This window comes from Panicum hallii, chromosome 2, assembly GCF_002211085.1.
Source record: "Panicum hallii strain FIL2 chromosome 2, PHallii_v3.1, whole genome shotgun sequence".
Lineage (NCBI taxonomy): Eukaryota > Viridiplantae > Streptophyta > Magnoliopsida > Poales > Poaceae > Panicum > Panicum hallii.
In genome coordinates, this window is record NC_038043.1 from 7211291 (window position 1) to 7353465 (window position 142175).

Genomic DNA, 142175 nt, shown 5'->3' on the forward strand with positions numbered 1-142175 from the left:
TCATGCGTGCTACTAGCGCGAGCTGTAAGTGCACGAAAATTCATTTCATTTAGACTTATCTCAAGTTATTAAATTACTAGATGAACTTTATACTTGTCCAGACTTAAATAGGGCTAGGAGCTCCATTTTCTGAAATTGCAGCACGGCAAATACTATAGACCGTAGAGTTTGAATTGTCAAATTCAGATGAGAGCTAAGCATTATTATGATTTTCTAAAAGCTACTATTTATATAGTAAGTGTTTTTGTAGCCTTAATAAAATAGTAAATCATCTCAATGTTTGCTCAACTTTGGCAGGCAGCCTAATCGACTTTTGTACTTCCTAACTCTCTAGCACCAAGTGTACCGCATTTTCTTTTTTGAAAAGAGAAGTGTACCGAATTAAATGGAGCTCTAAGTACCACTAAGCAAACAGGCTTGCTACTTTACTGCACAACTTGGGCACAACAATTAATTTTAAATTCAACAATTCAAAAAAAACTGCATTAGCATGATTATCTGATGCACATTTTAACTTTCTTAAGCATAGCGATTCTAAAACTAAAAGGCAATCAAACAAAAGAAATCAAATTTTAGAATTTTATTTTAAATAAAATAATCACACATGCAATTCTGCATGGATAGGAATTTTGCGGCGTGCCACTATCACGGTCGCACTGGTTTAAATTTCTTACCAACTTTTTCTTAAAAAGAAAAAATCTCAGCATGTTGTTAGGATCAACATCATATTTTTCCACAATCCGTAATACATTATGTTTAAAATTGTTTAGCTCCCCGTGGCAACGCATGGGCAAGAATCTAGTTAGGAGAAAAATTAGTTGCTTCAGATCTAAATCTAAGGAACATACTATCGGGGGTTGGATAGTGATGGAATAGAGTTTTGATAGAAACTCGTATCAAAATCATATAAAAAGAAAGAAGAGAAAATTGAACCTTGTTTCCCACCTCTGACCTTCCGCTAAAGGAAACGGCACTACTATCCATGCTTGCGATGGTTCGTGAGTCGTGAGATCTTCTGGGTTCTTCACTCAGACTGATCCCAGTCGTGTTGGAGAGTGCCCCATCTAGGCATCTACAACTTCTGTAAGCTCGGTGGCTTGGTGCCCGTACTCGCCTACACTCTGGGATCCACGAGAAGAACACAAGCGAACGGAACATGAATCCCCCAACCATCAGTGCTCCCTTCCTGCCTACACTGTCCCATCCTGCCTTTCTTGTGTTCCAAAACAAAAGAAGACGAAAACAAAAGGAGCTTTTTCATATGATGTTCTAAAAGGCAGATATCTTAATTCATATGCGTAGAGAAAGAGAGCTTCGTAATTCATAAACCAAGTGAGCGCCAGAACCTATGACGAGCCATACTAAACGTCATAGCGAAAACCACTAGTACAGTTTTTAAACATCTCAAGCACACAGTACCTTTGAGCTTTCCAATGGCCTCTGATCGCTTCTGCCTGCATTGCATTGGGCACAAAAAGAAGGGCACTGCATAGTTCCAACACCCAAGAACAAAACAGCTGCATAACCTCCAATGCTGGAGAACAAAACAAACTGAGCGCACATTCACGAAAGGTTTATTGAGTTGTTTCCTGTTGCCCACGAAAACTTTATGAGGAGAAAACGATGGCTGTTAATCCTCAGTAACTTGACAAGAGTCACGAGGCTCAACCCGATTGCTGTCACAAGTTGGCACATACTACAAAGGAGCCATACCATAGACATAGTTTGAAAATGACTAAGAAACGTAAAGTCCTAGCTTAGATCATACTGAGGTCTGTCACCACAACGAAGCCACTGTATCACCCTGCAGAGAAACAGTATCCGTTAAAGCATTGTTTTCATGATGTAATGTAAGGCATGATTCTAGAGGAAAATCTGCTTACATCAGATCATGTACCAGCTCGGACGGTCAGCATTGCAATATTTACATGGCGTCCAGTGGCCACAAAGCTTCTTACCTACCTACAAAGACGAATTCTGGATGAGACTACTAGCATGCAAAACAATATCAAACATTGAGAGGCAGGGGGTTCACCTTTTATACAGTGCCTTGACATCCTGACGCATTGCTTTAGTATCCAATAATTCATCCCCACAGTCATCAATATCAACTTGACCAAGTTTGAAGTCTTCTGTTGTGCAGTGCTCACTCCATTCGAACCATAGCTTCGATATAACTTCCTTCTTGAATGCGCTCTCATGGTGCTTCTCCTCGGCAGAATCAGCAGCTACAAGCCTGTATACAAACACTTTCTTCTGCTGTCCAGGCCTGAATGCACGCCCGATCGCTTGACGGGTGACAGATGGGTTCAGGTAAACATCTAAAATGACAACTCTTGACGCGCCAACAAGGGAGATACCCTCACCACATGCCCTGATAGCACCGAACAGTACTTTTGCATCAGCAGAGTTGTTAAATTGATTGACTAACAATTCTCTGTCTTCTTGAGTAGTATCACCAGAGATCATGAAAATCTCTTTCCCCACATGCCAGCCCTTCACCTTAACCAGAAGCCTTTCCAAAAATCTCATTGGAAGTCTATATTGGCTAAAAGCAAGTAATTTCTCTCCTGCAGAACTAGCAAGTGACAGGATATTCATGAAAAACCTGGCCTTCACCCCATCTCTCACATCGATGGAATCAATCATAATGTCAATTGACTTATCTGTCAAGTTGTTAGCCCTATCCTCAGCATTAACTTCTGAAATTTCTGAAAGACAAGGATGAACATACAATGAAGTATCTACCGCACTTCTTTTGAACTTGTCATATGCTCCCATCTTCTTTTGAATAATCTCTTTCTGAATGGAAGTGAGTTTCAAGAACACGCTGAAGTCGACTAAGCCAGGTAGTTCATCTAAGATATCACCCTTATAGTAGTGAAGAACATCCTTTGTAAGTTCTCTAAGACCTCTAATGACATGAGCTTTTCTCTTGAAGTTGTCATCATTCAACAATGTGTTTTCAACTGACTCAGTAAATGCACTGTAGGCAATCCCTTTCGAACTTCTACCTGACATTTCTACTTGACTCATTATCCGTCTAACAATAGGACGGGATGATTCCATTTTGAGAAACTTTGGGCGAACAAGATTCAAAATGTTAAACACTTCCTCAACATGATTCTGGAATAGTGTACCTGAAAGGACCACTTTGCGTGGTGTTTCCACTCTACTCAGAGATTCTAGTACATCAGTCTCCCTATTTCTTGGTGTATGACCCTCATCCATTATCAAAAGGTTGGGGACCTTTAGCAGCCTGTCCCTACATGCAGCTGCTGCTTTGCTGCCCCCATCATCGGAGATAATTGTGGAGAACTGCTTGTATCCAAGAAACAGTATACTCATCTTGTCTTCCCATGATTTAAGGACTTCCAGTTGGTCTACTCTTTTTTCAGCCTTAACAGAGTAGAAATCGTACAATGGTATATCCTGTACTTGCCACTGTTGAATTTCTTTCTTCCATGTACCTAAAATCCCTTTGGGTAGCACAACAAGGGGCCTTGCAGATGGATACCTTGCTAAGAAGCTCTGAATGAAGCTTATAAGCATAAATGTTTTCCCTGAACCTGGGGCATGAGCAAGAATGCAACCTCCAGGCTTGTCTCCGATCAAATTCTTAACCAAAAAGTTGAATCCTTCCAACTGATGTGGTCTCATTTGCTTAGCATGTCTAGGATGAATAGCAATATCTGCAACTATGAAATCTTCAGACAGTTTAACACTACCACAATCTATCTCATTAGCATCCTTTGAATGTCCTCCATAGCAACTTGTTCTTCTCCTTGAAGCCTGAAATAAAGAAAACGTTAAGGTCACTTGGTTTCTCCAATACTATTCTCTTCTGTGCAGATTTAGACATTTGAATCTCATGATTATAATATAAATTGATTTGAATTTCATTTGAATCTCATGATTACATATAAAATTGATATTAGTTTACTCTAGTTATTTAGGGGAGCAACCAAAAAATATCAGGCTTTCAGCAAAATGCCCTAAGTTCAAGGTTACTCTGCAAGCAAACATGTCTTTTGTAGAAATGAAAAAAGCAATTACTGATCTTCGAGTTATATTCCAATGATTTTCTATTGTTTCATACTAGCTGGAACTGATGTGAGAAAGACTAGACCAGGGGGAGACCCCCGGACCTCAAGGTCTAACCAGTGAAACTCCGGAGAAGTTGGCCTATTAGCAAGAAAAGGATTTGACATTCTCAAGGAAATGTCAATATGACATTTGTTTATACTCCCTCCATTCCAAATTGTAGGTCGTTTTAGCAAATCGGGATATATAGTTTTTGCTACGTATCTAGACATAGCGTATATCTAGATGCATAGCAAAAACTATATATCTAAATTTACCAAAACGACTTACAATTTGAAACGGAGGCAGTATTTCACAACTTGTTCCATGTGCATACAAGGTGAGGATAATGAAATTATCGAGGCAGAGTATAGAGCTAGTCATGTCAAGTGGAATAGGCTGGTAAGCAAACAGCACAAGTGCTCAAAAGTTAGAACTGTAAGGATCATGTAGCTGCACTGATGTCAACAAGTATGGAACTAGTGCATATGAACTGAAATGAGAAGATAAGCTAACATCACAGGTGTTCAAAACTTGAAACTGTAACGTAAGTGAAGCAGAACTAATGTAAGAATTAACTACCAGGCCATTTGCTAAACAAGAACACCCCAACATGGAGCCTGTTCTTAGGATTTTCCCAAAGTGAAAACTACATGCATGCATAAAAATAACTTTAGTGCTAAATGAACGAGAGCTACAAAGGCCTCATATATCTCAAACAAATTACAAACCTTTTTCCACTGATAATCAATTATTGATTCAGCTCTTCTCACAATCATTCCACAGACACGGCATACATGGCCCAAATCTTCATGAATCCGAATGTCATGATTGCAGTCGACATCCTCCACCTTTCCATGATCCTCTTCTTTCTCATTTGCCGCCTCATCAAATGAGTCAATCTGGACCAATAAAAGTAACTAAATCAAGAATCACAGATAATACAAACCAGTTACCAACAACTGAACTGAACAGCAAGAATGCAAACTTGTCATGATAGATAGGAAGCCTCAAAAAGGCAACGGAATGCATTTTTGAACACTTCAGCTGATGAACCCCTATTCATTATTTACCACTTAGCTCCCATATAATAAGATACTCCCTTTTGTTGGGAGTTATTATGTCACGATACAAGTCATCATTGTAATCTAGGTGTAGTTGTCATGGCTGTGCGTAAAAATTAATACAGTACACAATTTTAATAAAGTTATTGTGATCTTGACATGTCTATTGGAGCATTTCATCCCTTATAGGCACAGCTTTTCTCCATCTCTAACAAATTATGTTGGGATCTTTTGCTTTCTTGCAGTGTTCATATTGTTGGCTTAACCTTACATTATGAAATGGAGTATATTTCTTCCAATCAACCAGGCATAATATACTACCATGAAGATGCTTCGTAGAAAGCAGCGTTCAATATTCAAATAGATAATACAGCATGTATTCACAAGCAGAATTAGCAGTCATCTGGAAATTTTTTTAAAGAGTGCTGCACTATAAACCAAATTCTGTGGTTGACACGCATACCTTTGTACTTTCGATGGCCAACGCAAAATCTTTCCAATATTCCTCAAGACCGTCACTTTCATTTTTTGGTTTCTCCTCTTCCTTCATAGTCAGTTCAGGTTCTGATGAAATATCAGTTTTTCCTAAATCCAAGGACAAATCAGCAGCTACTGGATCTGTGCCAGATTTTCTTTTCCTTTGTCTAGGGGCGCAGGTAGCATCTTCGCTGACATGCAAGCTGGGGTCTGATCTCCTTCGCTTTTTCTCTGTAGGATGTGAAAGGAACACTTGTGTTTCTGCTCTCTTCTCCGCTATGTTAACAGCCTAGAATGAAAAACAAGAATTAAGCATTGGAATACAAAGTCGTTCATCTTGGCACACATAGTAGAATAAGCACAAAAATACAGATTTGTAGAATTGAACATTCACCAATTAACTGGAATTGAAAGGTAAATACCAAAAGATCTTGCACACGCTGCTCCTCAGGCCTTTTCTGCAATACAACTCTCTCAAAGTGAATAGATGGTTGCCAGCTGGTTTGCAAAGGAAATTGATTCACTAAAGCTGCATTTTGACCATATGGAACAATCTGCGTATTTTTGTCTCCTTCAATCTGCATGGTTTTAAATGCTTGGCTCATCCCATTGGATGCCACCCATTTTGTGATATTACTAGCCAAATCAGATGTTGTCAGTTCTTTGTATCCTGAATTGTTTCCATCCTCATCATCTGAAATTACTATTATTGGAGTATTTTCTTGTTGTTCTCTTGGCTCTGTAGAATAATTGTTCAATTTGCCACCTGCCATTCTGTTGGCTATCACAGAATTTTCAGAGGGACGTTCCAGACTAGAAAGGAAGTTGATCAATTGGACCTTGCGCTGACGAATGTTTTCCCATTCCTTGCTAGCACTGCCAAATTCCAAACTGGGGACCCTACTTGCAACAGGAAGTGCATGACCACTGGAATTGGTTGCAACTCCAGGTGTTAATACACTGGTATTACGCTCAGCAGATTTCTTGTGCCTTCTGTAAAATATGCCTACAAAAAACAAAAGGATTACTATCACGGGAGAGAAAAGCCAAGTAAATTTATTCATAATGCCAGATCATGTATATTTCTACGAAAAACATCAACAATACATTTCCCAAAGAGAAGCACATGCATTGTAATAAGTTGCAAAATACAACACAGATTTTGTTTGCAAAGTTCTAGCAGTATAAATGCATCTAACAGAACAAATATATAAGGAAAAACTTGGCTTTACTAGTTAACAAAATGTTAACCTCACAAAGATGTTAATCAGAAGAAAATAGCATGTGTAGGGAAAATAAGGAATTATAAAAGCAAAAAGGCTTCACTTAGAGAAGATGAGACATAACTTTATATGACAGTCTAGATACATTAGACAACATGAAATAAACCAAGTCAACCTGCTTATGTAGCAAGAAGAGTAATCATAACAAAAGAATGAACATTTCATGTATATGTTTATGTATTTTTACTTTGCCTGCATAATAACTTGGAAATGGTGAAGACAGAAGCTGAGTAATCATAACAAAAGAATGAGCATTTCATGTATATGTCATGTATTTTTACTTAGTCTGCATAATAACAAGGAAATGGTGAAAACAAAAGCTGACCAAGCAAGCAATATGTGAGCGATGAGCGCGGTCACGCTACTGCTTACACCGTTGCTACCTTCATTTCACTACCCCACATTAAGTACAAGGCAACCATTCATTCTCTACAGTTTGTGGGTAAAGATCAATGCCATCTATAGCTAACTAAATATTGAGCAGAGCACAACGGGAACATAAATCAAAACTGTTATCATCTCTGCTTCACCTGTTATCCGTCCTTAGACATTATAAACCACTGTTGCAGCAAACAAAACAGAGGCAGGTATCCTCAAAGCAGAACAGAAAAAACAGCAGCGCATAACTTGCTAAGCACAAAGAAAGATGACAGGACACGTAGTTCTCTCTTAAAGATGCCCTCAATCCAAAAGCCATTTTCCCACGGGAGCTTATGACTCTGAGTTTGAGCCTAAAAAAGGCAAGCCATGCCACGGTGATCCCAAAAAAAAATGTCCGCCACAACAGAAGCTTGAACCCCCTGCCCAGAAAATCACCCCGGCGATCACCGAGGCAAAGCATAAAGCCCCAACCCATACGGAGACCAATGGAAGACAGTAAACCGAAGCGTTTGCGAATGGCGGCCTCATCCGGGCGCAAACGTACACGATCCCCCCGAGCCCGAAGGAAATCAACCCCCCTCCCCCCCCCCCCCCGCCCCCAAGCGAACCCCCAACAAAACCCTAAATCCCCACCGAAGCTCTCGCCGAACAGCGAAAAATGCAGCACCAACATCCCCCAAGCCAACGGAGATCCCGCGTTCCCTGTTTCCCTCCCACGCACAAACGAAGAAATGAAGCGGAAAAGAAACAAGGAACATTTCCCCAACAAGTAGGAATGGTAGCCGCAGGGGAATCCGCATCCGCCACACGATCAGAAGTGAGACGCAGAGGGGGGGGGAGGCTCACCGGAGGACGGGGTCAGCGGGTCGCCGCCGGCGGCGGCCATGGCGGGCGAGGCCGCGCGCGCACCCGCCGCGAGTTGTGGGGTTTTCTGGGGGGCAGAGCGCGACACGGACACCGTACTGGTGCGCCCGGTGAAATGCGTCGTGGGTTGGAGGGGGGGGGGGGGGGGACTTTTGTGGGAATCTCCGCTCCGATCGGAGAGTCGGGGGCCGGTCACTTCGTCTGCACTCTGCCTCGGGCCCCGGGTCCGCACCGCTGACGTGGCGCGCTGTGGGGCCGGGTGGCAGCGACAGGCTCCTGGCCTCCTGCGGCCTGCCCTGCCCGGCGCGGCGGCGGCCGGCCCCGAGAAGGACGAGCGGAGGACCTAGGGGCGGAGGGGCCGACGGGGTTGCGGCCGGCGGCGGGCGATTGGGGGCGGCGGCCGGCTGGGGAGAGTGGACAGGAGGCGTGGGTGGTGCGGTGGGTGGTTCAGTGGATAAAGCAGCGGGCAGGTGTGGGATTGCTACGGTTTTTTGGTGGGCTGGGCCGAATCTGAGCAATCAATTCGGTCTCTTAGGTCTCAGGTAAAGATCTATACCGTATTGTACACGCGGGTACAAATTCAGGGATCACGTAGCATGTGACACAGTTGGTTGGTTAAATATTTGCTTTTAGAATTAAATACAAGTTTCAGTATTTGGATAGTTTGTTGCATTGCCGTGCTGATACTCCACACAACTAATTTGACAAGGACGCTCTCAACTAAGACTATTTTCTATGTAACTGGATTTTTTTGTGATCAACACCGTCAAGACATATTGACATACGTAGTAAGCTCGATACCTGAAAGCTTTTACTGGTACGTCATATGCCACCTTTAACTATGAGGGGCATTTTGGACCATTTGCTAATTAGATCGCCTGGTGGAATTCAAAACGTAGCTATATTACTAAGGGACAAACTTTGAAACCTCGACTTTGTTCTATCCTGAGGCGGACTTAAAAGTCGTGGCCATTACTGCTTTTGCCACGACCAACAAAACCCGACCACAGTTAGTGACCAGAAACCATCAACAACTACAGTCCCTGTGTGCAAATGAATGTGGCCAGTGGTTTCTCGTATAGTCGGCAATTAGTACATACTAGAGTGTGGGGCACGCCAATCTTCCGGCTTAATGTAGAAGATACTACAATGATTAAAAGGATTTTATGGGGTATCTTTCACAGCTTCCATATTGATTATGATTCTGAGCCCATACAGAGTGAAACCATATTCTACTTCTTGAGCTTGCTAGAAATGTTATATGCAAAACTTTTGAAACTACAACATAATGCGTTTATATAAGAGGCGCAATTCAGCTACGAAAATGACGACCTAGATAAGGAAGGGAATAGCTAACTGCATATCAGATTTTACAATTGTTTGGAAAGGAAGATGAACAAACAAGAAAATAGTACATAAAGTAAACATTCATTCATTTGAAAACAAATCATCTAAAACACTGATCCGCACCCCCATTGTTAAATCCGAAGAATATAACATCCAAACACACATCCAATATAATGTGCACAGCTACATGTTATGCAAATGACAGACAAACACATATCATAAAGAATTCTGATGAATAGAATAATATTTTCAAAATTTATATCAAGGTCAATTTTATATAAGAGAAACAAGATGAAGCAGAGTGATACAAATTAATACCTTAAATTGAATCCAAACATAACAAAAAAGGTCAGGAGCTTGGCATCAGATCCTGGATCAGAAAGTTGTGACCCCCCTTCATCGTGCAAGCATGTCGACCTAGTATATATAGTACCACTTGCCATAAACCAAGTTGCCAAGAAACTGCTAAGCAGCTAATGAGGAATTTTTATAGAAGTAAATACAGAAAAAAAAACATTAACTCACACAGAGCCAAGAGCAGCCTTCACATCAAGACTATGCAATCAAGTTTCCAAATCAATTAAAAATATTGATATACTGATATACTCATTCAGGGTAAAGAAATAACGAATCCCAGTCCTCACACGTATGCTTCCAGTTTTGGTCTTCTACATATCTGGCACATTCATCAACAAGGATTGGGAGAGGTAAGTTGGACTAATTTTTAACACAAAAGTGTTACATTGTTCAAAATTAACACTTATATTTGCGGTAAGCTGAACTTCAAATATCAATATTTTCAATCAGATCAAAGCCTCATTGAGTTATTGCCAAAATTTTAACAGATACAAGAACATTATCAGAATTAACATACATAGACCATACTGTATTTTAACGTTAGCAAATAGAGAACACAGTGGCATCATAAATATTTTTCACATCTATATACTGCATAAAACGGGACACCAGAACCAATCAATCTTCAATACTCAAAATGCTCTGGCTCCAGCAATTATTTATATCGATTCGAACATAAAATGCAACTACAGTGGGCAACTAATTCAGTACTAATGTTTGATTGTGACAAGTATCAAAAGTTGGCAAAGAACATATTGGTACCAACCTAGCATGTCAAATTGGCTTCAATTACGGACCTCAAACCTTCATTTGTCAATTTCTTCCTGAGCACCGAAATATATTAATAATATGTAGTTAAAAAACGGAAACAAGAGGTGAATCCTGCTGATCTCAATCTTTCAAATCCATGTCTCCGAACCAAAACCACTAAAATGAGAGCAAATGGTACTGTTTGTCTTGACGAAAGACAAAGTGGAAAGTGCAGGGAAGAAAGTAAATATACAGAACATTCTTCAGAAATGAACAGCATCAGAATCTGAGGCCATTGCTCATGACGCCGGAAAAAAAGTTGCAAGTGCAAGGGACGAAAAAATATACAGAACATTCTCTTTATGTTGCAAGGGAGCGGCTCAGGGACACCTCCGGCGTCATCTACAGGGCTAATGGGGCCCACGTAAAGGGAAGGAGAGCAGCGGGATCCTGACAACCCTCCTCTTTCTACTCCTCTCTCTCTCATGTATCCGACCCCTGCCCCTTAGCTTATAAAAGGGAAGGGGACCAAACTATAAGACACTCACGCACTCACATAGAACTCTGCCACCAAAAACTTAGGAGCCCGTTCCTTCTCTCGATCGTTTGTAACCCCTACTGCAAACCAGTGCAAGAACACGAGCAGCTCAAACTGGACGTAGGGACATTTTATCCGAACCAGTATAAACCCTTGTGTCTTCCTTGCACACCATCCGAGCCAGACGCGCAATCACAAATTTACTAGTCGGCGGTCGAAAACACCGACAATATGGCAGCAAATTAGTTCAGGAGGACACACCTTGTTGGTTCCGGAAATACCTGACAGCTAAACCTACTCGAAGTGTGTATCGCGCGTCGTGATCGGATGTGGCCTAACACACAATGACTCAAAATTTATACTGGTTCAGGCAGTCGCGTCAGTCGCGTCTTCTCATCCCGTCAGTCGGAGTCTTCTCGTGACCACCGTCCAAGTCCTGCATCGTGGGGCAAGCGTCTTGTCTTGTCCCTACACGTCATGCTCCATCGGTCGGTGGTCGTGGGGACATCGATAGGTACGGTACGACTATCACGCCCCATCCCTAGCGCCTCGCCCGGTCACTCCATCGTGACGGGGGCGTTCCGGCCGTATCATGATGACGTTACGCCTCATCCCTTCGCGAGGACAGGGTAGGTAGAATAGTGGTGGCCTGCTGCCACGGTAGAGGGGACTGTGACCCCGTAGAGGGAGTGGTTGGCTATGTACGACAAGTTGACCCCAAGGCTCATCCTTATCCTCCGCACCTACTCCTGGGGCCTGCTGGTACGCTGGGCCTGGCCTCCTGACCAGCCTGCCGGTCGCGGAGGTGGGCACGTGTAAGGCGGAGCCCAGTTGGAGTCTTCAGTTGGAGCCGTGGTACGGACCTGGTCTCCGATCGCCTCCCAGGTCAGGGACATAGACCCGGCTTGCCCCGACTGACTTGTCGGTCGGGATAATGGGCCTGGGCCGCTCAGATGGAGCTGCCACCTACGAGGAAGGGCGCTCATCCAGGCACGGCCTCGGGCTGGTCGGCGAGAAGTGGGCCTGCTGGGGACCCCGGGTCCCTGGACCCATCAGAGGCCCCCCGAGTGGCTTTGCGATTTGTTTAATCGTGAAGGCGCTATTCTCACCGCGTCGTGCTTTCGCTCAGAGTGAGAGGTCGCATCGACCTGCGGTATTCTCACTGCATCGTGCTTTTGCTAAGAGTGAGAGGTCATATCGACCTGCCTCAGCCGTAGAGAGATATAGCGTAAGAGAGGCTCCCCCTTGTGACCGCGAATCAATCGGGGTCGCCTGGGCTTTGCCGTGCAAAAAGTGCGCCGCAGCGGTGTTGGTTGCCTGCTCTTGGTGCAGAATCTTGAGGCCTGCCCAAGGCGAAGTGGGCGTTCAATCGGTGGTAGATGGACTGCTCACCGTTGCCCCCTGCTAAGGTGTCCTTGGGGAAGGGGATGCAAGAAGGAAACTTGCAAGGAAGTTGTTCCTCCTGGTCTTCCCGCGCTTGGGGCAGCCCTTCCCAAGGTTACCAGCGTTACCACCCTGGTGGTGGTAACAAGTTTTTCGTACTTTGTAACGGCCATGAGCTGATTGTACTTTGCAATATTTAGTCACCAGGAATAAAGCATGTTTATCCTAGGTTGTATTGCATTTGCCGCGCCTGACCGTGAGTCTGGCCGGCGGCTGGAATTTTGTCGTCCCTTCCGACTGAGAACGCAGTACCCCCAACTCGCCGCAGCTTTGCCATAAAGGAGGGCAGTCCGGTCGGCAGCATCTCTGCGACGGAGGGGTTGGGCTGGCGTCACTTGCCTCAATGGCTCGAGTGATGGACTCGGTGAGCTCCTAACAGGTGTGCCCGGGCAAAATTCTGGATATCCGAGTGAAATCCGGGTCCGTCATTCGTGATGGGGTCGGCATAGCCCATAGGTGGCATTCCACTGCTCCGTGACCCGCGTCCCGGTAGATGCCCGAGTCGTTCGACCAACTCAGGTGGCCTGTTGGCCCCTCCTCGATGGAGATTCTGTGAGCATGGCTCGAGGTCTGGATCGGACAAGAAGGTTGAGATGACTTGAATCGCTACCTGAGCAGGTCGGGCAAGGGCCGCTCATATGCATTTTCTCCCCTGGCTCTGTTTGACGCGAGGCGGCCTCAGTCCTTCGCAGACCGACCTTCGAACCTTGGTCGGTTGGGTTCCCGAGTTGGGATCTATTGGCATGCTTTTATCATCTGTACACTTTTATCGAGTAATTAAATATGATTATTGACTTGGGATGTGGCACGTTGAGGCTTACCCGGAAGTTGGAGCGCCGCCCCGACTACGCTAGCTCCTAGTCAGAGGATCTTCCGGTTGACCCTGCAGCACAGCCCCTCCCGTCCACGTCGTCGGCCAACACGGACGGAGTGCCGCAGTAAAAACATTTGTCATGCTGTTAGCTTTCGTTTCTAGAGCAGTTTGTGCGGGGGTCTTGAAGAGCCCCCGAGTGAACAATCTAAGTGCTTGTAATTGCTTTCATTTTATGATTTTTGGGGAAGCTGGTCTCGCCCATATCCCTTTATTTCCTGGAGTGATTTCTGCCTTTGAACCTTTCCTTTCGAAACTGCTCGTTAACCGAAGGTTGCAGTGTGTAGCCGGGGACCGGCCCAAGTGGCATCAGCTGCTTAGTTCACCATAGGTTGCAACGAGGGTTCGGTAGGTCAGGTGGCCCAACAAAAATCACTTAGGTTGCGATTGGAAAATGAGTCGCCCTTTCGTCTGGGCGAAAAATGTTGCCTTTTTGTGCACGATTTGCAAAAGGAAAGAGGGGGTAGCAGCACGCGTGGCGGTGTACCCCTGCGGGGCCCCCGAGTGACCCGGGCCGAAAGTGTTCAGGCTGGGGCGCCGTAGAAGTCGGCTCTTGGAATGAAAGCACATGAAGGGATTGAATTCAGGGGAAGAAAAGATGTAACCGTTCGATGTTCCCAAGTGTTGGAGAGGATGTTGCCGTTGCTGTCCTTCAGTTGGGCGACGCGACCGTCTTGGGGTTGGAGCGACATCGGTCCTTCTTCTTTCTCTTCTCCTGCCTTGAGGAAGGGCCCACATCCTGGTCCTCTTGCTTTTATAGTCCAAGGGGGCTCCTTTACAGGGGAGCTAAGGGTGCAACGATAGAAAGAGAGGACTCCCGACCCCGCCGCTCGGGGTTGTCAGCTTTGTCAGTCCGATCTTCCCCAGTCAGTCGGAGTCTTCTGGTGACCACCGTACAAGTCCTGCACCATTGGGCAAGCGTCTTGTCTTGTCCCTGCACGTCATGCTTCGTCGGTCGGTGGTTGTGGGGGCGTCGATAGGTACGGTACGGCTATCACGCCCCATCCCTGGTGCTTCGCCTGGTCACTCCGTCATGACGGGGGAGTTCCGGCCGTATCATGATGACGTTACGCCCCGTCCCTTCGCGAGGACGGGGCAGGTAGAATAGTGGCGGCCTGCTGCCACGGCAGAGGGGGCAGTGACCCCGTGGAGGGAGTGGTTGGCCGTGTACGACGAGTTGACCCCGAGGCTCATCCTTATCCTCGCACCAACTCCTGGGGCCTGCTGGTACGCCGGGTTTGGCCTCCCGACTAGCCTGCCGGTCTGGGAGGTGGGCATGTGCAAGGCGGAGCCCAGTCGGAGTCTTCAGTCGGAGCCATGGTACGGACCTGGTCTCAGATCACCTCCCAAGTCGGGGACATGGGCCCGGCTTGCCCCAACTGACTTGTCAGTCGGGATAATGGGCCTGGGCCGCTCGAACGGAGCTGCCGCCTACGAGGAAGGGCGCTCGTCCAGGCACGGCCTCAGGCTGGTCAGCGAGAAGTGGGCCCGCTGGGGACCCCGGATCCCTGGACCCATCACACCTTTTCTTAATTTGGAAGAGAGGAAGGCAGTTTCAGATTCTTCTGCAATAAACACAGCCTAAAGTACTGCACATTCTACCCTATAGCTTTATCCATTGAAATAGGTTATGCATTATTGTCTAGTGCATGATGAACTAGTTTATGTGTTACGATGATGTTGCTAAGTTTGATATTTTTCTGCAATTGCCGGGGATTAGAATGTTATATAACCATTTGCATAGAAGCTTTCTGATGTTCTTTATGTTTACATGCTTTGAGCTTATGACACCGATGCCAGTAATGAGTATGGAGTTGGTATACAAACGGTAACCATATGGCGTTCGAAATGGTCCATGTTGGGAGCTTATCTAAAAGTATCATTCAGTATATGTTCAAAATTTTGGACTTTTGATATGATATTTTAAGTAAGTTATCTTGATCTTGGCTCCTTTTTACAGCTGCATATTACCAAACATCTGCCAGAGGTGAAGTGCCGCTACTGACGGCCCTATCGTCACAACTTTGTTGGCAGTGCCGCTGGTGCGATTCAGACGATGCACAGATTGCGCCTTGACCCATTTACCTAGGCTGTTCATTTAGTTTGGCATTATGAATTTTTGTATTAGTAATACATTTATTCTGCGATGTTTGCTATGCTTAGGTCAGTCTCAGTAGGGAGTGTCATCGCACAGTTACCAAGACTGGAAATTTGGTAACTGTGCTGAAGGAGTCTCATGGTGATGACACTTCTCTCTCGTTCCATGAAACTCTTACTCCTCTCTCCTTATAAATAACTATGCAATGTCAGCAACAATTTGCTGATGTGGTATGATATTTATGCTCATGACACTTCTATGACACTCCCATGGAGATTAGCCTTGCACGTACTCTTAAGAAATTTACCCTTGTGGACATGTACATCATTGTCCATTATTGGCACTATTTGCACATCCTTACCAGTAAATTCCTTATGAATACACGCTTAATTTTATTAATTACCAATTTTTTGGATCTTGCTACAATATCCGGTCCATAAATAGAGCCAATAGTTATGTCAACAATCGTGCTGTAGTGTAGTTACCACTGGGTGGGATACACAAGAATCCTTGTTGCGTCTTGTTGTAGTCAACGAGTTCGGATGCAGTCCCATATTCATACTTGGGCAATAACAAGGTTCAGCAGGGATAGTTGCATATCTGTGTTGAGCTGAGGCTTATACCGGCAGTGATTCTTTTCCCTTACCCACGTCGGTTTTGTTGTGTTGGCTCAACAACGGGCACAGACGTGGTTTTTGAGACGTCACGGATGGATGCTCACCTATAGTTTTGACTGATTGCCCTGATCCGCCATCACATAGTTCCGCCAGGCGGGCCTGTCGTAATTGAATTCCAACTGAAGCACGCACGCTCTATTCCGTTGGAAGGAACGGCCGTGTCTGACCCATGTTGACTTCTCCTGATGTCTCCTAAGCCTGGCTACTAGCCTTGATCTATACATACATATATGTGCAGTGAGCGTACTGTTTGGAGAATGCCTACCCTTGCATGTCTCTCTAGTCACTACCACATATGTATGTACGCTACTATGCAGTGCACTGCTCTCATATGTATATATTCACACCTGCAAGTGGGCCGGGCTCTCTGTAATCAACAAGCACATGGAAATAATAAATGAGACGGAGCCTATGGCACTTTGGAAATTTTCAGTTCACACGTCCACTTTGATAAAGGCACTTTCAACTAAGACCCTGTCAAGGTTCATAATGTTGCGCATCAGGCATCTGACGTATCTTCACTGAGGCATAAATGGCCTTTACTGTGTCAATGTATCACTGCTGGTTCATACTTTATTGCTTGGTTTAAAAAATTCATAACCACCTTTTCATATGGATGTTGGAATAATGGGCTTGGCCCATTCATTCTATTGCAATTAAAAGAATTTAAAGCCTACTATTAATGCTAGGGAATCAATGCTTAATTCCGTACCGGGAATTGAGGAGGATCTCAACCGACTTAAAAGGTGGACTTCGTGTACACTGCTTGAGAAGCCGGTAAGAGGAGGACGGTGAACCACACGCGCGCGCGCTCGCTCGCCCCGGCCGGCCGGCCGGGCGGTGCGCGTGCGCGGCCGGACGTGACGTGACGTGCGGTGCGGTGCGGTGCGACGGGATGTGCTGAGATGAGAACGTTTTTGCAGTAAACTGTTAATGTCGATACTAATGACCAGACGTTGAACCTGAGGCACATTAACTGCCATTCGTGACGTCCAGGTTCGTTGAATCTGAGGCACATTAAGGCACATTAACTGCCGCTCATCAAAGCCATTCGTGACGTCCAGGTTCGTTGAATCTGAGGCATCTCGAGCCTATATAAGCCAGCACCCTCTCCTCCCATCCTCACTCATCTCAAGCTCTCATCCAGGTACTCCTCTCCAGGAGACCTCTCCCTTCTCCCTCAGCTGCTTTCTGCCTTCCCCATCGCTAGCACTGCGCGCACAGGTCTAGCGAGAGCAGGGCCTCCGGAACCTCTGCTCGCTCCCTGAACGACTCCTTCGTCTACGCTCGTGCGATCGACTACTTCGTCTACTTCCCGGCGTGACCGTTCGTGGGACTGCACTGCGAACATCTTCCTGCAACGACATAGTTCGGCTACTTCAAGCAAGGCCAGTCGAATAGCATGTCTATTCCAGCTGGTAACGGCGCAACCGGTGCCTCCGGCACTGGTCCCGCCTTGGGGTACTTACTAAATCTACTCTGGTTTAATTCTTTGTTCATGCTTATTAATGAGAATAACATGAACACGTGCACATATATTGTACACACCTTATCACTCATTTATATCATGAAATTGATATTAATATTTGGAATTAAAATATACCGAAAATTGCCTAGATTTCTAACAATGGAGTGAGGTGGAGACAAGTTATATTTTTGATGAGACCTACTACATCTTCTTAATTTCAAGTCATCTATATATTCAGATAAGCATTCGACCATCTGGCATTGGCAAGACAGCAACCAGCCAGTAGTAGAAGATGGCCATGGCCAGGCCTGTGCCGCGCGCGTAACTGCCCCCCTCACCCTCGAATCCTCTTGATCAATCCGACCCTTCGGTGTTGAAGGAATGGCACCTGTATAATCAACTGACCCCCAATGCAACTCCAACTGGTCGATTCATATGCCTGGCGGGTGATTGCACGCAGCACACCAGTTTTACCTTAGTAGTATGCAGATTATACAGTAAGGAGTTACAACGCAGTCCGGAGGATGGTGCGTGCATATATTTTTATACTTGTGTAAGGAGAGAATGGGGAAGCTACCTCGGAACAGTAGAAAAAGTATTTTTAGCATGCAGGTAAAGAAGCAACCATAGAATTCCTGATGCATGCTTCTCAAACGTCAAACCTATACGACGACTTTTGGGAGAGTCCGGGACACAGTGGAGCCTCGCGGTCGGGTTTGGAATTAGGGTTGCTAGGAAAGCCAGGATATCGCGATATGGAAGGAGATGCGATGATAACGAGGAGAACACAGATGCAACTAGTGCAATAATGCATATAAACAAGCCTACTATATCTCCACTTACACTGTCTTGTAGTTCTCACATTAACACGATGATGTACTGTAGTAGTAGGTCTGAATATCTCGTGGTGACCCCATATCATTTTCTCTGTTGCTCGTTTCACAATAAATAGGAAGCTACAACTGATACAACCCATTTTAGCATTAGGTATAAAATTGTACCTATTCCAAGCGACACTAGCAGAAAACGACCATCACCGCCGATTCAAAAACAGCTGTACGACTAGCCACTGCTGATCACTAGCGGCTTGTAAACCAGCAGTCCCAGACGACACAAGTCACATGACTTTCCACTCGAAATGCACGTGTGTGGTTTGTGGTATGAAACCAGCAACCTACTATGACATTAGCATCCCATTTATGCTGTACGAGATGTAGCAATCGGAGTTTTGTTCTTTTTTATCTTTGTTGGCCAGAACTAATTAGAAGATTGTTTGGACATTTAATATATTCGAATTAAAATTTTGTTAACAGCAATATTTTATATCTTATACATCAAGAAGCTGCAATTTTCAGATATGCTTTGTCTCTATCAGACTTCATATGGAAGAGTTATGACTTCCTGAAAACAAGCTGCAAAACAAGAAAGAGCAGTCACACTAGTATATAACTATAAGCTACGCTGCCAGTTCTTTATGGTGGACTACCACCGCCAGTATCCAATACAAGAACTGGCAGTAAAATGGGCAAGGATAGATGACACTTTCCACAGTGAACAACTTGTGTAGTCACTTAGGCCTGGTATAGAAGACAAATTAGAACGGTACGCCTGAACTGCTCTCTAAAGCAAACATTAAACCGCGTATAGGACATATATATAAATAGTTTGATTTCCTGCTTTTACACAAATGGAAGAGCCGTCAAATTCTCCTGGTGTTTCCCATGCCTCTTAGATGCTAAGATTAGTCTCCAGTTACGGCATCTCTCGTTGTGGCATTTTTAGTTTTGGCAACCTCGACGATCAGCTGGAGGCGTGGAGCTCACATGTACGTTTTGGCTCACTACCAGCCGTCAGGTAGTTCCAACATGAAAGGCATTTGTACTAGATCATCAACTCGGACTTGGACGGTCTGTTCCGGTAGGTGACTGAGCCCACGTTTACTCCAAGTGGATCCATGTTGACTGCTCCTGACGTCTCCTATGCCTAGCCGCCGGTCTAGGTGTATACGCACACACGTTCACTGAAGTGCCCTTTGGAGAACGCACGTGTAACCCTTGCATATGTATCCAAGTGCATGTGAAGAAACTAGGAAGTTATAAGATACGTTTTGACCCAATAGTTAATATATAGTACCCTCAAAATAAAAACAAATACAGTGGCATGGAGACATACTGCAGGCTGCTTGTTGGGGCTATCTCTGGAATCAACAAGCACACTAGGTTCAAAAGTCTCATCAGTCCACACGTCCATTTTGACAAGGACGTACACATTCAACTAAGACCTTCTCACGGTCCATTTTGACAGCGATGCAGACGACCTTCTTTTTGGACGGAACTGCTTTAACTTCGTGCAATTTGTCTAATGCAATCATAGTAGTAGTACCAATAGGCAAGCTTCCAATTCATATGGGGAGGGATTGAGGTAGAATAGTTCGTCTTCTCCTTTAGTTCATACGTATTGGAAGTAAAGATGGGCGTGGGTGCTCCATGGAGCGACCAATGAACTATCCATCGATCCATTTAAGGATGGAAAGAGCACCGCTCTAACCATTTCTTCCTAAACCACCTGCGTGGGTGCTCCAGTGGTTCTCGTGGATCGAACCATTTATTAATCATATTATGGCAGTTAACATGCGGATGGAACTTCACGATTTACTCATATTACGGCAGCAGGAAGATATTACATTAACAACGACTATTATGTAGTTTAGAAATTCTATATGCTACTGACTGCTGTTCCTGCACACATGTTTTAGCTAGCTAAACAATCTGAAGAGACTACCATGCATCAAAGTTAAAGTCCATTCCTAATTCTTGGAAAACCATCCGAATAACAATGCTACTGAAGTCAGCAAACTTCCCATTTGACCCTATTGTTGCTGGTTGATGATCTTCAAGGCTGCTAGCACCCTGCGCAACAACAATAATCAGCTTCAGCTTCACTTCATGCTCCTGAAAGATGTCGCTAGTGATGGCGGGAGAGGGAGCACAAGATACTGCATAAACAGATAGGACATCAGAAAAGCAATGTTTAAACATTAACAAGGATAATGGAAAGTAAATATCTTTGGCTATGCAGGCACACATTACCCTGTCAATTGGCCAGAGACAATGCTCTGATAAATTGACATTACCCTGTCAATTGACACACATTACACAACAGCCTTCATATGGATGTTTCCAATCTCAGCCCAAATGCTAAGACACCAACTAATGTCCCTTGTCTTTGAACTCACGCTCTCACAGAAACCAAAACATATTACTTTCATCACAGAAGTAAGTGACATAGCTTTGAGTAGAACACTGTAAATGTAGCATATTCAGACTCACCTTTTTAAGCAAAAGATGCACATGGAACAGAATCAAGGATGAAGCATCATGCCTTTGAGTTTATTTTAAATCTTTGAAAAAAATAGTTAAACAAAGAGCTTCTCCAATTTATTTGGAAGTCCACATGGACACCCTGAGGTATTTGACCAACAATCTCCTTCATTTTCAGAGATCCCACCCAAAAAAGAACCGATAAAACTTTGGCATTAGCTTATATTTAACAGTAACCATTCATTTTCAGGGAAGCATCAAAAGTAACTGAAGCATTGTGACATCCAAAATAGAACTATTGAAGACCGCTCTTTCAGTAGGATAGAGAAGTGATATCATTCCAAGTATAGTACTGGATATATGGTACTAGACACAACAAACAAGTGGCGATTTGAATGTTCAGAGATGCAGCATGTTCAGTTTCCTATAACCCCATAGATGATCTCAAAATATTTCACAAATTATTACCTTAAGCATGTCATTCTTTGTGAATCAGGTAGCTCGACGAAATTCTCAATCCCTTCCATGCAAAACTTTGATGAATCTATCAAAGTTGGATTGAAGTCGAATCCGAAAAATATTTTTCTATTCCAAATTATACAAAATTGAGAACTGGAAAGAGAGTGTACCAAGGCTGGCATCCAATCTTGCAAGCATATCAGTGCTTCCATAGTGGTAGCCCGTGAAGCGAGATCATCCGGGTTAACTCTTTCCTAGACACTTCTTGACTGATCGATCAGTTATCCAAAGAAACTCCTTCAGGAGACATGACAGTTGATCTAAGCTGACGGGCCATATTTATTATATTTTTCCTAACCTTGCATCTCTTCGAATGAGTGAACTTGTTCAACTTCCGGAGCCTTGGTATTGAGGTCTACCCCTTCAAGTACCGGTTGGCTGAGGAGTTCTCTTCCACTTTCTACCACTACTTGACTTTGCTTTTCCAACTCCATGTGGCACCTCCATTATCTGCACAAACATGAAACATTATCAAAAGAAATCAAGCATACTAACAGTTTGGCATGGATTAAGAGGTGTTATAAGGCAGCATGCTAAATAAAAAACTATTCAGTGATGCGCACCCATTGTTCTGTCTATCTACTTTCTACTTATGTCTAAATGTCCTATAGAAAATGAGCAATATAAAAAATACTACGAATACAAAGCAAAGAGCAGATTATGTCTAAACCCCAATTGCATCTTGTAACTAAAACAACCCCAATTACTCATGCAATTATTCCTCCTAGCATAAAGGCTCACACTTGCTCTGCATTCTGCAGTTCCCATCCATCGTCCTGGGCTCGTGAGACATGGACACCCCAGCCTCGCTATTAGCTCGACTGCTCATGCTGGAAAATTCATTAGGAAATTGACTATACGCTGCAGGCCGGAAATTAAATGGTTGTTGGTGAACTAACGAACCAGCACATGCTACAGTGGTCATGATCGATCAATTCAGCAATTACCGTTGGGGATGGGCGAGAAGGGGATGGCCTCCCAGGCCTGGGACCAGCCGGGGTCGAAGTGGCACTCGTAGTTGGGCACGTCGGGGATCAGCTTCGGCAGCTCGGTGCAGCTGCCCCTGCCGCAGTTGGCCGCGTCGCAGATCGAGACGGCGGCCGCGTCGCAGCTCCATTCCTTTTCCGTATGGAGCTGCTCCAGCTGTTGCTCGGCAGCGGCGGGCAACAGGTGCGGATGCGTCTGCAGGATCTGCGAGAGGAACTGCGGATGCGTGTGCACCGGAAGGGAGTCGCGAGCGGTGGGTCGACCCACTCGACCTTAAGGTTGCAGTGAATCCGATCCGATTATCCAGGCTGAGTTCATGGTTCCCAAAAGGAGCCCATTAGGGTCATTTTCGTGGGCCGGTTCGGCGAACCGACAGGCCGACACGCACCACCCCCATCAGGAATTGGAAGGCGATGATGAGTTTGTCTAAACAAAGCCTCAAGGGGTGGTGCTCCTATCGCCGGCGTATATCGGGCCCTCCCGGGCATAGCCTGGCCGCCGTGGGAACGGCACCCTAGCCTTCCGGGGGCTCAGCATCCGCGTGACCTCCAGCATCTCCGGCCGGCGCTCCGGCTTCTCCAGGATGCACAGCACTACAGCAGCGCCACCCGAACGCACCTCCTCATCTCCCTCTGCTGTGACAGCGTTCTCCTCCTCGCTGGGAATGAGAGGCACTTCGGCAGAGCCCTGCTGCAGAAAGAGATGCCGTGCAGCGATGGAGGCAAGAAACCCTTGAGCCTCTGCACCAGCTTGGCGCCGTACGGTGTCCTATTGAAGGCCTGGGGAACAAGATAACACACGTGCTGTGTTTAACTTCACAAAAATTTTCTTCATGTCAGCAATTCGGAAACTTGTTTCAAGAGTGATATGTAATAAAAAAAGTTTAATTACCCAGGTTAGTAGATCCCGGTAATTAGTTTCCTGAATCGACCGAGTCCATCTTTTCCCACTGATAATTTCAAGTACCATGACCCCGAAGCTATGCACGTCGGTGTCGGTCTTTACTCTTTACTGAGAATGTACCTTTTGTCATATACTCTGGGGCGATAAATCCACTGAAAGGTAACAAAGGTTATATCAATGTCTTGAAATTGTAAGATTCAGTTGAAAAAAGAAAATAATTTCTGTATTAATTGTTAGTTTGTTGCATCTAGAATGTAATCATTTTTTTTTTGCAATCCTGAATTGAGATATGTTCTTCAAGATGAAAATAAATAAAATTCATGATGTTATAATGGAGAAATGATGGGTCGTGCACTGAGCCCACAACACATGCCGCAGTATCCTGGATCATGCCTGGAGATAAAACTTTGGCCAAGTCAAAATTAGGTATTTTTGGATTCATATCAGAGTCCAAGAGAATGTTGCTTGGCTTCAAATCTCTATGGATAATGCGCAGCCTGGAGTGATGGTGCAGATAAACCGCACCCTGTGCCACCCCTTCGATTATGCGAAAGCGTGAAGGCCAGTCAACTATGAAGCCTCCTCTCATGCGTACTGTTCGCTAGAAAAGATGGCAACCGTCAGTTGAAGAAAGCAGCAAGCAAGTAGTTAGGTGATCAAAATCAAAGAAAAAGAAGAAGTTTATGAATATAAATAAAGAATGTATTAGTAGTCAGAATAACTTGCCAAAGATGACGTCCCCAAGGCTTCCATTTTGCATGTATTAATATACCGAAACCCTCTCGCTTCTTTCAGCGCAAAATCCCTTGAGTTTCACTATGTTATTGTGCTGAAGCTTGGGGAGAATTTTAACCTCGTTTTTAAATAGCTCATATGGACTCAATACTTGGTGGTACCTGTTTCCCCTCACTAGAAATAATTGAAAGCTTTTTTGTGGTGACATCATTGCCATGTAATTGACCCTAAAATGTAAAAACATGGACACACATGCTTCATTGCTTATATATATCTCGCTCGTGCTAACTCTACAAAAGCATAAACAATCACAAAACAAATTGGTACCTTGTATAAAGTAGCTAAGGGGCCTTGTTCAGTTTGGTTTTCAAATGAGAAGCTATTTGTGGCATTCATTAACTGAGAAAAACTGAAGTTCTGAACCCTGCAGCAAAAAGAGTTGAAACATCAAAATATTTGGGGGGGGGGGAGAGAGAGAGAGAGAGAGAGAGAGAGAGAGAGAGAGAGAGAGAGAGAGACCTATCATCGTCTTGAGGATCTGAGTGATTTGCAACAGACCTTTGAAGACCCTCTCCGGCCTCCTGAAAATTGCGAAACAACATAAAGCAAAATTATCTCCAGATTATATATAAATATAAATAAATATACATATCTAGTACTAGTTGCATACCCCGCCGGCGGTCGGGGCACGAGCGGCGGCGCTGTCGATAACTTGCACGAGCAGGCGCGTGCTGTCGAGGCGGCTGATGATGGGGAACAGCTGCAGGAAGAAGGCGATCCTGATCTGCAGGTCGCGCAGGCTGGTCGCCCGCGACCCGCCGGCGCAGAGCCCGCGCACGTAGCCGCCGCGCCGGCACGACTCGACGACCGCGCACGCCCGCCGGAGCGTCTCGTGCAGCTCCACGAGACCACGAGCGGCGCGCTCGTCTCCGACCGCCGCATGATGCCCATCACTGCAGGAAATGTGTGTCCTTCCGACGGCCCCAGTAACTTCCGACGGCTGCACTGCAGGCCGTAGGAGGTATATACCACTTCCGACGGCATTTGGTAGCCGTCGGAAGTTACAGTAGTTTCTGACGGCTCCTTCAGCGGCCATCGGAAATAACAGTAACTTCCGACGGCCAAGGCTGAGCCGTCGGAAGTTAGCCAATTCCGTGATAAGCGCCGTTACTCGTTCGGCCGAACCCTAACACGCGCCGCGCCTCGCCTCTCACGCGCCCCGCGCCCAGCCGCCGCACCCTGCCACCCGCCGCTCCTCCCCGCCGCCCGCCGCTCCTCCCCGCCGCCTGCCGCTGCGCTTCTCCCCGCCGCTGCGCTTCTCCCCGCCGCCCGCCGCCCTCCGCTCCTCCTCGCCGCCCCGCGCCTGGCTGTGCCGCTCGACCCCGCCGGCCCTGCCTCTCGACCCCGCCGGCCCTGCCGCTCAATCCCGCCGCGCGCCCCTGCCTCTCGATCCCACCGCGCGCCCCTGCCTCTCGACCCCGCCGCGCCCCTGCCGCTCGATCCCGCCGCGCGCCCCTGCCGCTCGACCCCGCCGGCCCTGCCTCTCGACCCCGCCGCCCCTGCCGCTCGATCCCGCCGCGTGCAGTGGCTGGCCACGCGCTGACGCTCCCAGTTCGCTCTACCATCCGAAGTGCACTGTCAGAAAGGAATTTTCTCCTCCTGCCGAGCCATTCATTTGCAGTGAGTACTACTTGCACGACATAAGGTACCAGAAAATTGTTTTGCTTCAATTTTGGGTTGCTAATCATTAAAATGAGTGTTACTTCAATTGTTTTTATGTAGTTTTAAAGTTTATGTTTCTATTAGGTGCTTAGATATATTATATATTAACTTCCGACGGCTATAAATGATTAGCGTATATAATTTATTAACTTCGGACGGCTTGAGATGATTAGTTTATATAATATGTTAACTTCCGACGACCTTACGTGTTTAGATATATTTTACGTTAATTTCCGACGGCCATAGGTGACTAGAAGTATTCTATGTTGACTTTCGGCGACTTTAAATGATTAGCGTGTATAATATATTAATTTTTGACGGCTTACGACAATTAGTGTATACAATATGTTTAATTTGGATGATGAACTAATTCGAAAATAGCATTTATATATTCAAACTATGGCCAATTCGGTTGGTTTAGGAGCTAACTCTTCTTAGAAACTAACATACTAACCATACAACTTGATGATTAATGTAGTCTATGGAGAATCGTCGGTGGATGTACGAAGGTTGGGCTCAAGATGGAAAGCACACTAGTGAGTGGGTTAAGAAAACTAATGAATTTGTAAAGCAAGCGTTCGCTTTATCAAGTACCGGTCGAGATGTCAGGTGTCCATGCAACAATTGCATCTGCCAAAGTGAGTTTGATTTGCAAATGCATATTTGTCGGCATGGATTTATGCCGAATTATGAGGTTTGGGTGCATCACGGCGAGGCAATTAGGAGAAATGCATCGGAAGTTCGACCTGATCATAGGGCGAATCATGATAGGATGCAGGAGATGCTTGACGATATACGACCGGATATATTTCACGAGGAACATGCGGAGATGGGTTCTGAATCTCAAGATCCACCTACTCCGGAGGTTGTAGAGTTTTTTAAGCTCCTCAAGGCTTCTGAAGAGCCATTGCATGAATACACAACAGTGACAGTTCTTGCTTTTGTGACTCGGCTTATGGCTATTAAGTCTAAATTTGCATTCTCAGTAAATTGCTACAAGGAGCTCTTGAAATTGATCAGTGATGTACTTCCAGCGAATCACAAGATGCCTAAGGATATGTACCAATCAAAGAAACTGCTCACTGGTCTCGGCATGGATTATCAAAAAATTGATGTTTGTGAAGATAATTGTATGTTGTTTTGGAGGGACACCGAAAAAGATAAAGTGTGCAAGTGCGGAAAATCGAGGTACATACAAGTAGTAAATGATGATGGTGATACAGTAACAACGGAGATAGCACGTAAGCAACTCCGTTATATGCCTCTCACACCACGTGTGAAACGGTTGTTCCTCTCAAGAAAGATAGCTCAACATATGAGATGGCACAAAGAAGGTCGTCGTGAGAACCCTAGAACGATGACCTACCCGGCCGATAGTGATGCATGGAAGGCGCTGGATGAATTTGACCCAACGTTTGCTAGTGACGATAGAAATGTCCGCATTGGGTTAGCAACAGATGGCTTCTCACCTTTTCATGTAAATGCATCAACTTATTCTTGTTGGCCCGTATTTGCTCTACCGTACAACCTTCCACCTGCTCTTTGCATGAAGTACGATTTTACTTTCCTATGCCTCATAATTCCAGGTCCTGATCATCCTGGAACAAAACTCAATGTTATGTTGAGGCCCTTAATTGAAGAGTTGAAAAAGTTATGGGATGGAGTTCCAGCATATGACTTTTACAAAGAGCAAAAATTCAATCTTCGAGTTGCATATTTGTGGTCGATCCATGATTTAATGGCTCGAAGTATCTTTGCTGGTTGGAGTTGTCATGGAATTTTGACATGTCCTATATGTGGTAAGGACACAGATTGTTTCCGTCTTAAATTTGGAGTAAAGATTTGTTACTTCGATTGTCATCGACGTTTCTTGCCAGCGAATCATCAGTTTAGGGTCCAGAAGAATGCTTTCAAGAAAGACACTATTGTCACAAAGGGGCCGCCGAAGCGTCTTAGCGGTACTGAAATTGCCGCTATGCTGAATGATTTGAAATTAAATAAAGATCGTGATGGTTATGAAGGTTTTGGAACTGAACATAATTGGACTCACATCTGTGGATTATGGGAGCTTTCTTATGTCAAGGCCTTGCTTTTGATGCACAACATTGATGTCATGCATCAAGAACGTAATGTTGGTGAAAGTATTATAAGCACATGTATGGATTTCGCTGACAAAACGAAAGATAATTTGAAGGCAAGAAAGGATTTAGCAGAAATATGTGACCGACCAAGTCTGCATCTGACAGAAAGTGGTGGTAAGCCACGTGCTTCTTTTTGTTTGAAGCCTAAACAGAAGAAAGACGTTATGAGGTGGTTGAAAAATTTAAAATTTCCCGATGGTTATGCTGCGGGATTCAGGAGAGCAGTGAATGTGAAGACAGGAAAATTAAATGGTTTAAAAAGTCATGATTATCATATAATCATGGAAAGACTTCTTCCTGTAATGTTCCGTGGGTATTTGAATGATGATGTGTGGAAAGCTTTAGCTGAACTAAGCTTTTTTTATAGACAACTTTGTGCTAAAGAAATTACAAAAGAGATGATGGAGAAGTTGGAGAAAGAGATCCCGATACTTCTATGTAAGTTGGAAAAAAATTTTCCTCCTGGTTTCTTCAATCCAATGCAACATTTACTTGTCCATCTTCCGTATGAAGCTAAGATTGGGGGCCCTGTGCAATATAGATGGATGTATCATATTGAAAGGACATTAAAAAGGCTTTGTGCAATGGTTGGAAATAAAGGGAGAGTTGAGGGGTGCATTGCCGAAGAATTTAAGTACAAGGAGATAGCATCGTTCACAAGTGTATATTTTGCCGAGGAACATAATGTTAATGCACCAACGATGCAGTACCATGTAAATGAAGATCCTCCCTGTTCAAATCTGGGAATTTTTCAAAATAAAGGCACGACAGTTGGTGCATCTACATCATATGATTTGTCTGAAACAAAGCGAAAGGCTGCTTTACACTACATGTATGCCAATATGCCGGAGATGCATCAATATTTCAAGTAAGAGTTAGTTGCCTATTTAGTTACTCATCTTATTTGTAGATTTTGCTTTACACTCACTATTTTGCTTTATCAGGATTTTTGATGATTTTATTTGGCCTTCCAAGCGTAAACGAACCACACAACAAATTGAAGCATCACGACGAAAGGGATTCAATGGAAAACCTAATTTCCTCACTTGGTTCCGTGAACATGTAAACACCGATAACACTTTGTATTAGTATGTCACATTTTGGTTATTTTATTAATATTTTTTTGGCAGTGCGAACAAAATAATGTACACGAGGATTTAAGACAACTATCTTACGGAATAGTGTCTGCCCGAAGCTATGGTGGATATGATGTCAATGGATTTCGTTTCCGTTCTATCAAATTTGAAGCTGATCATCCTCTAGCAGCCACATCAAATGTTGGGGTTCTCGCTAGAACTATGGACACAACTTATTATGGAATCATTAATGACATACTTGAGTTTGACTTTGCTGGTAACAAAAATCTCAAAGTAATATTTTTTTATTGTGATTGGTTTCATCCCAACACTGGTACAAGGGAGAACCGATTTGGTATGGTGGAAGTCAAGCATAGGGAACGATTACGTGGCTATGATACTTTTGTTCTTGCCCATCAAGTTGATCAAGTGTATTATGTGAAGTATCCATGTCCAATTTTTGAAGCTTGGTGGGTAGTATTCAGAGTGAAATCTCATCAACAACTACTTGTCCCTAGTGCTGCCGATTATCATGAAACTGAGTTAGGGGAGGGGGTTGATCAAATTTATCAAGATGATGAACTACCAAGCTTCTTTAATGTCGAGACAGAGATCTTGCAAGACTCTTTAGTTGCAGATCGTGATGATGTCGTAGTCATGACGAAAAGGAAACGAGTGTCAAGAAAGAAAAAAGTTGCATGGCGTCCTTTGAGACGAAGAAAGCCACATGATCCTGACTATGAATATGATTAATGTATTTATCTTGTACTTAATTTTATATTTTATATGTTTATTATCATGTATTAATATTAAGGTACTAACTTCTTTGTCTTGATTTTGTTGAACAGGATGTCATCAAGACAGATCAAGAATATTGCAAAAGCTTTTTTGAGAACTGCAAGTGGGTCAAAGAAGGCGACATATGAAGAAACCTTGTTTCAAGGTAGTACTTCAAGCTCAAGTCGGCGCAAACAGTTAATGCAACAATTAGCACAAGATCAGCCAGGTCGCATTGTTTGTTTCCAAAGAGCTGAGGTATAAATTCTAAATTACTGCAAACGTAGTTATATATAATAAATTAAATATTTCTTACTATTTTGCAGAATGAGGAGGAAGAGGGTGAGGAAGTGGAAATGGAAGAAGAACAGGGACAAGAAGAGGAAGGGGGACAAGAAGAGGAAAGGGGAGGGGGACAGGGACAAGGAGAGGGAGGGGGACAAGAAGAGGAAAGAGGAGGGGGACAAGGAGAGGAAAATAACCTTAATGAGCAGTTTGTTGAGGGAGCAGGAGATGGGGAGGAAGAAGTGGTTGGGGGAAGAGCACCTCGGAAGAGGCATTGGAACATTCCTCCAAAAGTACCAGCTCAAGCTAACGATAGAACTACAATCCAACCAATTGGTGATAAGTAAGTGTATTTTGTCTTGATTGAAACTTCTTATTTACTATAATTTCTAAATTATATTATTTTCTTGTAGGACTTGGCGTGATCTGGAATTTGATGGAACGGGTCACCGTACATAGGTCAACTCTATTATAGGTAGTCTACAACGACTGCATTGGCCTGGGATGGTGACTTTGCCTGATGGACGGCGTAGACCTGCTACAGCATGGGAACACTATCGTCTTCATCGAGTTGTTGTTGAACCCGATCCTGAAAGAATAGTGATGCCTATTACTCAGGACGCTCAAGGAGCAGTGATTGCAGACTTTTGGGTATTATTCTTCTCCACAATAGGATATGTCATCAAATAAGATATTTTGTATGCTTACCTGTTTTTTTTATTTCAGGCTCGTCTCAAGCTGGCAAACAATGCCAATGTCGAACACGCTAAGAGAGTCTTTCACAACTGTGCTGCGGATGTTATGAGCGATACAATGTCCTATCTAAGAATTCAGGCCAATAATGAATATCTTTGGAATTCTGAAAGAAAACGACCAGAATCAAAGCGAGCATCGGGTGAAATTTACCTGACTGAGGAACAATATTGTCAGGTACAATATTTTGTATGTTTTTATGATGTTATTATGTGATCACTTAATTGAAAAGTGAAATCTTTGTTGTAGACGACAATTCCATCGTGGATGCAAACTCGTGAAGAGGGTTGGTATGGTTTGTGCCATTGGTGGGCTTCAGAGGAGTTCAAGTCAATTTCCATTAGAAACAGGAGATGTCGTGGAAAAAAAGTGTTGCACACCTACGGCGGCGATGGGCATATCCGTTTGGCGAAACGTATTGTAAGATTTCTTAACTATATTTCTATGTAGAAAACTTGTTCAAACAAATAATTCTAACTTATAACTACAGGAACACAACACTGGTGTTGAGCCGAGTCCTGTCGAAGTTTTTGTTGCCGGTCACAAGGGCTCAAATCCGAGCAATCCTGATTTATTGTGTTCTCAGACAGCTTCAGATCGTCTGGTGAGATCTATATACTCTTCATTGAATTGCACTAGTTTTTTTCCTCTAATTCAATGATATATTTTGTGTGTAGATGGCTTATGGTCAGGAAATGGTCAATCGATATGGAGAGGATTGTAATTGGAAAGAACAACCAATTGATCAAGAGGTTGTTTATGCTATTGGAGGTGGAAAAGCTCATGGACGGTAAGACTTTAACATACCTACTAAAAAAAAGAAGATTATTGTAAACAACTTCACCCTCTTATTGTGTTGTAGGTACGGCATGTTAAATGGAGTCATTGACTCGAGCCAGGTCACAGGTGCACGATCATCGCGGACATCCAGTAGTACGTCTCGTCGGGCCTCCGAGCGAGACTTAGAGTTTGATCGGCTGCAGGAAGCACTAAGACAGCAACAACTTTATGCAGAGAGTCAGAGACAATATCAAGCAACTCAAAATGAGTATTATGCAACTATGCTGAAACAACAATAGGAGTTCCTTCAAGTAAGTGTCAAGTGTTATTTCTTTATATTTTCATGATATTTTTCTATAAGATATTAATTTTTGTGATATATTGATTTTTATTGGCAGCAAATAGCACAACAGCAAGGATTACCTGCACCTTCATTTGAAATGCCTCCGCTGCCACCTCCACCTCCACCACCACAGTTTGTTTGGCCTGCTTGGCCCCCTTCGGTATGAAATTTGACTTTAAGTACATACTTTTATTTGATTGATATATTTAACAATTTTATTTGTGGTTTATAGGCGGTGAACACTCCTCCGGCAAATATCCAAGCTCCTGGAGATGCAAATCAACTTGGAGAACAAATTGCAGCTCAACTTTTTGCAAGTCCAGGAACAGATGGTAGTTGCCACAACTCAAATCATCCAAGTGATCATATCCTGTAGTTTAGTTAAATTTTTATATCTTGTTGAACTTGAGATGGATGATGGATTGTGACTCTAAATTGTGGTTGGACTTTTTAACTTTGTTTGTGGAATGTGACTCTAATTCATTGTTGGAATATTGAACTTTATTCTGTAATGAAGTTGGTTGAAATGATACGAAATATTATTGGTTTATTTGGATTTGGACATGTGTATATAAATTTGTGGTCTATATGTCTCATTTGCGGTACAGCAGCCAGGGAGGGAGGCGGGTTACGGGTTACGTGAAGACAACTTCCGACGGCCAGCAGGGAGCTGTCGGAAGTAAAGGGTCCAACCGGTCCAGCAAGCGGAAATGACATGTGGGCCCACAGCAAGGAACTTCCGACGGCCACAAGGGAGCCGTCGGAAGTAAGGCGACTATTTCCGACGGCTAGAGCCGAGCCGTCGGAAATAAGCGAGACGCCGTCAAGGCAGCCGTCTGAAGGATTGTGGGTCCCACTTTCGATTACTTCCAACAGCTTACAGCGAGAGCCGTCGGAAGTTATTATTTCCGACGGCTGCCGTCGGAAGTAACCGTTAACTCCGACGCGTATTTTCCGTCGGCTTTCTTCCGACGGTTTCCGGTCTAAGCCGTCGGAATTAGTGTATTTCCGACGGCTTTGGCCCTATTTCCGACGGCTTTGGCCGTAGGAAGCTGGCCGTTTTCCTGTAGTGCATCCCGGGATGCTCCTCCAGGCTCCGAGCAGGCCGCCGATCCGCTCCACCTGCTCCGCCAGCTCCCGGCAGGTCTTCTTGTTCCGCCTGGCCGTCTGCGCCGCGCGCACGATCGCCGTGATCAGCACGAAGGCGTCCACGCCGGCGAGCTGCGCGATGGAGGAAGCGTTCTGCAGGCCGCTCCACATCGCCGGTGATCTGCGTTGGTGTTATGACCGATGTGTTAGTTGGTCTTGTGTCTCCGTGTTCACGCACAAGGATTGCTGTGACTTCAGCTAGCAAGGATCGAGAGTAGTAATTGGTGTATGTTCTCTTGACAATTCTTCAGTTGGTCTAGTAAACTTCTTGCATCATTCCACAAGCACATTGTGATGGTTGACAGGAATGAGTTCTTTAATTAAACGGTTGTTAATTCTAAGGGTGTCGCTGTCTGATCAAGTCCGCAGGTTTTCATTGAGCGCAGCGGCGACTGACCGAACTGTGGGAGCACACTCCAACTGGTTTTGACATGACATATAACTGAAGCCAGAGTCGAGGATGCGTCAACACGAGACAACGACAACCTTGAATGGTCAAACAAGGATACATGCATGGCCAACTAGGAGGAACGTTTAATCGATCATTACAAACAGATAAGAACATTGTAATGCCAAAGAATGCACAGCATGTCGATGGGGTTGGCCCCTGTGACACAAAGAATTTGCAAATCATCGGTTGGGTTAAGTTCAAAGTATAAATTGACAGAATGATTGAAAATTGCTTTTCTTACGAAGAACGAAGAACACTACATTTGTTAGTACATATATATGTCAGCGGTAAAAAGGAAATAGTAATATTGGTTGTCGATTAAATGGAAATGACTTCCATCACCCAAGAATGACAAAGAATTACATATCACAATGATAATGGTATCAAACCCACCAGTTTGGACCAAACAATGAAGAAAAGTGCGTGGTTCACGGTTGCATTTCCTCCTTAAGATAAGTAATACTACTTTTACACTACAAAGTAACTAACAGTAATGATAAACAATAGAGCTCTGGTGTACGCAATATGATCCGATTAGGGAGATAACATTGTTATCACTATTTTGCATGATGATTGTAGTTGGAGTTAACTGGGGAATGTTGAGTACTCTATCCTGCCTGTGATGAGTGAATTGTCAACCGTGCGGTGTGATCGTGCGCTTGGTCTTTGGATTGCAGGTACACACGCGTCGAGTGTCGACGGAGAGTTGCCGTGGAGGAGCTCGGGCCAGGCGGCAGCTGTGGCGTCCACTCCTGGATCGAGGACGCAAGCGGCGACGGAAGGCGGGTTTCTTGGTTTGCGCCACAAAACCAAGGAAGCTGACGGCGGTTGAAGACGCCAAGTCGTGGAGGCACGGGCGTCGGTCTCGGGACTGACGGAGGCGACGGGCGTCGATGGCGTCTAGGACCTCGCTGCGGGCGAGGAGGTGACGGGCGTCGGGCGGCGTCTAGGGTTGTCAGAAGGCCGAGGCGGGAACGGCGTCTAGGGCCACGGCGTCATCAGGCAAGTGCGGGGGGAATGTTGCTGTAACAATCCCCAGCTTGCAGCCTACCACATTCATGTGAAGAGGCTAGAGAAGGACTTCGATGTGCTGGAACTGCAACATGTTCCACGCGAAGGCAACTCAGTAGCTGATGCGCTCTCCGCGAGCGCATCAACTCAGGCACCCGTGCGCGAGGGCGTCTTCTAGAGACGTCTGCTGAGCCTTCCGCTCAGCCTGCCGACCTGGGAAAAGGGGGTCGGACTAGCACCTCGAAGCTAGCGGTCCCGGCGGCGCTCCATCCGTGGAGCCCGCCAAGGGTCGTGTGCTCCCTCGAGGGCCCCGAAGACCTCAGGGAGCCACGCCCAGTTTCTCAGGAAAGTCCCGATGCATGGATCTCTAAGGTCCGGGACTACCTGAAAGATAATTTCCTTCCTGAAGACCAAGCATCTGCTGAGCGTATAGTCCGGATGGCTAAGCGATACACAGTGGTAGAAGGGGATCTCTACCACCGTGGCGCCAACGGCATCCTCATGCGGTGCATCACCCAGGAAGAGGGCCGTGACTTGCTCGCGGAGATCCATGGAGGCGAGTGCGGAAGTCATTCCTCATCCCGCACGCTGGTCGGTAAAGCCTTCCGGCACGGCTTTTACTGGCCGACAGCGCTCCAGAATGCAGCTAAGTTGGTAAGGTCCTGCAAAGCGTACCAGTTCCATACAAAGTAGATACACACTCCAGCTCAGGCGCTGCAGATGATTCCTCCCTCTTGGCCTTTTGCTGTATGGGGGTTGGATATCTTGGGACCTTTCCCTAGGGCCGTCGGCGGGTACCGGTACCTCTATGTCACCATTGACAAATCACCAAGTGGCCGGAGGCAACCCCAATGGTCAACATCACCAAGGCGTCAGCAACCGCTTTCCTCAAGTCAATTGTGTGCCGGTTCGGGGTCCTGAACCGGGTCATCACCGACAATGGGACTCAGTTCACGAGCCAATACTTTCAGGAGTACTGCGAGGATATTGGCATCCAGCTCTGTTTCACCTCAGTGGCGCATCCCAGGAGCAATGGCCAAGTCGAGCGGGCCAACGCTGAGATCCTCAGAGGGCTCAAGATCCGGACCTACTGCGATCTTGAGAAACATGGCGCAAGATAGATTGATCAGCTTCCGTATCACCGTGTACTATGCGCAAGCGGCGTACAGTCCCGTCACGGCGCCGCGCTCGCGTGCGTGATGATGGCCTGCAACGGGTGAGCCGAGACGTGCGCTGCTACAGTGCGCGCGGAGGCAACGGCGCGAGGGGTCAGCGCTGCTTCACCGCCTGACGGAAGGTTCTGCCCCAACAATGACAGCACGGCTTCACCGTTGGGTAATGCTGACAGCAGCCACTGTACGGGGTGTGGCTGCACACGGCCATACCCTGGTTGTAGATACGCACATCAACTTTCCGATTGAGAGGACTACAGAGAGGAGCTCGAGATGATGATCTCCATATCTCTCGTAGAACAGGCTCTTGTTGGCGGGGCCCACCTGTCGGGGCCCCGCTCAGTGTAAGCACTCCCCTTGGACTATAAAAGGGAGAGTGCACTCGTTAGAAGGGACATCTGAACAAACACAAGCTGCATGCTAGGCTCCTTCCAGGCTTCTTCAAGCAATACAACACCAAAGTGGACGTAGGGTGTTACGCTCCGGTGGCCCGAACCACTCTAAACCCTTGTGTCTTTCCTGCGTTCATCCGCAACCGATCGAGCGCTGCTAAGTCTCCTCCAAACCCATCCTTAATTAGGATTAGGCGGGTGCTTTCCGCCACCCGGCTGGAGATTTTCCTCCGACAGACTGGCCAAACGCTCCGCTTCTTGGGCACTTCCCCACCAGCGCTTGCAGGCCTCCTTCAGGAAACGAGCGCTCCACCAGCACCGGGGGCGGACCAGTTTCTGCAGGTTATGCGGTCTAACTCCCCTCAAACTTCATCAAAACTACCCGCGTTTACCATCATACAAAATAGGGCTGCCTCCCTCTCCACCAGTCTCTCTTCTAAGATGGCAATGAGTACGAAATATCCGCGTACCCGCGGATACCAAACCCGGTGGACGCGAATACGGGTCTGAATCTGTGCCCGCGGGTACGAACGCGGATACAATATTTTCTAACGGGTTTGAAAAATTGATACCCAAATCCGCAAACCCGCCAGACCCGCTGACACGTGGATCCGAATAACCATTTTATATATATATGTATATATATATGTATATATATATATATATATATATATATATGATTTTTAGGGTTTTCCGGTTCCCCCGTTGCTCCCACTCCCGGACTCAGACGCAGCCGCCGCCCCCTCCCCCTCCGCGCGCGCCCCCCCCCCCCACCCCCGCGGGATCCGGCCCGAGCTCTCCGCCGGAGGCCCCCGCTCTGTCCCCCGCCGCCGGAGCCCCCTTCCCCTCCGCCCCGCGGGATCCGGCCCCGCGCTCCGCCCCCACCCCCGGCCCCCGGCTCCGTCCCCCGCCGACGGAGCCCGCCCCCCCCCCCCCCCCCCCCCCGGGCGCCGGAGCCCCCTTCCCCTCCGCCCCGCGGGATCCGGCCCCGCGCTCCGGCCCCCGGCTCCGTCCCCCGCCGCCGGAGCGCCCCCCCGCCGCGCCGGCCTCCAGCGGAGGCCCCCGCCGCCGCCGCCCGCGCAAGCTCCGCCGCGGGGGAGCGCCCCCTCCGGCGGCGGATCCGGCCCCTCCCCAGCTCCGCCACCCCCCCCAGCCGCGCCAGCCCCCAGCGGAGGCCCCCCCCGGCCGCCGCCCGCGCAAGCTCCGCCGCGGGGGAGCCCCCCTCCGGCGGCGGATCCGGCCCCGCCCCAGCTCCGCCCCCCGCGCGGGAAAACCCCCTGCCCCCCCCCCCCCCCCCCCCCCCCCCGCCGCCGCCCGCGCAAGCTCCTGTGCTCCTCCCTCAACCGATCTGTGCGAAGGTATCGGCCCTGTTGAATTCATACATGTCTATCTCCGATCTTTTTTTTGGAAATACCGAGTATTTTCTTCGAGGTGGAAAATTAGTAGAAGACAATCCGTGTCTCAAATAGCTAGGCCTACACCTTGCTCTGCCTGTTCTAACCAATAATCAATTCTCTTGCAACGTATTTGGTTGGAGGTACTAAAATATAGGAATAGGAGTTTAGATATGTGAACTTTAAACTGTGTTGTTTGGTTTATGAGTATGGGAATCTTTTAGAACATTCATGGAATTTGAGGGCTCAATTCCTGCCATTCTAACCTCAAAGAGCTGTATATAATTTGTATATAGTGAGCTTGAATGTTGGTAACTCCATATCTGGTTATCATGCAATGTGGAGTGACTGTTTGCATTTGTATTGTCGAGTAAATCTATTAAGTGGCAAGGTTTTCTTTGCATTTCTTTGTTTTGGACTTTTGGCTGGCTGTCATATTGTAGTTTATATGCTTCTAATTGGTTTCCTTTCCTAAACGTTGTAATATCACATGGGGCATTCAATTTGCTAGAATTCAAATTAATGGACTTGCCGACATATTGAGTGCACAATGACACAATCAATTCTTTGATATGATAGCGAGGTAGTCGTTCTATACTTATACAATCACAATTAATGTAATGATATGATATCTAACCTAAACTGGAGGCCATCAATAATAAGGAATCTTCAGTGAAGTCAAAAGCACAAGTAAAGGATGCAATTTACTGACAATAAAACACATCTGCAGTCAGGACAAAATTATAATGCTTTTACATGACTTAACTAACTACAAAATAATCTCTCCTTTTTTAGATGGAAAAAAGCTTCCATTAAACTCAGACTGACCTCATACCGGCGGCCATTAAAGTGTTTACATCAGCTGGCACCTCATCGGGCCAGATTACGACCGCTCCTAGTGCTAAACTAGCATGCATTCCAGCTAGATGGTGAGCTACAGAATTACAATTATGAGGGGTATACACAACCTGAACATGACTGAACTACGTGCAGTGATAAACACCATCCAATACAGAAACTGAGTTTTGACAATTTATTGTATTGATAGAAGGATGCAACTACATGAGTTAACACAGCAGGTGACAGGAAATAAGCAATTGAGTGTTTTCACTCCTACACCTACATTATGAATTGAGTTTGACAGTTTCAGGTGCCGAGAGTGACAAGAAATAAGTAGCCGAATATGTAGGATAAACATTGCAGAAGACATGTACCATTCCATAATTTGAAACTTAACTCTGAGGCCCCTGTGCTCCATAAGCTGTAAACTGCAAACTTGGGTTCCAGTATTTTCTGGTATGTAATCCACACAAGGCATGGGTGCTAGACTGCTAGTGAGAGGAAACCACCGTAGCTTATACTCACTAGCCATGGTTTTTCTATGCGAAACTACATTTCAACAACTCGTGAATAAGTAGTACTAGCATAAAAATGAAATCGACCGGGAATACATACAAACCTGTGAACATGACGGCGGTGGCTGGTCGGGGTCGCGATGCACCGATCCAAACCCGGTGTAACCAGCGGGCGTCTGTGCGGGACGCGGCGCACGCACCCCCAAAACAAGCCCTGCCCTTGGCATAGGGGGTGTCGCGGGGTTTGCTGTGGTACCTGGGCTCGGGGTAGGGGTAGGGGTGGTGATGGTGGAGTCGGAAGAGGGTGCTGCAGAAGCGGCGGATGACGATGGGTTAGATGGTGGCGCCGGAGAGGGAGCAGAAGCTGATATCGAGGAGGGCGGCGCTGCCGCGGCGGCGGCGGCGTCCGGCTGCGAGGGCGGAGGCGCGTCCATGCTGTTCGATGAATTGCCTGGCCGTTTGGCGGGGACAGAGCTTGTATACTGTCTCAAGAAGTACACAAAATTACGGGTAAGCGCAAGGATTTGTTTGCAAAATCTGGTTTCCACGTGAAGAACCGCGGCCGCTTGTCTCCAGACTCCGGAGACAAGCGGTTTGTGTCTGGACTCCGGAGACAAGCGGTTTGTGTCTAGACTTCGGAGACAAGCGGTCGCGGTTCTTCTCGTGGAAACTAGATTTTGCGAACAAGTCCTTGCGCTTACCCGTAATTTTGTGTACTTCTTGAGACAGTATACAAGCTTTGCCCCTGCCGAATGGCCAGGCAATTCATCGAACAGCATGGACGCGCCTCCACCCTCGCAGCCGGACGCCGCCGGCGGTGGCGCTGCCCTCCTCGACCTCTGCTTCTGCTCCCTCTCCGGCGCCACCATCTAACCCACCGTCATCCGCCGCTTTTGCAGCACCCTCTTTTGACTCCACCATCACCACCCCTACCCCTACCCTGAGCCCAGGTACCGTAGCAAACCCTAGAGGTACCGTAGCAAACCCCGCTCAAACCCTAGAGGCCCCAGCCGCGCGGCCTCCGCCGCCGCGAATGAGGCCGCCGTACGCCCATCTGGCCTCGCCCATCACGATGTCCTCGTCCTCCTCTGCTGCCACAGCTGCGACCTCCTCCTCCTTTTCCGTTCCGCCATCTTCCTCCACGGCACCCCTATGCCAAGGGCTTGTTTTGGGGGTGCCTGCGCCGCGTCCCGCACAGATGCCCGTTGGTTACACCGGGTTCGTGCCACCGCCTCCGTTTGGATCGATGCATCGCGACCCCGACCAGCCACCGCCGTCATCTTCACAGGTTTGTATGTATTCCTGGTTGATTTATTTTTATGCTAGTACTACTTATTCACGAGTTGTTGAAATGTAGTTTCGCTTAGAAAAACCATGGCTAGTGAGTATAAGCTACGGTGGTTTCCTCTCACTAGCAGTCTAGCACACATGCCTTGTGTGGATTACATACCAGAAAATACTGGAACCCAAGTTTGCAGTTTACAGCTTATCGAGCATAGGGGCCTCAGAGTTAAGCTTCAAATTATGGAATGGTACATGTCTTCTGCAATGTTTATCCTACATATTTGGCTGCTTATTTCTTGTCACTCCCGGCACTTGAAACTGTCAAACTCAGTTCATAATGTAGGTGTAGGAGTGAAAACACTCAATTGCTTATTTCCTGTCACCTGCTGTGTTAACTCATGTACCGGAGACAAGCGGCCGCGGTACTTCTCGTGGAAACTAGATTTTGCAAACAAGTCCTTGCGCTTACCTGTATTTTTGTGTACTTTTTAAGACAGTATACAAGCTCTGCCCCTGCCGAACGGCCAGGCAATTCATCGAACAACATGGACGCGCCTCCGCCCTCGCAGCCGGACGCCGCGGCGGCGGCGGCGGCGCCGCCCTCCTCGACCTCAGCTTCTGCTCCCTCTCCGGCGCCACCATCTAACCCACCGTCATCCGCCGCTTCTGCAGCACCCTCTTCTGACTCCACCATCACCTCCCCTACCCCTACCCCGAGCCCAGGTACCGCAGCAAACCCCGCTCAAACCATAGAGGCCCCAGCCCCCAGCCTCGCGGCCGCGCGGCCACCGCCGCCGCGAATGAGGCCGCCGTACACCCACCTGGCCTCGCCCATCACGATGTCCTCGTCCTCCTCTGCTGCCACAGCTGCGACCTCCTCCGCTTCTGTTCCGCCATCTTCCTCCGCGGCACCCCCTATGCCAAGGGCAGGGCTTGTTTTGGGGGTGCCTGCGCCGCGTCCCGCACAGACGCCTGCTGGTTACACCGGGTTCGTGCCACCGCCTCCGCTTGCTCACCAGTTTGGATCGATGCATCGCGACCCCGACCAACCACCGCCGTCATCTTCACAGGTTTGTATGTATTCCCGGTTGATTTCATTTTTATGCTAGTACTACTTATTCATGAGTTGTTGAAATGTAGTTTCTCTTAGAAAAACCATGGCTAGTGAGTATAAGCTACGGTGGTTTCCTCTCACTAGCAGTCTAGCACCCATGCCTTGTGTGGATTACATACCAGAAAATACTGGAACCCAAGTTTGCAGTTTACAGCTTATGGAGCACAGGGGCCTCAGAGTTAAGTTTCAAATTATGGAATGGTACATGTCTTCTGCAATGTTTATCCTACATATTCGGCTACTTATTTCTTGTCACTCCCGGCACCTGAAACTGTCAAACTCAATTCATAATGTAGGTGTAGGAGTGAAAACACTCAATTGCTTATTTCCTGTCACCTGCTGTGTTAACTCATGTAGTTGCATCCTTCTATCAATACGATGAATTGTCAAAACTCAGTTTCTGTATTGGATGGTGTTTATCACTGCACGTAGTTCAGTCATGTTCAGGTTGTGTATACCCCTCATAATTGTAATTCTGTAGCTCACCATCTAGCTGGAATGCATGCTAGTTTAGCACTAGGAGCGGTCGTAATCTGGCCCGATGAGGTGCCAGCTGATGTAAACACTTTAATGGCCGCCGATATGAGGTCAGTCTGAGTTTAATGGAAGTTTTTTTCCATCTAAAAAGAGAGAGATTATTTTGTAGTTAGTTAAGTCATGTAAAAGCATTATAATTTTGTCCTGCCTGCAGATGTGTTTTATTGTCAGTAAATTGCATCCTTTACTTGTGCTTTTGACTTCACTGAAGATTCCTTATTATTGATGGCCTCCAGTTTAGGCAGCCTTCCCCTGGGATTCAAAATATTGGGATGGTTGGATCCCTAAGCGCATCCCAGATGAGACCAGGAATACTAACCGGTTTGCAGCAGACAAGACCTGGCCTTGCATCATCAGCAACTCCGATTCCATCTGGTAGTCAAATGTCAGGTTCACAAGTAAGAAAACTTTCTAGTTTAAAGCAATGAATATTGTACTTCTAGGTAATTCATCATTCTGTTTAAGTTATATTGGGTACATCATCATGTATCTTAATTCTAGTGATACAAGTTACATTTTTCAGTATCCAAGTTAATATAGGCATAAATTGCATATTCAATTTATTTTTCATGGGATGCCATTATATTTCATTTCAAATGTGGATTTATCAGTTATCCATCTACAAATATGTCACCTGACTCTGGTTTGTTATAATTGTTTTTGTCTTATTGTATCACCTGAATGGTACTAGCACCTTAGTTGCTTTTGGTTAAGTTCTATTTTGCCGTCCAATGTACAATGGAATGCTCTCTTATTATTCATCCCAATTCATTTCATAATCTCTGCTTGATTTAACTATTTTCCTACAGAGAACCCCCTCCCATGCTTTAATGAGGCCGATGTCTGTGGGTTCTCCGTCTCCTTCCCCTGCGTCACAGCAAACTCCACAAAACTCATCTTCAGCATTTAGGCCGCAACAGAGGCCACAAGTTCCACAACCAAGACCACAACAATCTGCGCCTGTGACTCCGCATCAGCAGAATGTAATTTCAGCACAGCAGCAGCAGCAACAGAAGCAACAGCAACAAAGTTCCTCGCATCAAATTCAACAAAATCCAACACCCAAAAACCAGCCACAGCATTCGCAGCAGCAAGCTGCTCGTACCCCAGTGACAATGACACAGAAGCCTGATTTGCCTGCTATACAAAATGCTACTGTTTTGCAATCTGTCGATACAGCCGCAATCGATGCGGATGCTAGTGAAACTGGTACTCGACTACTCACCAAGAGAAGCATACATGAATTAGTTGCCCAGGTATGCTGCTATTTCTTCAATGTAGTTTGAAAGGTACATAGTCCTGCATTTTTCACCTTCTTTTTTCTTAGATCCTGGCCATATGATCAATTTGCACCTAGATTCTTGTAGTAAGGTCCAGTGGGTCTCTTTGGTTTCTCTCAATTCATTTTGCAAATTCATCTTTTGCTAGGTCTGTACAGTGGCCGTGGAAATCATGGCAAATATGTAACAAGGTCCAGTAGGTCTCTTTGGTTTCTCTCAATTTTCATCTTGCATGTCCATCTGTTGCTAGGTCTGTAGTGGCTGTGGAACTCATGGCGGCCAATACCTTGGTAGTTCAATTATCCTACAATAAAACTCGTAAGCAGAGCCACTAGGCACGTTTCGTTGGCAGTGGGGAAATGAGAATTCAAGTTTATATGGTCACAGGACCAAACTTAAAGGATACTTCATCACGGCATATGTATTTCAGCATCTTACAGGACAAAGGAGAATTCATTTTACCATAACTGGCTTTGATTTCATCTCCATAGTTCTCATTATATTTTTGTGCTTCTGATGATCTGCTCTAAACTTTACCTCAATGGTACTTGAACAGATGTTGAAGTAGGATGGTTAATAAATAGTGGTTAATGTTATGAATAGTGAACATTAGACATTTGTTGGGTTGATTTTACATCATTCGCCACTCAACAGATTGATCCTAACGAAAAGCTGGATCCTGAAGTTGAAGATGTTCTTATGGACATTGCCGAAGATTTTGTTGAGTCTGTAAGTTATTCCACCCTCAGCTTTAGGGACTTTTTTTCCTAAACAAAGCTTACTTTTGGAAATGTATTTTCTTTTCAACACGATTGGAAGTGTATTATATTTTCAACAAGATGAAGATAATAACAAAGCCTTTTAGTCTCAAGCAAGTTGGTGTAAATCTATTTTCGTTTGAAAATATAAGTGCTCACTCCCATTTTCTAAATTCTATTTTCTTATGCATCCTAATGTTGTATGCACTGATTTCCAGAGATTTTTCTTGTCCTATGTATTCATATTTATTTTGATGCCCAGCTTCCTTGGTATTATCAGTTCAGTTATGTTTTATCTTTTGAGTAAATATCTCTATGTAATTTTCCTTGAAATGCCAAAACTCTTGTTCATTTTGTTACAGCCTTACAGGGTTGAAGGCCCTAATGTTCATTTTGTTAGAGTTTACTTTCAAAGTTTTTTTCTCTTGTTTATTAGTATTGTTTATTGTAGATGGGAGATCATGCCATTATATAATTGGCAGATGAAAACTTCTGAAAGGTTTCGTTTGGTTGAAGTTATGTATCATTAGATCTGCATGTCATGATATCAATGAACTTTATGTCACGTCTCTTGGGTCTCTCTCCACTATCTAGTTTAAGTTTTGTTTGCTGATAACTGTTTTACTCAGGTCACTACATTTGCTTGTTCGTTAGCAAAGCATAGGAAGTCAAACACCCTAGAAGCCAAAGATGTACTCCTCCATGCAGGTGATCCCATTTCGTTTTATCTTCTAGAATCTAGACTATGTGATGTTACCCTTTCAGGTAACGTTTAAAATGTCATTCTGTTATAGCTTAGTGTTCTCCATTGCAGAAAGAAGTTGGAATATCACCTTGCCAGGCTTCAGTGGGGATGAAATCAAACTATACAAGAAACAGGTAGTTCATAATTGCACATACTATTTCTCCTTTTTTTTTCTTGCTTTCAAATTTCTTCCTGTAGTTATTTTCTTTTTTGTTCATCTTGCACTAACCTCCTTTATCTTGACGATTTGCAGCACATAAATGACATTCACAGGGAGAGGCTTGCTCTGGTACCCACTTTTTAAGTTCTCAGCAACCATCCATCTAATTTCATGCATGATTGGGCCCATGTAGCCATACATCTTCCATCTTATGTGTTGAAACTTAGGAGCAGATTCTAGAAAATGTTAATTGTGATTTGGGAACACTCAATTGTAACCATTGAATTGGCAAAATTCCAACCTGTTTTGATTATTGTTTAAAAAATAACCCTTCTGCCTGAACATTCATGTCTGTTGAATCTGCTATACTTGCATTGTTCGCTTTCTTTTCATGTTGTATTGATGTATTACTCTCTTTTTGTAATGATCATCAGATCAAGAAGTCAATGGCGACTGACACAAGAAACTCTGCTTCCCAAGCTGCAGCTAACCAGAAAAATCAGACTCCGAAACCACCTGCCCCAGTGTCCCCATGAAAGATGTCCACTAGCTTGCAAACCCAGTATCACGCATCGCCACCTTTGGTGTTGGACAGTGTGGGTCTGTTGTTTTGTTGAAGCGTTGTGGCAGTATTGCTACAGCAGTGGATGTGTTGCAATGATTACATGTACAGATGATTTTTCGCGGGTACCTCGTCATTCAATACAGTACCATTCGTGTTGAGAAATTCTGAATCCTTTATACCATCATCTGAGGGCATACTAATCGTCAATTATGCCACGCCAGTATCAGCAAGCATTTTATGTGTTTGTTTAGCAGAAATAGCTGAAGGAGCAGAGCGCAGGACTTGTCTGTCAATTCAACAGCCAATCTATCATCAATTTTACCCGAGACGGTTCCTCTTTTGCAGGATGAGCTGGTTACCATAAACTGGTGAAATCTCTCATTTTTGTGATCCTTACATTTCTGTGCTCTCAGAGTCACCGGTACCGACATACGCATACCCAGTAATAAATGGAACGGCTGTCTCACTAGCTAGTGACATTTCACTGATGCAGACAAGCAGTGGCAGATCATCTGCATCTTAATTAAGTTCGTGGCAGATCGCCAGTCATTTCGTTCTGAGAGTACGAGGCGCGGCCGCAGCAGCAGCAACCAACCATCGCGCGGTGCCGAACAATGGACGTCTCAGCGAAACCTCGTCGTCCCCGCCGGCCACGCTGATCCCAGGCCAGCTCCTGCGGCCCCGCGACGGTCGCAAGAATTTTGGACGGTCCCGCGGTGTCGGCACGCGCGCGAGCCTATCGCCGCCCAGGACCGGGTGGTTGGCGAACGATCGCAGCTCACGGTAGACACCGAGATCCATCACCCCTCCCTCACCCAACACGGGCCAGCCAGCCAGAACAAGGCCAGGCCGCCGCACCCGGCGTGCACACAGCGCGCGCAACGCAGGCCGCAGCTGAAGCCTGGAGCTGCCGCCGTGCAGGCTTCTCATTCCCCAGCGCCCACGCCTCCATGGTCCTGGGGAGCCTGGGAGAGGCCCCGTTCCGGTGCGGGGCGCCTCTCACGGGCTCGCGCCGTACGTGGGTGAGGTTACTGGTGCCCGTGTCCCGGTCCCGGCGCAACTGTTCGCGTCGTCCTCCTGCCCTGCGAGCCCGCTTGCCGTGTGCCGCGAGTCTGCCACCACCGCGCGCTCATCACGGGGCAGAGCTCGCGATCGGAACCATCCGGGCCGGCAGCCGGCTAGTGAGACACCGTGGTCAGGCAGCTGCAGCGCCGTCCTGCTAAAGCGCCGCTGCTTTTCACGTGTGGTGCGTGACGCCCCCGCGTTTCCCTTGCTCCCTGCCGTTTGCTGTCGATTGGGCGGTGGCCGGCAGACCCGGTGGTCCCTGGGCTAGCTTTAAACTTGATCCGCAGCTCGAAGCTATGCCATTTGACTGACGCGACCACTGCTGCATAGCATAGCTTCTCCTTTCGGCGGCCGAGAAAAGAAGAAACCAAAAGCGAGCCGGCTACTCGTAGCTCAGCGGTCGCTGTTCGTGAACTGTGGCCGGCTTCTGTCGGGGAGTACTCGGAGGTCGGCGTTGTTCGATCAGGAATCGATCACCCGCACGAGAACGGAGCCCGTGTCACGCACAACGCACAAAACTTGCTATTGCTGGGCTCCGCCATCGACCATGTGACTGCAGATGGAACTTCACGATGCATACTGCAGGCTTCCAATTCATATGGGGAGGGATTGAGGTAGAATAGTTCGTTTTCTCCTTTAGTCCATACGTATTGGAAGTAAAGATGGGCGTGGCTGCTCCATGGAGCGACCAATGAGCTATCCATCGATCCATTTAAGGATGGAAGGAGCACCGCTCTAACCATTTCTTCCTAAACCACCTGCGTGGGTGCTCCAATGGTTCTCGTGGATCGAACCATTTATTAATCATATTATGGCAGTTAACGTGCGGATGGAACTTCACGATTTACTCATATTACGGCAGCAGGAAGATATTACATTAACAACGACTATTATGTAGTTTAGAAATTCTATATGCTACTGACTGCTGTTCCTGCACACATGTTTTAGCTAGCTAAACAATCTGAAGAGACTACCATGCATCAAAGTTAAAGTCCATTCCTAATTCTTGGAAAACCATCCGAATAACAATGCTACTGAAGTCAGCAAACTTCCCATTTGACCCTATTGTTGCTGGTTGATGATCTTCAAGGCTGCTAGCACCCTGCGCAACAACAATAATCAGCTTCAGCTTCACTTCATGCTCCTGAAAGATGTCGCTAGTGATGGCGGGAGAGGGAGCACAAGATACTGCATAAACAGATAGGACATCAGAAAAGCAATGTTTAAACATTAACAAGGATAATGGAAAGTAAATATCTTTGGCTATGCAGGCACACATTACCCTGTCAATTGGCCAGAGACAATGCTCTGATAAATTGACATTACCCTGTCAATTGACACACATTACACAACAGCCTTCATATGGATGTTTCCAATCTCAGCCCAAATGCTAAGACACCAACTAATGTCCCTTGTCTTTGAACTCACGCTCTCACAGAAACCAAAACATATTACTTTCATCACAGAAGTAAGTGACATAGCTTTGAGTAGAACACTGTAAATGTAGCATATTCAGACTCACCTTTTTAAGCAAAAGATGCACATGGAACAGAATCAAGGATGAAGCATCATGCCTTTGAGTTTATTTTAAATCTTTGAAAAAAATAGTTAAACAAAGAGCTTCTCCAATTTATTTGGAAGTCCACATGGACACCCTGAGGTATTTGACCAACAATCTCCTTCATTTTCAGAGATCCCACCCAAAAAAGAACCGATAAAACTTTGGCATTAGCTTATATTTAACAGTAACCATTCATTTTCAGGGAAGCATCAAAAGTAACTGAAGCATTGTGACATCCAAAATAGAACTATTGAAGACCGCTCTTCAGTAGGATAGAGAAGTGATATCATTCCAAGTATAGTACTGGATATATGGTACTAGACACAACAAACAAGTGGCGATTTGAATGTTCAGAGATGCAGCATGTTCAGTTTCCTATAACCCCATAGATGATCTCAAAATATTTCACAAATTATTACCTTAAGCATGTCATTCTTTGTGAATCAGGTAGCTCGACGAAATTCTCAATCCCTTCCATGCAAAACTTTGATGAACCTATCAAAGTTGGATTGAAGTCGAATCCGAAAAATATTTTTCTATTCCAAATTATACAAAATTGAGAACTGGAAAGAGAGTGTACCAAGGCTGGCATCCAATCTTGCAAGCATATCAGTGCTTCCATAGTGGTAGCCCGTGAAGCGAGATCATCCGGGTTAACTCTTTCCTAGACACTTCTTGACTGATCGATCAGTTATCCAAAGAAACTCCTTCAGGAGACATGACAGTTGATCTAAGCTGACGGGCCATATTTATTATATTTTTCCTAACCTTGCATCTCTTCGAATGAGTGAACTTGTTCAACTTCCGGAGCCTTGGTATTGAGGTCTACCCCTTCAAGTACTGGTTGGCTGAGGAGTTCTCTTCCACTTTCTACCACTACTTGACTTTGCTTTTCCAACTCCATGTGGCACCTCCATTATCTGCACAAACATGAAACATTATCAAAAGAAATCAAGCATACTAACAGTTTGGCATGGATTAAGAGGTGTTATAAGGCAGCATGCTAAATAAAAAACTATTCAGTGATGCGCACCCATTGTTCTGTCTATCTACTTTCTACTTATGTCTAAATGTCCTATAGAAAATGAGCAATATAAAAAATGCTACGAATACAAAGCAAAGAGCAGATTATGTCTAAACCCCAATTGCATCTTGTAACTAAAACAACCCCAATTACTCATGCAATTATTCCTCCTAGCATAAAGGCTCACACTTGCTCTGCATTCTGCAGTTCCCATCCATCGTCCTGGGCTCGTGAGACATGGACACCCCAGCCTCGCTATTAGCTCGACTGCTCATGCTGGAAAATTCATTAGGAAATTGACTATACGCTGCAGGCCGGAAATTAAATGGTTGTTGGTGAACTAACGAACCAGCACATGCTACAGTGGTCATGATCGATCAATTCAGCAATTACCGTTGGGGATGGGCGAGAAGGGGATGGCCTCCCAGGCCTGGGACCAGCCGGGGTCGAAGTGGCACTCGTAGTTGGGCACGTCGGGGATCAGCTTCGGCAGCTCGGTGCAGCTGCCCCTGCCGCAGTTGGCCGCGTCGCAGATCGAGACGGCGGCCGCGTCGCAGCTCCATTCCTTTTCCGTATGGAGCTGCTCCAGCTGTTGCTCGGCAGCGGCGGGCAACAGGTGCGGATGCGTCTGCAGGATCTGCGAGAGGAACTGCGGATGCGTGTGCACCGGAAGGGAGTCGCGAGCGGTGGGTCGACCCACTCGACCTTAAGGTTGCAGTGAATCCGATCCGATTATCCAGGCTGAGTTCATGGTTCCCAAAAGGAGCCCATTAGGGTCATTTTCGTGGGCCGGTTCGGCGAACCGACAGGCCGACACGCACCACCCCCATCAGGAATTGGAAGGCGATGATGAGTTTGTCTAAACAAAGCCTCAAGGGGTGGTGCTCCTATCGCCGGCGTATATCGGGCCCTCCCGGGCATAGCCTGGCCGCCGTGGGAACGGCACCCTAGCCTTCCGGGGGCTCAGCATCCGCGTGACCTCCAGCATCTCCGGCCGGCGCTCCGGCTTCTCCAGGATGCACAGCACTACAGCAGCGCCACCCGAACGCACCTCCTCATCTCCCTCTGCTGTGACAGCGTTCTCCTCCTCGCTGGGAATGAGAGGCACTTCGGCAGAGCCCTGCTGCAGAAAGAGATGCCGTGCAGCGATGGAGGCAAGAAACCCTTGAGCCTCTGCACCAGCTTGGCGCCGTACGGTGTCCTATTGAAGGCCTGGGGAACAAGATAACACACGTGCTGTGTTTAACTTCACAAAAATTTTCTTCATGTCAGCAATTCGGAAACTTGTTTCAAGAGTGATATGTAATAAAAAAAGTTTAATTACCCAGGTTAGTAGATCCCGGTAATTAGTTTCCTGAATCGACCGAGTCCATCTTTTCCCACTGATAATTTCAAGTACCATGACCCCGAAGCTATGCACGTCGGTGTCGGTCTTTACTCTTTACTGAGAATGTACCTTTTGTCATATACTCTGGGGCGATAAATCCACTGAAAGGTAACAAAGGTTATATCAATGTCTTGAAATTGTAAGATTCAGTTGAAAAAAGAAAATAATTTCTGTATTAATTGTTAGTTTGTTGCATCTAGAATGTAATCATTTTTTTTTTGCAATCCTGAATTGAGATATGTTCTTCAAGATGAAAATAAATAAAATTCATGATGTTATAATGGAGAAATGATGGGTCGTGCACTGAGCCCACAACACATGCCGCAGTATCCTGGATCATGCCTGGAGATAAAACTTTGGCCAAGTCAAAATTAGGTATTTTTGGATTCATATCAGAGTCCAAGAGAATGTTGCTTGGCTTCAAATCTCTATGGATAATGCGCAGCCTGGAGTGATGGTGCAGATAAACCGCACCCTGTGCCACCCCTTCGATTATGCGAAAGCGTGAAGGCCAGTCAACTATGAAGCCTCCTCTCATGCGTACTGTTCGCTAGAAAAGATGGCAACCGTCAGTTGAAGAAAGCAGCAAGCAAGTAGTTAGGTGATCAAAATCAAAGAAAAAGAAGAAGTTTATGAATATAAATAAAGAATGTATTAGTAGTCAGAATAACTTGCCAAAGATGACGTCCCCAAGGCTTCCATTTTGCATGTATTAATATACCGAAACCCTCTCGCTTCTTTCAGCGCAAAATCCCTTGAGTTTCACTATGTTATTGTGCTGAAGCTTGGGGAGAATTTTAACCTCGTTTTTAAATAGCTCATATGGACTCAATACTTGGTGGTACCTGTTTCCCCTCACTAGAAATAATTGAAAGCTTTTTTGTGGTGACATCATTGCCATGTAATTGACCCTAAAATGTAAAAACATGGACACACATGCTTCATTGCTTATATATATCTCGCTCGTGCTAACTCTACAAAAGCATAAACAATCACAAAACAAATTGGTACCTTGTATAAAGTAGCTAAGGGGCCTTGTTCAGTTTGGTTTTCAAATGAGAAGCTATTTGTGGCATTCATTAACTGAGAAAAACTGAAGTTCTGAACCCTGCAGCAAAAAGAGTTGAAACATCAAAATATTTAGGGGGGGGGGGGGGGGGGGAGAGAGAGAGAGAGAGAGAGAGAGAGAGAGAGAGAGAGACCTATCATCGTCTTGAGGATCTGAGTGATTTGCAACAGACCTTTGAAGACCCTCTCCGGCCTCCTGAAAATTGCGAAACAACATAAAGCAAAATTATCTCCAGATTATATATAAATATAAATAAATATACATATCTAGTACTAGTTGCATACCCCGCCGGCGGTCGGGGCACGAGCGGCGGCGCTGTCGATAACTTGCACGAGCAGGCGCGTGCTGTCGAGGTGGCTGATGATGGGGAACAGCTGCAGGAAGAAGGCGATTCTGCTCTGCAGGTCGCGCAGGCTGGTCGCCCGCGACCCGCCGGCGCAGAGCCCGCGCACGTAGCCGCCGCGCCGGCACGACTCGACGACCGCGCACGCCCGCCGGAGCGTCTCGTGCAGCTCCACGAGACCACGAGCGGCGCGCTCGTCTCCGACCGCCGCATGATGCCCATCCCGGGATGCTCCTCCAGGCTCCGCAGCAGGCCGCCGATCCGCTCCACCTGCTCCGCCAGCTCCCGGCAGGTCTTCTTGTTCCGCCTGGTCGTCTGCGCCGCGCGCACGATCGTCGTGATCAGCACGAAGGCGTCCACGCCGGCGAGCTGCGCGATGGAGGAAGCGTTCTGCAGGCCGCTCCACATCGCCGGTGATCTGCGTTGGTGTTATGACCGATGTGTTAGTTGGTCTTGTGTCTCCGTGTTCACGCACAAGGATTGCTGTGACTTCAGCTAGCAAGGATCGAGAGTAGTAATTGGTGTATGTTCTCTTGACAATTCTTCAGTTGGTCTAGTAAACTTCTTGCATCATTCCACAAGCACATTGTGATGGTTGACAGGAATGAGTTCTTTAATTAAACGGTTGTTAATTCTAAGGGTGTCGCTGTCTGATCAAGTCCGCAGGTTTTCATTGAGCGCAGCGGCGACTGACCGAACTGTGGGAGCACACTCCAACTGGTTTTGACATGACATATAACTGAAGCCAGAGTCGAGGATGCTTCAACACGAGACAACGACAACCTTGAATGGTCAAACAAGGATACATGGCCAACTAGGAGGAACGTTTAATCGATCATTACAAACAGATAAGAACATTGTAATGCCAAAGAATGCACAGCATGTCGATGGGGTTGGCCCCTGTGACACAAAGAATTTGCAAATCATCGGTTGGGTTAAGTTCAAAGTATAAATTGACAGAATGATTGAAAATTTCTTTTTCTTATGAAGAACGAAGAACACTACATTTGTTAGTACATATATATGTCAGCGGTAAAAAGGAAATAGTAATATTGGTTGTCGATTAAATGGAAATGACTTCCATCACCCAAGAATGACAAAGAATTACATATCACAATGATAATGGTATCAAACCCACCAGTTTGGACCAAACAATGAAGAAAAGTGCGTGGTTCACGGTTGCATTTCCTCCTTAAGATAAGTAATACTACTTTTACACTAGAAAGTAACTAACAGTAATGATAGACAATAGAGCTCTGGTGTACGCAATATGATCCGATTAGGGAGATAACATTGTTATCACTATTTTGCATGATGATTATTGTAGTTGGAGTTAACTGTGATGTAACATGGAGTTGGGGGAACGGTTGACAGCACAAGATTGGATGGCCTAGAGAAGAGGACTTGAATCTAAGCTACTGAAACATTTAGCAACACGCTCATGCATATAAAACCTTTTCAACAAAAAATGCCATTTGTATGAGAAACGGTGTAATTTGCTCCTATGAAATCTCGAGTGGCCCAATAATAGTGCTGATTATTAAGCCAACGATCATATAGAGCAATAATACTATAAATTTTGTATAAGGACATGCATCATACTAATTAACAAGTTTTCCCAGGGTATCAAAGCCAGTTCATGCATGCATGCCTGACAAAAACCATGGAAACGCTAATTTTTGCAGCATGATGACACCCTTGGTCGTCTTTCTCATTAATTCGAGCCCTGCCCAGCATAAGTTTATACAACACATCAGTCACATTATAAAATGCCTTTTATCTTGGAGAATTCCCATATGTGCGGTGGATAAGTTACAGAATTCTCAGAGCTACTAGATGTCATCTGGGGAGATACTAGAGATTCTAGCATTCTGCATTCATGCTAGGGAAAAGAGTTGGAATATAGGGTCAGGAGCCATCAGGAATCGAGTTGCCGCTAAAGAAGCTTTTCCCTCCATCATAGCAAGGGCATTCCCCTCAAGTTAAGGGCAAGGAAACTGTCCACTATTTATCGAGATATTTACCTCATCGATTAAAGTGTACCTTATCTCAAAGATGAATTCCTCACAAGGTCTCAAAAGTGGTGACAAAATCGGTTGAAGTAGCCACAAAGCTTCGGATATCATCCTGAGTGTGCACCATGGTTATTCAAACAAATAAAAAACACAGGTTGATCTGCCATAATGTATTTACCCATCTTGAAGAACGAAGGTGCCTGATAAGGCCCATCTTGTAACTCCTCGATATGTCTCGTACCAAGCAGTGTCCCACATTTGAGCTTTTATAATCTTATTCTACACCTAAATCAGAAAAATCAATATTTTGTTACTTCCATAGCAGTGAAAGAAAGGAGTATTACTGTTTTAATAATACAAAGTTTCTTCATTAGGTATGTGCAACATGCATCCCAAAATATAGTGAAATAAGGATGAGACGCGGCTAATTTATAGCCGATCTATAAACCAATTTACAGTCGGCCATATTATGCATCGGCAACACACACCTGTGTGCATGCATGTGAGAGGATAAGGAGAGAAGGAAAAAAAGGAGGAATGACATAAGCGCATGCGTTCACATGTTAGGGGAGTAAAAGAATGGATAACCGTGCACATTCACATATAAAAATCCGTAGTTTCAAAATCGAGCATTGAAATCAAAATCCGATTACATCATTATTTTTGTTTCAATAAGAGCTTCAAAACAAGATCTCTCCCAACTATATTTCAATGATATATTTTTTACGAGAGAAAATACTTTTTAGCGTACTCTATTTTGCTTATGATTTTGCAATAGTTGCTTATGACTTTACAAAATGTTGCTTCACAGGTCTGAGTTCAGTTAAGTGCATATTGGTGTTGATATTACGAAGATAGATTTCTTGGTGTGATTAGTGGATGAGGGTAAACAACTTTGTTGGGGTAGGTGAATGTTTATTGCATCATCAATAATATGCAACTTTAGCAGACCAACTAATTTATTTTGGTATTTTTCCATTATACAAAAAGCAATTTATATGTCTTTGAAAAATATTATCGAAACATATACAAGTGGGGTCTTATTTTGAAGATCTCTTCGAAAAAGATACAGTTATACAATCAAAATTTGAATTTGATGGCGTTTTGAAATTGCTTGCATGTGCCACGCCAGTTGAACAGCAGTCGTCGAATGCATGGAAAATGAAAGGATTATGTGGTCTAGTTTGCTATAGTTGATGGATTACGTAAGCATACTGTACGCAGCCGGACTAATGGACAATGTGGGCACGTCCGGACAAAATTAGGGCTGGTTGTAGGGAAGTCATTATCTTTATTTTAACAAATAAACTTGAAAAAAAAACTTTCTTCAGATCATTTATTTTTTCCTGATACATACTACTTAGAGCGTACATGACTGGGCCAGAAAATTCAGGCCAGTCCATCTGGATTGGGCTGGGGTTTTGTTCGCCGAAGAGACCAAAGAAAGTGTCAAATATTGGGATGCGGTGGCATGATGCATGGTCAGAGAGGATCATAGAGCGGCAGCAGCGTGGCGGCGGCTGCTCTACGAGCTACAAATAAATACAATGAGTAATGCGAGCTAGGCTGCTCGTCACAAAGCCAACGTACAGTATGCCCCATAGCAAGCATCTACAATATGTCTCTCATGTTTCACGTCGCCGGTATAGGGTAACATTGCCAGGCTTGATAGGTATCAGGAAAGTTATGTGCTGTGATACAGATCAGATGCTCAGGTCGCCCAAACGAGTTATTAACATTGCCTCTACTGAGATACGCTAGAGTATCCTAGCACGCATAGAGTCAAATGGTAAGAGCCGGTGGAGGGGAGGGCACAGTTTGGTTGATATAAATTGGCAAAAGTATTTACCAGTGATAGATACTTAGGATCTACTAATCGTTTATTAGCCCGGTAATTATCCAATAAAGTAGCATTGATTACTAGTCTAGATAGAAACAGAGAGGGAGAGAGGGAAACAATGCCGTACCCCCAGTGGACGATCCGGCTTCGAGGTTGTTGGCCATGACGTCGAGTAGGAAGCCGAACGGAGTCGCGGACGAGGGTGAGCGGGCGGCGGTGTAGTCGAACGGTGCCGGCGGTGATGATGCAGAGGAGCCGGCGTGGGTGCAGAGGCGGCGGCAGCGGTGGAGCTTCCCGTCGCTTCAGCGCCCACCCTTCGGGATCGAATCAATTAGGGTTTTAGATGGGGATTAGGCACGGCGACGAACTTCGTGTATCGTGCCCCGGCCCCCACCTCTCTATTTATTTTGGCGCTGCGCGACGGGGGCCCACCCGCCATTGGGTTGGCGGTGCGCCCCCGATCGGGGCGCGTAACAGACTCCGGATCGGTCGTTAGACCGATCCGGAGTTTGAGATCAAACTAACATTCTCCCCTTTGATCTCAACTTACTCACTCACTTCTTACGTCCGATTTCATTCAGATCAGTGCATCGAGCATGCCTCGTCTCGACAGTTATTACCGCTGGATTAACAGCCACAACACACTTTTCTGTTTGAAATAGAACCGTACTTTTGGGCCCTTACTGTCCAGGAATCATAGGCTTTCCCGTAAACCCATGCCGGCTAAGTGTTCTCTGAACACATTGGGCGGTAAGCCTTTTGTGAGCGGATCCGCTAACATTTTCTTTGTGCTCAGATACTCAAGACTGATTATATGATCCTGGATTTGCTCTTTAACAACATAAAACTTTATGTCGATGTGTTTGGCAGCTCCACTCGACTTGTTGTTGTGAGCGTAAAATACTGCAGGCTCATTGTCGCAGTACATCTTTAGTGGTTTTTCTATGCTGTCAACCACTCTTAATCCGGGTATAAATTTCTTTAGCCATTTAACCTGCCCCGATGCCTCGTAACAAGCTATAAATTCTGCATACATCGTAGATGATGCAGTTACTGTCTGTTTGGAGCTTTTCCACGATATAGCTCCACCTGCGAGAGTAAACACATAGCCTGACGTGGATTTTCTATCATCCTTATCTCCCGCAAAGTCTGAGTCTGAATATCCCTCTATCACTAGGGATTCAGATCTCGTGTATGTTAGCATGAGATCTTTCGTTCCTTGCACATAACGCAAAGCTTTCTTAACCATTTTCCAGTGTTCTATCCCTGGATTGCTTTGGAATCTGCCAAGTATCCCGGTGACAAAAGCTAAGTCAGGGCGCGTACATACTTGAGCATACTGTAGGCTTCCGACAGCTGAAGCATATGGTACCGCTTTCATCTGATCGATTTCGTACTGATTTCTGGGACACTGAAATTTCCCATAACTATCGCCCTTGACTATAGGAGCAGGTGTTGGCTTTCTCGCGTGCATACCGTACTTCTTTAGTACCTTTTCTAGGTATGCTTTCTGCGATAATCCTAAAACCCCCTTATTTCTGTCTCGGTGAATCTCAATTCCTAAAACGAATGAGGCTTCACCTAAATCTTTCATATCAAACTTTGAGGACAAGAATTTCTTTATCTCTAATAGCAGATCAATATCGCTGCTAGCAAGCAGGATATCATCCACATATAAAATAAGGAAAACAAATTTTCCATTCTTAAATTTCGCATAAATGCAGTTATCCTCCTCATTTTCTTTGAAACCAAATTTTCTTACGGTTTCATCGAATTTTAAATACCACTGTCTGGAGGCTTGCTTTAATCCATAAATGGATTTCTTTAGACGACGTCCCATCTTTTCTTTTCCTTCCACGACAAAACCTTTCGGCTGTGCCATGTAAACGTTCTCATAAAGATCCCCGTTGAGGAACGCCGTCTTTACATCCATCTGATGTAATTCTAAATTATAATGTGCCACTAACGCCATTATAATCCTGAAGGAATCCTTGCATGAAACAGGAGAAAATGTTTCATTATAATCTATCCCTTCTCTTTGCGTGAAATCTTTCGCCACAAGTCGCGCTTTATATCTTTCTATATTCCCTTTGGAGTCACATTTTGTCTTGTAGACCCATTTGCAGCCTACTGTTTTGGCTTCTTTAGGAATTTCTTCTAGATCCCAAACATCGTTGGTACTCATCGATTTCATTTCGTCTTTCATGGCTTCCAACCACTCAGACGAATGAACGCTTCTCATGGCTTCTTCAAACGAAGTGGGGTCACCCTCCATCTGAATTTCCTCGCTATTATAGATTTGATAATCACTCGAAATAGCGGGCTTTCTTATTCTTTGAGATCTTCTCGGTGCCTCAGCTATCGGCACTTCTTCCACTTGGGGCTGCTGTTGCTCCCCCTGATGCGCGGCTATCGGTTCTATCGGATCCTGAAGGACAGGTTCCTCGTTCTGACTCGTCGCCGCAGCTGGAGAACTAACAGCAGGTGCTGGCACCGTAGGTGACGCAGCAACTGGTGAAAAACTAGCAACAGGTGCTGACACCGTAGGTGAAGCAGCAACAGGCAACACGAAAAATGGATCTTGGATCATCGGAGTAGGTACGAAAACCCGCTTCTCTTCAAGATCAATCTTCCGAGCTACCGTGCTCCCCCTCATCATCTGATCCTCCAAAAAGACAGCGTGTCTCGTTTCTACGAACTTTGTATATCCGTTAGGACAGTAGAAACGATAACCCTTCGACTTTTCTGGATAGCCAATAAAATGGCAACTTACCGTCTTAGGGTCTAACTTTCCGATATTTGGATTAAAAACTTTCGCCTCAGCTGGACAGCCCCACACATGTAAATAGTTTAGTGTAGGTTTTCTCCCTGTCCATAACTCGTACGGTGTTTTAGGCACCGACTTACTCGGTACGCGATTAAGAATATGAATAGCGGTTTTTAACGCCTCCATCCACAAATTAATCGGTAACGTGGAGTAGCTTAGCATACTTCTCACCATATCCATTAGGGTACGGTTTCGTCTTTCAGCGACTCCATTTTGCTGAGCCTCGCCCGGTGTAGAGTACTGGGCTACTATTCCATTTTCCTGTAGAAACCTTGCAAAAGGTCCAGGAACTTGGCCATACGGGGTGTGACGACCGTAGTACTCACCTCCACGATCAGATCTTACTATTTTTATTTTAAAATTTTGCTGATTCTCTACTTCAGCCTTAAAAATCTTAAATTTATCTAACGCTTCCGATCTTTCTTTAATTGGATAAATATATCCATAACGCGAATAGTCATCCGTAAACGTTATGAACGAATCATAACCGTCCACGGACTTTATGGGAAATGGACCATAGATATCTGTGTGCACTATCTCCAAAACCCCTGAACTGCGTTTAGCTCCTTTATTTATTTTCTTAACGTACTTTCCTTTAACGCAATCGATGCAATATTCTTCATTTGAAAAATCTAACGGATGGAGAATATTTTCTTTAATTAATCTCTCAATTCTCCCCCTCGAAATATGGCCTAAACGACAGTGCCATAATTTCGCTGAATTTTCGTTGTTGCATCGTTTGCGCTTATTACTTGCGTCGTTAGACGTGCGTTCAATACTCGTGGTATTGCTAACAGAATTTACAGTCTCATGCATAGGCAACATATAAAGTTTGTCTTGTCGGATGGCAAGACCAACACACTGACTTTCAAATAAAATCTCACATTGTTCTTTGCCAAAATGGCACTTATAACCATCATCTGCCAAACATGATACTGAAATTAAATTTCTAGACAAAGAGGGTACATAAAGAACATTATGTAACTGGAGTTTAAAGCCGTTCTCTAATTCTAACGTGAGTTGACAAACTGCTTCAACGTCGGCTCTAACTTCATTGGCGACTTTCAGCCATCTATCCCCTCTTTGTAGCATCGTCTTTGTACTTATACTCTGCAAAGAATTAGCAACATGAACAGTTGCACCTAAGTCAATCCACCAAGTAGATTTAGAATAACTTACGTACAGGGTCTCATCGATAAATGTGATAACATCCTCACCTTTCTTAATTAAATGCCGTAGAAAATCTGGGCAATCTTTCTTGTAGTGTCCCGTCTTGTGCCACCACATGCATTGATCCTTTTCAATATGTGGTTGATCTTTCTTCGCACCCTTGCCCGGGTGAGTCGAAGAAGAAGAAGAAGAAGAAGTGAAACCTCGTTTGAACTGAGGTTTCCCTTGTGGCCTCGTGTTTTTATCTGAAGAGTTGTTTCTTTTGTTGTGCCTAACATAGTTGAGCGTGTCACCATGCGAGGCTTTGAGCCTTTCCTCTTCTTGCACACACATCGCAATGAGCTTCTCTAAGTCCCATGTCTCTGGGCTGATGTTGTAGTTAACAACAAACGTCTCAAACTCTTTCGGCAGAGAAGCCAGAACCAAATGGACAACAAAAGCATGAGGAAGCTCCATGTCCATAGGTTTTAGCTTAGATGCCATATTGCTCATTTTCAGTATGTGCTCTCTCACACCACCGCCAGTGTACTTATCATTGACTAACCTCTGAATCAGAGTTTGTGCATACGCTTTTGAGGAGCCAACGAATTGACTCTCAACTTTCTTTAAGTACTCGACTGCGGTGGCGCAATCTGGGATTGCTCCCCTGATACTATCTATGATGGAGCTCTTGATCACCATCAAACACTTTCTGTTGGAAGAGATCCATTTTGCTTTCTCAAGATCAAATTTCATTTGAACACTTGCATGTTCTCTCTGACGAGCCTGCCAAGCGGCAGTCGTCTCTTCCGGGTCCCTCACCAGTTCCGCAGGACAAACGGGAAACGGTGAGGTGATGGCGAAATCGATATCTGACAATGCGAGAGCCACTTCTAGCTTCTGTGCCCACATCCCGTAGTTGGAACCATCCAACGGCGGTATAGCATTAATGAAGGTCATGGCATTAGATCCTGAAATTTAAATCAAGAAGGGTGAGAACTTCTTTTTATAAAATAATAATTGCATATCTCAATTTAACGTTGGTCAATATTAAGATATACAATTAACTAGCTGCATTAATTCTAAAACACCGTTGGGCAGAATTAGAGCAAATGCATGGAAAACTTACTTAAAAGATTATAATACTGCTATTATCAACGTTGGTCGGAAAATAACAATATTATAACTATAGAAAACTGAAAACTGACTTGAAAATTGTAATATTGCTATTATCAACGTTGGTCAGAAAATAACAATATTATAACTGAAGAAAAAATCTGAAAACTGACTCCTTTAATTATAATATCTCGTTGGGTCTAAAATAATTAAAGGATATAACTTAATTAAATTGGCAGCGGAAAAAAATAAATAGTTCTAACTTTCAGAAACATTCTTACTTCTTTCTCTCTATAGAAATTATCACGTTGGTGAAATTAAAATAGAGATTAAATCATGCATTAAGTGATTAAAAAACGTTTCTGAGAAAATAACGAAAAGTCTTGCTGTGCAACTGACCCAATACGCCAAAATTGGGCCCAAAACGGCCCATCGCGGCCCGGCCCTGCGCGGCCAACGCGCGCTCGCGGGCGCTTCCCCGCGCACCAGGCCGCAACCTGGGCCTGGGCCGGGAAAGCGGCTTCCCGCCTGGGCCGAAAGTGGCCCGCGCGCCCGTCCTCCCTCTGCAGCCGTCGGATCAAATCCGACGGCCGTCCGGCCGTCACGGCCTGATCAAAACCGTCGCGCGGCTCCTCTCCCCTCAAACCCTAGCTCATTTCTGCCTCCTCCCTCGCCCGCGCCTCCCCGGCCACTCCCCTTTCCTCTTCCTCGCGACGGCGACCGAGGCGACGGCGCCGCCGCGGGCCTCCTCGCCGGCGAGCGCGCTCGCCTGTGTGTGAGCGCGCCGCCATCGAGTGGGCCCTAGGTGGTCAGCTCGCCCGCGCGCTAGGCACGGTGAAGGACAGGAGCTCGAGAAGCTCGGGATGGTGCGGCTCGGGTTGAATCCCGGAGCTGCGGTGGAGGCGGCGGCTCTTGCCCGTGGAGTAGGAGCTCCCGGTGGCGAGGTAGGTACCCTCCTCCTTCTTTCTTGCTTGATTGGGGATAAGGCTAGGGTTAGGGTTAGCACGGGGTTAGGGTTTTGGGCTCGGGGTGCAAGGGATCTTTCACCCGAGGGGTTTGGATCTTGCTTTTGTTGTTTTGCTTTGCAATTTCTTTCGGGTTAAAGCTGTTCCCCTCCTTCTAAATGCTTTGATCGGTCCTTGCCCGAGACTAACAACGATTAGATAGGCTAAACTGATACCATTGATAGATACTTAGGATCTACTAATCGTTTATTAGCCCGGTAATTATCCAATAAAGTAGCATTGATTACTAGTCTAGATAGAAACAGAGAGGAAGAGAGGGAAACAATGCCGTACCCCCAGTGGACGATCCGGCTTCGAGGTTGTTGGCCATGACGTCGAGTAGGAAGCCGAACGGAGTCGTGGACGAGGGTGAGCGGGCGGCGGTGTAGTCGAACGGTGCCGGCGGTGATGATGCAGAGGAGCCGGCGTGGGTGCAGAGGCGGCGGCAGCGGTGGAGCTTCCCGTCGCTTCAGCGCCCACCCTTCGGGATCGAATCAATTAGGGTTTTAGGTGGGGATTAGGCACGGCGACGAACTTCGTGTATCGTGCCCCGGCCCCCACCTCTCTATTTATTTTGGCGCTGCGCGACGGGGGCCCACCCGCCATTGGGTTGGCGGTGCGCCCCCGATCGGGGCGCGTAACAGACTCCGGATCGGTCCTTAGACCGATCCGGAGTTTGAGATCAAACTAACAACCAGATTATTTGGTTGATACAAATGCAAATTAGTTTTCATTTTCAGTTTCAAAGCAGTAATTTATTTACTGAAATGAGACGGATCGAGCCAGTCTTGCTACAACCATTTTCTGAGTTTGAGACTAGAAAACGGAAAAGTATAATTTGAATTCTGAGGCTTAATTTGTCTTGCTAATCTTCTTGTCTGTATACATACATTTCATGTAATATATATAGTTTTTCAGCATCAAGTGGAGGCAGAGGCTGAAATGCTTTTTCCACAATGTGAAAAATATCTCAGGGAAATCTATCGTATTCCACAAAGAACTGTTCATAGCATGTGTCTGATTCATGATAATGGTTTTTATATTATGAGGTTCCTCTTTCAATTAGTCTTGACATGTTATCTAGTAGTGGCTTATCGGGTGTTAAGAATTATAGAGATAATTTTATAGATACATAACTATTACGTGCCTACAAGTATAGACTCTTTGTATGCAAAAAATATTTTGCAGTTATAAGAACTTAAATGCATGACCTACTATGAAACAATATATATAATGATGCTATATATTAGAGCATGCTATCTCATCCATGTACTGAAAGCTCTCTGGGTCCCGCGGGACTCTTGGAAGCAACAAAATGAAACATCCCATCATGATTGAGTTTACAACACAGAGTTTGCGGAAGTGCTGCAGCCATGGTGTGGTAGGAAGACGGCTTGTTAACCATGTTAGACAGATTGTCTCATTGGAAACAACAAAGCTCTCTAAACACCCTTGTTCCTTGCTCGTGAAGCAAGCAACACCCTGGTTACTTATAATATTGAATCCTCCAGAGTTTTTCCAATCATTGCTATCTGGTTACTTGCTTCCTTGAGTGATGACCCAGGGTAGTATTGCCTATAGTGGGCTCCTCGTTGGCAGCAACCGTATATTGGTGTTTTTGCAGTGATTATTATTGGACTGGACACTGCAAATCTTTAACAGTAATGTTTATGCTGCTGCCCATGCCTCCCATGTTGGTTCCTGGAAAGAGATTGAACAGGTGGCCGACACAGACACATCTATGTTTATAGGTAATAAATAGACACTTGATAAACATGTTACGATAACACTTCTTTTTTAAAATTAAAGTCGCCTCTCATGCTTATCATCTGGGACAACTTTTGGCGATATCTGTTTACATGTTACTCATTTTTTTTCTTTATTTCCAATGATTGTTAAAGTGTGGGTTCCTATATCAATAGCAACTGATACTTTTTTTGGTACGCTAAGGAACTATTGACAACTTAAGGGTCCGTCATTATGCAGTTTTGCTGTGTGTCCATCCATAAGCAAAGCACAAGCTCAGAGATATAGCACTAGCATTATTCGAAGGTGAGACAACTAAATAAGCTTGACAACATTGCCCATCAAAAAAAAAGTTTGACAACATTATATTGGAAGGTATGTAAGTACAGCATATTGGATTCAATGGAGCCTGGAATCTAAAAGAATACTCTCTTCAAAGCTAGACCCCTGTATTTTTGTGACCTTGCCTCCGTGCATTTGACATGTAGTCCACAAAGGGATAGACAGAAAGTGAACAGAGAAAATTTGAGGGTCAATCAAGCATAAACATATGGAAAGATGGCACACTCATGTGAATGCCAATAATGGGATCAATGCATTGAGAGGCTGACCCCCCAAAAAAAAAATAGCCCATGCCATTGGGTATGTACAAGCCATGCATACGCGCAAAAAAATGGTATGTACGTACAAGCCATGCCTCATCTTCTGGATGGTGGCTGACATACCAAGATCTGTCAGATAAGAAATATTGTTATGCATCACGTGCCAAAAAATGAAGTACACCAGGAAAGGCATACTCTTCATCACGCACCTTTTTATAGATCCCAAACTCACGATGGGACTGCATTGGCTAGAATTGGGGAGAGTCCTCTACTCATCATTTCTTCATCGGGAGGCATCTCTGAACAAATAAAGGTTTGTTCTTGTTTGCTCAATCGCAGATGCGTGTGTTTTCTTTCTGTTGTATGTATACAGTAATACAATTTACATGTAGTACCTTCTGAAGCATGCATCAGTAAGCTTTAATTCTTGGGAGCAGGCAAGATGGCGCTGTGGGAGTGCCTGGGGAAGGTTGCTAACATAGCCGGACCAGTCGGAGTGGACATGTTCAAATTGATCGGCATGATCGTGAAGGGTGTGGAGACGGTGCGCCGGAACCATGAGGAGTGCCAGCAGCTCTCTCACTTCGCGTCGGCCACCGACAACCTGCTGCACGAATTGGCAAACCTGAAGGTCATAGAGCACCCAAAGATGTGGAAGCCGATACAGGGGCTCAGGGGCACTCTCCTCCAAGCCTACATGCTCATCAAATCATGCCAGCATAGGAGCTACGCACACCACTTCTGCAAGGGTGGCAACCTTGCAGCCCAGTTACAGTCGGTGCAGAAAGAAATGGATTTCAACATCCGGTATCTCTCGGCGCTCTTAAATGCGATCACCTACAGCGAAATCACTACCGTCTCAGGTACCGCGGATGAAATCAGAAATGCTGTGCAGAAGGTAAGTCAAATACCTGTGCTGCAAACAAACCCCAACTTATGGATAGGTTGTAGGAATCAAAGAATTCTCCATGCAGTACTCCTCATTCTTGATGTTGATTTGTTTTTTGTAACATTATTATTACTGCATGACCCTAATTTTTACTTTTTATTAGGATGGGGGACGAGTATGCCCACACCATGGCGAGACAGCTTCTAGTCCCAGCATCAAGGGTCTCCCAAAAAGAGGTAGTAAGTTATTACAGACCAAAATGCTGCATGTACATTTTCTAACTCGCTGTATATATTCTCATGGTCAATAGGTCTTATAGAGTTTGCACTCTCCCAGCTGGCGGATGCTACAAATTACTTCTCACTTGAAAATAAGATTGGCTTCGGTTCTACTAGCACTGTTTACAAGGCACGTACAACTTTCCACATGCTATGGTTTTGGTCTCCTTTTGCACATAGTGCGCAAAAGGATACATATCTTTTGCTGTTGGTCATCTTTTGCGAAATAAACTTATTTTGTCCATAAAGTTGCATAATTATTGCTTGCGCATTTTGTTTATGCTTTCAGGGTGTACTACAAGATGGACTCGAGGTTGCTGTCAAAAGAGCATCATATGATGGGAAGATTCCATGCAGTTACTTTGAAAATGAAATTAAGTTAATACCAAAGCTTCAGCACACAAATATAGTTACGCTTCTTGGATACTGCACTCAAAAGTCGGAAAGGATCTTGGTCCTTGAATACATGCCGAACAGAAGCTTGGATTCCTTCATATACGGTTTGTTCTTGTTAGCTTCATGTCTGAATTTTGGGATCGGATTATAGTGTTAGTTTAAATTTTCTTATTTACATATTTTGAACTTTATAGGCAAGCGAGCGACCGAGTCGCCACTGGACTGGCCTAAACGCTGTGAAATAGTCCAAGGGATAGCTCAGGGAACTCTGTATCTGCACAAGCTATGCAGGCCACGAATAATTCATGGAGATTTGAAACCAGGCAATATACTACTGGATTCAGACCTGAGCCCTAAGATCTGTGACTTTGGAATATCCACAACACTAAAGCCAGGTGCAGATGAAGACTGCACAAGCATTGTAGCAGGTTCACGGTGAGACTGCGTTTAACAATTTGTGACCCTTCTTTTTTCACTTTGTCATAATATCTTCTTGGTAAAAATTCAGTAATTATTCTATCATCATCTTTCAGAGGGTTTATCGCGCCCGAATATAAGAGGGGAGGCTGCTTGTCCGTTAAGTCCGATGTGTACAGCTTTGGTGTTACCATGCTTCAGCTCATTAGCGGAAAGAAAGGTCCTCCACCTCCATTAGCACTGTCTGATGAGTCTCGTGATTACGGGCCTCTAAATAAGTGGGTATGTCTGTGAACCTCTTTGAGTACTAAATCCCTCCTATACATGGTTAATTAACTCCGTCTGATGAGGTTTATGGACAAGCTCACAACCTACGTGCGGCAGCATTCTTTAGTTGTCAGTTTCACTAATGGGCATTATTAGCTTTGTTCAGGCTTGGGACTTGTGGGCAGCACGAAGGCTGACGGAGTTCATCGATCCCTCACTGCATCGTGAGCCTCGGAAGGCCGAGATAATGAGGTGGGTTCAGATAGGACTTCTGTGTGTTCAACAGCATCCAGAAGACCGGCCAAGCATGTGGGACGTCGTTCTGATGCTGGGCTGTGAGAATGCCATCCTTAGAGAACCTGGCCTGCCAGCTTACTACTGAAACAGATAGCATTTCATGTGCTAGCTTTCGTCACCCAAGCCTATCTTCTGGCATCGCTGTATACGCGTGCGATCTCAGATAAAAAGCTTGTGGGCACACAAGTTCTGTTTGATTGCTCACAGGTAATTCAAGTGTGGATAAATGCAGCTGCTTGCCTGCTTGCTTGTAGTATTTTGAGTGTACTTGCTACGGAGCCATATTAGTTCCCTGAATGCATGTGCAGTGGTCAACTATACTATGCTAAACACGAAGCAATTAAGTACAATGCAATGATTAGTTTCAAGTTCCATCTCTTTCTCTAAAGATATACTATATATTTTGACAGGCTATAGGTGTAAAGTTTAATTTTTTGTATAAAGATATAGTACTAATTTCGAGTCGGCAAGTGCTCCATGTCAAGCGTATTCAAGTCAGCTCATGCATGCCTGACAAAAAACATGGCAACACTACATTTTAGACGTGTCTGGTCAATGACATTATATATATCCACATATCAATTCCTATTTGTCTGAGAATTCCCATACGCGTGCATGGTGGATAGGTTCAAATTAATAGGCAAAACCGCAAATACAAAACTAGATGTCCAATCGAGAGATACTATAAATTGTTCTAGCATTTTACATTTCACGCTAGGCGAAAGCAATAGAATGTAGGCTCGGGAGCCATCAGGAATCAAGTTGCCACATCAAGCATGCCACGTAGAAGCTTTCCCACCAGATTTGTCACGTAGAAGTATGCAAATGGTTCTTCAGATTTGAAAGCATGGGCGCTTACAGCTCTCATTTTTCTTCCTTTTCAACTTACAAAAGGTTTGGACAGCAAAGGCCGTTCCAACTTCCAATCGGGTCCATGAAGACCTCCATGAAGCCTTAGCAAACCAATATGAAACTCGGATTTTGATAAAAACCTATCAAAAATTTACATTAGCCCCTTCAAAACTAGGATAATCCATCCATATACAGATTGAATATCAGAAGAAGACAAATGATGGACAGGTGTATATGCAGTGAAGTTGATTTTTATTTAACGCAATAAAAGTTACAACTGCAAATTATATAAATACTACCCTGCTACTAGGTAAGAGCAGGGCGCTTTGCTGCGGTGATGCAGAGTTTTCTGCTCAGCAAGACAGCCACAGAGCGATACACCTTCCCTCCTACAGCAGCTTTTCATGTAACATGACTATATAGGTCAAGTAGTTAGTGTCACAAGTCTGCCGTTCTTAAAATCTACAGTTACTGTTCGTGCAAAGAGTAATATATTTCAACAAGTTTAAGAATCAAAACAGGACCTTAATTGTTATTTAGAAGATCCTGATGACCACCATCTAAGAAGAGCAGCACCTTGACGTAAGGGTGCTAGAATTTGTGGCTGACACTTGAATGGATTGTCCCTCTTTGATATTACCAGACCCTGATACAGACTGCTCAGATGAAAGAGGCTTCTTGCTGATTACTCTGTAGATCTCAGCTAGCACAGTTTGAAAAGCCTTCTCCACATTTGTTGCATCAAGCGCAGAGGTCTCTATGAAAAACAACCCTTCGCTCTCTGCAAAGCTTGCAGCATCCTCAACTGCAACAGAACGGAGGTGCCTAAGGTCGATCTTGTTGCCAATGAGCATGACAACGATGTTCGAGTCAGCATGGTCCCGGAGCTCCTTCAGCCACCGCTTCACATTCTCAAATGTCATTACTTTAGTGACATCATAGACTAGCAATGCCCCTACAGCTCCACGATAGTAAGCACTTGTAATTGCTCGATATCTCTCCTGCCCAGCAGTGTCCCATATTTGAGCTTTTATAGTCTTATTCTCCACCTGGATCAGAGAAATCAATATTTGTAACTTCTCTAGCAGTGGAAAAGGAAGTATGTGTATTAATAAAGGGCAAAGTTTATTCATAAGGTAAATGCAACGTATATTGCTGTATCACATAATATAGTGGCATAGTGATCAATTTATCTGAAAGACAAGATTAACGAGAAACTTTCTTCAGATGATTTGTTTATTCATGTTACTTACTCGGCTTCCATGGCTGGGATATAAATCCTGGCCCAATTCACATGAATGGGTGAGATATTTTGGCCCAGTTCACATGGAAGGGCCAAAAATTTAAATACTAGCTCCTGGCCCATCCATGTGGATCAGGCTGGGATTTGGTCCAGCCAAACAGTCCATAAATGTCATATTACGTCCCAGATTATCTTCCCATTCATAGCTGAAGATACTAATACCATGAACAAGAGTAAGCAGTTGCATTCATGTTACATACTTAAGCAGAATGCACAAAATTTACTAAAATGTGGGCTTATATTAACAGCATAGCTGAGCAGAAGTAATTTCATCATGTCAATCTACCAATGGGCATAGAGCTTTTATAGCGTTTCATACTGGAAAAGTTTCCTAGCACATTAATACATAGTAAACGTATTTCTCCATATTTCACTGATCTAATTACTAACTCAATCCATTTAAACATACAATGAGAACTTTCAAGTTCCAAGTCCAGTATCACCCATCATTTTTGTCTTCCTTGGCTATAACAATTCACATTCACAAACATAAAAAAGAACAGACCACTCGAGTTCTGGGATTGAGGAACCAGAAATTTACCTAGGATGCACAACAACCAAGATTATCATACGGAGCAGAGCATTACAATATCCTAACTAATATGAAATGAAAGAAAAAATGAATCCAATCACCAAGGAATACATGATAAACAATGGTCAATATACATACTCATGGTTCATGGGTGATCTCTCCACTAGTCTAACATACATGTTGTTTTTACAAGTTGATTGTTTTTTATGAATATTTGTCTAAGGACAACTTATGTCAGAAGGCTAAGGATGTTCTTCGCGAATGATCCCAAACCCCCAACAAGGGGTTCAACGGGCATGAGTCTAAAACAGGGAGTAATTCAGACCAGAAGTAAATGTCGGTCAGTGATCACTTCATTTAATTTATCATTCATTTTGCCTTTTCAGCTACCATGGCTTGAAGGAAACAGCTTCCAGTCACCTCTTTACAACCTTGCTATATGTGTGACTGGTCTGTCCAACCAGCATACAACCATCACATATATAGTCATAAGCTGCAGAAGTGAGGAGAGGCAGCAGCATCACTGGTGGCACACGTGAAGCGTTTTCCACCTCTTTAATGTCATTGAGATATCTCAAAAGTTTTAAACTTGTCTTGAGTGCCAGTTGTGAGGCTTGAGCTGGGACAACTACAAAACAAGTTATGAGGTCATCCCTGATTTTGGCTTGATGAACTGCTGTGTTCAATAGCCTTTCTGCTAACAATTTTCTTCAATTAGTACCATTGGATTGACCTCCCAATTCTTGGGTACATCCATTTTTTATATTACTGCACCCATGTATTAGGCTGGCTCCAATTACATGAAACCATAAGGTAACTTATGAGGCTTTTGACAATTATCTGCAGCAGGACATACCATTCTGTTTTAGTTATCTAAGGGGCATCAGATTTGCTAGTCGTTGAGCTCTTAGTTAAATGATTTATCGTGCTCATGAGTTATGCTGACTTTTGAACTAGGTTAGGTACTGAGGGAACTTGGGAAGAATTGTGCACAGTTTAAATAAGAAAGCCTGTCAAAGATAATAGAATACCATCAAGACCAGATGGGTAACCAAGCATATCATGTGAATCAATAAAAGATGGATGCTTACTCACCATTTTTAGTTGCAGCACAAGTAGATGATGTTCTAGTCAGCAAGAATAAGTCTAAATTGGGAACATGGTAGAAAACATTGGACAAACATGTTCTGATGTTCCTGAAATATCCATATAGACCTAGCCAGATTGGATGACAAATAACTTAAAACCAAGAGCTAGTAGACCCCAAAAATCTCAAGGTTTGACTTGTACCTAAGGACAGTAAAACTGGCACCCCTCCAAATTAACTGTCATCAAAACCAAATCAAACAACAATAGTTTGCCAAGACCACATGTACAAGTTAACAAGACTCTGTATATGCAACATATAAATTGTTGCACAAATGCCAAAAAACGTACTTTAGCTCTTTGAATCAACAAGCATCATACTTCTTTATGTCAAGATACAGTAATGCTCTTGGGGGATATAGAAGCAATGGAATGGTAGTGTATTCAATGAAGATGTTCCTAAATGCAAAATAACTCACATGAAGGACACTTTTAGGACACTGCCTCTTTCAAAGAGCAAGCAATGTGGCAACTTACACTGGACAACGAAATTACCAGCAGATGCTAATCTACTTATTTCGCACCCGTCTCGCATATCTGTATTGCTCTGGACCATTCATTTAGCAAACTGAAATGAAAACAAAAAAAATCCACATGCTGCCGCTAAACTCATTAGCCGTAGGGGGGGAAAAACTGGCACCCAATTAAATTTGTAGACTAATCTGTGGCCACCAGCACACCCCGCGCGCCCACGGCACACCCATTGCAGAAAAGTTCAGAAAGCACCACCATTTGATGCAGGGAATCGAACCAACTGTAGATGCAAAACGCGGCTTCTCCTAGCGGTTTCTGAAGCCAAGAAACCCAATCCAGGGAGTTGCAAGCCAAGAACCGCTCAAACAGAACACCCAAGCAAGGAACCAAATCTACCCCCTCAAAGTCAAAACAATACTAGCGAAGAATTCACGATTATATACTAGAGGTTGCTGTGCTCGAGCAAGGAACCGGAACAGAAAGAGAGACGGGGGAAGGGGGAGGGGTAAAATAGCAGAATCGGCGGACCTGGAGGGTGCGGGTGGCGAACTCAACGCCGATGGTGGACTTGGAGTCGAGAGCGAAGCTGTTCTTGGTGAAGCGGGAGAGCAGGTTGGACTTCCCCACGCCGGAGTCGCCGATGAGCACCACCTTGAAGAGGTAGTCGTACTCGTCGCCGCCCTGCTCCCACGAGGCCGGCCGCCGGGCCATGCCCTTCTCCTCTGCTCCGCCTCCTCCTCCTCCTCCTCCTTGCTTCTCTCGCCAGCCGCCGCCGCCTTCCTGCGCGCTTTCTGACTCGTTGGAGGAGTCCTCGCGCCGCGCGCCTCGCTGTCGCTTTGGGAGGCGTGCCGACGGGGGCACAGAACGAGGACTCTTGTTTGTTCGTTTCTTTGGGAAAAAGGGAGCGAGCAGAGGATTTTCAGAACTTCTCGGCAGTTTCGAAGAACATCATTTTGTTATTTTATTTTATTTTTTATAGTGGAGAAACTGGTATAATTCTTTAAAGAAAAACGAGATTATGCAAAACTGGGTTTACATTTCTTAAAAAAACACTTTTTAAGTGTGGACAGGCTGCTTGCTATCAGAACACAGAACTTTGAGATTACGAGTTACTGAAAGTGTGAAAACAGATCAGGATAGGTTCCAACAATATCCAGGGCTGAAAACTTTTGAACTGAAAGCTTGGTGCATGCTCTCCAAAATGGGTTCTTGATTTGAACGGAGAAGCAAAATTTCTGGAACAGAGTATCTCCAGAATGAGTTGGGCTGCGTCCTGATGCTGTGCACATGAAGTTAATGCCCAAACTTGAGGTGGTTGTTGCAGCCACTTTCTCAAAGCCTTGGGCTGGGATCAAATGCCCGGACCTCTCGTTTGCACGAAGCGTGCCGACCACACACCGGGAAAAGCGAAAAGGGAATACACCAAACACACAGACCCGTATAAAGAGAACAGGCAACGCGTGTAAAGAGACCTAACAAAAAAGGGCATCGCCACGAATATATCCGGCCTCACCTTATGCCGTAAAAAAAACATCACGGCAACATGAAGCGAAAGGAATTTCACAGAATTTCTACAGAGACGCGATTAGTGTACTGCTTACAACATAATACTTTTTTGACAAAAATTACCGAAGGGATTCTGTAGTCACTTGAAAACACCATGTCTTCCAAACAGTACCTCACATACAAAACGGTCAAAATTTTGCATTCCAAACAGGGCCAGAAGGGACTAGCCATTTGATGATACTCGTCAGCTCCAGCCATACACCTCATGTTCACGCATTGCTGAGAAGAAACCAAACTTAGCAAGACCCCAACCAAACCGAAGGTTCCCTGCACCACAAACTGTTTCCGTATGGTGTGTCGTCACAGCGGAATGGAAGATTGCTACCGGATTATCACAAGATATTATTACAGCATGGCAATACAGGCTTAACAGCCGATCACAATAATTCCACGATGCTTTTGGGGGCGCACTCGAAACCAGTAGCTGTCAAGAATGAGAGATGGCTGCCATAAAAAAAAGATTGAGAGATGGCAAAAACATCTGACGGCAAATGAGTGAGTACCCCTTGTTTCAGTGAGCACTTTGTGCATAGATCATGGCTCAGCAAGAGATAAGAACATGGATCATCCACTAACTTCTAAAAAAAGGGTGGAGCCGGCAATGAAAGAGACTCGGACCATAGCTTTAACCAGCATGACATGAAACCGCCCAAATGGGGGGCAGTCGACTCTCTTTGTGTCTTTCAGTTACCACTACAGGAGCTGGAAACTTCCCAAAGACATTTCTGAGTTAGGACCTAATTCATAAAGGCATACCCTGTACGTGGACCAGAAACCCACAATGAATGCTGACATGGAGAAGACACCATGACGGTCAACCCAACTGTCTGTAAAACTGGGCAAAATCTAAATCTGCTTTTCTTGAGCTTCACATGAATCATCTCTTGAATCCAACTGACCGTGTAGTGGACCTATATCTGGGACTTCTTCAATAGCTTCAGCAGGCTGAGGGATAAGTCTTATAAGCTTCCAATAAATCTAAAAAAAAAGTGGGGAAGAAAAGCATAGATACACAAATACCTGTAGGAATTCTAGAAGGCGCCATAGTAGGTAATTGATGATCATAACTATGCAAAACAGCTTCCCAGCCCAAGATCCACAGGTAAGATATCTACACCATCACAGAGGCACCAAATCAATGAATTTATTCCAATTTGGGTGTCAGTGCAGAAGCTGGAGCAATATTGTCCACAATTTGACTAAGATTTAGCTACACATAGAATAAGTGCATTCAGCACATGAACAGCAGATAATGATAACAAAAAATTGCTGTAGTCAATAATGAAATGGAATATCTGCCATATATTGTTTCACATACAAATTCTATTGAGGAAACAGTATGAGTTCTTAACATTTTGTTTCTTATAGTATACTCACCGGGGAAGGCGGTCTAGCAAATTTGTTGTTGGTGACTGCATTGCACGATCATAAACAATCTCTGTTCTTTTGGCCACATCATCCCAACTGTAAAGTTTTTTCATCTATGATGCACATTAGAAGCAACTAATCAAGACCAAAGAAGTGTGTAGCAATCTCCACTAAAAAAACGATAATGCAAAATAAACCCAAGAGACATGGTCCAATCCTGAGATCAAACAAGGTGTGTACTTGAGGCTCGCACTCACCCGAAGATGCATAACTTGGGGATCTATACCAGGTAGCATATCGATAGCTTTCTTGACAGCTCTTACCATATCTTCTGGAGCTGGCTCCGCAAGTACTATCATGTCATCAGGAAGAACCTGAAGAAAAAAGAAAGAAAGAATGGTTTGCAGGAAGCTCAAGAACCATATAACAAATGTTCAGGTTTTCATTGAAAGAGAAACTGATAATCAAGTGCAGACCTCTGGGACACCTCCAACTCTAGTGCTTACTGTCAACAGTCCACAGCTTGCTGCTTCCAGAATGGCAATGCAAAATGCCTCTGTAAGTGAACTAAAAATAAGAAAAGGCTATGTTTCAGTGTTACTGTGGTTATCCATAAAATGGTCACACCTTTGCATCTGTGACATGAGAAATTAACTTGTCTATCATCTAGTTTCTCTGGAGCATTATGTTCCAATTGACAAGAAGGTAGGATATGCAAGATAAGAAGGAAGAAAAACTGTACTATAGTTAACCCCTGATCCATCTAAAATATATCTAGAATTTTGAAAACAATGTCCATGAGAAGTTACTCTACACTAAATCCTATTCCAAAGTTGTGTTTATGGAGCATGTATTCATACGAGCACTGTAATAATCTGATAGAAGAATTTAAAAAAAATCTATTGTAAGTGCAGAGAAGGTATCCCAAATTCAAAATAAACAAGATCTCTGTCCATCAAGAAAGAGTATTAACAATATTTTAAATATGAATTAGGACATGATGGAAACTTTAGGAAAATTACCTGTTTAAAAATATATGACCAGATATCAGAACCGACTGCACCTGAGCATGAGGCACAGCTCCTAACATCTCAACTCTATCCTGAAGGGAAAACTTCTCCCTCATCTCTTCAAGACGCACACGTTTTGGACCATCACCCCCAATAATAAAGCGCACCTGACAAGTCCATGGAGTCATTAATTGACAAGATAAAACAACCTTATGAAATCCAAAACAGTATATACAACAAAAAGTGCAACAATCAAAATATTTAGTGATTGGCACTCTGCATAACAAAGTCTTCTCACTTGTCCGTACATACACAATTAAACATGGTTATTTTAATTTAAAGAGTGATGTAGCTCATACTCACCTTTGGAAATAGACGACACACTTCTGGAATGACTTCCACAAGAAGGTCTGCACCTTTTCGATAAACTAGTCTACTGATCACAACAATAACTATTTCATCACAACTTAAGCGCTTGGGTGAGGGAGTAAACATTGCTGTATCAACGGCATTAGGAACCATGAAAACCTTCTCAGGAGATATCCCAGACCTCAAGACAGTATTCTCTTTGCTTGTATGAGAGACACATATTGCCTGATCAATATCTGCAAGAGTAAACTGCAGCACCTTATTCATGTGAATGCTTCCAGCATCAGCAAAACCATAAAGTGAGTGATCTGTGAAGACAACTTTGTACCCCATTGTTCTAGCATGCATCAATGCTTCATGACACAGGGTTGAAAAGGCCTGATGTCCATGCACGACAGAAATCTTCTCTCGAATTATAATGGTCCTTACAATTGGCAATGTCAAAAATAATGTAGGTAGTGTATTCTGCATGAGGAATGGCCTCCATGGTACATAATAAACCTTTAAACCATTTGTGACATATCGTACTCCAGATCGGTTTCCATATGCATGCGTCATGACGACAACCTAGGCAATCACAGATGAAATTTCATTCAATAACTTGCTTAGAACTGGTGTGGCTCTTAGTTAATGTATTTTAAAGTTATTCTAAGCATGTATATATTAGGTAACATCTCCTAAGCATGTCCATGTCATCCATTTTGGCAGCAACACAACATACATGTAGCACCCTAAAATCTAGTATTATGCAACAAAAAAGCTGATAAAAATGGCAGACTCAAGAGCATATCTAACATCGTAAAGAATGGATAAGAAAAAAGAGAACAATAGAGTTCGTGAGGAAAATAGGACCTTATGGCCAAGCTTAAGCAGACATTGTGATAGGTAGTAGATATGGCTTTCCACTCCACCGAAGTTTGGGAAGAAAAAGTCAGACACCATCAAAATCCTGTGCTTTGTTCCTTCCATTGCGTTGGAAAACTGAAACCAAAACAATTGGTGAACATGTTTAGTTTCAGTCCCTACCTGAATCAAACGGCTAACCATTTTTAGTTAACTCAAATTGATGTTATTACAGTTATTTCCTGAAAAGAGATCTCAGTCTGTTCATTTGTGATTGTTGGAGATGCCACTACTCCAAAAGAAAGGTTCTAACTGGCTTCCTTAACAAACACTCTGTCTTTGGTGAGAACTCAAGCCAGCCTGTTTGACAACTTGGCATTTAATTGCACTGGCTGGCAGACCAGAGTAACCCATGGAAATACGAAATGTCTGAAAGTCTTTCTGTTCTTTTTATTGTTAGTTTCTTCTATGTACCTCAACATATCTTTTGTGGCTATTTGCTTTATACGCTCACACTGTTGCGAGATTACTACATTCTGTGTTGCTTTTAGTACTTTTATGACCTAATGCGGCATAAACAGTGAACATTTAACACCAGGGATCAAGTAACCACGCCCTAAACCACCTATTTGCTGAATGGGAAAGAATCACAGTTATTTGGAAACATTACGTATCATAGGAGCAATTTGCAATTTACCACAGCCCAATTTCTGGTACTACTAGGAGCATTAACATAGCCATCTTATTTCCCTGGTACTACTAGTCCATTACAGATCACATATATCTGCATCGCATATTCGCATTTTCCCCATGACAGAACTTCAGAAATTAGGGGAGTACCTCCAGATTGGGGTGAGGACGGCTCTCCACTCCGGCCGTGGTCGTCGCCGCAGCGGCGCCGGGCCTCGGAATCGCGGGTGCGGAGGTGCCCAGAAGCCGTGTCGCAGGAGGGCTGGGTCACCTGTGCCCGATCTGGGCGATCCGGGACACGGGTGGGGCCTCAACGGCGCTGGGTCTGGACGGCGGGGAGGAAGGGCGAGGCCAGGAGCCTGCAGCGGGCGAGGATATCAGGGGCGCGGGCGTGCCGGGAGACGGAACTGGGGTGAAATGGAGGTCTCCGGCGTCCGCTTCGGCGGAGCTCGCCGTCGGCGCCTCTGCTAATCACCGCATCTGATATCGTTGGAATCACCGCATCGGCCCAGCCGCCCATCGCCCAGGCACAAGCGCTGGCCCCACCGCGGGTGTGGCAGTTGCTCGTAATTACCATCCCCTCAATGGGTAAAAAGGAAGTCATCTCAACCTGCGTGTCAGTACGACGGATTTTTGTGTTTTAAATTTTGTTTCCTCTGCTAATGAGTACCGAATATCGTCTAGAAAAAGTAAAGTTCAAAATGAATTCTAAAACTTTCTTTATCACTTTAAACCACTTAACTGATACTGTAATTTAAACTTTCAGATTAAAACCCTTTTCTTATTATTTAGAATTATGGATATTTCTTCAATATTAAATGAACATATTTCTTTTTCCCCTCAAATATTTGAATCTTTTAAAAAACCCACTTGATCATAGCACATTCTCTCTTTCATTCGACCTACATTTTGAATGTTGACCACGGACTATTCCCACTTTCGTCTCATTTCGATGGAACAAATCCCTCATTTATATATAAAAAAAAAAGACATCTAGCCCCACATTCAACATTGGACATGTTTGCAAGAAAACGTAAAAGAATCTACCTGCTAAACAGCGAGAACCTCACCTTTATCAAGAGGCACAATTCAGGCAAATTATAATGTGCAAACTTAAATACTTGTATTGTCCATTTGCAGAATGAAAAGTGATCATATTATCCCAGATAAACCCATAGCTCAAATTACTTGTCTCAGTCTGCCAATCTAACGGCTGAGATTGAGCCACACCATAGGTTGGGCAGCTGCCTTTGTGCTCATGAAGTATTTATTTCTAACAAATACAAAAGGTTTGCAAAAGATAATTTGTTTTTCATTTGGTATTTTGCCCTCGTTTTTGAATAAAGGAACGGAAGGAGAGATTTTAGCTACTACTACCTCACCACCATCGGTATGCTGCCATCACCAAAGAAACAAAGTCCAGGAAGAACGTAGTTGTCCAGGTATAGACCTTTTGATACAACTTTTGTACGGAAAAGACTATAATTTAAATGATTGTAATAAATTATTAACTTTGACATTTCAAAGCACTTAGCACCTATAGAAAGAAACAGGTATGAGAAAATCAGAAAACTAGAAAATTAGCGACATGACGTATGCAAACATTGGATCCATACACGGACATAGCATTGAACATGCAGTATTACCTGGACAACATAAATGACAGTATCTTCAACAGCTTAACATGGTACATTGCCTTATCAATATCAGAAAACAAAAACTTGGAATATACAGCATACAATCTTCTCATGAAAAATAACTAACATAATTGAAAAATAAAGGGTCCTGAGTCTAATTAAGAAGAAATTGCAAAACCAAAGCTTAATTGAATATTTAGCTACATTGCACCAGGGTAACAGTCTAGCAAGCATCACATATCATCTTCGGAAGCACTTGCAGCGCTTAGATCCACGCTAAGATCAACCATCTGAAAAAGAAAGTTGCTTCAGGATTAGAAGGAATTAAAGGAATATGATCAGTAGCATAACACAATTGTGGAAATAAAATGTGTTACAAAATATACCATTTAATTATTTTTCGATAGACATCTAGTCCTTTTTGCAGTGAATAAAGTAAAGCAGAGGAAGGTACCTTTCCAGTGATCTTTGTATAAAGGGAAAGCACATCCATAACAGTGGATTCAAAGTGTGTTGTGGCATCATAACTCTGAAAAGGCAGATTGAAAACAAGGTAAGGAGGTGTAACAACATGCTTCTTATTTCTGCAAATACTTACTGTTGAGATGTAACAATTGTCCGATGACGAGTCATTAGTAGGTTCATATCTGTCATATGTGTCAAAAAATAACTCATCCACTGCCCCAAGAAGATCGATCCCAGGCTTCAGTTCTGTCTGTAGATTATCAGTCTCTGCTTGTGCAGACACGAATGCAATGAACTTCCCCTTTGATGCGACATTATGAGAGTAGGAGCAACAGAAAACATACCTGGCATACATACAAGGACATTGTTTTATCAGAAACAAAATGAAAGGTGAAAGAAATATGTCAAGGTGAAACAACCACTTAGTGGATCAAAGTTGGAGGCAACATAAGAAATACTTGCATGTCTGATTTACGGCCAAGCTGCTTCTGTGGTAGTATAATCTGAACTGAGTGCGACTCAGCAGTATTTGGAATGGGATGACTCATGATAGCAATTGCCCGAAAAACTTTTCCAACTTTTTTGACCTGGTAACAAAGTATATAATTATGAATTATTTACAACATTTACTCTGCAATCCGGTGTCTCTAACAACTGTTAAGTTTTACTAGGGTTATATAACGTTTTCTCATATCTCATAATCAAATGATTTATAACAAGAACGTACTAAGTCAATGTACTGTAATCTATTTTGTGTCACCATTAATAATTAGCATCTTTGTTTCAGAAAATTAAAAAGGGTAAGCTACAAAGAAAAGAAATAGACAACAGGAAGTTTTTTTACCTTGTCAGGTAGGTAGGATGGATCACAGACAACCTTTTTGCATTTGGCAGTCTCTCCTTCTGATGTAACACCACAGACTTTACCTTCGGAGTCAAATTCGACCTGAATTATTAATATATATTACACAAGTCACATATCTACCAGCTATCTATAGAAGTAGCAAGTATGTAGCGCCTTGCTTGAAGTTATATGAAATCATGTAGCGCGATTTCTACTCTGCCCTGTAACTATTGGGTTATCACAAGCACCTGTGCAGAAGCATTTCTGTACTGGACTAGAATTTTCATCATAATACTTATGAAACATCAATATGTTCACTTTTATCTTGGCTGGTGCTTCTGTAGAAATAGTTTGCTGATTCCAAACGATTCCATCTACTAAAAAAATAAAAAGAACATGTAGCATGAACCCAATACTCTTCAGATTCATTCTTATGACCTTAACTCCTCTTGCAGACATGAAAGCTTTCCCTCTTCTTTGACATAGTCATTACGTTGCAACGTTCACTATAGAACAGTGAGGGAAATGCTAATGGTTATACCACACATTCATACCTTGCACTCTGGTTTATTCAACATGTAGGTGCCCCCATAGACAGCACTCAGACGAGCAAAACCCTGTATGAAATAAATGGAAAAAGAAAATCACATAATCATGATACAAAAATGCTAGAATCAGATGAACAATGTATTGAGTATTGACCTGTGGAAGCTCTCCTAAGCCATACAAGGGATAAATATATGGTGATCCTCCTTGAAAACGAGCCACTGATTCTGCATAAAGCTGCAATATTTTAAACAAGTGTAAGATAAGAAGCAAAAAATGAGAAGTAATGAGACAAACTAGCTCCACATATCAAAAACTACAACATTAACTAAAAGGTTACAGAGTCTTATAGTCCTGTGGAAGATGGGGTAGGCTAATGACGATACCAACAATAACCACCAATAAAGATTATTAAAAGTTTATTTGAAAAGGTAATATAGTAGTTATAATAATTAAAAGGGGTCAAGCCTAGGCACAGGTACTGGATTAAGAGAATTGAGTACTTAAAAGAGGATAATCCTAATCCTTCAGGTGTATTTTATTGTTCAAGTTGCTAGTTACTGCCAAATGGCTTTCGCGAATCCCTGCCTCTCCTTGCAATAATAATGCAAATAATGTGGTGTTATAAAAATAACTATGATTTATTTTCCATCTCTAAAGCCTCATGTAGTCAATTCTCTAATCAAATTTTTAGCTAAACTGGGCCTAGGATTCAGCATAATGTTTTTATATCAGTCTCTAATTGGTCAACAATAAAATTGAAACAAAAGGCTCCCATAAATGGTGCCCTAAGCTAAATTTTCCAAAATTATAAATCTTCAACTGGAAAAAATTGAATTCTGTATTCAAATATACAGTGTCAAGGGATATTTTTGTCTTTGGGAATAAGACTTGCCTTCATCCGCTTTACAGTGTCGAGTGCAGGTTCTGAAAGGTAGGTGTCATCTCTGTGAAGAGCCACAGCATGACCGATGAAGTCTATCGTGTTATCATCCAAACCATATTTTCTGGAAAACAAATTAGAACGAGGAATCTCAATAGACTGAATCTTTTCTGAAGTTAGATTATAATTGTAACAGCACAATAAAATTCAAGTCCTGAACTTGGAAAAATCATATTTCAAGACATTGGCAGATAAATCAGAACAATCCAGAAGAAAGAATTACATGCTGCAATATAATCCTTTATTCTAAAGCCTCTTTGCATATGGCCGTCAGATAATGCAGTTTGTGAAATAAAAACACAGTGTAGATCAGCAGACAGAAATAGCCTTTTTTCGATCTCAATGAAGCAGAGTACTAATTATTCATGTTCATTGACAGATATTGTTTTTCTGAATCCAAAGTCAATGTGTTCTGCCCACCTATAGTTCCTAAAATAGAACATCATGTTGTGGCTTTGATGGACAAAGCATATCAAGAAAAACTTTTGAGGCTTCAGTAATTGCAGTTAACGAAACAAACAAAACTATATAATGTCCTGAAGCATGTACAATACCACTCGTGTATTTTATTATCCAGAATGGTGTCAGCAAAGATATCAGAACTTGAAAGGCATATATTATATTATTTGTAAAAATATCAAGGTTTCACATAACTATTTCCTGGTTCTGAAGAAGTGGTATTGTAGACATTAGACATGAAATATCTGGAGGTAGAATGTGGAACAAACATGTATGAAACTGAAAATAGAAATTGTGTAAGCAAATACTGAATTGCATTGTATAGTAATTAAAAAGTGTTCTAAGGCAAAGAAGTAAAATGGGTACCCACGAGATAAGTTGTTTAGTAGTTAGTTTCGTAAGGTCATAACCCTTATGAGTGCTTGGGTCATTTTCCTTATAATCTTGAACATAAAGGAAGAATTTCCCTGCTCGTCGCTTCTCAAACAATCCCATCAGTGGAGACTTGAGAGCTTCCATATCAGTAGAAGGAACCTTGTGAATCTGGAGCCAAGAATAATTGATAAACATGCATCATAAATGGTGACAATATTAATGAAATGGAGTTCTGACTGCAGATTTATGATGAAGTGGGATTCAACCTTTCCCTTGTTGAAGACATAGCTTCCATCCACAGCTTTGAAGGACATGTACTTGGTGACACCAGTATGAATGAGTACACGGACCAGAGCCCCATTTGCCATCATAAACTAGCCAGAAAAGAATTATATGTCAGAATGTGGTCTTACATAGAGAAAACTTGTAAAGTATTCATGTATCAATTTTTATTCATTAAAATACCCTCTTCGTTATACTGTTACTCCAACAGTGAAAAAGGCAACATTTGACCTTTGCTTGATATCATAAATCAAATGATTGCCATAAAAACAGGTCCATAATAAACTAATCAGAATGCCGTTACATTTCGTGATAATATGGCTTTATAGAGAAATCCTGTAAAGCCCTCATGTCTTTACAGTTCATTAATAAGCCTAGGCACTGTCTGGGATTACATGATCTAAATAAATAAACTTTTGCTATTAGTTCTTGTATGGCATGTTCCAGCGTCTAATGACAAGCAGCCATCATGATAAACCACATTAAAAGACGTCCATGTTTAGCACGTTTTCACAATATACATATATCATATATGTGTGCGCATCAGAATTACAAATTCATGGCGGGAGTACTAGCATTAACATTCAATATCCACAAGCCTTACGTATCTCTCATCCCATTAGTGTCATAAATATCTCAGTCCAATCTACTATAAACAAAGTGATCACAAGCAAATAAATATAGTAAAATGGAAATGATCAGACCTTTGGAACCATATCGACATTGTAGTCTCTGCTAGCTCCTATCTGTGCAGGGGGTGTTTGGTCGCCCTTGAACCTTTTCCAGAGCTGCAGATGGCAATTTGATTTGAATTACAATGTAATTTCAGTCAGCCCCATTTGAATATTTCATCAATAAACATGGTTTCATATGTTCACGGTTCACCTGATTGAGGTTGAGCGATGTGGAGTCTCCACCGTAGTAGTCATTCCTGTCCATATGCAGCACCTGATGACACGCAGAATCGCAGATTCAGGATCAATCGATACATGGGTTTGGTGAGTCACATGCTTGTTTATTTTACGAGAATTTGCATTCCATCAGTAAGTGTGCTCCGTCCCGATTCAAGGCAACGGAAAATGAATAAGGTAGCTGTCCCTCGATCGATGTCGCGATGGGGATCTTGGACGATCCGGCCGGTCACGCGATGGATCTCCAGAGGATGCCGGCGCCGTACGTACGTACCTTGAGGCGGTCGACGGAGAGGAGGCCGCTGAGGATGCACTCCTTGAGCCCCGTCCCCAGCACGATGACGTCGTACTCGACGTCCATGGCGGCGTCGGATCGCCCGGCGGGCGGAGAGCGATCGGTGGAGAGAGGGAAGGGCCGGGAGGGATCGGAGGAAAGTGTGGATCTCCAACGGCTCGAGAGGAGATGAGAAGAGTCCGCGCGGGCGGAGTGGGAGGAAAAGGAGACGAGGGAGGACGGCAGTTGTTCGCGCTTCTTGCTTGACTCGGTCGGTCGTCACACCCGGGCGCTTCTACCTACCTTCCGGCCCACCACGGCCCGCACAGAACTGAGCGGCCCGCAAATTCGCGCACGCAAAGCCCAACCAGCAGAAGCAGTAGTAGGAACTTGTGGCCCAAAATCAGTATCGCCTTGGAAGTGGCCACCATCTTTGTTGCTCATAACTACTGTTCATCTATCCTCCATCGTAACAGAGAGCAACACAAAACGGAGAGGAAAATATGTAGCAAAATATTCTCGCATAGTATAGGAATGGGAAGGCAGAAGGGTATATGGTATCGCATTGCTATACTCCCTCACGAGTCGTTCCCGAACAGCTTGTGCGGCTGAAAACGGAATGATGAGTGATGCAGTCCCCGTCAGGCCAAGTTGACTGCAAGTTCAGAGCACTGAACTCTATTTCCAATCCGGTTCTAGCAGCTCGGCATGGACTAGTAACATGGCATAACTCTCTTGGACTCTTCAACTTCTAGTCAGAGATTTTTTTTTTATAAGTTAATACTAGTAACAATGGAGAAACACCAATGCCTTTATGCATCCTAATGGTTAGAGTTTGGCTTCAGGAACTACTGAATCCTCCTTTAACAACTGTCATGGATCGACACGTACTCTAACAGCTCTGTATACAAGAAAGAGGAGAGGAGGCGAGAAGCGAACTTGCTAGAAGCTACTAAGTTACATAACAGAGTCTAGCCATTGGGAAATACACAATCTATGATCTTCTCTATAGCGGATAAGCTGGAGGAGAAACTGCTCTTTGAACCTCACGGTCCAACGTTGAACACAGGGACGGGCTCCATCAAAGATAACAGCATTACACATTTTCTATGTCCCATGCAGCCATGATGATTGTGTCCATGAAGAAGGTCTGTGCAGACATAGCCCTTGCACTACTGATTCTGTCGCGAATGCCTAGCGACATGAACCACTGAATATGCAATTTATGCCAACAATTTCTGGAGAACCGGCAATCAAAGAATAAGTGATCTCTGTCCTCTTCGATGCCGTCATTGCACAGGACACAAGTTGACCCTGACTGTATATGAAAATGCCTCCTTCTCATAATAGCCCTTGTGTTTAGACGATCAACGATCAGCAACCAAGTAAAAAACTTTAACCGAGGTGTGCACTTTGTTTGGTAGAGCCAAAAGAAAGTCTGTTCTGCCTGATAACCTGAGAAGATACATCTGTAAAATCTACTGGAGGTGTAGATGGGGTTATCCCATATGAAGGTCCATTGATCTTTACTGTCAGCATTGTAGGAAATCTCTCCTAAATAGGGTTGGAGCTGCTGCAGTTCTAAGAAAGCTTCTAGAGAGAGGGGGAGGGAAAAGAGGCTATCCAGATCTGGAGCTTGCATCACCTCCTGGACTGAGACCTGTGAATTGGTCGCAAATGAAAACAATCTGGGGAAAGAATCAGCCAACACATGTGAGCTCCATAAATCCTCCCAGAACGACACTGTGGAACCATCACCCAAAACATATGTAGCAACACCTCTGTAAAGAGTGTTAAGTCTGAGGAGATCCTTCCACCAAAAGGAGCCAGTTTCTCGTGCCCCATGTGGAACTTTTTCAGTGTAGTACGAAGACCATATGAATGTGACCCAAGGGATGTCCTCTTTGGCATAAAATTTGTGGAGATGTTTGAGCAGCAGGGCATCATTTTGAAGCTTAAGATTTAGTACTCCCGGGCCACCTTTTTCCTTTGGAAGAGTGACAATTGACCAAGCAGCCAAGTTACCTCCTTTTTTGGAGAAGTTGTTTCCTCTCCAAAGACATTGTTTCCGAGCCCTGACGATGTTATCTATGACTCCTTTGTGCAATTGATGGAACACATCGCATAAAGACAGGAAGGAGTGACAACTGCGTTGACTTACTGCAATCTACCAGAGTAGGATAACAACGAGGAGCAAGCAGTTAGGCACCATTCGATTCTATCCATTATAGGTGCAAAATCTTCAATATGAGGTTTGGTTGTGCCCATTGGCAAACCAAGGTAGGTGAAAGGCATAGAACCTATCTGACAGCCGAACACTTCAGCAAGTCTTGTAAGCCTGCCATCCACTACATTGATCGGAATCATCTGAGATTTATTATAATTTATCTTAAGCCTTGTTGAAGCTGAGAAGACTTGGAGGATTTCTTTAAGATGTTGCAGCTGTAGCTCATCAGCCTGCATAATCAAGATGGTGTCATCCGCGTATTGAACAATGGGGAAGACAGGGTGCCCTTTCGGTAGAGGTTCCTTTAAAGCCTCATCATGATATTCCTTGTTTATAACAACTTGAAGGAGTTCTGCAGCCAGGATATATAAGAGGGGAGAGAATGGGTCTCCTTGACGTACTCCTCTTTTGCATTTGTATTGTTTCCCAGGGACACCATTCAGCAAGACAGGATTGACCAGAAGAAAAGAGCATGTTAATCCAGTGCAGCCATTTGCTAGGGAAACCCATGTGTTTCATAACCTCCAACATTGCAGAGTGTTCAACCGTGTCAAATGCTTTGGCAAAATCAAGCTTCAAAATAATTATTTGTTTTTTGGATTGGTGACACTGATGAATATATTCAAAGCACCATGCTAGACAATCCTGGATTGATCTTGATCGAAGAAAACCATACTGATTCACATGTAACAAATTCAGAATGACTGTCTGCAATCTCTCAGCTAGGATTTTGGTTAGGATTTTAACACTGCAATTCAGCAGTGCAATTGGCCGAAAATCATTGATGGTTTCTGGATTGTTCACTTTTGGGACCAGCGTTATGAAGGAGGTCTTTATAGCCTCAAGATCAATAATACCATCGAAAAAAGCTTGACAAAGCTTGTAGAAATCATCCTTGATGATGAATCCATTAGGGCCTGGTGCTTTGTCTGATGGCATTAGTTGGATCACCCTGTCGATTTCTTCCTTTGAGATGGGCTGTGTGAGGCTGCTCAGATCAAAATTAGAATTCAGTAGTTCCTCCAAATTGAAAAGCATTGTGGGGTTTTCCGAGACACCCATTCTTTGCTTGAAAGTGTTCCAAATTATGCAGCTTTCCCTTCATGATCACAAATCTCCCTGCCCGAGTCGTCCTTCAGTTGGGTAATTAAAATTTTCCTGTAGGACACTGTAGCCATAGCATGAAAGAATTTCGTGCATTCATCTCCATATTTGACCCTGTTTGTTTTATACCTCTTCTTCCAGTAGATGTTCTTAAATTTTAGGAGGCTAAACAGCTGGACCTTGATGATTTCTCTGAAGTTCTACTCAACATCATACAGAGATCGACAGTCCTCCAAGCTATCCAGGAAAAAGATCACTTTGTTACAGTTGTCTATTAGTTTCTGTAAATTGGAGAAAGTTTTGCTCCAATTCTTTAAAGCCTGTCTGAGTTGCTTGAATTTGGCCGCCAAGATTGAGGGAAGGCCCTGCTTGTGACGTGGCTCCTGTGACCAAGAAGTTTGAACAGTGTCCATGAAACCTTGAATAGGCCAGAAGTTTTCAAACCTGAAGATGTTGGACTTTGGAATGCTCGTGCCAGTTGTCACCTTACATGGGATGTGATCCGAGATGGGCTTGGACATGGGCAGAACTAGAGAGTTTGGATATTTCTTTGTCCAGTGCACTGAGGTAAAGAACCAGTCAAGTTGTTCCAGTAAGGGATCATGTTGCATATTACTCCATGTAAAAGCTCTACCTTTACGGCAAGTTTGGTAGAGCTCCAACTGATCCTGATTCTCTGTGGGAGCTGATTCTCTAAGAAAAGTGATTCTGTGCCTGAAGGTAATTCTCTTTGATTCTCTAGCATAAACTCTTAAAATCAGGATGGAGAATCACTTCACAGAATTAGGAGTAAGCTACTTTTTTCAGCTCCCAGCCTCTTAGTTCATTTCAGAGAATCACTCCACAGAATCAGCAGAGAATCACTTCTCTCTGAAAAACTGTTTGGCAGAGCTCTTGCTGGATTCAGCAGAGAATCAGCTCTGGGAGCTCTGCCAAACTGGCCCTTAATTGGGAGTTCCACTAGACCAAGCTGCCCAATTATGTCATTGAAGAGGAAAGTGTCATTCAGGTTCTCACCATGTTTATTTCTGTCCTCTAAGGATCTATAGAAATTAAAATCACCAAGAAATAGCCAACTATCCAGGGGTTGGATTTGCTGATCTTTAAGCCATTGTGTGAAGAGAGATCTTGCTGGTTCTAAACATGGCCCGTAAACAACAGTGAGCTTGTGAGCTTCCAAAGTTCCATGTTGTGACAAGAGGTGAACATCATAGTGATGGCAAAATTCTGTTTCTCAACTATGACTCCAGAAAAGATTGCACTCTTCCATAGAACAAGGATACCACCAGAGGCTCCAGCAGAAGGGACAAAATCGAACTTATCAAACCTTTTGGGCCTGAATTTTTAGCAAAAGGAGTGTCAAAAGAGGCTCTTTTTGTCTCTTGGAGACAAATTACTGAACAGGCACTTTCGTAAATTATATTCCTGAGAGCATCCCATTTGCTTTCACTGTTAATTCCTCTGACGTTCCAGCAAGGAATATTCCAGTTTCTACTCATTTAAAACAACGCTAAGGAGGAGGTAAGCTACTATTACTAGAATAGTAAGCTGGTAGTGCTTTGCTGACAACCTGAACAACAGGTGAACACAAGTTAAGCCTGGAGGGACTAGGTGGAAGCTGACAGTCTTCTTGAACGAGCAAGATATAACAAGGATCATCATCACCAACACCACAGTCAGAACCTCGATCACAACCAAGCACCACAACCAGGTGTTCACAAACAGAAATAAAACAACTATCCGCCAAAAACCAATCTCAACCGACCACCACAACCCGAAGTCCAAAAGCAGGAATAGAGCACCTAACCACCACCACCAGAAGATCAACATAGAAGAAACAAAAGTATGTTTGGAGCAAAGCAGAGCAGGACAAAGAAATAAAAAGTAGCTTGAGGGGCTTCCAAAGGGCACTAAAGGAGCTGCTCCCTTGGATGAAACATGCTGATGTTGTACTTTCATTTGCCCTTGTGGGATGAGCAGCACCTGGACAGAGCTTCTTCAGTCAAATGCTCAGGAGCAACATTGCAATCTTGACCCCATCCTCGCAAAATTTCAACTGGAATTTGAGCTGGGACCACTTCATCAGTGGCTTTGGGGTCCAGTAGCTTAGCCCCATCACACTTCCTGACAGGGACTTCAACCCGAACCCTTTGCATTTTCCTTGGATGATCCTCAAGCTGGATATGCTGAAAACCATCTTTGCCTCTACTTAGCCGACTGCTCCTTCTAACTGAGGACTCTTCCAGAGGCATGTCTGGATTTGCTATTGATGTCACCCGAGGTAGACTGACATACCTCTTTCTGGAAATTGGAGTCACAGTGGGCTCCTCAACCAGTTTCATCGGACATCTGGTCCATTATATTCAAATCTGAATATACTGCTTCATTGTCATTGTTATTTTCCCCTTGTGCTTCTGCCCAAATCTTGATCAAGACAGCATGCAGAGAAGGCATGAAGGGGACTATGGCCAAAGCATCAGAGTATCCTGCATCTCTGTCCTTCATTCCGCTCTGTTGGTTGGTAAGCTTTGTGTTGATCACAATTGGAGTTAGCCTAGAGAAGTTCAGCCTATCCAATGTGACAGCTGGAGTGATAGGAGCAGGAACACTCTCTTTGGTTAGGCAACTGAAAGCTCTCATCTCAAACACCTGCAGGCAGACAGGCATAGGACTGCTGGCTTAAGGTTAGGCTGAAGAAACCTCACTTGAAGTAGAAGAGGATGATGATCTGACTGTTCCCTAAAGAATATCTTCAATGTTCAAAGTGATATCAGGACCATGAGCGCGTAGGTAATGTGCTGTGGATTCTGATTGATCAAAGGAGATGGTATCTTGTGGTACATCAGGATGCTGTGGCAGTTGCTCTTCCTGTGGGTAATTGTCAGCCATCTGGCTCTTCAAGCCCATTGTGGGCGGCATGTACCTCCTCAACACCATTCATCTGCAGATCCTCCTGAGCTTGCTCCATCTGCTCGTTGTTCAGGCCCAAATCATTCTGGACACCTTGAGCTGCACCCACAAAATCACGATGCCAATGCTGTTGTGCATTAGGGTTGCCATGTAGAACATTTCCATGTACCGGGTGAGGGATTCCATTAGCTGGGACAGGATCCTCATCCCCCGGAAATGCGTCTGGGAAATTGCCACCCAAGATGAACACTGGAACTGACCACGATCTTCCATTTCCGCCCAACATTGTTCCTTGAGATACAATCACGCTTGTAGGAATTCTTTCCGGGGTAAGGACAAGGCACCGAATCAAAACTCGAGACTTATTCGGACCCTCAAACCACTGAATTAATCTGCCAAATGGTGCAACAGCCGCCCTTATAAAATTCACAGTTTGGTAATCCAGAGGAAAAGCCAAAAACATAATCCAACAGTCTCGATTGTATACGCAGGCTCTGAGATTACGCGCCCCATCATGCTTACAAACTCTAATCAAACCATGACCGAAAGGAATGGGTGACGCTGCTATCAGACTATTGCGCTGAATGGGGTTTTCGAACTGAAATAGTCCCAAACCAAGAGGGGATGGGAACGCCGAGAGGATTCTTACCGGGAACTGCTCCTCCAAGAACTCAGAGATATCATGTAGAAGATCTTTCACTTGATCTTGCAGCGGCTCGGGGTGGAGCTCACGATGCCATACTGTTCATGTCGTCGTAGGGGTTCTCCGCCAAGCGCATGCGCAACTCAAGACCTTGCTGGCCGAGCCCATCCATGCTCCACATGCAAGCCCATGGGGACGTAGAGCATTGGATTGCACGGGAAGTTCGCCATGTCGTCCGATGGAGTTGAGTTCGCCGGGGAGGATTGTGATCGGGGTGAACAGTTGCTAGTGGGGGGAGGCGAATGCAGGGAGGCTTCCTTTGGTGAAGAAGGTGGAGGGTCCGATGCTTTCGCGCGAGTATCGAAATGGGGGCTGGTGTTAACTTCCTTTGGGAACTGCCCCTCCGCATGACTCTTCAGCTTCTTGGGGGCCCAGAAAAACGGGCTTTGTGACCATAGTTGTAACACTGCTTGCAGCGGAAAGGCAGCGAGCAACCAACGGCCTTATGCCCTGGAGATAAGCACTTAACGCAGGGCAAGAGAGGCCCAAAGAAGCAATTTGAATCTGACTGTTATGTGAATAAATTCTCATCGGTCAAAGAGCCTGCTTGGAACTCGGAGTGTCGCCTCGGGCTTTTCGTGGAGTTGTTCAAAGACTCTCCAGCTAGATTTTGCAAATCAAGATTCAAACTGCTAAGGGTGGTGGAGAGAGGCATCGTGGCAGCTGCACAATTCTGACGAGTAGTACTTCCAAAAGTAAAACTTGGAGTGCTCAAGCCGACCTTCTGAATAGGCACACTGAAATCACCAAACCGGATTAAAACTTGTGGCTTATGCTTCACTGGCACTACGCCAAAACAGCAAATAGGAGCAAGCAATCTGAGACAAGCCTCTAAGGGCACGTCGCAGATTATAGAAAGAAAGACGCACTAAAAATGCGGGCGCGGCGCTGCGTGGGGTGGGGGAGGGTAAGAGACAAATGCCAGACGGGCCGTGGTAGGGCACGTCTCCGATCATTTTAAGATCTGAGATGCGCCTTAAAGTGGCTCGTCTCGCATTTGTTCCCACCTCAATGCGAGACGCGCCGTGGGAGGGCTTGTCTCCGATCATTTTATAAAGCCACAGAAAGTAATGAGAGACGCGCCTTACTAAGGCTCGTCGCGCATTAATTTCTGTGGCTTTATTAAAATCGTTGACAAGTAATGCGAGACGGGCCTTAGTAAGGCTCGTCTCGCATTGATCGGAGGGGGGGGTGGCGGTGGCGCGTCTGTAGCGTACAATACATATTACATGGAATCAATCCCTTGAAACCGAACGAACCGGCTTACATTACATTAGTAAATCCAGCAATAAATTACAATGTCTGAAATACAAATAATCTCACAATACATTACAATGTCTAGCTAAATCCAGCATTACAATGTCTAGCTAAATCCAGCAATTATTATTACATCGATATTAATTATTAGATAAATATTAAATCAGGCAATGGCGCTGGCTTACGAGCGCTAGCAGCTTCGCGAGCTGAATCACCGTCCTCCCCCCTGTAAACGTTGTTGTTCCCCGAGCCACAGCAGTTTAGGGTGACTGAACAGTCGCTGCAGGGGAGGCAGCCGCCGAAGCAGCTAAACAGCTTCGACCAGCTCGGAAATTTCATCCTGGGCCAGCTCGTGTTTCGTGGGTTTCGTGAGACAATAGAAATCGATAGAGTACTACCACTAAAGCAAACAAAGAGAAGCTTCCTCCGTGGGTTTGCTGATGCAGATTCAGGCAGAATGCGACGATTCCAACAAATACATTCAACAATGGGAGGTACCCGATCCTTATGCGCGGGGGATGTTGGTGGTGAAGGGCGTTGTGGTCCCGGTGTCGCAGATCTGCGGCTGGTGGTGGAGAAGCCCGGGGATGTTGGTGGTGAAGGGAGCTGCGGTCCCCGTGTCGCAGATCTGCGGCTGGTGGTGCAGAAGCCCGTTGGAGGAGGCGCCGCAGATCTGACGGTGGCGACCGCTGTGATCTCCGAAGCGGTGCACTCCGGGAGCGCGGCGGTCTCGGAGGATGCGCCGAGGAGGGTGATGCCGAGCGCCGCGGTCTCCGGCACGCTGGGGAGGGGGATTTTGGCGGTGGCGAGGTCCTCGGTCTCCGGGACGCTGGGGAGGGGGATTTCAGCCGTGGTCATCTCGTTCAGCAGTACATCTCGTGACTATAATTTTCTTTCGATAAATAGCCGGGACGCGTCTCGCTTTACTTTACTGAGACAAATAGGAGACGCGTCACTGGAAGGCTCGTCTCAGATCATGAGATGGGAGACGAGCTTTTGGACGGAACGTCTCAGATCATGAGGATGGGAGACGCGCAACTGCAAGGCTCGTCTCAGATCATGGGCGTCTTGCATTTGTTCCCACCTCAGACAAGACCCGCCTGGGGGTCTGGAGACGCGTCACTGGAAGGCACGTCTCAGATCATGAGATGGGAGACGCGCCTTTGGACGGATCGTCTCAGATCATGTGGATGGGAGACGCGCCACTGCAAGGCTCGTCTCAGATCATGGGCGTCTTGCATTTGTTCCCACCTCAGACAAGACCCGCCTGGGGGCGGTCTGGAGGTCCGAACAAGCTATCCGAACTTGCAGTCTGATACTTTGGTGGTGCGGCTGGGTGGATCTGGGGAAAGTGGTGCTGGCGGATGTGCGGCTGGGTGGATCTGCCGCGGCGGGCGGTGGAGATCTCGTGGGGAGCGTGTCGCGGCGGGCGGCTGGAGCACGATCGAGCCTCTTCTTGCTGTCGTGTGTCGCGGGGGCAGTGGCAAGGTAACTCCGATATGATATCGATTCTTTTGGTTCACCATGTAATAATTAAGTTCTAAGTTCAAACTTTTATGGCTAGAATAGGGCATTATAACTTATGTTCGAAAATACACCAAGATTTTTCCATGATTGTCTTCAGACGTTAAAAGCATCTAATACTAAATAAATCCGAGATAAATCATATAGCATGAAAAGTAAAGATGAAAATCTTAAAATATTTTTTCTAGCACATGATATCATGTCATTTGCCATCTAACAATATTTGAACTTAAACACTAGTTGTGCATGGCCCCAAACTATGAGAATCCTAACGTTTTGATTTCATATTCTATATAGATGTCGTATCGGCGTTGGATGTATGGTCCACGCCTTTGCAAGGACTTTATGGATGGTGTTGAAGCTTTCATTAAGAACGCGAAGAAAGATATGGTGGACAATGGTATACAGTATCTCTATTGCCCGTGCAAAAATTGCAAAAATGAGAAGCGATATCTTCAAGAGCACGTGTTGAAATCACACTTGATCAAACGTGGATTCATGGAGGATTATCGATGTTGGAATAAACACGGTGAAGAAGGACTTAATGAAGCAGAGAGTAGGGATTCCTATGTGGAGAGGGAGGTCCATAGTGTTGTCGAAGAAGAGGACGACGATGTGGATGAGGCGGATATACTAGGGTTGAGCAATGCCGACATCATGGAACAGGTAGTACTCAAACCCGGCCCCATAATAAAGCTTACAATTAGAATAATAAGGTCGTGCTAATATGACTTTTCATGTCTGGCTTGACAGGTTGATAACATAGAGGAGATGGTTTGCAATGCTGACAGACACGGCGACGATGAGTTCAAAGGAGCCGGATTCGGAAAGTACAAGAGGATGATCGAAGACTCTAAGAAACCTTTCTATCCTGGTTGTGGATTGAAATACTCAAGGCTATTTGCGATGGTGAAGCTTTTCCAGTTGAAAGCAATCCACGGATGGAGTGATGGCAGTTTCAAGGAGTTGTTAGCACTCCTTAAGGACATGCTTCCACAAGGCAACACCGTCCCTGAGACCGTTTATGAGGCCAAACAGATTATCTGCCCGTTGGGATTGGAGGTGGAAAAGATCCATGCGTGCAAGAATGATTGCATTCTCTATCGTGGCTCGAATTATCAGGACCTTGAGAAGTGCCCTGTTTGTGGACTCGATCGATTCAACCGTAGAAAAGATGGTGGTGATGATGAGGACTGCAACAGAACAAAGGGCGGACCTAAAAAGGTGTTTTGGTACTTTCCAATTGTTCCACGATTGGTGCGCTGGTTTGCAAACAAAAAGGAGTCAGAATTGTTGCGATGGCACAAGGAGAAGCATAAGGTGGACGGGTTGATAAGACATCCTGCTGATGCCACACAATGGCGGAACATAGATTTGCGATATCCTAAGTTTGTGGAAGATCCGAGGAATATTAGGATTGCAATGAGCACAGATGGCATGAACCCATTCATGAACAATAGCACACATAGCACCTGGCCAATTGTTCTGACGATATACAACCTTCCGCCTTGGTTGTGTAACAAACGGAAGTACATTATGCTGTCGGGCTTGATACCGGGGCCACATCAACCTGGTAATGACATCGACACTTATTTCAGTCCTTTGGTTGACGATCTGAAGTTGCTGTGGTGTGAAGGAGTGGAGGTCTGGGATGAGTACAAGCGTGAGTACTTTCAGCTTCGAGCCATTTTGTTCGCGACTATCAGTGACTCTCCAGCGGCACGGAACTTGTCCGGACAGAGCAAGAAAGTAGGTTGCGGGTGCCCACATTGTTTGAGAGAGACAGACTCTGAGTACTTGAGTGAGTCAAAAAAAATAGTGTACATGGGACATAGACGCTACCTTGGAATGAAACACCCGTTCCGGAACATGTGTGATCACTTCAACGGTAAGGCCGAGAAGAGGCGTCCTCCTCCGCATTTCTCAGGTCATGATGTCTACGAAATGGTTAAGAATGTCCATGTTGTCCTCGGTAAGCGGAAAGGAGAGAAGAAAGGCAAGAGGGGCAAGAAGGTCGTTGTTGAAGAAGATGACATGTGGAAGAAGCAGTCGATTTTCTGGGAGCTACCGTATTGGAAGGACTTAGACATCCGTCACTCTATTGATGTGATGCACGTGGAGAAGAATGTTTGTGAGAGCCTTCTCGGCACATTGCTTAACATGGACGGAAAAACGAAAGATCACGCACATGCACGAGCTGATCTGAAGAAAATGAAAATTAGAGAAGAGTTGTGGCTCAATGATGACTCCGTTAAAGGAATGGAGCTGCCCACATCATGCATCACCCTATCAAAGAATGAGAAGAAGGAGTTTTGCGAGTTCTTGAAAAGTGTGAAAGTTCCAACTGGCTACTCAACCAACGTCTCGAAGCTTGTATCAATGCCTGATCTAAAGCTATCTCCCGGCATAAAGTCTCATGATTACCATGTATTGCTGACGCAGATGATTGCCGTAGGAATTCGGAATATCCTACCGGTCAATGTTCGGGAGGCTATTATGAACCTTTGCTTTTTCTTTAATGCAATTGGTCAAAAGGTTCTAAGTGAAGAAGATCTTGAGTCATTGGAAAAGAAGCACTATGAAACTTTGTGCGTTCTTGAGATGTATTTTCCACCTGCCTTTTTCGATATCAGCCTTCATTTCACGGGCCATCTTATCAAGGAGATAAAGCTACTTGGTCCTGTGTTCCTTCACCAGATGTATGCGTACGAGAGATTCAACGGCATCTTGAAGTCACTAGTAAGAAATCGAGCTTTCCCCGAGGGCAGCATGGTACAAGGATATTGTACAGAGAAAGCCATTGAGTGGGCTCTAAACTACGCTGACCCGAGTAACCCAGTTGGTGTTCCCAAGTCTCGTCATGAGGGGAGGCTCACAGGCACGGGGACGATCGGGAAGAAGGCTATAATTCCAGATCGAGATTTATTTCATAGGGCTCATTTCCACGTGTTGCAACAAATGGACATTGTGTGTGAGTACTTCGATGAGCACAAGGAGCTGTTGCTTAGAGAGAATCCTCTACACAGTGAATCATGGTTAGCAAAGGAACACATGAACAAATTCTGTGGTTGGCTCCGGAATCGAATTTCACGATCAGATACTCCTGTAAGTGAACAACTCAAAATTTTGGCTCTTGGTCCTATATTCACCGTTATGACATACCAAGGGTATGACATAAATGGATACACGTTCTACACTGAACGACAAGATAAGAAAAGCATGTATCAGAATAGTGGTGTACGTGTTGATGCTTACGATGTTAACGGAGAGGACAAAACTGCGTACTATGGTCAAATACAAGAGATATGGGAGCTTGACTTTCACGGTTTTAAAATTGCTCTTTTCCGTTGCAATTGGGTTGATGCAAATAGAGGTGTACAAAAAGACAAGTACGGGTTCGTTAGTGTCGATCTTAGCCGTCACGGATACAAGACGGACCCTTTCGTCCTCGCACAACATGTGGCTCAAGTGTTCTATGTTTCTGACACCACAAACAAAAGACTCAAGGTGGTTATACCTGGAAAACGGCGAATCGTCGGTGTTGAGAATGCGGTCGACGAGGAAGAGTTTGATCAGTTTGATGAGATACCTCCTTTCGCCACCTCAATGATCAAGCCAAGAATACCATCGGCCAACGAAACTCCCTACTTGCGCAACGACCATAAAGAAAAAGTCAAGAATTTCAAAAAACCAAGGGAACAACTGAAAGTAGCAAAATGATTGGGCACACAATGTATATTAATAGTTCCTTTGTCAAGTATAGGAATTGTGTGACTATAATTGTTCCTTTCTGAAATATGGTAAAAGTGTGACTTTAATTGTGCCTTTGTGAGATATGATAATGTGTGAATATTTGTGAAGTACGAATTCATATTTGTGAGAGATGAATATGTGTGAATTTTCAGTTCCAGAACTGAATGGTTGTTACTTTAATTGTTCTGGACATTCAGTTCTGGAACTGAACAAGAAAGGCGAGACGCGCGTTACCTACGGCGCGTCGCTCATATAACAATGCGCGACGAGCCGTAGGTAACGCGCGTCGTGCATTCTCTATGCATAACCTAGAGGCTCCTTGTGCCTAAGGAGAGAAAACAAAAAAAAGTTACCCCGGTTGGGGGTCCGGGGCCACCGGGCTCAACCCGCAGGGTACCACGAACAGATTGAACGGGTTCGACCGGCAAGGGAGCCCTTGGGCCCCAGACCCACAACGCCAGCATGGGCAAAGAGAGTTTACTGCGGCTCAAAGGTACATGTATTGTAAATTCGAAACGGCGAAGACCGCCCAAGCTTATAAGCTGGACGCACTCGCCCTGCGTTGGCGAGGTGGGACAAAATCCCCTCCCAACGCGCGCCTGATCAGGCAACCATCTCGGGGGCATCAAAGGCGAGACGCGCGTTAACTACGGCTCGTCGCGCATGATGGGCATATCATGGGCGACGCACCGTAGGTAACGCGGGTCGCGCATAAGACCACGAACAGATTGAACGGGTTTGACCCGCATGGAGCCCTCGGGGCCCAGTCCCACACCAATGCGCGACGGGCCGTGGGTACCGCGCGTCGCGCATTCCCCGGTATCTGCAATTATTTTTCCGGTTCTAAGGGGGTCCGGGAAGAACCTAGAGGGTCCGGGCGGAAAACACTTGTGCCTAAAGAGAGAAAAACAAAAAAAAAGTTACCCCGGTTGGGGGTCCGGGGCCACTGGGCTCAACCCGCAGGGTACCACGAACAGATTGAACGGGTTCGACCGGCAAGGGAGCCCTCGGGCCCCAGACCCACAACGCCAGCATGGGCAAAGAGAGTTTACTGCGGCTCAAAGGTACATGTATTGTAAATTCGAAACGGCGAAGACCGCCCAAGCTTATAAGCTGGACGCACTCGCCCTGCGTTGGCGAGGTGGGACAAAATCCCCTCCCAACGCGCGCCTGATCAGGCAACCATCTCGCGGGCGTCAAAGGCGAGACGCGCATTATCTACTGCGCGTCGCGCATGGAGATGCGCGACGCGCCTTAGGCACGGGAGCACGTCGCGCATTTAGAACGCGCCGCTCGGCCTTCTTGGGACTTAGGTCAAATTTTGAAATCGTTCACACCCGTTCTCTGCTCCCCGCCGCCGCGCCGTCCTCTCGCGCCGCCCGTCGTCGTTGAGCCAGACCGTCACTCCCTCACGGCCGTCGCCCCCGGCCCCGCAGCGCCGCTCGGCGCTATCGGCGCCCCCCGGGCCCGAGCTCCCGTCCCCGCGAGTGCCGCCGCCGTCGAGCCTTCCCCGAGCCGTCGCGCCGTCGTCCCCGGCCCCGCGGCGCCGCCCCAAGCCACCGTAGCGTCGTCCACTGCCGCCGTAGGTGAGCTTTCCCCCTTTCTTATTAGTTAGTGTTCATACCCTACATATGGATGTATGAGGCAAGAAACATCTTCTATGGACACACATAGTATGTTTTGGTACACAGAATTGAAAACAAATCAGATTATCAAGAGCAAAAAGAGACCAACCTAGCCAAATAAAAAAAAGAGCGGTTAATGACCAAAAATTAAGTCATATATTTCAAAAAATGGAGATTACTTTGCGAGAATATGTATCACTAAAGCATTAAGCATGTCTAGGCCTAGGTATGGGATTCATGCGGTTACTCTATGGTTCTATCTGATTTGGAGCGTTTACTCTATGGTTGTATCTGTTTTTTTTTCCTTTCTCGTGTAGCACGATGTCCAGTGGTCCGGACAGTGTGCAGCAAGCTGCAGGCGGTGAGGACAGTGTGCAGCTACCTACAGATGACAGAGCATCATCAGGACGGCCGGCACGGTCACAGTCAGGAGCTAGCACGTCTGGTGCTGGCAGAAAGAAAAGGTCCCAGACAAGGTGGCCATCAGATGTGAAAAGTTGTGGCCGGCTCAATTCTGAGGCAGCACCCGAAGACCCGTCAATCTTGGTGAGATTAGCACGGGTTTGTGGCCTCACTGCCCGGCAAAGGGTGCCACTCACCTTGGAACATTTCGATGACTTGTCTTGGGATGACAAAAAGAGAATCTTCGAAAACAATATTCAACCCTATGTTGAATATCCGATAGAGTTGCACGATAAGGCTACGAAGCATGCTATGAAGATCATCTCTAAAGCCTGGAGGAGCTACAAGAACAAGTAAAGTGTTGTCACTTACTATTGTCATTTACTAACATTTTTTCATTATCTACTGTCACTTATGTAGATTTATTGTTTTGTCGTGCAGGCTTTTAAAGTGTTGGAAGAAGAAAGAGAACCCTTTTGACAAGTATGCGGACTTGACCAAAGAAGCCTGGGACGAGCTTTTTCATAAGTGGAATACTCCCGAGTTCCAACAGTCAAGTGAGTATTTTCGGGGTCTCCGAGCGCGGAACGAGCTTGACCACCACCTTGGCTCAGCGGGATATGCTGGAAAGCAACGCAAGTGGGAGCAGGAGGATGAGATGCTGGCAGAGAGGGGCATTGAGAATCCCTATGAATCGTTTGAGGGACGGCTGGCACCATTTATGCGTGCTAGGTCAAAGCTCACGGAGGATGGCAATATCAATTTCTACAGCACGAGCGCTGAGGAAGTTGCTCAAAGGGCTTTGATAGAGAGCAGCCAAGGTTCAAATGAAGGAGAGAGGGAGTTTGATGCGCTCACCAGGGCTTTGGGAACCCGTGAGCAACGGGGTCGTGTCCGTGGTGTTTCCAGTCAGTTGACCTGGAAGGAGGGGTTCCCTGAACACAAAGGCAGATATCGGAAGCGGACTCGAGACTCCTCATCAAAGGTTGACATAGATGAGATCAAAAAGCAGGTGAAGATGGAGATGTATGGAGAGCTAAAGAGTGATATCGAGTCTCAGGTGACGGTGAAGATGTTTGGAAAGCTAAAGACCATCTTCGAGTCTCAGGGATTGTCATTCCCTGATTTGCTGGGGAGTACGATGAGTGAAGAGAGAAGGGACAGCTTCGCTTGTACTGCAGCGGGTGCTTCTCAGAGTAGAGGGACAGAGAGGGCAATTGTGCCTACATCAGTGGAGCCGGATACGATAGATGGCTTGGCTCGTCCGACCCGATGCAGTCTTCTCGTGCAGCTGGTCGGAGATTCATCTTTCATGGAGGTCGGGAACGGGCTTGTGTATCCCGGTATGTCCCAGCTTGAAGGTGTCCAGGTCAGTGCATTGGTCTTTGCCTCTCTTTTCTTTTCTCCTATTTCTTTTTGTTTTTTTTCTTTTGGTATGAACAACTTGCTTGAGATTTAAAGGCTTTGTTGTTGTTGTTGTTGTTGCAGGTCAGGGCTGATTGTGCTGTGGTCAAGATTGACTACGTGCATGAGTTTGCTAAGAATATCAAGCTGGAGGTGCCACCAGATGACATGACCACCACTTTGCGGGATGCAGTTGCGAGAAGGGTTCAGTGGCGGAGAGCTGGTATTCATATTGATCCAGCAGATGCAGATTCAGTACCGACCAGTCAACCTCAGCCACAGAGTGCTGCAGTGCCACCGACGTTTTCTGAGCCATGCCCACAGCTGCCGGATACACGGGAAGCGTTACCGGATCCGCATCCTCCTGTCTCTACTCAGCCTCAGGTTACCCCCCCTCCACCTGTTCCGACAGAGCCAGCTACCGCTCCCAAGAAGCCAAGCAAGGCTAATCCTGTGAGGAAGAAGCAGAGTAGGCCGATGGCGACGAAGCGGGAGATCTCAGAGGGTAAGAAAAAGGTGGAGCAGATAAAACAACCGGTCACAAGGGCTTACACTTCTGAAAATCCAAAGTACAGGGTTGGAAAGGCCTTGCTTAGTGTCTCTGAGCTTCGGGCAGCAGGTCAATATTGTGTGGACCTGCACAAATACTACATGCAAAATGTCAATCAAGCCGAGGAAATCATGGTGTCATTCGAAGAGCGGCACTTTCTGCAGCTTGAGGGCAAAGGCAACATCTTTATTGTTGACTGGAGCGATTTGTTCGACCTTTTCAACCTCGACGCTTTGGATCTTTCTCTCATTCGGTGCTTTGCATTGTAAGTCGATTGAGACTTGTTTCCATTTCAATGCATTTGATATACGTTCAACAATTTAAGTCGTTTCTATTTCAATTCATATGGATCGTGTAGGCACATGCAACAAGAGACAAGGCGTCGAACCGGAAAGAAATGTGGGTACATTGACCCACAGCTAATGACGGTGACATTTATGAATTCAGATAGAGATAGCTTGGTCAGGTGCGCACATGCAACAATTAAACTTGTTTTCATTTCAACTTGTAACCACATGTAGTCACTTGTTTCCATTTAACACATGAAACCGCTTGTTTCCATTTCAACTTGGTTAGGTACTTGGTGAAGTGCATGCGAGTACATGCTGACAAGGAGCACATTGTGGTGCCGTACAACCCAGGCAACCATTGGGTTACACTCATCATCAATGTCAGGAGCAAGCAAGTCTTCTACCTTGACTCGAGCATTCCATCAGATGAGTCGGGCGCGCCTCAGATACGTGATTATTCTCTAGTCATCTCAATCCTTGACGAGTAAGTTTGTTGTTTGCTTTAGTTTTTTATCATTTGCCCATTTCAGAAGCATTTGTAATATAACATCCGGATGTCTGTGTTTAGGTCTCTTGACAGGCATCTTAGGGCTAAAGAAGGATACAAAGAGCAACATCAAGCTGCGTTTACACATCACACCGCCTGGACGGTAACTACTATAACTAAATCGCTTTACTATTACGATGTTTTCTTGGTTCTAAGTGTCGCAAAATGCTAATTTCTATCTATCTTTGATATGTAGTGCACACGGCAACCCTCGGGTAACTCATGTGGGTTCTATATTTGCCACAACATGCTTCTAGTTGCAGAGAAACCGGATTTCACGGTAAGAATTATCACGTGTTCTAATTAAAAAATATCTGTCTTCATCTTGTATTCTAACTGCTTGTAATTATATTTCGAAGGACGAAGATGATTATTTCAATCAAACGACGATTGGTAACGTGAAGGATATCCGAGAGAGGCTAGCAGGGTTCCTCATGATGGAGGTGATCAACACAAAGGGGGAGTTCCATTCACGATAGCACGGCAGGCGACATTGAGCTAGATTGAGAGACTTGCTTTGCATGTACTCTATTGTTCTTATCGATCATTGTTGCTAATTGATTGTACATGTGTTATATAATACTATCTTTCCTTGTGTGTATCGCACTGTGTGAATTGTATGGATGCGTGCGATGATTGCGGTGAATTCTGTGAATTGAAATCTTTTGCAGGTATTTGATTGCAGCTGCCAAATCCTGGCTAGTTCCAGGATGCAGCTGGGGAAAAAAAAGATCCCTGTTGGAGGTAGACTAATGCAAGACGCGCCTCGCTTAGGCCGCGACTCTCATTAGGCTCCCAGGGGCGCCTGTGTCAAGCCAAAGCGAGACGTGCCGTAAGTGAGGCGCATCTCGCATCTGTGACTAATGCGAGACCCGCCTAACCTAGAGCGCGTCTCTCATTTGGCTCCCAGGGGCGCCTGTGTAAAGCCAAGGCGAGACGCGCCGTAAGTGAGGCGCGTCTCCCATATTTGACTAATGCGAGACCCGCCTAAACAAGAGCGCGTCTCGCATTTGGCTCCCAGGGAAGCCTGTGTGAAGCCAAGGAGAGACGCGCCGTAATTGAGGCGCGTCTTGCATTCTGGTAATCTGAGACGCGTGTGAGGCTCGTCTCAGATTATTTTTTAATCTGCGACGCGGTAATGCGGGACGCGACCACTGCGCGTCTAGCATTTTGCCTAGGGCGCGTCTCAGATTAGGGCTTCTGGCGTAGTGTGGAGGAGAATCTTGAACCAAATTTTCCGCAAAGCTGACTTTTTTCTGAACAAAATGAGCAGACCGTCTCTTTTGACGTTTCTGATTTTTTGACATGACCTTCATCCATTCCTTTTCTTGCTTAATTTCCCAGAGTCTTTTCTCACGTCCCCTGTGAGGCACACCATTGTTCCACAGATGAAAATAGACATCAAAGGAGGAACCAATGAATCGACGGGGACCATATATAATAAAACCCACTTTCTTGCAAGAAATAGAGAATCTGAAGTGGCGCTTACTCAGGAATTGAACATGAAAACCATCAGGAGAACCACCCAAACAAGCCGCTAATGCCAGACTGACTGAAGTTTCAGATAATCTGAAAGTGAATCGCCTGAAAGTAGCCAAAAGGAAGAAAGATCCAGCCGGGCATGAAGAGGGATGATGGACCGAGGTCCCAAATCAATTAAGAACCTCCTCCCGGAATTTAATACCATGGGAGAAATCCAGTTTAGAAGCAAGCTCCACCGGGACATCCATCGAAGGAGGAGAGAAAGCACGCAAGGAGGTCTTGAAACGCAAACCTAGGGGATCAGTGGCGATGCCTAGCGTCCAGCGTGCCGCCGGTGGAATCTTGAGACCTTGAGCACCCACGGCAGCGCCCAGCGTCCAGCGTGACGCCGGTGAAAACCCTGAAGCCTAGAGATGGGTGAGCCCTTCCTGCGCTTTGGCCGACGTACGACGAAGTTTCTGGAAGGATGAAAGGAGAAGGTGGACGCCGGGACCGAGGCAGTCATCGGCGGTGAGGTGGCTGCCGGGACCGGAGTGGTCAAGGCTTTCGATCCATGTGCTTGTAATTACACAGACTTGGAGGATTATGAATTTATTTCCTTTCATTGACCAACATTTACTTTTGTTAATCACAGTTTTTCTGATCAAGATTTGACGTCATCAAATTCATATTAAAAATAGTTTCTAAAAGTACTATACTTTTGTATCACATAAAAGAAATATTATTTGAGTAATTTAGTCAAAGATTTGTCCGAACGAAAAATCCATCTTGTGAATAAAAAGAAGGGAGTACTTTATGTAACTGTATGCAACATAAGTGACTACCTACTAATCTCTCTTCGTGATAGAAGAAATACGGACGTGAGAACAAAATTGAACTGTGTAACATTAGTGAGAACATTGGTATACATATATGTACAATTTGACATAGGGTTGAAGGCCACTAGTTTTGATGCCACCACAAAAATTGCGCAATCTGAAATTGCGCACCAACCAAAAATAATTAGTGTATGACTCGACTCTACAAGTTTACTATTATATATTTGATTGTAGCACTGTCTTGCTTACCCATTCAGTGATTCAATTGGCCATCACAAGAAGAACGAGCAACATATAAATGGACACATCTCTCTGTACGCAGCTCTCCTGTGTGTTCGATAAAAAATAAATAAATGGACACACACGGAAGAGATGCTGAGATGAGGTGGTGAAGGAGAAAATATTATAAATGTTCCCATATTGGAATGGAAGGCAGAAGGTAATTTGCTATCGCAAAATTCCCTTGGAACCTAGTTAAGATAAGGTGATTATGTGTCCACTAAAAGAAAAGCAGTGGCACATAAGAGTAAGACATATTTTAGCTTGTGCAGAAGCCCTGCGCTCTTTTATTTTACCAGGATAAATTGTATGAGAAAAATTTATGTGGCGTCTATCAACATGATTAATGCAGTATGATAGTGTTGCAGTCGCATTATCATGTTGTTAGATACCAAACAACAACCAACAATCCGGTCGTTTCAATTACTTGGCATGACCTGGAACAGCACACACAATGTAAGATGGCAAAAAGAGCAAGGGTACATATATAGTAGAATAGGGAAAACAATCATTTTACATAGGCGTCCGGTTGATGGAGCAATTTATTTATGTAACTGTATGCAACATAAATGATTACCTATCTACTAATCTCTTCTTCATAAAAAAAATACGTAAAAGCCAATGAAGGGTGTGGATGTGCCACAACGGAACTGCATTGTGTCAGTTCAGCAACCAGTAATAAAATGTATACGATGCGGACCTTCAGAGAGTAGCATTACATATATTTCTTGTTAGCCTACCTTGCTTCCTCGTATGTCCATTCACTAGACCACCAAACATGGATGAGAAAAAAGCAGGTGAGATGTGGAAGTGAAGAAGAAATTAACATATTCTCGCGTCTCGTAGGGAATGGAAGACAAAAGGAAATAGGCTATGGCATCGTGTCCTGTTTCTTTATTCTAGAACTTAGTACATGGCTAGGAGAGAATCATGTTCATCGAAGAAATAAGCAATTGACCAGTTACCAAAGCTGGTCGGTGCATCTCTGGAGTATATGGAGCGCAATAGTCACCTCAGGGCAGAACAAAATAAGTCTTCAGCTAACCCAGAGAGCTACATTTTTTTTCTTTGAGGAGCAGGGGCGTTTAACAATTAATTGTGAAATACTTACGGGTACATCAGCAACTTTGGACACACACACATCTGAATTTTGAGCCATTTTTGATCGATGCATGGTTTGGAATCGTTCACCTGTCATACTTGCATTATTATTGGAACTGGTTTGAATTTGCTATATATATTACTGCACGCAATCTGGCATCAACAATTTTTTGTCTCTAAAACTGCTGCAAGTTTTTTTAGTAGATATATTATATTGTCAAAATTTCTGTAGCATGTATGAACATGTCTAGTGCAGTACATCATGGACTGCACTCACGTCATGTTGTCACATACCAAAGAACAACCAATAATCCCTTAGTTTCATTTAGTTGGCCATGACCCGGAGCAACTCAAAGGCAAGGGGCAGTAGGAGGGGAATACACAAAAATGAATTCAATTTACATGTGTGTCATCGGAGCGGCGAAGCAAGTCTTACATAATCATGTAAAATAAATGAGTACTACTAATGTCTTCTCATGTAGTAGAATGCGGAAAAGGGAAAGCACGGTTGAAGACTACTAGTATTTATGTGCCACCACAGAACTCAACTGGGTTAGTTACAAACATTATAGATAGGTTAAGTGTAACATCCTATATATTATTCACCAACCCACACTAACTAGTATACAGCACGGCTCTTGACTCTTGTGTGTGTACAATTATATATGTGATGGTAACATACAAGTCACAAGAGTTAGCTCTATCTTGCTTCCCCATATTATAGATTCACTTTGACACTACCAGAAGAAGAGCTAGCTAGCATAACATGGAGGAGAAAGAACAGGTCAGGTCTGGCAGTGAAGAAGAAAATAGCAAAAAATATTCTCATAGTGGAATGGAAGGCAAAAGGAAATAGGCTAGCACAATTCACAGTCATCTATCCAGTCACGTCATTCTAGCACTCACTAATTATTAGGTGGTCAGGGCAAGGTAGGATCTTGGGTCCTCAAAGTGGAATGGAGGAGTACGAGTTGAAGGAACAGGGGCTTTTAGCAACTTTTGCTACCTCTGAATTATGTGCCACCTGTGCTCCATGATTTAGATTCCTCCTGAAACGAACCGGATTCCTGAATCGAGGAATCCGACTCCCTGTATCATCGTGATAGTCCCTGGATCAAGTGCTATCACATACAGAACTCATTTCAGGCATAATATCACAGTCATACTCATCATCAGGTCAAACACGGGTTTAATTATTACATAAATCCAAAGGATCTGTAGTACGGAATGTGTTACAAGCCTCTCGGCTAGATCGATCAAACAGAAGGCGTAAAACGGTAGCTAGGTCTTCGGCCATCCTTCATCTTCGGGAGCCTCCTCCACAGGCGACTTGAGCGTAGCTCGGGCCTCAGTCGTACCATCCGTCGTCGTTGGGGTCGAACTCCGGATCGGATCCTGCATCGTACCAGGCTATCCCCAAGGAATGGGATAGGTTCACGTCACCATCTGTATGCAAGCTTTATTGTGGTCTAGACTATGGGTATTAACAAGTTCAAGGGGTGAAGCTGAGGTTTTCCTATGCATGCAATATATATATATTTAAGTATACACATCTCCTTTCATACCCGACTCGGGCCCTTCCGGCATCCCGGATTCCCAGTCAACACACACCTTCCGAAACCACCAAGTCGATGCGAGGACTCCCTCTCCTCGCATCTCAACTGCCCCCTGGCAGGAAATTTAAACTAGAGGGAGGTAGAAAATATAAGTAACACTAACTAATAAGAGCAACAGAGAAGTAGGGATGTCCATAACCGAGGACGCGGCTATACGTATAGTTTTCACCCTGCAGGGGTTGTACACCTGGACCCACTCGAATCGACACTAGCCGGAGATCAGCCGACTAGTATACGAAACACCGGTCTACGAAACGGAATTAGGAGCCACGGCACCATCTGGCTTTCCCGGGTCTTGGGCGCATCCTCCCACGAGAGGTCGCCCCGGGACTGTGAAGCCTCCCATGCGTCTCGGGGAACGTGAGGTCAGCACCTCCTTCCCCTGCACCGATGCTCGATCCTCCTACCGGCTTGGCACCGCGCTTGCTAACTCCGGACCGGGCCCACCCTCATAATGGGTAAGTGGTGTGCACGCTTAACAGAATCCCACAAGTCATGGTTACTCTCACCCAGTCCTTATCTGCCGGAGCGGGCATCTTCGTCAAAAGCGTATGAAAGGATCGATGGACCAAGAGGGGGGGTGAATTGGGCCTTTTTCAATTTCTAAAACCAGGTAAAGCAACCTTAACCTATGCAAAACTAGAAAGGCACCAATTCACCAACCGGGTAACTAAACTACCTACGCAAGCTAGGATAGATAAAAAGAGGTAAAGCCTTAGCAAGGTAGAGCTAACTAGTGATCCCTAAATCAAGCACATGAATGAATTGCATGAAAGATAATGCTTGAATAAGTAAAAAGGGATAAGAGACAACCGGATTTTTTCCCGTGGTATCGATGTGTTGGCACACACCCCTAATCCACATTGTGACACTCACAAAGAGTATTGTCACCTCCCAAGTCACCAAGACGAGGGCGCTCACTAAGAGTCTCCGTTCACCATCCCGATGTGGTGGAGATCAAGCCACGTACAATCTTCTTCTCCGGGCTCCCACAATCTTTGGCAAGCTCCGCGAGAATCACCTCGATCACCAAGATCGCCTAGGTGATGCCAATCACCAAGAGTAACAAGCTAAGGCCTTCACTTGAGCAAGAACCGATCACCAAGAACGGATGCACACAAGCTTCTCTCTACTCAAGTCCTTAATCTTGCTTCTTGAATGATTGAATGAACAAGTGTATGAAATGATGAAGCTCAAAGTGGCTCTTGACTATAGTATGAGTGTTTGGATGTTGTCTGGTGTCAAGAGTTGGTAAAATGATCCATTGGAGGGGTATATATAGGCAGCTCACACGAATAGAGCCGTTGGAGAAAAAGCTGCCAGAAAACTGCGTAGCGCCGGTTAATCCGACGTACCTCCAATAGTCATCGTCGGTTTAACCGGTGAATGTAAACTACCCCTTCTGAAAACTAGCCGTTACAACTTGGGTAGATCAACCGATGCGTCATCGGTTTAACCGGTGAGTGTAGTTGTCACTGATCAACTGAAAAACCAAGTCTCTGGACAACTGCACCGACGTCAAATTTCAAATATCATCGGTTTAACCGGTGTGTTGACTTGTCCAGACTCTGCTGACCTCGTTTAACCGACGTATAGAAAAGTTGAGGCGTCGGTTAAACCGGTGTTAAGGGTTTTTCCTGATTTTGCCTTTTCTGATTTGAGTCTTGAATGAAATCCAAATATTCTTGAGATATAAGTTGAGAACCACTTATTTGAGCTTCTAGAAACCTGAGTGTCCATTGTGTGCATCCATTTTCAAATGACCATGTCCATGCTCAAGTTACTAAGCCTAAACCCTTCTTAATAGTGCGATCACTACAAAACTATAAAACCTATACTAACCTAAGCGTCCTTCTCAACCTTATGACACTTAGGACTAGAAGGATCCTTAGTCTTGACATATTATTGAGTGAATGTCGAGATCGCCTTTTTGAATAATGAAAAATTAGGGGCCTCTTTTGACATATAACCAAATGAGCGATAATGATCTATAAAGCTGCACAAACTCATTAGTCACAATAATGGTTGTCATTAATCACCGAAACATACCTTGCGGGCCTAGATGCTTACAGCGCATCCACCACGGTGGTCCGCAACCGCACCCTTAATGGGTGCCCCAAACACCTCAAACGCGTAACCAAAACTGTACCCGCCACAGGTACTCCGTAGGGTGTGCCAAGATACACACCCCAAGCCCTCGATTCACGATCGAGTTAGGTTGCCCACTCCCGACTAAACCCTAATCACCATCTCCTGAAGAGAACCACTTCACGCACGCCAAGACTATCCATCCATATCCCACACATACACATTCAAGGATTTACAAGGCGTATCATATAATAAACAAGTAAGATAGTTTGGCAAGGAGTAGGGTATATAAAGGAGGCCATGCAGGTTTATCTCGATATATACTATATATATATACACATACAGCGGTAGCATATCTACAAGCAAATGCCTAATAGGAATTCAATTCGTAGATGGGCGTGAACCTGGCGTCTCTTCGAAGTCCTCCTGAGCCTCCGGGTAGTCCTGGTCATCGGTCAGCTCCTCGCGGACGGGTCCTATTCGTAAATACGGGTAAGAGTAGGGACCATAGTGCAAATATGCACAAAATGCTGCAAATAAGATCCAAATCACCACAATGCCTATTCTAACAGGTGGTTCATGTTTTTAGAAGAATTATGAAACTGGTTTCATAATTTTCGGAGGTCCGGATAATTTATTATGAATTTTCTAAGGAAAACCTATTTCTGAAATTAATAAAAGAGTTTCAGAAAAGAAAAACACTGAACAGAGACACGTGGCAGCACCAGGGCGTGCCACGTGGCATGCTGACGTCAGCATGACATCATCAGGGGGGTCCGGGATGCTGGCGTCAGCAGTGGGCCTTGCTGACGTCAGCGTTGACCGGTCAACGTTGACCGGTCAACGGTCAACGGTCAAGGTGGGGTCTACGGTCAACGGGCCCCACCGGTCAGCCTCACCCCGAGGCTGACAGACGGGCCCCACGGGTCAGGCCAAAACAGGAAAAAGAAAAAGGGTTTGGTTTGATTCCGGGCTGGAAGCGGTGATGGGCCGGCTCAAAGCCCATGGGCTCGGCTTGGGCTCGCAGGGGCAGCTCGGCCTTCGGCTCAGCAGGCCGGCTCGAGCAGTGGGCTGGCTGGGCGTCTTGGGCCGGCTCGGCCTACAGTCCATCACAGGTGGCTCGTCTTGGGCCTTGCTGGTCCTTGGGCCTTGGCGGCAGGCGGCCATCTACCTTCGGCTCCTCCTCCTCGCTAGGCTGGGCTGCTTCGTTGCCTTCTCCTCGCGGCTGGGCCTTCTCCTCCTCGCGGGCTGGCGGCGCCTGCTCTTCTTCTCTTCACTGGTAGGACGGGCCCAGGTGGCGGTCTCGGCGGGATCAGGTGCGGCGGGCTGGATCCGGTGCGGCAGACGTGCGCGCGCGTGCGTGCGGGCGACGCGGGCGCGTGCGGGGACGGACGTCCAGATGGTGTTCGCGGCGCCGGCGTGTGGTCACCGCGCACGGCAACGCCGTGGCGGGGCCGTGGTGTGGCGACGGTGGTGGGGCGAGGAGTGGGTAAGGCAAAGCGAGGGCCGAGGCAGAAGGGCGGCAGCACGGCTCGGGCTCGCGGTAAGGGTGCGCACGCACGCACACGGGTCCTGGTCTTCCAGGGCCGCGGCGTGGCCGTGCCACCGGCATCCCGAGCCCGTGGCACGACGCGGCGGCGAGGGCGACGGCGTTTGCGGGGGCTTGGTGGCGGCGCGGCGGGACCCTGCACAAGAACGGCGCTAAGGCCGGGAAGGGGAGGGGGTCCTAGGGATTGCTACAGAGGGATCATCGGCTTAGCCGGCAGCAGTGGGGGAAGAAAAAGGGGCGGCGGCAGAGATGCTCACCGGCGGGGCTGAGGGGGATAGGCTTGACGCGGTGGCGGGTCGGTGCCGGTGGGTCGGGGCCGTGCAGGGCGAGCGGCGACGTCGAGGTCGTCGTACGGGGCGCCGGCCTTCTCCTCCTCGCTTAGCTCCTGCTCTTCCTCCTTCTCCTCGCCTTGCGCAGCTCCTCTCTTCCTTCTCCTCCTCTTCGTGTGGCGGCGGCGGAAGGGGGACTGGGGCTTCTAGGGTTTGGGGCGAAGCGGCCTCGGGTTTATATGGGGCGCTAGGGTTCGGGAGTGGCTGCGGCCGGGGCGGTTACGCCGGGTTGTCGCAGAGCGGGGCGGCGCGCGGGGCTGGCGGGTGACGCGAGCGAGCGGGGCCACGGCGGGGAAGAAAAGGGAAAAGGGAGCGCGGCGAAGGGGAAAGCAGGGGCGCGGCGGTTGGGCTCCTTGTCGCGGAGCGGGCGAGCGGCGACGGGGTCAGAGCGGAGCCGGGCTGCTGCGGGGCGGAGCTCTGCGGGGCAGTGGGCGGAGCAGAGCGGCGGGCGGAGCGGAGCTTCGGGTCGCGACGGGAGAAGGGGGAAGGGGAAAGCTGACTGGCGGGGTCCGCTTGTCAGCCGCCCCGGGGGAAAGGTGAAGGGGCGCGCGGGGTGCGGCTGTGGGCCGTGTGGGCCGTGCTGCGCGGGGAAAGGAAGAGGAAAATGGGCCGGCTTGTGGGCTGCGCACAGGGTTTCGGCCCTCTGGGGTTTCGAGGGAGAGCAAATGAGTTTGAATTTGAATGCCCATCTCAAATTCAAACTCCACACAATGGATTCACGAAAAATGAAAATCAAACAAGAATATCCAACAACAAATTTAAAACAAGGAAGGTTGCAATAAAATCTAAAGACTTCAAATATTCACACTAGCATTTAATAGTCCTTAATTTCAAATGAATTTTACTAAGAGTTTGAGATAGAGAGAACTTAGGCTTAATTTCGGACCTAGCTAAGCACAAACACGAAAAAGTTTTTGAAATTCATGATTTTTGCACCAAGGTAACATTCCGGAAAAATCCGGGATGTTACAGACTCCCCCCCTCACAAGAATCTCGTCCCCGAGATTAGAGGCAACTTGGGGCTCGAAAGGATGCGTAGCTTAGAAGTCAATCAAAATCGAAGCCTAGAGATTTCGAAGGGTACATACCACTTGCATCGCTAGGTGCAGCCTTGTTCTCCCTCCCAGTCAGGTGGGTCAGTCGGCCGCGGTCGGCGGTGCGCGGAGCTTGAGCAGTCCTGACGGCGGAGCCAGGCGTACGAGCTGGAGTCGGGGTCTTCTTCTCGGGACACTCGTAGGACTTGTGACCCGGGTTGTTGCAGGTGAAGCAAACGAACGGGGTAGCTGGCGTCGAGGCTTTTGGCACTGGCTGCTGGCGGTTGGAGCTTCCTCCTCCCTGTGATTGTCCTCCGAAGGTTTTGTTGCCTGAGTACTGGCCGTTTCCGCCACCGAAGTCTCTGTTCTGGTGGCTAAAGTCAGAACGGAAGCTGTTCGTGGGTGGGAAAGTTGGTGCATTCCACGACCTCCGGGAGTTCCTGTCGTGAGTTTGGTACTCGGTCTTCCTCTTCTTGTCGCGCTGACGGTCTTCCCATCCCAGTCTCTCCCTCTCCACAGCAATGGCACGGTTGACTAAGCTGCGGAGGGATGGGTACTCGCATCCCATCACGATCTGACGGATGCCGTGGTGAAGTCCTCGGAGAAACCAGAACTGTTTCTTCTCCTCGGTGTTGGTGTCGTCTGCAGCGTACCTCATCATCTTGGTGAAGTGGCGCTCGTATTCCTCCACCTTCATCGTACCCTGAGTCATGGTACGAAACTCCTGGGCCTTCTGAATCATCACTTGCCGGGGCACGTACTGCTCACGGAACGCCCCGGCAAACTCCTCCCATGAGATGTGAGCGGGGTCATGGTGGGAGTCATAGTAGCTGTCCCACCACGACTTGGCGGTACCCTCAAGCTGGTGGACTGCGAGTGCGACGCACTCCTCGTCGGTGCAGTTGGTGAGGTCCAGCTTGGTCTCGATCACCCTCAGCCAGTCGTCGGCTTCCATGGGATCTTCGGCGTAGCTGAAAGTCGGGGCCTTCAGGCGGATAAACCTCTCGATCTTGCGCTGGAGATCCTCTTCAGGCGGGCCTTGACGGTGGGCTCCGTGGTTCCTCTGCTCGACTGACTGGGCCAGGCGCTGGAGTAGCTGAGTCTGCCTGTCCATGATCTCCGCGAGTGTCGGCGGTGGTGGCGGTGGCTGCTGTGCAGGCTCGGCGTCGATTTCCTCGTCGACCTCCTCCTCATCGGCTTCGTCTCCACGGTGTGCTACTCCAAAGGTGCGGGGTACGGCAGGTCCTCTGCCTCTTCCACATCCCGCTGCCAGGGCACGTGCTGGGGCAGCACGTCCGCGTCCGCGGCCAAACGGGTGGCCTCGTCCACGTGCCTCGGCTGCGGCTCCTTCCTGAGCAGCTTGCTCAAAGCGTGCGATCAAACGATTGGACCTTCGGATCGACATCTCTCTGTACGGCCGCGAGTGGCGGTACATTAGTTAGCAACGTCGCTCACCACAAGGAAAGGTAAAACTCAAATACATACATTACAAATTCACTCATTAGGGAAAAAAGCAAGTAAAATCACGAGGAGCATAAAATTCAACATTCACTCATTCAACAACACAAGTCCTACACCCATGTTATCCTGAGGTTACGACTAACCTTGCAGATAACACACTACTCTCGCATCTAAGGTACGTCTCGATGGTTACAAAAGAGGGGTGACCGATCCAGACATCTACAATTCCACTCCTAAAACTACTGCCGGCATGCGACTTCGGCAACCAGACTTGACAACTCAGCCGGACTGGATCATCGGCTTACTAGCTTACCACCTACTATACTCGTGGGTCACATCCATCATGGCAACCTCCATAGCGGCTTTCACTCTGAGCCACATACGCAAGAGCGGTGTTAGCGTAGGTAAGAGAACAAATCAAGAGTAGGGGAAAAACTGAGTCAAAGGGGTGACGAAATATAGATCAAGGTAATATAGTAAATGAATAGAAACGTATAGACTTTCCTACATCTATCGTCCATGTCTAAGGCTCGTGCTACGGTCAAGTATGGCTCTGATACCAACTGAAACGAACCGGATTTCTGAATCGAGGAATCCGACTCCCTGTATCATCGTGATAGTCCCTGGATCAAGTGCTATCTCATACAGAACTCATTTCAGGCATAATATCACAGTCATACTCATCATTAGGTCAAACACGGGTTTAATTATTACATAAATCCAAAGGATCTGTAGTACGGAATGTGTTACAAGCCTCTCGGCTAGATCGATCAAACAGAAGGCGTAAAACGGTAGCTAGGTCTTCGGCCATCCTTCATCTTTGGGAGCCTCCTCCACAGGCGACTTGAGCGTAGCTCGGGCCTCAGTCGTACCATCCGTCGTCGTTGGGGTCGAACTCCGGAGCGGATCCTGCATCGTACCAGGCTATCCCCAAGGAATGGGATAGGTTCACGTCGCCATCTGTATGCAAGCTTTATTGTGGTCTAGACTATGGGTATTAACAAGTTCAAGGGGTGAAGCTGAGGTTTTCCTATGCATGCAATATATATATATATTTAAGTATACACATCTCCTTTCATACCCGACTCGGGCCCTTCCGGCATTCCGGATTCCCGGTCAACACACACCTTCCGAAACCACCAAGTCGATGCGAGGACTCCCTCTCCTCGCATCTCAACTGCCCCCTGGCAGGAAATTTAAACTAGAGGGAGGTAGAAAATATAAGTAACACTAACTAATAAGAGCAACAGAGGAGTAGGGATGTCCATAACCGAGGACGCGGCTATACGTATAGTTTTCACCCTGCAGGGGTTGTACACCTGGACCCACTCGAATCGACACTAGCCGGAGATCAGCCGACTAGTATACGAAACACCGGTCTACGAAACGGAATTAGGAGCCACGGCACCATCCGGCTTTCCCGGGTCTTGGGCGCATCCTCCCACGAGAGGTCGCCCTGGGACTGTGAAGCCTCCCATGCGTCTCGGGGAACGTGAGGTCAGCACCTCCTTCCCCTGCACCGATGCTCGATCCTCCTACTGGCTTGGCACCGCGCTTGCTAACTCCGGACCGGGCCCACCCTCATAATGGGTAAGTGGTGTGCACACTTAACAGAATCCCACAAGTCATGGTTACTCTCACCCAGTCCTTATCTGCCGGAGCGGGCATCTTCGTCAAAAGCGTATCCACCACGGTGGTCCGCAACCGCACCCTTAACGGGTGCCCCAAACACCTCAAACGCGTAACCAAAACTGTACCCGCCACAGGTACTCCGTAGGGTGTGCCAAGATACACACCCCAAGCCCTCGGTTCACGATCGAGTTAGGTTGCCCACTCCCGACTAAACCCTAATCACCATCTCCTGAAGAGAACCACTTCACGCACGCCAAGACTATCCATCCATATCCCACACATACACATTCAAGGATTTACAAGGCGTATCATATAATAAACAAGTAAGATAGGTTGGCAAGGAGTAGGGTACATAAAGGAGGTCATGCAGGTTTATCTCGATATATACTATATATATATACACATACAGCGGTAGCATATCTACAAGCAAATGCCTAATAGGAATTCAATTCATAGATGGGCGTGAACCTGGCGTCTCTTCGAAGTCCTCCTGAGCCTCCGGGTAGTCCTGGTCGTCGGTCAGCTCCTCGCGGACGGGTTCTATTCATAAATACGGGTAAGAGTAGGGACAATAGTGCAAATATGCACAAAATGCTGCAAATAAGATCCAAATCACCACAATGCCTATTCTAACAGGTGGTTCATGTTTTTAGAAGAATTATGAAACTGGTTTCATAATTTTCGGAGGTTCGGATAATTTATTATGAATTTTCTAAGGAAAAACCTATTTCTGAAATTAATAAAAGAGTTTCAGAAAAGAAAAACACTAAACAGAGACACTTGGCAGCACCAGGGCGTGCCACGTGGCATGCTGACGTCAGCATGACGTCATCAGGGGGGTCCGGGATGCTGGCGTCAGCAGTGGGCCCTGCTGACGTCAGCGTTGACCGGTCAACGTTGACCGGTCAACGGTCAAGGTGGGGTCTACGGTCAACGGGCCCCACCGGTCAGCCTCACCCCGAGGCTGACAGACGGGCCCCACAGGTCAGGCCAAAACAGGAAAAAGAAAAAGGGTTTGGTTTGATTCCGGGCTGGAAGCGGTGATGGGCCGGCTCAAAGCCGATCGGCTCGGCTTGGGCTCGCAGGGGCAGCTCGGCCTTCGGCTCAGCAGGCCGGCTCGAGCAGTGGGCTGGCTGGGCGTCTTGGGCCGGCTCGGCCTACAGTCCATCACGGGTGGCTCGTCTTGGCCCTTGCTGGTCCTTGGGCCTTGGCGGCAGGCGGCCTTCTACCTTCGGCTCCTCGTGCTCGCTAGGCTGGGCTGCTTCGTTGCCTTCTCCTCGCGGCTGGGCCTTCTCCTCCTCGCGGGCTGGTGGCGCCTCTCTTCTTCTCTTCACTGGCAGGACGGGCCCAGGTGGCGGTCTCGGCGGGATCAGGTGCGGCGGGCTGGATCCGGTGCGGCAGACGTGCGCGCGCGTGCGTGCGGGCGACGCGGGCGCGTGCGGGGACGGACGTCCAGATGGTGTTCGGGGAAAAGCCCCAAAGGATCGGCTGCGACGCGAACGCGATGTCGCGGCGCCGGCGTGTGGTCACCGCGCACGGCAAGGCCGTGGCGGGGCCGTGGTGTGGCGACGGTGGTGGGGCGAGGAGCGGGTAAGGCAAAGCGAGGGTCGAGGCAGAAGGGCGGCAGCACGGCTCGGGCTCGCGGTAAGGGTGCGCACGCACGCACACGGGTCCTGGTCTTCCAGGGCCGCGGCGTGGCCGTGCCACCGGCATCCCGAGCCCGTGGCACGACGCGGCGGCGAGGGCGACGGCGTTTGCGGGGGCTTGGTGGCGGCGCGGCGGGACCCTGCACAAGAACGGCGCTAAGGCCGGGAAGGGGAGGGGGTCCTAGGGATTGCTACAGAGGGATCATCGGCTTAGCCGGCAGCAGTGGGGGAAGAAAAAGGGGCGGCGGCAGAGATGCTCACCGGCGGGGCTGAGGGGGATAGGCTTGACGCGGTGGCGGGTCGGTGCCGGTGGGTCGGGGCCGTGCAGGGCGAGCGGCGACGTCGAGGTCGTCGTACGGGGCGCCGGCCTTCTCCTCCTCGCTTAGCTCCTGCTCTTCCTCCTTCTCCTCGCCTTGCGCAGCTCCTCTCTTCCTTCTCCTCCTCTTCGTGTGGCGGCGGCGGAAGGGGGACTGGGGCTTCTAGGGTTTGGGGCGAAGCGGCCTCGGGTTTATATGGGGCGCTAGGGTTCGGGAGTGGCTGCGGCCGGGGCGGTTACGCCGGGTTGTCGCGGAGCGGGGCGGCGCGCGGGGCTGGCGGGTGACGCGAGCGAGCGGGGCCATGGCGGGGAAGAAAAGGGAAAAGGGAGCTCGGCGAAGGGGAAAGCAGGGGCGCGGCGGTTGGGCTCCTTGTCGCAGAGCCGGCGAGCGGCGACGGGGTCAGAGCGGAGCCGGGCTGCTGCGGGGCGGAGCGCCGCGGGGCAGTGGGCGGAGCAGAGCGGCGGGCGGAGCGGAGCTTCGGGTCGCGACGGGAGAAGGGGGAAGGGGAAAGCTGACTGGCGGGGTCCGCTTGTCAGCCGCCCTGGGGGAAAGGTGAAGGGGCGCGCGGGGTGCGGCTGTGGGCCGTGTGGGCCGTGCTGCGCGGGGAAAGGAAGAGGAAGCTGGGCCGGCTTGTGGGCTGCGCACAGGGTTTCGGCCCACAGGGGTTTCAAGGGAGAGCAAATGAGTTTGAATTTGAATGCCCATCTCAAATTCAAACTCCACACAATGGATTCACGAAAAATGAAAATCAAACAAGAATATCCAACAACAAATTTAAAACAAGGAAGGTTGCAATAAAATCTAAAGACTTCAAATATTCACACTAGCATTTAATAGTCCTTAATTTCAATTGAATTTTACTAAGAGTTTGAGATAGAGAGAACTTAGGCTTAATTTCGGACCTAGCTAAGCACAAACACGAAAAAGTTTTTGAAATTCATGATTTTTGCACCAAGGTAACATTCCGGAAAAATCCGGGATGTTACACCTCCACCCCCCCCCCCCCTACTTTCATATCTCTTATCATCAGTGCCTAATCCGTGTTTTACAATATCAATTCTCATAGTGGAATGAATGGAATGGATTCTTCTCTCAGCATGCATATTTGCTCAGTTGAAGCACCAAAAATTATTTTCATGGAAATTGGCAAAAGCCAGAGCCCCTCCAAAGAACCTAGGCTTTCTTGAAAGACCTGGGCATTATTACATTTTGATATAGTCTTATGAATGGTCGCTTCTCTAAATTATCTTATTGCACCTTCAAAAGTAGTAAAGTACTAAAATGTAACAATTTCAGACGTAATAGAGGTTTTTAAAATCTACTATATAGCCCCTTTGCTATTTTCCTAAAAATATATTCTTAAAAATTTAGTAGCATGTACGAAAATGATTAAATGTAGTTTAATATTTTTGGACGCACGCCATCTTGTCTCATACGAAACAGCAAACGACAGCACCTTTAGTTTTGACAAATAGTTTCGAACCAATTACTTCAGTTTATTATAGTCTTCTCCTGGGTTAGTATTGACTGATTTTTAACCATCATTTCTAGTTTAGCTGACGGTTGGATATAAAAACTGTCTGCAATATGCATATTTATGATGAATTGTCAGAACCATTTATAACATCTCGCTGGTATATTGACCCATTTTAACCTAGCGATATGCATGTGTAGGAGTGATGAAGAAATTCATTACATAAGTATGTAACATAATGACTACTACTAATGTCTTCTTGGTTGTAGAAAAACGTATAAGGAAATTCAGGGTCCAAAGCTACGATAGTATTTATGTGAGTGTACAATTATATATTTGATGTTAGCACTATTTTGCTTCCCCATTTATATATTCACTTTGCCACCACGAGAAGAAAGGGCTAGCAAACATGGTGGAGAAAGAGCAGGTGAGGTGCAAGAAAATAGCAATTTATTCTCATTGAGGAATGGAAGGCAAAAGGAAATAGTCCAACACATGATTTCCACCTGTGTCGTTTTAGGACTCACTTCATGGTCATGGGAGGATCATGGTTCCTCAAAGAAATAAGCATCTGACTGGAAGAGAAGTCTGGAATTGTGCAACTCATGACTGAAGCAAATCAACATGTTCACCTCACAGTGGGGGAAAATCTGGCAGGATGAGTTAGCTTCAACTATGCCGTCTTACAACCTGGAGGTTAGAAAAACAGGATAGGACCGTCGGACATCCTGCTCTGCTTCCAGCCCTATTGGTACTGGCTGTGTGGGTCGTGGAACAAAATTACCTTATCGGTCCAGCTTCTCTCATACTTGAATGTACACTGAAGCAGGGCATTGACTAGTTATTCCTGGTTAGAGAATGGCTTTGGCGAAAACTGGGGCTTTTAGCAACTATGGAGAACATACTAGTACTGTAACAGCTTTGTCCAGCTGTGAATTAAGTGACACATATTCTCCACGGGATCACAGTTTGGAATCCTCCACATGCCATACGTGCACTTCTCTTACAACTGGTCAATGTTTTTACAGTATCAATTGTACTTTGGTCACTTGGAAGTGGAACGAAGATAATGCATGGAATCTGGTTCCAGCCTTCCTGGAAAATCTAGGGTACTAGTTTGTTTCCGTGTACATTTCTTTGTGGATCAGGTTGTTTCAATAGTTAGAGATATAGAGATAGAGTAGAGGATTAGAGATCACTACCGGATTCAGGGGCTTTGCCGAGTGTCCCAGATTACACTCGGCAAAATGTAAATCGGAAAAAATCCAAAAACTGAAATAGGAAAAAATAAATTTTATTAGGGGAGGCATGCACACATTTTTTTCAGCAATTTTTGATAAGTTGTCAATGATAGGATTCGAACTCACGACCTGCTGCATACAAACAACTCCCTCTACCACTGCACCATTGAACCACATGTGTCAACATTACGTTTTTATTCTCCACATATTATAATTGACCGAGTGTAAATTATTTGTTTGAGATAGTAACTAAATTCAAATGAAAAAGTTGTTAACTATAAAGTGGCATAACTTTTCGAGATCTACAACTTTTATTTTGGTAGTTTCTTCATCCGAGATCGTTTACAAAATTTGAATTTCAAATTTGAAAACTTCAAACGTATTTTAATATGACACAATGATTTCAAATTAAAAATTTGTCAACTACAAAATTTTATAACTTTTTGAGATCTATAACTTTAATTTTGATGGTTTTTCCATTCGAGGTCATTTGCAAAATTCGAATTTTAAATTTTCTATATTCAGATGTAGTTTTTGTTGATAAGATGACTTCAAATTAAAATGTTGCCAACTGTAAAATCTTATAACTTCTCAAGATCTACAAAGTTTATTTTGGTTGTTTTATCATTTCTTCATCTGACATGATAATTCTAATATTGTTCACAAATCTTATATATCTCTCTTATAGTTTCATAAACTACGAGAGAGAGATATATATTGTGAACAAATGTACATTTATTTTGTCAAATAAAGAAATGTCCAAAATAAAAATTGTGCATCTTGATGAGTTATACAACTTTGTAGTTGAAAATATTTTTATTTGAATTAATTTACTACTTCAAAATATGATTTGAAAATTATCTTTGCCGAGTGTCTAAACAAGGCACTCGGCAAAGATCTTATCTTTGCCGAGTGTCATAAAAAAGGCACTCGGCAAAGAGCTTCTTTGCCGAGTGCCTAAAAAAAAGCACTCGGCAAAGAGCTTCTTTGCCGAGTGTCTTAAGAAAGGCACTCGGCAAAGACCGGCACTCGGCAAAGAAGCTCTCTGCCGAGTGCCCGAAAAAAAACACTCGGCAAAATATTTGACACTCGGCAAAGATCTTTTTTCCAGTAGTGGATAGAAGAGAAGATATAGATCAGGAGTTTTCCGTGCAACAGTTTTGTGCGCACAATATGTATTGTTTCAAAATTTCTTTCATGCTTGTTAAAATAAAAATGAGAACATGGGTCATATATAGCTTGCATTGTTGTATGGAAGGCCAATCGGTGTTCCAGTATTCGCACATTCCATTATCCACTCAAAAAATATTTACTGAGCCTCGTCTAATTACTAAGTCAAGTTCTAACAAATTTTTGAAGGCTATGCTATTGTTTTTGTTCTCCAAATCCTTTTTAAATTAACATGTAGTGGAAGCAGGGAAGTAGTGCCAATTAATCACAGGACTGGTTCCATGCACTTCTCCGAAAAGTTTTTTTATTGATAGCGATAATATTGCTTTAGTTAGATAAGCCCCTCCTAGTCTAGCTTGTCCAGAATCTAAAAATGTAATCTAAAAATATATATAGGGAAAAATCCATTCTACACGTACTTGTAGCTACTTTTACATGTGTATCTCATGACGTAGGACGTATCTGACCCAATGAAGAGCATGTACGTGAAGTATGTGATCATACTAGAACATCTATGATGGTATATACATTAGGTATGTGATCATACATATAGCATGGGGTGACCCGCCCCTGAAAACTGATTTTCAAGGGCGGGTTAGGTGGGTTAGGGTATGAGCCGTCCCTTCAAAAAGCTATTTTTAGCTGTGACAAACAGAGACGGGTATCGCACCCACCCCTAGAAATGGGTTTTTAACTGCTCCTAAAGCTGTTTCTGTAGTAGTGAGTTGTGTTAGGTACAAGTTATTATTGGTTCGTGTGTACAAGTTGTGAAAATATGGCATGCAGATGATTCCAATGCACGGAGGCAAAATGGCACAAAATTAAAGGTGACCAAAGTTGTAGCACTATCCCTAAGTTCTCCCGTCCAGATAGATTTCATTCCGCTGTGAGGCAACCACTGTGCTTCAGTCGAGAGCTGCACCATTCGAGACTGATCTTATATGGCCAAATGCTAATTGTTTCTTTGAGGAACTATGATCCTCACATGACCATCGACAAAGTACTAAAACGGCACAAGTGGATGTAATGTGTTAGACTATTTCCTTTTGCCTCCCACTCCTCAGTGAGAATATTTGCCACTTTCTTGCACCCCACCTGCTCTTTCTTCACCATGTTTGCTAGCCCTTTCTTCTTGTGGTGGCGAAGTGAATAAATGGGGAAGAAAAATGGTGCTAACATCAAGTATCTACACTCAAAAGGGCCGTGTTTGTACACCAGTTATTATTGTTGGTGGGTAATACATAAGGATGTAATACTCAATGAATCTATAATGTTTCCAACTAACACAATGGAGTTATGCTGTGGCACATAAATACTAGTAGCTTTCGACCCTGCATTCTCTTTTACATTTTCCTACAGCCAAGAGAACATTACTAGTAGTCATTATATTACATTCTTATGTAATGAGTTTCTTTAGAATGCCAGCAGGATAGGTGGACCCGACCTTTAACTGTACTCCATCCGTACCAGCATATATCCTTTATGAGAAAACTGTATATAATAAACTGAAGTAATTGGTTTAAAATTATTTGTCAAAACTAAAGGGGTTATTGTTTGCTGTTTGGTAGGTGAGAAGATGACGTGCGTCCAATAATATTAGACTACATTTAGTCAAGTTAATTAGTACATGCTACAAAACTTTAAGAATATATTCATTCCACTCCCATGTGTCCATCATAGATACAATTGATATTGTAAAACACAGATTAGGCACTGATAATAAGAGATATGAAAGTACGGGGTGGAGGATTCTAAACAATGGAGCACAAGTGGCACATAATTCAGAGGTAGCCAAAGTTGTTAAAATCCCCTGTTCCTTCAACTCGTACCTGCTATGCTCCTACGTACATTCATGTGTGAATTTCCTTTTGACTTGTCGTGCACTTTCGATTTTTTTAACAAAAATATGGGTGGATCACTTGATGCATAATAAAACGATATAAATCGGTTACTATTTCTAGAAGTTGTTTCTCATGGAGTTATCCCATGTTCAGAATTAGATGAATCTACAATTAATGAAATCCACGGAAAGATTAAGCAAATGTTAGATAGATGCAAAAATAATATACACTATACATTTATCCCTAATAAAGAGTAGTCTTTACACGTTCAGGATCAGTTGTGTATCTTCTTTGCACCGCATATGCTCGCACATGTAAGACCGTGCTACTCCCAGCACGCCGGAGCCATGAACCTCAAGGGACTCAGTCACCTGGTACTTGCTGTCCATGTATATGACCACTTTGTATTTGGCAATGGGTGTTTGATGATAGATAGTTTGTTCATCGGGTGTTTCATAATTGAGATGCCAAACAATACTCCTAATGGATAGAATAAGTATTAGTGATGATGTTTTTTAACATATACTATGATTTCGTGATCGATTTTTCATGTAAATGCATCTATCATTTGAAATAGATAGAATAGACGATTGTTGCCTTTCATTGAGTCCTTTAATTGACTTGCGTAAATTTAGATGTCTAATACTTATATTTGATTGTTGAAACGATAGGACGCACGAAGCGCGCCGAATGTTCTAGTAAATTGAAAGGTAAACTGCAGACACTACAACTCTAACAGGTAGTAGCAAAACAGTCACGAAATATTGCACATCTAGGCATAGAAGGTGTCAGGAAACCAGATGGGAACCACAATCGCTCTTCTCGTATATCCTGTCCAGTTCCATTCTGTGCCTTCGAAGCAGTAGGTTGGTCGATTTCCTTGAGACTAAGGCATAGGATATGTCGGTATGTCTACCATACGCCCAAGCTTCCCTTGGCTAAGGGGGTTAGCCAAATAGCACGTCTGGTATTGTCCTGGGTTCACTCCTGCATCACCCCCATTTTATTTACGTGCCAGCTCGATGCATCGTAGTGGGTTCGCTAAATATATGCATCATGGACAACTACAGGTTTAACCGACCTAGTGTTCCGAGTACATTTTTCTCTTATATCAAACGACAATTCAAAGTTTAATTTGCTGGATTATATGCAAGAACCATGCAAATATTTCGTGTTCTCTCCCTACAAATTAAAATGGGTAACTCATACTTTTTTGGAGCGAGGTACCATAAACATAAGGTTTAACTTTTGGTAATGATATTGGCAATTGGGTATTGTTATGGTACTCCGGTTGACCCAGATAGACTGTGAAAGCTCAACAAAATCAAAAGAATAGATTACATATTTAAAAAATTAAAATTATCAATAAAAATATTGTAATCTAGGTAACCCTCATGCAGCCTTCCTTCTATACCCACTCGATCTGATGCATTAGTCGCTGTTGCCATTTTCACTCTCAGCCTTGGGTAAACAAGGACCTGTGTTGCGGCTTAGCAATTTGGCACATCAGGTGCTGAAATTTTTATCACTGTTTGGGATACCACGTTGGGGCTTAACAATTTGGCATATGGACGAAAGGATGATATTTGGGACCACATGTCATAGGTGGAGAGAGGATTGTACCAGGGGCATTTTAGTCCGTACGGCACGAACTTCTACACATAGGCCCAAGGCTGCCTGGGACATAGAAAATGGCATGTTTTATGTTTCTAACAAATTGTAATGGCATCATTCCAAATGCACGAATTATAAGGATATATCTTAGAAGTTGGAAATTTACAATGGTATATATTCAATTAACATTAAAATAAAAACTTTTCCTCCTTTCTCAGCTCCGCCTCAGCTGGCTATATCTCCAGTCTCTTGAGGGTGCCCTAAAGGTATGCCTCAATAGCCACGTCAAAACATCATGGATGAACTCGGCAGTGCCATGCCCGTGCCACGCAGATGATAAGTTAACTTCGAGAATCGTGTATGGATAGTGCAGGTTGCCCATACAGAGCAGCACCGGCCTATGATGCTCCAGCTCCTGCAGCATCAAATTGGCCAAAATCGATGTGGTGTTACATGTGCTTTATTCTCTTCCTCCAACTCCAATTCTCTATGTTGGCCCTCAAGCAGACACTTTCGATTTCCAGGATTATTATTATCTCAGGTGCCTTGTCAATGCTTTGCCGCTCTACAAGCTAGCCAAACCAAACAAAGGCAATCAATGCACTATTCTACAGCAATAGCGACTGTTGTCTATTCCTACTAGAGCTCAACAAGAGCAAGGTCGTAACCGAAGTTTGAGAGCTTATTAATCCCTTGTAATAATGCTCAATCAACGGTAGTATCGGAACAACAACTTCCAGTCAAGTCTGCCTATTCCGTAACCGAAGTTTGAGAGCTTAATTATTAATCCTTTGTCTTCAACAGAATCGATCGAATGGATGCTTTCGTATGAACTAATGGAGTGCTGCTGCTCAGAAGCAGAGGGCACTGAAGACCTACAAATGAGTGTGGGATGCCCGCAGAGGAGAGAGAAATGTTGATCCGCGCCTCCAGACGCGCGAGCGTGTGAAACTCGCCGGCGGTCGGCGGAAATGCTGGACGCCGGAGTTCGAAGAGAGGACTGGATGGTGGGCAACGCGGGCGTACGAGCGCGTCATGGAGTACCGGTGGGTGCTGCGGCAGTTCGCCGGAGTTGGAGACAAACACGGTGGCTCGCCGGAGCTAAAAGAGAGAGGGAATGGAAGTTGGAGAGAAAGAGAGATCACATGGGAATAGGTGCAAGTGGACGACTGTGAAAGCGGGATGGGCGCTGGCGAGATAGCTGGGACCCACAATGAAAAAGTGATATACATGCATATATATATATATATATATATATAAAGAGAGATCTACATCCTCTGGTGCGCCAGACGGACAACCTGGGTAGACCCAACTGAGCATGTACATGTTCCTTCGAATTTTCGATTTCTTTGTTGGCTCATCCCCACTTGGTGGACCATGTTTCTTGCAGCCTTTCATTCCAAATATATGCTAATTTTATCCTTTCCTTCCCCTGCCGCGTAGTCTCCATTTTTTCTTGCTCTATCTCCTCTCCAATTGAGAGGCCATATATGCGAAGCAAGACAGTGTATATATTTGTAGTACCTCAAGGACTCACATCATCTTTGTACTTGATATAACAACGTCGAAAAACCACGCACAGTAATGCAATCAACAGGAATCCCTGCACATCATCTGATTCTTCTTCTGCCGTAGGTGACCCAGCCTATGCTTGGATGCAGTTGATTGGAGTCAATATGTATGTAGCATCCGAGACATCTTCCACTCTTTTTTTTCAGGGTCAACGCGTGGTGTGTGTGTGGGGGGGGGGGGGGGGGGGGGGGAGGGGAGCATCCCCATCTGATTTGATTGATGGGCTTTTAGGCAAGCCAAAATGCTACAACATTTGAGATTCAGCGATTTTACAACAGCCCAACACAACACAACACCTAGATTAGGGAGAACAATGTTTACAGATCAAGATACAAAGCTAGGACACCAGCTAGAAAACGGCCACCGATCGCCGATGGGAGCCACCACCAAACAACATACTCGCCGGATACACCGCGACCATTGCACATGCACACCACGCCTCGTAGCTACGCCGCTCCATTGTCACTCTCCATCTAAGGGTCAGGCCAACGGAGTGGGGACTAAAGGCGGCGGGAGGGGTGCAAACCAAGGCTCACCGAAAATGACAATCTCCCCTTCGATGCTGATGGAGCCACCTTTGAAAGCACATTCGGCTCCCAAGTACCACCATCCAACGCCATGCAAGGGGAGGACCACGCAGGGGATGGTGGAAGAGTGGAAACAACCACCCCCCCCCCCCCCAACATAATATTTGATGGCACCACACCACTAGCAAGAAGAGCGCCGACGGAGCAGAGGCGCCAAATGGAGGACACCCGCGCGACTCACGATGAAAATTCACAGCTTGTATCAGCCTTGCACCAGACTAACACTGGGGAAAAAGAAGGCAAGCGCACAGGCTTCATGGAGGGGCAATCAGCAACAGCATTTGGGTCGGAGGAAAATTCGACATCACCTCCAACAAGGGGAGTGCCACCCGTAGGTGTCACTGATGTCTACAAGACCAGCGCGAAACTGGACTTAAAATTCCCCTGGGGTTTCTTGTGCCCACCTGTCACTGTCAAGGATGGTTGGAGGCCGCCGCCGGCGATTTCCACCTCCAAACACATGCTACAACACGCCTCAGATTGAAGTTGAAAACTAGCACAGACCTGCAGGTAGGGGAAGTGCTGCGACAAAGCCTCCAACGAGGAATGCGGCACTGCAAGTGTCACCATTGTCGGCCGGCATGAGCCAGGCAGGGATTTCTCCCAATGCTCCCGCAACCATGGCCGCACACATGCGTGAAAGACCAGGTAGCCACGTAGTAGGCGAGCTTAACGTAGCCAGCTCAGGAGGTGCAATAGCTCTGAACGGCGACACAGGTACTGGCTCACTGCCGTCCAACACTTGTGTGACAGCCGTGTCGCTGAGGCCGAGCGCCATGGACTCCGAGTCCTGGGTCATGCTCGGCCACAGCAGCTTAGACACGACGAGCCCCACGGCCTGCTGCCGTCGCCACCTAAATGAAGGGCGGCCACAGCAACTCGAGAACGGGAGGGGTTCGCCAGTAACTAGGAGGGGCAGATCTGGTCGCCGGCGACCCGTCGGACCGGCTCCACTGACGGAGCTGAGCGGGGTGGCCATGCAAACCAGAGCCGCAAGAGCCCCCCCCCTGCACTCCCCTCAACGCCGGCGGCCGGGAAGGGGAGATCGGGCCACCGGCGACTCGCCGTACCGGCTCCACCGGCGAAGCAGAGCGGGGCAGCCGGGCAAGCTGCAGGCCCGCCGGAGCCCCACCCAGCACCCCACCTACGCGTCGGCTCTGGGGAGATGCAAGATCCGGCCGGGAAGGGGCCGGATCTGCCGACCTGCGGGATCCGCTCCATGCGTGGAGCTTGCCCAGCTATGGTGACATTGAGTTTGGGGAAGGGCGACTCAGGGGAGAGGTGGATACGTGGATGGAGGCCTCGCCGCCGCCGTCCCTACGCCCGCGCGGGCTTCCGGCGGCAGCGAGGTGGACGAACGGGAGGGGGACGGGCTTTGGGGAGGCGGCGGGGTTTGCCCGGGCCGCCCTTGGAGGCGACGCGAGCGGAAAGGGAATCCCCTTCTCTTCGAATGGTGCCTTTCACGTCTTCCACTCTTCAATGACGCTCCTTTGTCCTCTTTCGGAGTGATTACCTTCCTCCTCACAATACCTGGCCTTGCATTTGCAAAAGTTATAGTTAATGGAACAAAAAATGTAAGATGGAACTAAGTCAGGTATCAATATTGATTAATGGTTCGGGTGTTAATTTCCATGCAGTACTGCAAACGTAAGGTGGATTCTGATCTCAAGTTCATAGCGAAAGAGGACTAGACGCAGGCATCAAGACAATTGTGTGGGCTTGTTTGCTGATGCATCTCATTCTCATTGGCCACCTCATGTGTTTTAGCTACTTGCTATCTCTATACCTTGTTCGATCTTTCTCCGTGTGGTTCAATAATGGTCCTCCTAGTGCTGGCTCCAGCGACAGGTATCGGTAATTTGGAGGAGTGTATAAGATGGCTCCAGCGTAAAAGGTGACCCTATGTGGTATGTCCAATAGAGAAATATAGATAGGTTGGTTGTGCCAGTACAACACGGCACTTCTACAGTATGACTGCCTTTCTCAGTTTCTATTTTTCATCCGAGGAACACTTCCCCGCCTACAAATATAAGAGTAAAACACAAGATGTTCTGAGATTGTTTAGAATAGTTTAAACCAGACAGGAAAAGATGAATATACCCCTAATCAGAGCATGGTGGATAGATTTTGATTGAAGAAAGTCACAAGATTGATAGGCAGGCTACCCCATGTGAATAGAATTTGAATGGCACGTCACCCAAGCAAATAAAGGGGTGTTGTTTGGTAGAGTGAGTTAACGTTCGGTCTCAAAATGTGCTCATAGTAGTCCCTTATATATATTAAAAATTGATTCCTAGAGCCTCTTATATTTGTGACAGCGAGAATAGTGACTGGTATACATACCACTGTCTTACTTGCCACTGCGCTAGACCTGTTAAGGTGCAGCAGAGGAGAGGAAGCACAACATAAATTTTCTCCCATGTAGGAACGAGAGGCAGAAGCCAGTAGGACACCGCAGTGTGCTACCATCATGGGTCCTCGTATTCTTTCATTAGACAATGGTGGGAACCTGACTGGTCTAGAACTAGAGCCACCTCCAGCCACAGTAAGCAGCTCATCAGTCCGCACGTCTGCATATAATGCATGTTTTGGATTGTCAAAAAAAATGACCATAATGCATGTTTCCTTTGTTTTGTAAATTAAATTCGCACTAGCACTTCGGGGGAAACATGGTGAATTTGGGAGCTTTTGCTTGACTGCTGATACACCATGCAGATTGTTTCGCACAGGGATTAACGCTGTATTCTTAAAATTAAACCGCCCGTATCAAATATATCACCCAGAGAAACTTCTCTTGCGGAAATAAAGTTCAAAGATTTTTGGAATAAGTTAAGGACGCAGCAATATACTCTTAATCCTTCCCAGTACAACTACTTTCATGCATGCACCTACTGTAGATTTTTTATGCATGTGCTGTGCACCAGAGCTGAGTGGAACATTCACCACAAGGCTACCAGGGTAACAGCTACCACTTGCTTCATGAAGTTCCATAGTCGACCGATAGGAGTTCTGAAGTGAAACACTTGATCTAAAATCTCATCTTCATGCCTTTGATTTTCTAAAGAGTTAATATTACCATCTTGCACGACGCCTTGAAGCACGACGCCTAGAAGAACAGCTAGATCATGAATTCCTGGTGCTTCCCCTTCTTATTGGACCTTGATAACTACAACTGACATAGTTGAAACCATCTGTGTCTGTTGTCACTATTATTTCTTTTCTCAGCGGCACTGTGCTCCTAATGTACCACTGGTCGCCCTAGTATTATGTAGACCCAAAACTCGGAGAATTCAGAATTGACCAAGTACCAAGCATTTAAATACTTACCAGACGAGAAAAATAAAGATCTTATAGATGCCTGGCCTGTAACAGGTGAAACATTATCTACTGGCCTGTGGAGTTGTATACATGTTGTTTTTGTGTGTGTGTGCTGCTTTTCGCAGAGCGGGCTCAATATATGAGGATCCCCGCTAAAAAATGGAACGGTGCTACTTCGATAATGTTAGTGCTCGTATAAAAAATGTCAGAGTATTATGCATCTGATAATTTAATAAAGCTATTATTTTTATCGTGACAAATACATCTAACTAATAGAACCTATCCCATAAGATAAATTTGATAGGAAGATTCATCAGTACAATGATTTGCAAGGAAGTTCAAAGCGGTACTTCAAGATAACACATCTGAAGTGAAGGAAGAATGAGAAGCTTGGTACTAATAATTTCGTAACTTTCTGAGCAAGATGTTCTGCACATACAAACTCTGCCAAACTAGCATACCAGAAAACGCTCAGAAAATTTGGTATGTCCATCCAAATGATATTCCTTTCATCTATATACAATTTTCTAGATATTCGAATGCATTTCTTCACATTCAAGTGTTTTAGCAGCAGAGGTGGAAGTTGTCAAGTGCAATCCAGTACATGATTACTAATTGAAGTGAACTTCATTAGTGGCCCCTAAACATGGTCACGTGATTCTCACCTAGGTCCACAAAGTCCCAAATTGTATATTTGGGGCCTTAAAATTGCCCCAAGTTTTCGGGTAGAGGTCCCAAGCGAATGGGTACCTAGCCAGGTTGGTTAGATGGCCTCGGTAGCACTCCTCAGATTCTGGGTTCGACTCCCGGTGGGACCGAATTTCAGGCTAGGGTTAAAAAATCCACTCGCCTGCCTACACGCCAAAGCACATGGAAGTGGATTGGCCTGGTATCGACCCGCTCTCAAATGGGGAATCGATTAGGGCTACGGTTCCCTGTGTAAGGGTGGTGCGGGGGTTTGGGGATTTTCTCGGTCTGTGTGAGAAGACCATCTTCTTACTTTACGCCCCTCGTAGGCCGAGTTTTTTTTTCATGTAGAGGTCGGAAACCACACATGTATATCAGTCCCGGCTGCCTATGTGGCGTGCCACCATGACACTTGTGTGGCTTCGGCCGGAGCCCTGAAACCATGACACAGATGTGCAAGCAACATGAACACTACTGGAGTAGTAAAATAGTTCATGACGAAATCTACTTGATTCCATAAATTGAGCTGGACATATTATGAACCGTGGTGCCTGAATTCAATCGACTTGCTGATGTCTTTTTTTCCTTTATTTAATTTTCACAGAGTTGATCTTGCTATATGGAGTTCCTCATGCACGCCTGACGCTTTAAAATCATAAATCAAAGCTTGTTGCTCACCTAGCCATTGGAGTTCATGCTGAAAAGTAAATCTCACACTTAAAGGACAAGGAGATAAAAATATATTTTTTGTATAAAAGAGAATATGATAGAAACAAGGTATGAACAAGTAAATGCCCCACCCAACTACCTTTCACCTATTCATGGAAATATGTAGATATGCATATATATGTTTCTACACGTAAATATGTTATAAACTTTTTTGTAATTGTCTATGATATCTAATAATAAATTAATCACTGGGATATATGTTTCTACACAAGCAAATTCACGGAAATATTCATTCAAAACATGTTATGAATTTTCTTGTCATTATTTAACAGCTACAACATCTAATAATAAATTAATCTTTGGATATAAAATTATATAAAAAGTAATAAAGGAAAACTTATAAAATAATTTTTAACATTCGTTGTGATGCCCACTGTCACCCTACAAAATTTTGACTTAAAGAAACTCCACTTATGCATAGAGAAATAAAAAAAATTGTAGTTAAGGGGTAAAATTAGACACCGGTCCTAGCAACATGATCACTAGTGACTACTACCGTAGTAAAATATTCTGTGAGCAACTGAAGTGAGTTCGTGAGTTAATAAACTTGATGAATCTGAATCCTGGTCTCGCAGTCCAGTGTCTCCGTAGCGATGCATGATGTTTTTACAAATATACATTTCATGGCACTTAAGATATCAGATATCACCGATGAGACCAAATCAGCGTCAAAGATAAGGATCATTAATGACGAGTTTTGGGCAAAACGCGTCACTGATTAGGTCTCATCAGTGACATGGTTTTCCACATCACTGATGTGTATCATATCAGACAAAAATTAAGTGGTGCACAGATTTGCCGTCACTAATGTGTGCCGGAAGCCATCACTAATTAGTCTTTTCTGACGTAGTGACGTTGTCATATGTTTTTTCCTTTTGACTAATATGGTCTTGCTGTCCAGAGTTTCTCCTGCAGCAATGCATGATGTTTTTACGAATATACTTGATGGCTTTTATGATATCAGAGATCACGAAACTTGCTGCCTAATTGAAGTCACGGCAGCGTCTAAGGCCAAAATAAATTAATTTGGGGAGCTTAATATTCCAGCTTCTATGTGCACAAAATATGATCGCAGAAAAAACGATTCAAGATGATTTCAAAGAGTACAGCGGCCATTCTTTTCCAGGACTCCTAGGCAACTAAAGTTGTTCTTGATGAGACTGTTTTCACATGCTCCCACTTGGCTTCTTGAATGAGTAGTACAGTAGTCTGTCATTTGCCAAAAGCTGCTCTGAATTTTGTTCATCCACTGCTCTGCGATGAAGATGCTGGTTCTTCATGGTTCATGCACTTTTGCTCTTGGGACACCAAACCACACGGCGTACTTGACATGATCACGGCAATACGTACACCAGGATGTGGCAGCTTTGATGCAGGAATATTATCTCATGTTTTGTATCTTTTCTTTTTTAATGCTTCTACTGTCGCGGAACTCCAGCTTCATGTATCAAGATTTATCGGTGTAGATCGGTGGATATCATTAAACTTCCGCTGAGCTGCCGTAGCCTCAACTGATAGAGACTCGATCTCCTATTGCCTGGTGAACGGCCTGTCAAATGCAACCATGCATAGCTCGTTGTTGCTCGGTCTGACATCAAAATCATCATCTCCCCAAATGCAACAATGGATCGGAGTGTCTCATTCGACAGAATGGCAGATGATGCATTGTCGCCACTCACCTCCAGTAGGCTCCGAGTGCCAGATGGGTATGCCGTGGTAGGCATGAATAGTTCAAGCTGTCTGGGATAAACAACTCCGATATTTATGTAATACAAAAGCATCACATCTGGCCTGCTGGCCACCAACCAAGAAGTAAACACTCTTAGCTGAATCGGCATCTTATAAGGACTAGTGCTTCTTCACTCCTCGCCTGCTCGAGGAGCAGAAGCATGTAAACTAAAAGTTAAAATAGGTTTTCTTTAGGAATAAAGAGTTATACGGAGACTAGCATCTTGCTACATTATATTGAAAAGCAATCACGTAATGTTGTGCTGTCCATATAGGAATAGAAGGCGTCAGGAAGCTAGTTACGAAGCCCAATTGATATACATGTATATTCACTATGGTTCTAATTACTCCCGAGCAACACTGTACTAGAAGGTTTTGGGCAGTTCTGCAAAAGTAGCGTGGGGACTGTAAGTTGGAAATATGGTACATTGGACTCGTGTTTGCCAATCGGAAAGGCAGTTTAACAACAGTTTGATCTACATATCCTCAGTGGCCGACTTGAGCCGAGAAATGTGTAGATGTGGGCGGTACATGTGGGGAACAGGCCCAGCATGTTTATAGATCTAGATGTGCACTTTCAGAACACAAGGATCCAGATGACACCACAAGACAAGTGTCACATATATAGTGGTTTTGCTTTCCCTGTACAGAGTCTGAAATGGACATGAGAAATATGTAGAAATAGAGAAGCGGTCCCGTTAAGGCAGTGAAGAGGGTAGAATAGAACAAACCTTCTCCTCAAGTAGGAATTGAAGACACAAGGAAATTTGGTATACCAAATGTGTAGCGTGTCGCGTTTATTCTCTTCTTGCAGCTCTGACTCTCTGCTTTCATTCTCTAGCAGAACCAGTTTATGATTTGCAGGATTATTCTCAGGTGCCATTTCCATGTTTTCCATCTCGGCAACTCCTTGTAATGGGTTATCTTTAATGCACCACATGAAAGGAAGACAATTGATCAACTACCTGACTCTTGCTTCACTTGACCACTGAGGTCGCTGGGTTGCAACACTGCAAGTCCACGCTAGAGTTCTTGCTGGTTGCATCACACATGGTATGGTTGTGATGTGCTAGCCGCACCTCTTTAAAAATAAAGATGTGCGCATAGATATGTTCCTTCACTTGATGTAGCCACGAAGCAGCAACACGCTGACCTGAAGAACAAAACATCAGAACATTAAAACCACTAGGAGTAGGAGACACCATGATAAACACGGCCATTCCTATGCATGAAACAGGATCAGCGTTCTCTCAGATGATCTGACCAGGAAATAATACATACAGCTTAATCGGTTGATCCTGCCGAAGTCATATCTTGCACAATGGAGAATAGAAGTTACCTTTCCTTTCACTTATTGCAAGCTAAGGTTGGTCCTACTGAAACTTGTTTCAGGATTTTACAGTACTTGGGGATTTTAGGAGCTATTTGTGTCCAGATTCAATGGTTAAAAAATAAAAGAAATGTGTTACAAAGAATCTAAGTTGTGGACCGTACCTGTAATTTGTTGGACAGGAACTGTTTCTAAAAATGAGTCAGAGTATATTGGTATTTTTATGTTTCCATTTTCATGTTGACCCACATGATCATGGAGACATCGATCCAATTATTTATGGCTTACAGCCCCCTATAAGCTTTGCTTGTTATATAATAATAAATTTAGTGGTTTGAACAGTTGAACATTCTATTATTTATGGCTTACAGGCCTTCTGCCCACCTAAAAAGAAGGAAGTAGTTAGCTAAATCGCCATGTTATATGGAATACTCTTCTCTCCTCAACTTTCTTCATGCCTTACATATTTCTCTGTCACATTTTAGCTACCCTAAAGCGGAAGCCTATATTGAAAGTTAAACAAAGGTTAGCCGGTTGCTGTCTAAACGGAACCGCAAAATTCCCTATGTCTATGAATAGAAGGTGTCAGGACACTAGCAGCCAAATCGTATGTTCTCTAAGGATCTACTCTCCATCAGAGGATAGTGAAGTTGTCGACTTCTTGCGATGAAGCATTGGTTATCTCGATCACCATACCCTTGCGTAAGGAATGTTCCGCTCTGTAGTAGTGTGTTATACCTAACCCATGGGCATAGAAAAAACACAGCACGTCCGTTCATGCTCCTAGGCTCATATTTTATATATTTCGGAGCTAAAATAATTAAAACTGAGTTGGACTACGAAGGGGATATTGGAGCCATATTGGTCCACTACCACCACTAGTTGGTAGCCTGATCTTACATTCATCTAATTCTAGTTGATTACTTTGTTTTGTGGCTGAATATCGTGATCCCTATCTCTAGGATCGCTTGAGATCTAAGCCACACCTTGTTCTATATAAACAGCCGATGAGACTCAGGCTCTGTTTGTTTACCCATAAATTATATAATCTAGCTTAAATAATCCTCAATGATCAACAAACATCTTAGATTATAATCTAGATTATGTAATCCTTGTTCTAGATTATGATAATCCTATAAGTCATGGAGGAGATGCTTATTTCAGACTATAAGCTAGATTATATAATCCTACAATTATAAGCTAGATTATATAATCTAGCAAGGAAAAAAACAGGGCCTAATTAGAACCATTCCACAGTTCGTACTTCATATTTACAAATGTCCCTCTCACGCCTGCTTGCCACCTACCAAAAGAAGAAAACAGCTAGCTGAATCACAATCTTCTATGCGATACTTTTCTCCTACCCCCTCTCACTTCTTCAGCCCTTATATATTTCTTTTTCATTCATCACCACAAGCTACCCAGGAGCAGAAGCCTATACTGAAATTAAAACAGAGGCTACCAGGTTTCTAGCTATCGAAAAACCACCACAAAATTCCATATGACTAGCAGGAATAGAAGGTGTCAGGATACAAGTAGCCAAACTCAACCCATCTCGTTTATAGATTGCAAAAGGAGATTGCCGTGTTGGTTGACTATTTGCCATCAGAGCATCAGATAACTCATTAGGTCCACAACTATAACACCCATATTTCACTAGACGAGTGGAGGTTAGCAAAACAGAGCACGACCGTTCGTGCTATGGTCCAGCTACGCTACAGATACCCATGGCTGTTGGATGTGCCTCATGGGTGGCACACGATCAATTAATCTGCAGAAACTACTTCAAATTGCATATTTGGATGACTAGCCAACGTTAGACACCTGTGTGAGCAACATGAGCTATAGATGACTAGGCTGGCTGCTGTCCAGAGACTGCCTCCGTACATCAGAGTTTCCTCTGCAGTGATGCATGCTCTTTGTCAAGTGCCAGCTGCTGATCAACACATTGGAATGCCACAGACTAGGATATAAAAATATATTTTGTTCTGTTAACAAAAGGGATGATGTATGACAAAAACAAAAGGTGCATGCCTGTGCAAACACCGTCAACAAGTAAATGGCCCGTCCAACTATCTTTCACCGGAAAATATGTGTTCGTATATGTAGGTCCGCTCCAGGCTAGAGATCAGAAATGCTGGAGCTGCACGTCACCCGCCTTGCATGATGGGGGCTTACCCTCACAGTACAGAACTACTACTATTGTTCATGATTCCTGGCTTCACAATAAGACATGTCTGCATCCGGTCAGATTAGTTCTCAACCATGTCTCAATGTGAGCAAGATTCCTTACTTCGCAAAAATAATTAACTCCACGTGCATGATTGATGCCAACTGAAATAATGCATATTGTCACCTACCAATACATATATAAGGACTGACACAAAACTTTAAACTACCATAAACATCTTATATATGTACTTCTCCATATATGTAGTACCGACACTTGCCGCTGGAGCGAGCACTAGGCGTACTAGTAGGAGTGTTCAACCACGGAGAAAGGTAGCTACAACCAGGCATAGACATAACAGGTAGCTGAAACAGATGAGACGGCGATCGACCTATGAGAATGAGATGCATGAGGAAACAAGCCCGCACAATGATCTATAAGTTTTGCATATGGGCCAGTGTTCTGAAGAGGAAGCTAATCACTTGGATGAAAAGGGATCAATGGAGCCGGATTTAGAAGCATCGTTGCGGAAGAAGACTGAGACGCTATTGAGTCCAATCAACTCCATTCACGCGGAAGTTGTGTCACCGACGCCCGATGAAAAATTTGATGGCGTGCAGGAGCTTGTGTGCATTGCTGAGAGAACTGGGGTAAATGAGTTGAGCCCGTACCTACAACATGGCTAACACTAGCTCCATTGCACATCCAAGCCATGTCGCCATGCATGATGCCAGTACACCAGAATTGAAACTGCTTTCATTAACGTGGTCATGGCAGCCAATCAATCAGCTTCTGCAATACCTGTTGTACGTTTGCATTATTGTGCTTAGTTTTTTAATGCTATATACTGTACTCTGTCAGCTTGATTCTCATCCCGCAAGCAATGGCAAACTCACCTGGGAGGCTGGGATACTTGCCAGGATAAGGTCAATGCACGCCCAACTGCTGTTGTCGTGCCGTCACAGCTGCATGGCCACAGGTTTCAAAGTTTCATGGGCTATCACGCATTCACAGAACATGTTAGGTTTTCTATTCTTCATGAGCTCAATGCATTTACGTAACAGGCTCGGAAAGAGTGACATATATTTTATTTCATTTAACTTGATTTGTTGATCCTATACCTCTACAGTTCACGTGATAAAAAAAGAGGAACATCAATGGATGGATCACCAAAAAAAGATAACTATCTGGTAGAAAAAGCGTATGTACATGCGATGAGGGTGAGCAGCATGAACACCACTAGATTAATAAAATCTCCCATTGAGGTCTGAAAATCAGGGATCCTTATGACAAAAAGCATGAATTTGACACTTGGTAGCACATGATCGACAGAATGGTGGGCAAGAATTATACCCATACTGCCTCCCAACATTCGACCAGCAAAAATGTGTTCACAAGTAGTAGATGCCACAACTACCTTCACCTACACTTTTATACTAAGTGGTGCTTTTAGAGTACCATCATATATTACGGGCGCCATCTTGCTTCCCATATATGACCTCTAGATTTTAGTGGAGACATAGCAGCAAAAAATTCAGAATGTGCCGTACCGGTAAGAATACTACCATTCGGAGCTTGTTCAGTAGCGGAGCCCCCAAGATCAAAACTACCATTTTTGCTTTGACTCTCTACGAATACAAATTAGCTTTGAAGATAGTGTCCCTATCCATGCTCTAGCTCCTGCAGCATGAGCTCCAGTTCCTGTATTGGAGAGTTTCGTAGTGTGCATCAATTGGCAAAATCAATGTAGTGTTTTGTGTTCTATGTTCTTTTCATCCAGCTCTGGTACTCGATCTGCTTTCGACCACAAGTGGACCAAATCCCCGGTTCTCCTAGATTTCGTGTATGGACCTACCTTTTTTTAATGAGGCAATGTACGGACCCACCTATGATGTGATACATGAAATGAAGATGATCAATCCTCTAATATGGAGAGACTTTTATCCGTTCATGCATGCTAGGACCGATCAACATAGAACAAGGTCCTTAGAGCCATTGCCCTTGTAATTGCTCAATTAACACTACTGCAACAGTACAGTTTTCTCTAAAGAATGATTATTGTTCCTTAAGCTATGCATGAGAGATTAATAAACCTTTGTGCCTGTGAATGCAATCGACTCGCTGCTATCACCTTGGTCTTGTCTGACATTAATATGATCTGTTTGTCTTGAGTTTCTCATGGAATCATCCATGCCCTCTTCCGATCTTTCGTCCCCCAGTAGCTGGCAGCAACCGATGGACCTCTGCTGCTCTAAATGAAAAAGCTTCTCAGTAGCCAAAACAATCAAGATAATGACGAGTAGGTGTTAAAATAACCTTTTTCCTATTTTTTACATAAAGGTGATAAATTCAATAGGTAACACAGCAAAGATCTGCTAAGGATAGAGTTATTTGATCTGAATGCAGACTCAATAAGCGATGTGCTTCTCTGCTTTCAACTTTTATCTTCAGTATCAATTAGTCTAACCCCGCATAAAAAGGGTATATGATTTGTGCAATCCAAGTGTGAACAAGTAAAGAGATCAACAGTCTTCATGGCTCGACCACAACATCGCACTTTTTCTGCTTTACAAAAACAAAAAATGGGAACGTCTAGCACAGAATGAAACAGACAATGCAATAACAGAAACAAAAAAAGTAAACACATGATTTGGAGGTTGCTGCACATGGCCTCTTAGTTTGCCACAATCTGGAGATAGAGCAACACAGGAAGGAGTGAAAGAAGGCAGCCTGTGGTAGCGAAAGGAAGTAGTACAACATAAATGTTCTCCCATAGGAACGGGATGCAGAAGGAATTAGCAAACCACAGTACCCTCTAGGTAGTCTGGAACGAATTCTTCTAGTGGTCACTTAGATTATTCAGGGCTCATGCATGTCCAATGCAGCAGAATTGAACCAAATAGTCGCCACAAGCCTAACAGCTACCAATGATTCCTGAAGTCCCTGTCAAGCAGACACACTCCTGGAAAACGGAGATTTGCACAACAGAGTGGTTCCAGGTTCTGAATAAATAAGTGATTTAATTGCATGATTGCATCCTCATCTGTTGGCCTGCGATTGATCCTGCTGTATTAGGGCGTGTGTCTGCTCTGTGGCAAGTTTCTTGTGCTCGAAAATTATTATTTCATACTGGCAATGGCCACCAGTCCATGCAACTACAGTGACAAAGTTTTCATGCACAAACAACCGGGTGGCATCACTGCTGCTCAATGTGGATACTTAGAATAGAGGAATATGACTCTAGTAATATAAATGCACCAAGAGTGAACGGACTCTTGTTTTCAACTACTAATGTTGCAATTATCTTACACATATACTTCCCCGACCCTGTGGTAGCACATGCTGAATAATTAATGCAATGGGTGAGTCATATTCATTTCCAGGCACCGCTAAAGTAACTTCGAAGATTTCCTGAATGAACTGTGAAATAATTTTGTGAAAAGTGATGTAGCCATACTAAATAGGGATGATGAAAAATATATCAGGTATACTGATTAGTTCACGTGTAAAATGTATAGTTTCCCCATTAAATATTTGGGTGTCCTGTTGAACCTCAGCAGACTGCATGCTTGTGACTTTCTTGAAACAGACTATTAGCATAGGAGTTCCTCCGTGGCATCTTGCCTGTTCGAACATGATTTCTGTATTTTCATTCTATGAATGGAAATGGGGTTCTAGTCTAGTTTTTTTTTAAAAAAATTAACTACTCTATACATGTGATCAACCGTTGGACAAGTGGGTTGTAACCTACCACTCAATTAAACTTGAGAGTACACTGCGAAAACTTTTGTAGCGATACGGAAGAACAATGTCATTTTGACCCCTATCTTGAATGAATATACATCAGAACATCTACTAGTCTCTAGAAGAAGTGTCTGGAATATAACTTGAAGTCCCCATTGCAGCATCGCAATCCTATATATATTGTCCGTTCAACCATATATATATACACTTGCTTGTGGAGAGGAAGGCAAGGAGAAGAAAGAAACATTGAGCCACCACCTCTGACGAAAGAAAGATAAGACCGTGAAAGAAGAATAGCATATAAAAATGTTCTATACATTGGAATGGAAGGTAGAAGGAAATAGACCATGCTTTCAAGGGGAGCGGAATCATACAATAGACTAGCTATGCGCCCTTTTGTAGCTCCATGCTGTCAGTTTAGGATAGCCAAGCTCTTGCTATGCAGCCCGCCACCAACGTTCCAGGCTCATGCTGTCAGTGGTACAAGAGGCCATGCATGTTCCTGTTTGCAATTCTGTTTCTGCTCCTATCTCTGATTTGGAACTCAAGCAGAGACACAGTTTTCAATTTGCAGGATTCTTGTCAGCTGCCACGTCCACGTCTAGCAGCTCTCCTACTCCTTGATTTTGTGCACTGGAGCTTTGAGGCACCACATTAAACAAGGATGATCAATCCTCTAATCTCTAGATACTGTTATCTGTTCATATCTAGAACTGATCAAGAGCAATAACGGTCATCAATTAACATTGTTAGAACAACAATCTTCTGTCAAGTCTGCTTATTCCTTAAGCTAAACTTGAGAGATTATTAATAAGGATATTGGTAAAATAACTCAAAGGGCCCAATGAATACATCAACGCATCATAATGAAGAGATGAAATAGGATAGTATTGTGACTATATATATGGAGTGCCATGTACATTATAGTTCTTTGACAAAAATAAAAGCTACAACAATATAACAGTCCACCGACCTTCACCTATATAAATGTGAGGTGGCCTTGTATCACTACCGGAAACGCGGTCTTTGCCGAGTGTCCGCGCCTTTGCCGAGTGCTAAATATCGGGCGCTCGGCAAAGAGATTCTTTGCCGAGTGTTACACTCGGCAAAGAAAAACACACGGTAAAGTAACCCTTTGCCGAGTGCCAGGCGCTCGGCAAACAGAAACACTCGGCAAAGACTACTTTGCCGAGTGCCAGGCGCTCGGCAAACAGAAACACTCGGCAAAGACTACTTTGCCGAGTGTCGGGCACTCGGCAAAGCGAGACACTCGGCAAACGAGCGCCACGTAATTAACGGCGTCATTCTTTGCCGAGTGCCTACTCGAAGACACTCGGCAAAGAGGCATTTTGCCGAGTGCCTTGGCAAAACACTCGGCAAAATGTACATTTTTTTCCTCTCTATTTCGTCCAAATTTTTTTCTATTGTCATCCTACATTCTCCTTAACAACATATATAATTTAGGTTCATTTCTGAAAGTGTCTGCTATATTTCGTCAATTTATGTTATTTTATTAAATTTCTTGAATAATTCAAATTTGAACCGCGTGGTCATTCGAATAGTGGAAAAAATGAATGAAAAATTATTATTTATATCAATGAGCATGCTTTGATGCCTTATCGAAAACAGGACCTGAAATTTTAAAACTACTATTCACAAAATATGGCGACTAAATTGTGTTCGAATCGTATTTAAATTGTATAAAAGGCAAATTTGGTCAGAAAATTATGAA

General features: G+C 45.1%; 9 protein-coding genes, 1 long non-coding RNA gene and 1 pseudogene across 14 annotated transcripts; 3 read left to right on the top strand and 8 right to left on the bottom strand.

Annotated features, from left to right (window-relative positions):
• Positions 1 to 1522: 1522 nt before the first annotated feature.
• LOC112880530 (protein CHROMATIN REMODELING 35-like) lies at positions 1523 to 8580 on the bottom strand. 2 transcript variants are annotated; one of them, XM_025945192.1, is made up of 7 exons: positions 8135 to 8580; positions 6047 to 6630; positions 5611 to 5913; positions 4815 to 4985; positions 2036 to 3792; positions 1884 to 1958; positions 1523 to 1804 (listed from the first exon to the last, which is right to left on the bottom strand). In XM_025945192.1, the coding sequence occupies exons 1-6, from the start codon at positions 8172 to 8174 to the stop codon at positions 1955 to 1957; spliced, it is 2859 nt and encodes a 952-aa protein (XP_025800977.1). In that variant the 5' UTR covers positions 8175 to 8580; the 3' UTR covers positions 1523 to 1804; positions 1884 to 1954. The 2 variants fall into 2 exon arrangements, with proteins under 2 accessions (XP_025800977.1, XP_025800976.1); XM_025945191.1 differs by having other exon boundaries at positions 1884 to 1962; positions 8135 to 8578.
• An 11771-nt stretch (positions 8581 to 20351) lies between these two features.
• On the bottom strand, positions 20352 to 23772 carry LOC112879641. 2 transcript variants are annotated; one of them, XR_003226124.1, is made up of 4 exons: positions 23419 to 23772; positions 22488 to 23306; positions 21651 to 21990; positions 20352 to 20696 (listed from the first exon to the last, which is right to left on the bottom strand). It is a non-coding gene; the product is annotated as an uncharacterized LOC112879641 (long non-coding RNA). The 2 variants fall into 2 exon arrangements; XR_003226125.1 differs by having other exon boundaries at positions 22488 to 23340.
• A 13709-nt stretch (positions 23773 to 37481) lies between these two features.
• LOC112880502 (transcription initiation factor TFIID subunit 12-like) lies at positions 37482 to 45571 on the top strand. 2 transcript variants are annotated; one of them, XM_025945145.1, is made up of 9 exons: positions 37482 to 37575; positions 40748 to 41320; positions 42138 to 42299; positions 42711 to 43157; positions 43836 to 43910; positions 44569 to 44647; positions 44754 to 44818; positions 44938 to 44973; positions 45279 to 45571. In XM_025945145.1, the coding sequence occupies exons 2-9, from the start codon at positions 40796 to 40798 to the stop codon at positions 45378 to 45380; spliced, it is 1491 nt and encodes a 496-aa protein (XP_025800930.1). In that variant the 5' UTR covers positions 37482 to 37575; positions 40748 to 40795; the 3' UTR covers positions 45381 to 45571. The 2 variants fall into 2 exon arrangements, with proteins under 2 accessions (XP_025800930.1, XP_025800929.1); XM_025945144.1 differs by lacking the exon at positions 37482 to 37575 and adding an exon at positions 39909 to 40254.
• A 1746-nt stretch (positions 45572 to 47317) lies between these two features.
• Positions 47318 to 52427, bottom strand: LOC112879568 (annotated as a pseudogene).
• Positions 52428 to 59312: 6885 nt separating this feature from the next.
• Positions 59313 to 62508, bottom strand: LOC112880830. The gene is made up of 3 exons (XM_025945576.1): positions 62104 to 62508; positions 60191 to 60660; positions 59313 to 59330 (listed from the first exon to the last, which is right to left on the bottom strand). Exons 1-3 carry the CDS (start codon positions 62138 to 62140, stop codon positions 59313 to 59315), a joined length of 525 nt encoding a protein of 174 aa, XP_025801361.1. The 5' UTR covers positions 62141 to 62508.
• Positions 62509 to 64329: 1821 nt separating this feature from the next.
• LOC112880067 (G-type lectin S-receptor-like serine/threonine-protein kinase RKS1) lies at positions 64330 to 67064 on the top strand. 2 transcript variants are annotated; one of them, XM_025944537.1, is made up of 8 exons: positions 64330 to 64470; positions 64595 to 65055; positions 65210 to 65282; positions 65357 to 65454; positions 65614 to 65824; positions 65915 to 66155; positions 66254 to 66419; positions 66571 to 67064. In XM_025944537.1, the coding sequence occupies exons 2-8, from the start codon at positions 64600 to 64602 to the stop codon at positions 66784 to 66786; spliced, it is 1461 nt and encodes a 486-aa protein (XP_025800322.1). In that variant the 5' UTR covers positions 64330 to 64470; positions 64595 to 64599; the 3' UTR covers positions 66787 to 67064. The 2 variants fall into 2 exon arrangements, with proteins under 2 accessions (XP_025800322.1, XP_025800323.1); XM_025944538.1 differs by having other exon boundaries at positions 66561 to 66781.
• Positions 67065 to 67250: 186 nt separating this feature from the next.
• On the bottom strand, positions 67251 to 71934 carry LOC112880069 (ras-related protein RABA2a-like). Its single transcript, XM_025944540.1, has 2 exons — positions 71537 to 71934; positions 67251 to 68602 (listed from the first exon to the last, which is right to left on the bottom strand). The coding sequence occupies exons 1-2, from the start codon at positions 71717 to 71719 to the stop codon at positions 68114 to 68116; spliced, it is 672 nt and encodes a 223-aa protein (XP_025800325.1). The 5' UTR covers positions 71720 to 71934; the 3' UTR covers positions 67251 to 68113.
• Positions 71935 to 72999: 1065 nt separating this feature from the next.
• On the bottom strand, positions 73000 to 77400 carry LOC112880068 (phosphatidylinositol N-acetylglucosaminyltransferase subunit A-like). Its single transcript, XM_025944539.1, has 9 exons — positions 77005 to 77400; positions 76174 to 76302; positions 75316 to 75888; positions 74965 to 75119; positions 74419 to 74509; positions 74200 to 74316; positions 73952 to 74055; positions 73595 to 73685; positions 73000 to 73519 (listed from the first exon to the last, which is right to left on the bottom strand). The coding sequence occupies exons 2-9, from the start codon at positions 76288 to 76290 to the stop codon at positions 73421 to 73423; spliced, it is 1347 nt and encodes a 448-aa protein (XP_025800324.1). The 5' UTR covers positions 76291 to 76302; positions 77005 to 77400; the 3' UTR covers positions 73000 to 73420.
• A 1124-nt stretch (positions 77401 to 78524) lies between these two features.
• On the bottom strand, positions 78525 to 83809 carry LOC112881976 (guanosine nucleotide diphosphate dissociation inhibitor 2-like). Its single transcript, XM_025946910.1, has 13 exons — positions 83591 to 83809; positions 83291 to 83353; positions 83110 to 83193; positions 82390 to 82497; positions 82119 to 82291; positions 81242 to 81353; positions 80503 to 80583; positions 80355 to 80417; positions 79801 to 79902; positions 79419 to 79543; positions 79090 to 79300; positions 78946 to 79020; positions 78525 to 78781 (listed from the first exon to the last, which is right to left on the bottom strand). Exons 1-13 carry the CDS (start codon positions 83675 to 83677, stop codon positions 78725 to 78727), a joined length of 1341 nt encoding a protein of 446 aa, XP_025802695.1. The 5' UTR covers positions 83678 to 83809; the 3' UTR covers positions 78525 to 78724.
• Positions 83810 to 100113: 16304 nt separating this feature from the next.
• Positions 100114 to 102365, top strand: LOC112880831. Its single transcript, XM_025945577.1, has 3 exons — positions 100114 to 100464; positions 100584 to 100883; positions 102246 to 102365. Exons 1-3 carry the CDS (start codon positions 100114 to 100116, stop codon positions 102363 to 102365), a joined length of 771 nt encoding a protein of 256 aa, XP_025801362.1.
• Positions 102366 to 112195: 9830 nt separating this feature from the next.
• LOC112880832 lies at positions 112196 to 113587 on the bottom strand. The gene has a single exon (XM_025945578.1). It carries the CDS (start codon positions 113585 to 113587, stop codon positions 112196 to 112198), a length of 1392 nt encoding a protein of 463 aa, XP_025801363.1.
• Positions 113588 to 142175: the final 28588 nt, after the last annotated feature.

What these genes read in the sequence shown, in the direction of transcription:
- LOC112880530 (XM_025945192.1), bottom strand. Translation starts at nt 8,174, where the DNA reads ATGGCCGCCGCCGGCGGCGACCCGCTGACCCCGTCCTCCG. An exon ending in CCCGCTGACCCCGTCCTCCG is followed by an intron (nt 6,631 to 8,134) that starts GTGAGCCTCCCC and finishes TGTTTTTTGTAG; the next exon opens with GCATATTTTACAGAAGGCAC. An exon ending in AGCGTGTGCAAGATCTTTTG is followed by an intron (nt 5,914 to 6,046) that starts GTATTTACCTTT and finishes TTTTCATTCTAG; the next exon opens with GCTGTTAACATAGCGGAGAA.
- LOC112880502 (XM_025945144.1), top strand. Translation starts at nt 40,000, where the DNA reads ATGAGGCCGCCGTACGCCCATCTGGCCTCGCCCATCACGATGTCCTCG. An exon ending in CACCGCCGTCATCTTCACAG is followed by an intron (nt 40,255 to 40,747) that starts GTTTGTATGTAT and finishes TTTTTAAGACAG; the next exon opens with TATACAAGCTCTGCCCCTGC. An exon ending in GTCAAATGTCAGGTTCACAA is followed by an intron (nt 42,300 to 42,710) that starts GTAAGAAAACTT and finishes ATTTTCCTACAG; the next exon opens with AGAACCCCCTCCCATGCTTT.
- LOC112880830 (XM_025945576.1), bottom strand. Translation starts at nt 62,140, where the DNA reads ATGGCCAACAACCTCGAAGCCGGATCGTCCACTGGGG. An exon ending in AGCCGGATCGTCCACTGGGG is followed by an intron (nt 60,661 to 62,103) that starts GTACGGCATTGT and finishes TTTAAATTTCAG; the next exon opens with GATCTAATGCCATGACCTTC.
- LOC112880067 (XM_025944537.1), top strand. Translation starts at nt 64,600, where the DNA reads ATGGCGCTGTGGGAGTGCCTGGGGAAGGTTGCTAACATAGCCGGACCA. An exon ending in TCAGAAATGCTGTGCAGAAG is followed by an intron (nt 65,056 to 65,209) that starts GTAAGTCAAATA and finishes ACTTTTTATTAG; the next exon opens with GATGGGGGACGAGTATGCCC. An exon ending in AGCATTGTAGCAGGTTCACG is followed by an intron (nt 66,156 to 66,253) that starts GTGAGACTGCGT and finishes ATCATCTTTCAG; the next exon opens with AGGGTTTATCGCGCCCGAAT.
- LOC112880069 (XM_025944540.1), bottom strand. Translation starts at nt 71,719, where the DNA reads ATGGCCCGGCGGCCGGCCTCGTGGGAGCAGGGCGGCGACGAGTACGAC. An exon ending in TCGCCACCCGCACCCTCCAG is followed by an intron (nt 68,603 to 71,536) that starts GTCCGCCGATTC and finishes TCTCTGATCCAG; the next exon opens with GTGGAGAATAAGACTATAAA.
- LOC112880068 (XM_025944539.1), bottom strand. Translation starts at nt 76,290, where the DNA reads ATGGAAGGAACAAAGCACAGGATTTTGATGGTGTCTGACTTTTTCTTC. An exon ending in CCCAAGTTATGCATCTTCGG is followed by an intron (nt 74,056 to 74,199) that starts GTGAGTGCGAGC and finishes TGTGCATCATAG; the next exon opens with ATGAAAAAACTTTACAGTTG. An exon ending in TTGCTAGACCGCCTTCCCCG is followed by an intron (nt 73,686 to 73,951) that starts GTGAGTATACTA and finishes GTGATGGTGTAG; the next exon opens with ATATCTTACCTGTGGATCTT.
- LOC112881976 (XM_025946910.1), bottom strand. Translation starts at nt 83,677, where the DNA reads ATGGACGTCGAGTACGACGTCATCGTGCTGGGGACGGGGCTCAAGGAG. An exon ending in ATGTCGATATGGTTCCAAAG is followed by an intron (nt 82,498 to 83,109) that starts GTCTGATCATTT and finishes TTTTCTGGCTAG; the next exon opens with TTTATGATGGCAAATGGGGC. An exon ending in CTTGGCCGTAAATCAGACAT is followed by an intron (nt 79,301 to 79,418) that starts GCAAGTATTTCT and finishes TATGTATGCCAG; the next exon opens with GTATGTTTTCTGTTGCTCCT.
- LOC112880831 (XM_025945577.1), top strand. Translation starts at nt 100,114, where the DNA reads ATGGAGATGTATGGAGAGCTAAAGAGTGATATCGAGTCTCAGGTGACG. An exon ending in CCCAGCTTGAAGGTGTCCAG is followed by an intron (nt 100,465 to 100,583) that starts GTCAGTGCATTG and finishes TTGTTGTTGCAG; the next exon opens with GTCAGGGCTGATTGTGCTGT. An exon ending in CTGTCTCTACTCAGCCTCAG is followed by an intron (nt 100,884 to 102,245) that starts GTTACCCCCCCT and finishes TATATTTCGAAG; the next exon opens with GACGAAGATGATTATTTCAA.
- LOC112880832 (XM_025945578.1), bottom strand. Translation starts at nt 113,587, where the DNA reads ATGTCGATCCGAAGGTCCAATCGTTTGATCGCACGCTTTGAGCAAGCT.